Source organism: Acomys russatus, chromosome 20 (assembly GCF_903995435.1).
Source record: "Acomys russatus chromosome 20, mAcoRus1.1, whole genome shotgun sequence".
Lineage (NCBI taxonomy): Eukaryota > Metazoa > Chordata > Mammalia > Rodentia > Muridae > Acomys > Acomys russatus.
This window is the reverse complement of record NC_067156.1, coordinates 71,633,438-71,777,616: the sequence shown is the minus strand read 5'-3', so window position 1 is coordinate 71,777,616 and position 144,179 is coordinate 71,633,438. Positions and strand designations below refer to the sequence as shown.

At 39.2% G+C, this 144,179-nt stretch overlaps 1 protein-coding gene and 1 long non-coding RNA gene across 4 annotated transcripts; both read right to left on the bottom strand.

Annotated features, from left to right (window-relative positions):
* Nucleotides 1–22,835: 22,835 nt before the first annotated feature.
* Nucleotides 22,836–139,970, bottom strand: Neto1 (neuropilin and tolloid like 1). Of its 3 annotated transcripts, XM_051163883.1 has the most exons (11): nt 139,628–139,961; nt 137,692–137,745; nt 137,120–137,257; nt 130,976–131,224; nt 64,761–64,802; nt 64,519–64,646; nt 52,830–53,058; nt 31,543–31,656; nt 25,269–25,830; nt 24,228–24,302; nt 22,836–23,371 (listed from the first exon to the last, which is right to left on the bottom strand). In XM_051163883.1, the coding sequence occupies exons 1-10, from the start codon at nt 139,653–139,655 to the stop codon at nt 24,242–24,244; spliced, it is 1,605 nt and encodes a 534-aa protein (XP_051019840.1). In that variant the 5' UTR covers nt 139,656–139,961; the 3' UTR covers nt 22,836–23,371; nt 24,228–24,241. The 3 variants fall into 3 exon arrangements, with proteins under 3 accessions (XP_051019840.1, XP_051019841.1, XP_051019842.1); XM_051163884.1 differs by lacking the exons at nt 64,519–64,646; nt 64,761–64,802; nt 137,120–137,257; nt 137,692–137,745; nt 139,628–139,961 and having other exon boundaries at nt 130,976–131,166; XM_051163885.1 differs by lacking the exons at nt 22,836–23,371; nt 24,228–24,302; nt 25,269–25,830; ... (1 more) ...; nt 64,519–64,646; nt 64,761–64,802 and having other exon boundaries at nt 52,893–53,058; nt 139,628–139,970.
* LOC127204657 (uncharacterized) lies at nt 46,071–46,643 on the bottom strand. The gene is made up of 4 exons (XR_007832497.1): nt 46,547–46,643; nt 46,443–46,494; nt 46,235–46,286; nt 46,071–46,130 (listed from the first exon to the last, which is right to left on the bottom strand). It is a non-coding gene; the product is annotated as an uncharacterized LOC127204657 (long non-coding RNA).
* Nucleotides 139,971–144,179: the final 4,209 nt, after the last annotated feature.

Genomic DNA, 144,179 nt, shown 5'->3' with positions numbered 1-144,179 from the left:
GAGCTTATTATGGTGATTTCTAGAGGGGGCAGGTGACAGAAGTGCAGCTAGCTGCATTATCAGAAAGCTCAGCTCTGCATTGTTAGCTTAAAATTTTTTGCTTGTTGAGATGTGAACATTATCAGAAGAGTCTGCAGTGTTATCCTAGCAGACCCTTTTCTTTACAATGTTTATGTTTAAATACATATATCACCAAATACAGACCACCCCTTTATATCTCCTCTAGTTTCTCCTCTGTCCCCCAACAACTGTTCCCTGTCAACCGCAGATAATTTTTTAACCACGGCGTGCCTCATTGGTGCATGTACTTCTGTGGATGGTGACCTGAACATGAACAAGTGTGCTTTTTAAAAAGCAAACTTAAACTAACAGTTTCACAATAAAAGGTGATTATGGAAAAATAAAGCCCATGTCAAAATTAGCAACACCTGAGGAAAGCCGAGTTCCCTGGCCTATTGGCACAGCATGCAGCCAATTCCAGAGAAAAGTCTCCTCTTTATAGTGCTTACTGCTTTTATAACTCTCAGAAATGACCATGAGAACATTTTATGCCAAACAATCCAAATATAATCCAAAATGGACTCCATCAACTGATGCTATGCTCAGAAAGGCCTCTTGGCAGATTGCATTGTAATTAGTATCCTTTTTTGTGATAGAGCCCAGCTTTCTGTCTGAGGCTGACAGCAAGGTTCCAGGGGTAGAAGTATATGGTTGTAACTATTCTGACTTATATTTTTTCCTCTGGCTTTACTCATCTTAAAGACAGAATATCACATGAAATTGCAGAGAATAAGTAACCTTGTCACAGCAAAACTTTTCTTTATGGACTATGTCAACAGATGATGAAAATGTAACCATCACAAGGTCATTGTGCAGCCATACTTATGGAAGCAAGCCCAGCAGCCATGGTTGAGTAGTTACAGCAGTGGCAGAAGTAGACCCCCAATGCACTTGCAGAAAAATGAACATGGAAATTTCTGTTCAAATGAGAGGCAGTAAAAGAATGGATAAAGAAACTGTGGTACATTTACACTCTGGAATGCTACTCAGCTATTAAAAACAAGGAATCCTGAAATTTGTGGACAAATGGATTGAACTAGAAATGATCATAAAGAGTGAGTTAACCCAGAAGCAGAAAGACTCAAATGGTATATACTCACTTATATCTGCATACTAGCCCAAGGGGCATGTCCCAAGAAAGTCTTCGCTCACCAGGAAACTGGGACAGAGGGGGAGACTTCCTATTGGGACTGTAGGTGAGAGAATCAAGGGAGAATGAGGAAATAGAAGGATCCAGAGGATCCTAGAAACCTACAAGAAGAACATTATGGTGGGCGGATCTGGGCCCAGGGGTCCTGCTCAAACTATGGCACCAGCCAAGGACAATACATGCAGTAAACTTCAAACCCCTACCCAGATGTAGCGAATGGACAGGACATTCTCCACAGTTGAGTGGAGAGTGGGGTCTGACTTTCACCCGAACTCTGATGCCCCATATTTGACCATGTCCCCTGGATGGGGAGGCGTGGTGGCACTCAGAGGAAGGATAGCAGGCTACCAAGGAGAGACTTGATACCCTATGAGCATATACAGGGGGAGGAAGTCCCCCTCAGTCACAGTCATAGGGGAGGGGAGTAAGGGGAAAATGGGAGGAAGGGAGGAATGGGAGGATACAAGGGATGGGATAACAATTGAGATGTAATAAGAATAAATTAATAAAATATATTTTAAAAAAACAAATGAGAGGCAAACAGATCCCTGAAATGAGTGGGCCATCTGTCTTGGGGAAGAAATGGCCAAGAAGAATGGGAGAGCTTTGCTGTTACAGTAATAACAGGAAGCCTGTTCTGTTTGAAGACAGCACATTAGGGCTTGAGAAGGGTTCTCTGGAATGTCCAAAGAAAACACTCCCATTTTGTAGAAACAGGTCTCAAGTCCACAAGAATGAAGGCTTCTGAGGAAGATGCTGTCACACTTAGCATTCTAACACTCTAACACTCTGACATTCTAACACTCACATCATGAAGTAGCATGCTATTTAGTGCTGTACTTTCCACTACCTCAAATAACAAGCTCATTTCTTGGGCACATGCACGATAGAGTATAGAGACACAAGGAAACTTAGCACTCTAAATATAGAATCACAATTTAAGATCAGGTTTGAGTTTAAAACCATGGGATACAATTCTACAAAGTAAGATTTGGCATCATTTTTCAATAAAAAAAATCACCAATATCACCATCCAGCAACTCTACCCTTCTTTCCTGTTGAAGGGAATTATATCTATAGTTACCTTGATACCTAAGTCAGATAATGACCAGGGCTCAACGATTTCCATTCAAGATGTCCCACAACGCAACATCTGAGTGGCTTCAAAATCCTTTGAGAGTCCACTGGCATGTTAGAAACTATTTCTGAAAAATGCATCAGACCTTTTAAGTAAAAGTTTACAGTATACATGCTGTATTGCTACTTTATAGGTGTTACTCACACTAATATTTACATACAACCTTTTCCTTTAGTTAAAGTAAAGGGAGAACTCTTACGTTTCAATAGCTTATATTGACCTTCTGCTTAGAAATAATAATATTTGCAGATGAACAATCAGTTAAAATTTAGTAAACAGTAAATACAGAAAGCCTGGCTTTAGGTCCCGCTAATGGCTTCAATGATAAGCAAAATATGCCCTCAAGCAATAAGGAGGGGCTTGTAGTTCAGCTTTTAAGGGTGAGTGTGTAAGAAAACAAGGCGAAAGGCTGAGGCACGGGTGGACATAGGAAGGATGCACAGCAGAACAGGACACATTCTTTTATGGAAGTTAGGGAATTGTTGAGAAAGCTACAAATGTCTGTGATGTGATTTTTGAATGTGTTCAATAACGAGAACCTTGTTGGGTCCCCATGAGCTACGCGGTCCACTTTTCTTTAAATCCAGGCCATGTGGATAGAATTCTGGGCATGCTGAGGGAATTTAAAAAGCTGAATTTTTCCCACCAATGTTTTTATGATAACAGGTACATTTGTCATCTCACACAGGTAAAGAGGACCAGCAGAACATGACTTTATGACAAGACAATACTGAAAACAGGACACTTGTGAAGCTTGGGAGTCAATGAGGAGAAGTGTGCTCAAAAATGGGCTTTGAGTTATCTGTCCCTGGGTTTTGCGCATAGCCATTGGGTCTCAGTTGTCAATGTCTTGGTCGGACAAGAGCTTGACCCTCATGATCTCAAAATGGCGGCGCTCTCCTCAGGCTTCATTCCTAAAGTTCAGTAGAAACTACCGAAAAGCTTACCATTGGTGGTTCCTGCAACTCTCTTTTAACCAGCTGTATACACATCACTGACCAGAACTGGCTTATTGGCCACACTCACCTGGGAAAATGAATGTTCTACTGAGTGTTCTGAAATTCTGAACACAATTTAGATTTTCATTGTAAAAAAGAAATGGGAGCTCCACTAATGTCAGTGGACTCTTATGGCCTTTGAAATGATATTTTTCTTTATTGTTTTTTTTTTTTGCCCTTGATAAGAACAGTAGTGCACATAATTGAGTTTATCATCTCATTCTGAATATTAACAATCTCCTAAACGATCCAGCTAGCCGTTTCATAGAGTTCCCGTACACCGGACTTTCCTGGCCTATTGAATGCAATCCAAATAAACCTCAGGCTTTAGCAAGGAATATAAAATAGCAGAGTGTTTATAGACACTGCTGCATTAATTAGAGCCCATCTGGCTTCAGGAAAGGGCTCCACACTGGAAAAGGATGTGTTTCATCTACCATGACAATAGCAACACCTGAGGCCCCATGCTAGTGGATTTGATAATGAGGATGGCAAGGTGGCTGAGCACAAATTTCCTCCTGGCTCCCCAAGCTTTGTACATACTGTGTATCTGCAGGAATCATTAACGTCTGTAACACTGGAAGGAGATCTATTCTCAAGAAATCTGTATTTTTAATTAGTTAGTAATGAATAAAGTGCACCCTTAGAATTAGAGTCACCTTTGCAGTTGTATCGGGACATATACTGACTTGTTTACATAGTTCAGGTGGCATATTTCCTGAAGCCTTTCTTTAAAAAGCGTTCATGTGACAATTAAAAGAATGAAAATAGTATCTTGTGTGGTGTCATGTGACCTCAGAACTTGCTGGGTCTAAGACAAGTAGGTTCATGAGTTTCAGGTCAGTTGGGAATCAGTTCAAGGATCACAAAGCGATAGGAGAAGGAGGAAGCAGAAGGAAGGAGCAGGGCAGCCAGAAGAAGGAAGAAGGAAGAGGAAGAAGGAAGAGGAAGAAGGAAGAGGGGAAGAGAATGAGCAGAAGTTGGGAAGGTGGATGAAGAGGAGCAGGAGAGTGAGACTGTGGGGAAGGGGAACGCCATTTAATCCCTAGTTTCCAAACCATGAAGCCAGGAGTTTTGCATGCATGACTCTCAGATAACAGTAAGTCAGATCTTTCCTCTATTTGGCTAAGACCAAGACCACACCATTCAAAAACGCCAAACTTCATGCTCTGCTGTCTTTTCTAATTAAGGAGCAAGTGGTTGTTCCTGATGTCTAAGTCCTAGTGAAGGCTGTGGAGGTAAGGAGGCCTCAGCTAGGACCTGAGGTCAAACACAGGATTGGGGTGTGGTCCTGCGTGTGGTCCTGGCGTGACCAGTTGCACTGTCACTCACAGTGACTCCATATTTTATGTTTCAGTTTTCATGATTAGATAACCCTAGTGATTTATAAATTATGTGTAAGTAATTATTTGTTTATATTAAAGGATGTAAATGCGCTATATTAAAATGAAGTAAATAGAACTACTATACGAGGTAATTGTTAATATGGTAACGTAGAGGATAATGATGACTGGAAGAGAGAACTCTGGGGAAAGAGACAAAAAGCACATTGATGTGGTAAAAGTAAAAAAAAAAAATTGCAAAATAAAAAAATGCAAAATATGAATGTGCTTAAAATAAATAATGCAAAATATTGTTAAATGTAACCATTGCCTTTAAAATTAACTGTTAAATTCTAACAACAGAATTTTATATCTTAATAGATAAGTGTAAAGGTTTATTAGACTCTGCCAAAAAGGACATTACTGAATTGAAGGAGAGATAAACCTTTTTTCCAAGTGTGGGATGGTGAACGGTCTTGTGAGAGAACAGGTGAGGTTAATCCACTAGAAGACCAACTACCTTGTGTGGGAGCTTGATTGTTGCCAGCTGAAAAGATCCCCTGACCAGACTCCCGGAGGAGATATATAAGTCAGCCAGACACAAGAGAGGGGGCCTTTTGGAGACTTGGGATAGTTTCTGCTGTTCATTGCTCCACTTCCAGAGGCTCCTAGAGAGAACTACTCGAGGGAAGGCTTCGGGGCTCTGGCTCCTGCTGAGGTTCCGGGTTCTGGTTACTCCAGGTTCCAGAAGAAGAAATCCTGCGGACTACACAGGGGGATTATTCCTCAGACCTGATATCCTTACGGTTTTGTTATTGTGTTCTTTAATCCTCTTTTTCTACTGTCTTGGTTAGTCGGGTTATAAGTGACGTACACTCGGTTAATAAGTTGTAATAAAATATATTGGTTAAGAAAATTGAGCCAACACTGAATCCTTATATAAGTAAGAAAGAAAAATCAAGATTGAAAAGAATGAGGGACCAGTTCAAAGGAACATACAAATATAAGGGGAAGAAAGATGAGACCACAGGAAAAGTTAATACCCACTATTACTATATAAACAAAATAAATCAATCCACTTAAGAAAGATGTATTGTGAATACCCAGCAAGAGAGAAACAAAAACAGCTAAAGGCAGAACATCATTGCAACAGGAAAAATTAAAATGATCTGAAGATATGATAACTTAATTTTAAAGGTAGAAGAATTACAATAATCATTAGTCTTACTATGTTAAAATGACAAATGGACTGAGAGATAAATCAGAAAAATGATGTCTTTCAATAGCCACCCGAATGATAAAATATCTTGAGGTAAATTTAAGGAAAAGAAGGACTTGTATAATAAAGGCTTTAAAACATTGAAAAAAATAAATGGAAAATTTTCCCAAGCACATGGATCAGTAGAATTAATATAGTAAAAAATACCATCCTCCCTAAAGTAGTCCACAGGTTCAAAGTGATAACTTCAAAATTATAACATAATTCTCGACAGAACATAAGAGGGCATTTTTAACTTCATACGAAAACAGAAAAAAACCTTGGAGGCTAAGCTTAAGAACCACTCTACGTATCACCAACCCCGACTCCAAAGTGTGCTACTGTGCAAGGTAATCAAAACAGCATGTAACGGTACAAAGCATACACACTGCTCAATGGAACAGAACTGAAGAACCAGGTAAGTCCATACGTGCATCAGTCTCTGATTTGTTTTATATAGAAACCAGCAGTACACACTGGGGTAAAAAGCATCTTCAACAAATGCTGCTGGTCAAATTGGATTGTTGCAGGTAGAAAAATCTCAATAGATCTATACTTCTTGCTCTGCAGAAAATACAACTCTAAATAGGTCAAAGACCTCGACATAAGACCAGTTACACAGAACCCAATAGAAGAGAAAGTGGGAAAGAGATTTGAACTCATTGTCAAAGGAAACAATTTTCTGAACACAACACAATTATCAAAGGGACAAAGAGCAACAGTTAATAAATGGGACCTTGCGAAATTGAGAAGCTTCTGCACAGTGAAGGGCACAATAATTCAGACAAAGTGGCAGCCATCAGGTATGAAAAGATTTTAACCAACTACACATCCAATAGAGGGATAATATCCAAACTATACAGAGAACTAAAAATAAAAATGGGCATCAGAAAAAAAAATAAAAATTGATGAAAGTGGTCCCATGAGAACTCCCAAACATCTCAGGCAAGACCAAAGGCCACACACTGTTGCTCTCCGGTCCTAACCGCCAGCCATTTTACTGCAGACCACACCTACACAACTCCTGGAATAAAGAGAAGCTGAGCTAGTTTCTGTCTAGACCATTCACCCCTATGGACTAGAAACTGGGAAGAGTCAGCAGGGGAGAAACTAGAAACATAATATTTTGTACAGAAAAAAATTCTATTTTAATCACAGACAAAGAAAATGGGAGTATGATTAGAGACTACAGAGTATGGATCTGATCCTCTATTCACTGACTCTAGGAAGTGAATCCCTAATTTGGCATCTTTAGTACCTAGTTCACTCACATGCAAACTATGATAATACAGCCTTTAGAAGTACAGGCAGTTTAAACGCACACAATGTGTGCCATACAATCTTTTTTAAAAATGAGTATTACTTTAGGGTAAAGTGTTGTCTACATCATGAATATATAGTCCCCTTCAGAACTTAGATATCTAGGGTTTCTGTTTTGGAAAATTCGGGGTTTTGAATTACTTACCTCTGGAGAAATTATGGGTCCACAGAAGGAAACTGCAATGGAATATTTTTCCTTAAGGTATTTTCTATGGTAACAGTGGTGCTTTGAAATAAGCTTCTGCAATGTATTATTGAAGTCACTTGATGCGTATTTCAGAAAGTGACAGAAAGAATCAGCTCTCCATCTACAATTTATACAGAATTCCGAGAAAACACAATAGCATCTGAAAAAATACACAGGCTTATTGGTGCAATTTAGCTATGTAAGCCTCTATGAGGATGTAAATCTCTATTCTTTTACTCATTAAGTCCTTCAATCACAAGTATATGAAAGATTAAAGAATCACATGATTAAACACACACACACACACACACATACATGCCCTTATCCCCCCCCCAAAAAAAAAAAAAAACTTAACTGAACAAAGGAGGAAGAGCCAGCCAGCTAGCTCTTTGCAGACATTCTGCCCGGCTGCACCCTGTGGGGGACTAGGATGATGTCTGTGGCACATGTTACCAGTGAGGGCCATGCAGGTGTCCATTGGCCATGCTGCTTCTGGGGACCACACTGATCTGAAAGGCCTGTGTTGCCACCTGAGGTCATAGTGATGTCCAGTCCTGTGCTGCTGCCAAGTACCATATCTGGGTCCAAGGTCCTACTGCAACCAGGGTCTGTGTTGAAGTCTATGGTCTGAGTTACAACCAAAGGCCATGTGGTTGTCCATAGTTTGTGCTGCCATGTTGATGTCGCTGGGCCACATTGCTGTCATGGGGCCATACTGATCTGTGTGGCCTAGGCTGCCACCTTAGGCCATGGTGATGTTCATGGTCTGGGGAACCCACAAGGCCTTGTCTAAGTCTGTGGACCACTGCACCAAGGGCCATGTTCATGGTCTGTGCTGTCACTGCAAGTCTTGTGGAGGCCCATGATCAGTGCTCCCTCTGACTGTGAATAGCACGGAAGCTGCCTTTGCTGTGACACAGAAGACTGCAGACTCACAGTTCAGAAGGAGGGACATGGGAAGTTTCTGTGGCAAGCCCTACCCCATCCCCCACCGCTGCCCCCAAAAGCAACAGCCTAGGCAGGAATCCATTGAAGAGAACTCTTAAAAAGTATGATGAAGATGCTGTAGTGTATCTCCTCGCAATTGTTGACTTCCGGTGTGGAGGTGTAAGTGTGGGGACTCAGTTCTGTTTACGTGGGAGTTTGGCCATACTTTTCTTTATTATTATTGTTGTTGTTGTTGCATCTTTAGTCGGGGGAAATCAAATTGGGGCAGGGGATGTGGAAGAACTGGGAAGGATTTTAGATAGGGGTGAATGTTGTGAACCTCCCAGAAGAATCAATAGAAGTGTTATATTTTAAAATGAGAAAAAAAAGAAAAATTAAATGATACAATAAGAATCTGTCCTAGGTGTTTCAAGCATGGCAGTGTCACACACACACACACACACACACACACACACACACACACACACAGTTGTTGTTAATCCCCTCATGCATATTGTATCTGCCTCAGATTCTAATTACTGTTGAAGATGAACAATGATTCTTGGTGTGGAATTTTTATGTAGCCATCTTGATTTCCTACTATACATTAGCAGTTTTCCCAGGAGTGAGTCCTCTAACAGGTTTTTACTCAACAAAGTCCGTTCATGGTGCATCCAGTATAGACTTGCAATGGTGCTATTCTAAAGATACAGAAAACATCGCCTACATGGACTTCAATTCTCCCCCCAGCAAAATATCACAATCGTGACAATAAATTACACATCACTGTCCTGGACCACTGCATTAACCTTATGATTGACTTGGATGACATTTTTCTGACATATTGACTATTTTCAACTAAGCAGACAGCCACTAGCAAGAACATAGTGCTCTGCTTAAGCCCAACAGTGACTTCCCACTTCAATCAGAAGAAAACTACCTTTTAAAGCAATATATACACACCCCACATGACTCCATCCCACTCACATGTTACTGTCCCTACCTCCCACAACCGTTCTCTTAGCCTGTTCTTAACATCTGGCTTCCTCAGAAATACATGAAGCCTGGTGCTTTTCTTAGGAAATTTCTTAGAGCTTCATGTCTCATCATGTTAATTTACTGACAGTTTTGTTAAAATTTCACACCCATAGACATATTATGACTCCTTCAATTCTCTAATATGCTTTTTTTTTATAAACCAAGACAATGTAACAACATGACATATTTTTGTTATTTTTTCTATTGGTTTATTCTTTATTTGGTTTCTTTCAGATAGATTACACTAACTATAAACATTTTTCTTATGATTAAAATTACTTTATGTAAATAGTTCAACCTATGCAGTAAATATTTATTGAATGAGTTGCTGTTTTTCTATTAACAAATTTGGAGAAGAATTTACCACACTGATATAAGCACCAGGAGCAACCAACCAGAAGAACTTGTAGAGTCTTCACTGAAGGTCTTAGACTTCCGAGACATTTTCACTATTGGAAAATTACTGATTAAATAATAAGAACCATTCTCCTCCAACAGGGTTACTCAGATCCTGTATCTTACATAAGGCCAAAAGTTAGCATTGATTGAAAAACCATGGAAGATGCCCAGGAGGTGTGAGGGAGTGTGGGGCTTCTGGAATGCTCTGGTTCCACTCTCACTATTACTTGAGGCAGATGTGATAAATACAAAGTACCATTTACCCAAGAGGAAATATTTCAGGATACTGACAATATTAAATATTGTCATTTCTGTTGAGAGACTCACCATCTGACTGTGGCATTCCATTTTGGCATAAACTGTAAATGCACTTAGCATAACTAACCAAATGGATCAAGTATATCATACTAAAAGTATTTATTATGATACTATAGGGAATTTTTATTAGTGTTTTATATATATATATCAGTTTTCATTTGGTTTCTCATCACACCTGTTTCTCTGCACTTAAGGCAGTCAGATAAATTTTGGCTTCTCATAGGGTATCAAGTCTCTTCTTGGTAACCTGCTGTCCTTCCTCTGAGTGCCACCAGGTTTCCCCCTCCAGGGGACATGGTCAAATGTGAGGCACCAGAGTACGTGAGAAAGTCATTTTCCACTCTCCACTCAACTGTGGAGAATGTTCTGTCCATTGGCTAGATCTGGGTAGGGGTTTAAAGTTTATCGCCTGTATTGTCCTTGGCTGGTGCCTTAGTTTGAGCAGGACCCCTGGGTCCAAATCTGCCTATCATAATGTTCTACTTGTAGGTTTCTAGAACCCACTGATCCCCTCAGGAACAGTCATAGGGGAGGGGAATAAGGAAAAAATGGGAGGGAGGGAAGAATGGGAGGATACAAGGGATGGGATAAACATTGAGATGTAACAAGAATAAATTAATAAAAAAAATTTTGGCTTCTCTCCAATTCTAAAGATGAATAGAAGTGCAAAGAGAAACAATTCAGTCACTTTCTATATCCACATGGTGACCTGATTTGATCACTTCCCCTTAGTGGGGATGCCCAGCCAGCACACAGAGGAAGGGGAAGCAGGCTATCCAGATGAGACCTGATAGACTGTGGTCATATGGCAGGGGAGGAGGTCTCCTTCTGTCAGAGGGAGGGGTATAGGATGGGAGAGGGAGGGAGGGTGAGAACAGGCAGATACAAGAGAGGGGATAACAATAGGGATGTAATCTGAATAAATTATAATATTTAAAAAACATAGTTTTCCAATAAAATAAAAAAAGACAGTTTTTGAAATTGAAAAAAAAAAGTTCAAGTCCAGACTTAGGATTTATGAAATCTGTGACACTGGGAGGGTTATTAGACTGCTTCAGGCTTCAGTTTATCACTTGTAAATAAAGCTTATGACTGAGGAAAAAACGAGATACCTGTAACCTACCTGTGCATAGTGCAGACATAACATTTAATATGTATATATTTATTTACCAATGCAGAACTATTTGTTTATTGCCTATAATGTGAAAGCAATGGTTATTTGTTTCCTTTTTCTACCTGCATAATTAGATAAATTTATTATGAGAATTTACTATGGGAATTATATACATGCTAAAGTTCATAAATACCTTTTAGAAATGCTAAAAATTTTTTGTGTAAAATACATTTGATGAAAGGAATCTACGTTGGTTTTTTTTTTTTTTTTTGATTAAGCTAAAAAAAAGTTAATCTACCCTCATATATTCTCAGGCTGTAGGGAATCACCGTTTTAAAGAGACCACAAACAGAGTTAAAAATCACTCAATTCTATCAGCCTCATCCAGTTGCCTGTTTGCTTAAGATAAAAGTTCAGTGACTATTGACTATACGTGCATTAAAATGCTTATCATCGGGTGATTAGACTTAAGGTTGGTTTCTGTGAAAAACTGAGGTTATGCATTTTTAAGCTTCTCAACCTCTGTGGTTGGTTAGTTAAAGTCAAAGATATTAATCCTCTCACCAGCCAGGAAAGCCTCTCTAGATGACCCTTGAAGGCAACTGCAGGTTCCTACTGGGCAACAATTTTAAAGTGAACTTTATTTGTAGAGAAGAGTAAAACTGAACCGGAACACTTCGGTACAGCACAGAAGAGCATCATTTGAATGAAGAGACAGCCCGCTGAATGGAAAAACTATTACCAGCCATACATCTCACAGAGGGTTGGTACCTAGAATAACAAAGAACTCAAAACACTAAACACCAATAAAGGAAACAACTCAATTAGAAATTGGAGCAGAGGACTAGACAGAATTCACAGAAGAAAAATAGCCAAGGAGTATTTAAACTTTTTTCAACATCCTCAGCCATTATGGAAACATAAGTCACCTCACTCAAAATGGGTAAAAATAAAAATACAAATAAATATTGTACAAGTGCTGGCCTGGCCTTGGAAGAGCAACAAACTGACATGACCATTAGGAAATCAGTGTACAGGTCCCTCCCAATGCTAGAAATAGATGTGTCACTGGATATCACTATACCACTCTGGTGAATATGCCTAAAAAGCTCTATATTTTATTAGAGAGATAGCCTCTCATCCCTCTTCAGTGTTTCTCAATTCTTAATAGTCAGGGAATAGAAACACTCTAAATGTTCATCAGCTTTTGGTGGATAATGATAATGTGTGACATAGAGTATTCAGCTGTAAAATATTGCAAATCAGAAGTAAATGGACAGAGCTGGAAATAATCATTCTGAGTGAGACAACCCAGGTCCCCAAAGACAAATGTCACATGTTTTCTCTCAAATATAAATGCTGTAAAGAATGTTCTCTCTCTTTTTTCTTTCTTTATGTCATTTTTTATTTTCTATTTTTATTAATTTATTATTTTTATTTTTTTGATTTTTCAAGACAGGGTTTCTCTGTGTCTTGACTGTCCTGGACTCACTTTGTAGACCAGGCTGGTTTCAAACTCACAGTGATCTACCTGCCTCTGCCTCTCTATTATCCAATAGCAAATGGCCGCTTCTGAAAACATACACTCAACATTATATACTGAGCAGGTTATATTTTGGAATTTATATGCATATATACATATACACATATGCATGTAACAACAATTAACTTTTAAATAGTCAATGAAATTGAAAAATAACAGGGAGTACATGGAAGCAAGGAGGAAAAGGAAGGGAAATAATGTAATTATGTTGTAATCTCAAAAAAAAAAAAAAAAAATGAAAGATGTGAATGCTAGCTTTGAATCGTTAGCCATGGGTGTCTAAATGGAAATGCCCATAGAAGGTGAGAAAGTAGTAAGGGCAGCCTGGGTGGTAGTTTCCAGGGAAGAAGAACGGAATGTGAATGGTAGAACAGGGGAAAGGAGAATAATTGGACAAAGCGTGTTCGGTGGGATGGGCAGCGGGAGGGTCCGTAGGAAAAAAGCCAACTAACACTACAGACCTTAGAAAAAGCTGCATGGAGACTTGCTGTTATAAATGCTTCCTAAAATGTGTACGTATACATATGAAAAGGGAGTTTAAAAGGTGTTACTCTGCCATGGGGTCTCCAGGCAACAAGGGATACCAATTAAATATCCAGTGCCAGATACAAGTTACCTGCTTACAAGTCATTTGTCAGTGAGGGCCCAAAGAACACTGCCACCCCAGAACAAAGATTATCAGCTGTGACAATTGTGCTTGGCTCCTCTTCTGATCTTGACAGTAAAGTCTGTGCATATAGTACCGGGGTGAAAAAATAGTGACACCCAGCTGGGAACCTTGAAAGATGAAGTGGAAAGATAAGTACCCCAGTGTGATAATGGTAAGAGTGTTATAGGTAAAAGCAACTACTTTTTGATTGTACTTAAGGTATGTTTCACAGGATGAATTTTGTGCCTGGTGCTGTTACTGGGCCTAAAACTAATGGTTTGTTAAGTTGTAGGCCCTAGGGGGAGGGGGTACTGATTAGCATCCTCATTCTGTTAAATGGACATAGTAAACCAATCCCTAAGTTCTTACCTTTATACGTATAGATTAGTACGTCCTTAAAACCCTCACCAGGGAAACTTGCTTTTGCCAACATACAAATACTATAGAGGCCTCAGCACTAAATGAGGCATTTGTATCATACTTTCTCCTACCAAGGCTAAGAACTCATCATGGAAGACAGAGTAGGAAGATTGTAACAGAAGAGATGGTGGGTGTCTGCAGAAGAGCAGTATTTGCAGAACATTGCAGGACCCTGTTTGCATTTCACACTAAGTGTGATTGCCTGCACAAGACCCGCGAGACCAAGCCAATCAATAATCAGCGTGGGTGGAGGAAGCGCTATCATATCTTACTCCTAGCTAATCAGTGCGGCAGTTGATGAGAGCTGCGCGAGGAAGATTCAGCTTCCTTAAGGCATATGACCCCTGAGAGGCTATCCGCGCTGCGGAAGACAGTCCTACACTCATGCGTATACAGGTAGCACTAAGCAGACTAAGTGGGTTGATAAATAGAACATGTAAAACTGGACAGGAAGTGACTGGTGTAGAAGAAATTGAAGGTGAGGGACAGGGGGTATATTAGTTCAAAACACTTGTGAATGTATGAAATTATCAAACAATTAAAAATCCACTGTGACTGTGGTACATCTACACAATGGACTACTACTACTCAGCTATTAAAAAGGATGTCATGAAATTTGCAAGCAAATGGATGAAGCTGGAAAAGATCATCCTGAGTGAAGTAACCCAGACGCAGGAGGACACACATGGCATATACTCACTTAAAACCAGATATTAACCACATAACACAGGATAGCCACACTACAATACACAGACCTAAAGAGGCTAAATAACAAGGAGGACCCTAGGGAGGATGCTTAATTCTTATTCAGAAAGGCAGATAGAATAAACACTGGAAGCAGTTGAAGAGAGGGAATTGTACAGGAGCCTACCATAGAGGTCCTCTGAAAGCCTCCACCCAGCAGGGGATTGAAACAGATGCTGAGACTCACAGGCATGCTTTGGGAGGAGTGCATGGAGATTTATGGAAGAATGGGGGGATGGAAGGACCTGGAGGGGATAGGAGCTCCTCAGGAGGACCAACAAAGCCAACAAATCTAGGCCCAGAGGCCATGTGGAGATTAATTCAGCAAACAAGGAGAAGGCATGGAGAGAACATGGGCCCCCTGCTCAGATGTGGCCAGTGGAAAGCTCAGCCTCCATGTGGGTCCCCTAGTAAAGGGAGCAGGAGCTGTCTCTGCCATGGACTCTTCCTAGCAGGGTGTTTTACCAGGCCACAGACGAGGAGGATGCAGGCAGTCCTGATGAGACTTGGTAGGCTGGAGTCAGTTGGTGGGGGAGGAGGGCTCCCTCTCTCAGGGGTCTAGGGGAGGGGCTTGAGGGGAAGAGGGAGGAAGGGTGGGACTGGGAAGCAATGAAGGAGAGGGCTGCAATTGGAATGTATAATAAATACATTTTGAAAAATTCAATTTAAAAGTCCGCTGTGGCCCACACATGTGAGTTAATAAGGATCTTAAGCAGACTGTAAATGATTGCAATGGAGATGACCCTCCTCCACAGAGGGGTCATTTCAATAGAAATGATTTGTGCCTAAAAACTACACGACCATTAATTTACATGTAGGAAGAAGTTGTGTATTGATTATAGACAAATGTAAAGCATCAATAAAAATTAATATTTCATGGTACACGGTAATGTCCCATAAGTAATCCTGTCAAATACTTCATTCCTGTAGGCAGTTCATCTAGCCAAAGTTGTCATAAATTAAGCAACATTAGCTCAAGAATTTCAAAATTCCATCAGGAAGAGAAAAGGAAATCAATTAAAATTCACTGTTGCTTTCATGTTCTCTAAGGTGTAAAGCACATCAAATGAACCAAGAGACTAGTAGAAGCAATCGGGTAGGTTGAACGGGAAAACCAAACAGGAGGTTTGATTGTCACATGAGATAGTTGTCAGTTTCCTTCCATGTCTCCTACACTTGAGGGAACAAGCAGGGCAAGAATGGCTCTCTCAGAACCTATGAGCCTTGAAAGGGGCCTTGTGTACTGCTCCTAGGAGGGCAGAGTAGCCAGGAGCAAGACCCAGGGACAGAGACGAAGTGAACATGGAACCAGCCAGAAAACAGCCCTTGATATTCTCCGGTATCTCTCATATCCATTTACTGACCTCTGACGGAAGATCCTAAAGTGAGCTTTCCATGGGTCAGCTGATCTAGCTGGTCAGCTGGGAGGGGAAAATGCCTGGCAGAGTCCTAGCGATTCAAAGCAGGGGACTTTGAAGGTGAGTTTTGTATGTGGCCACATAGGCTAAACCTTTAACAAGTGATTCATATAGACAAGAGACTGCACAGTGAACGTGCGATCTGTTGTATATAAAACATGCAACCTATTGGGATCACAGAGGAAAGACACTTGTTTTGGTCAGTAATGACTCATTCACAGAGCTACAAAAGTCTCCTATGGAACACATGCTTTCTACTACTGTAGAGAACACACTGGAAGAATAAATCGACAAGAGTATCAAAGCGCTTTGCTTTCTGATGCCTGTGATCGCATGTATTTTTACTTACTCACTCATGCCATTGGCTGCTTTCATGAGCACTTCCTTCCACAGCTTTATCCTTTTCTGTGTCTCAAGGTGAAACTGAGAAGTTTGCAAGGACCCTTTAAGAAACACACATACTAAGAGCTGCAACTGAATTTGAACTTTTGGAAAAATTACTGGCAGTGTAGCAACTTTAATATCATAAATATGCTCGTGAGGCTGAACACACCTTCCTAACTATCCGTCTGTCTGTAGATATCGAACCACTTGTCCATGGTTGAAGGTAAGATTTCTTCTTCATATCATTCTGTCCTGGTGCACAAGTTACAGCTGGGTCATTGGGGTTGCTGCTGAGTGCTGGCATTCTTCTGCTCACGCTCACTAGTGATAAAGCACACTTCGATGTGATGGTACCAAGAAAGATCCGGAGAAGAGAAGCTAGCATCTTTTCAGTGCTCTTCTTACAGATGTGTAGGCAACAGGTTAATTGTAAAAGGAAATTTACACACAATTTAGGAAAATGGTTTATTTTTTTTTTACAATGCATCATAGAATATAAAAAAATATCTTTCAGCGCATCATCATTTGGTCTTCACACTTTCATGTGAAAAGAATAATTTATAACACACATTTTACAGATGAGCAAACACAAAAGTATGGGGTATTATGGATATGGTTCAACTTCTCTTGACGGAGTACACTACTTAACACACTTTATATTTGCACGTTGGTGAATACCACTTCAGCCTTTAGTCAGCTTGGTATGAGAAATGATCTCATCACTCTCACAAGGACTTACAAAAGTTATAAACCACTTCAGTTTCCTTGACTACACAAAAGCTAACAACATAGTTTGCAGTAGTTTTATTCACAGAATCACATTTCTTGTGACCAAGGGAAAGATTCCATGTGAATCACTCAGAATGGGTTTCGTCATGTGATCCCCAGTTATGTTTTCTCATTAACCATAAGCATGAAAATAACATATTGTAGAAAATAAATAGGACACCAAAACATACTCCTACCTCCCGAACAGTCTCTTACCTTTAAGGTCTTATTCTCTATTCTACTAATTGACTTTCCTGTGTGCCATTCTCTATTCCACTTAGTAAACATACTGTATTCAGAGAAGTATCCATTCATACTTTCCCCAAATATTCTAAGGGCAAATTTGGACGAAGGGCAAATTCTTGGGAAAGCACATAATGTGCTCAAAAACACAGTGTCAACTCCACCTACTCGCTGAACTTTAACCCTTCATTATTTACCATTCAACTCAAGTGTAAACGGCCCTCGAGGAGGTGCATGGCTTATCTGCTCTAAACACAGATGTCCCCACACACTCTTGGCAACGGTCTTCTCCACTGCCTTCTGAGGAAGCCTACACTTCACACTTTTGGTGCCTCATACTTCAACTTCTCACTCACTCATTTTGCAATGTGACCTATACTGTGTTTGCTCAACAGCCAATTAACTTTTGTGTTCTGTGGGTGATAGGGACCCAGGGAAATCTAATTGGTGTTTCAAGATGGACCACATGGTAAAAAACATGAGAGTAGAAGTTTCTTCTTAGGCTCTAAGCATCATTCCTCTGCCGATTTCCACCATTATCTCCAGTCCCAAATGTACTGAAGAAGAGGTTTTGGCATACACATGGCACAGACCAAATAAATAAGTAAGTAAGTAAGTAAGTAAGTAAGTAAGTAAATAATCTAGCAATGCTGATATAAAGTTTAACTCAAAGGAAAGTGAATAAAGAGTCCAAGTTTAATAATGTAATATAAAGGAATAGTTTTATTTTAAATAACTTACACATCATACCTCCTGGTCAGCTGTAATTTTTGTCTGAGTATAAGTGACTATTAAGAGACACCCTCAAACAATTTTCAATGAATGACTGGAAATTAGCATGGCTCAGCAGTTGAAGAGAAAAAGATGGTGGGGACAAAGAATGTTCTGGATGCACATTTACTATGATTACTAAAGAGAAAAGAGATTGTGTGATCACTCTGGTTCACATGAATAAGGGACTCCTGTAAATTCTCCAAGCAAATGACAGAAGCATGATGAAGGTTGCATTTATTTATGTTTCCTAATGTGAGGAAACAAAGCTGTGATGGAAAAGCACTTCCCTCTCTATGAAAACATCAGAGAGCACATAAGCTGGTGCCCCGAGGTAAGAAGTGAGTTCTGTGTTCGTCACTAGTTACTTAGTTTCTTGCCTTTGGAACTCTGTTGGATTTAGAAGATTTTACAAAATGAATAGTTATAACTCTTAATTAAAAGTTGTGCGGATTTATTGAGCTGAATAAGTGCTGGACAGCACATCTTTTTTATTTTTGCCATGTAGTGTTCTTTCTTCAATATTTAAAGGGGATATAGGGCATGCTAACTTAAAGAGATAGGAAGTTTTGATTAACTAATGTTCCATTTATTTCTTTTATGTATCTAATTATTTCTTGTCTGCATCTTTCTCACCATGCTGTGATAAATAAAAGTTGTTTATTGGAGGCATGTATGCACAACTCCTCTGCCTTATGCTTATTAGACAAGAAAAAAAATCATTGTTTATATCATATCCATTTAAGATATAGATGAAATTTAAGTAATTCATTTATTTTACTTCCCTCCAGAGCAGAGAGCCACCATCATCTAGACTAGATGGTATCATTTTTCTCACAACCAAACACTGGTGTGTTGTTTGTTGTTGCCTTCCGAAGGCAATGGGACTCAGAATGAAATTATTCACTTCATTTTAGTATCATGAGTTCAGGGAAATCCATTTTTTATTTAAAGACAAAAGAAGAAAGACCTGTAACATGGGAGGAAATCTTGACTTCCTGTTGGGATATAGAGAAGTAGCTAATGCAAAGCTTAAGAGAATATTCACATGATGCCGAAGGCCAAACTTAAAATATTGGGACACAGAATTTTTAGTCCAGTCAATGCTCTGAGATATTTTTAATAGGTCAAAAGTGAGGGAAAAGAATCAATATCTCTAGGACAGGGTTGATTCTCATTTAAGGACCATGTGGCCATGATCTCCAATTATGTCTATAGCACATTTTAATTATCTGACTAAAATGAACTCTGAAAAAAATCAAATATCATATCTATTTTTTGCAATCATGCATAAAACCTGTGTGTGTATAAAAACAGGTGCAGAAAAATTCGGATTTCGAAGTGAGAACATCAGCGTTGTGCTAAGCAGTTGCACTGCCTTTGGACTGAAGGACAAATCTGACCTTGGGTTGTCATGAGTAGTTCATGAAAACGAGGGAGGGTACCAAGCTTCTAAAAGCTAAATCCAAACACATAGCCAAAGCCATCAGTTTCACCAAATTTACATAGTGATGCGTTTGAAGACTCCTCAGTGAATCAATACAGCTTTTATGCTAGTTTGTTTTAATGAACTTTGTGAATAAAATATCATTAACAACTAAACTTGTCTTATAGGTTGAAACACTCCTTCCTTCCACTACAAGTGCCACCCCATTTTTGAAGATTGTCCAGAGGTCGATAGTAAAGTCATAAAGTCATAAAGTAGTTACTTATTAGGTGTTGTTTATATTGACAAATCTCACTCTTGGATGTTATGAAGGCAGCTGTACGGGGCTCCAAAAGATACACGAGTGCTTGGCTGGACTCTCACAGTACAAGATTCAGGACTTAACATCTCTAATAGGGTGAGCCACAGGCCTCCAGGACTCTGAACAGGAATGGTCGTGTCTCCTGGCTTGACCAGTCAACACCTGTAGGTTAAATATTCACAACCCATGAGGCGGTCCATCCTCTAAAAGCAATTTTCTTTCCATGGAGTAAATATATATCAAAGATATGTGAATCATCCATCGTTATATTTATACTTAATTCAGTTTGGTGTAAAAAAAAAAAAGGTGTCGGCTCAGTGTATATGGGGTAGAAGTGCCTTTAAAGGGAGAATTATCAGGTTAGTAGTGTTTTATAGATCTGGAAAGAACTGGAAAAATCATGAGAGGTGCATGGTGACTTATGCATTTAATTTATCTTCTTGTCTTCATTTTTGTGTAATGAAACACACTGTGACATTGAGATTATTCATTCAAGGATAATAATGTCCAGTGAGGATTCTTAAAGAGATGAAATAATACAAAATTGTGGAACTAATTTACATGATAATTCTGGAGTGCCGACTTTGAATTAATGGGCACAAAATTACACGTGGTAACAAATAATATGTCTAGCCAAACATAAAGAGGTGAATTTTATCATAAGTGATATGTATAAAATATCTATCATGCTAAAGAAATATAGTTCTCATTATGTCAGTACACTTCTTATTGGACAATCTGTCAAATCAATTCAAATAAATGGTTCTTTTTATATTTTTCTGTTTATTCACATGTATCTTGGTGTGGTGTCCTTCTCTGTCTTCAGGGAGCTAGGATTACAGATAGGCCACCTGGCCCTTATGTCCTTGTGCCAAAAGTACTCCAAAAGACAACTTGATTATATTCCCAATATTCAAGAATTTTGGGGCTGGAGAGATGGCTCAGAGGTTAGGAGGTCGCTCTTCCAAACATCCTGAGTTCTATTCTCAGCAACCACATACTCACAACCATCTATCGTGAGATTTGGAGCCTCTTCTGGCCTGCCGGTGCATATGCAAGCAGAATACTGTATAAACAATACATATATCTTTTTAAAAAAGGACAATTGTCCTCTGAGAGACTCCATGCAGCGTGAGATCAGGACAGATGCTGAAACTCACTGCTGGACTCTGAGAGTGGTATGGAAGAATGGGGAGATGGAATGTCCCACAAAGAGACAATCAAGGCTGGCAGATACGGGCCTAGAGGGGCCTGCATAAAACTCATGCACCAACCAAGGACAATGCATGCAGTGAACCTAGACCCCCTGTTCATATCCAGCCAATGGACAGCTTATTCTTCAGAGTTGTAGGTGGAGCAGGGACTGCCTCTGACATGAATTCTGGTGCCCTGATATGATCACTTCCCCTTGGCGGGGAGCCTCAGTGGGCCCACAGAGGAAGGGGGAGCAGGCTATCCAGATGAGACCTCATAGTCTGCGATCATATGGTTGGGGAGGAGGTCCCATTTTGTCAGAGGTCTAGGGGAGGGGAATAGGGCAGAAGATGGAGGGAGGGTGGGAACAGGGAGATACAAGCGAGGGAATAACAATTGGAGTGTAATCTGAATAAATTATGATAAATTAACATTTAAAAATAATTGTGAATTCTTTAGTTAATTTTTCTATTATAATTCACTTTAATTCCATTGATTTGTTGTTGTTGTTTTCTTTTATTTATATTTTAACACATACCAGGTTGGCCTCCTATTAAGGACATGTAAAAAAAATATTCATTTAGATTGTAAAGGCTGCTTGCAAAATGTAATAGAGCAGATTTCTTTGCCATTTGAAGGTCAGATTTATTATTTTATTCTTGAGAATCTGACTATCTGAAGATAGTCTTCAGTTTTGAAGTTTTGAAAATAAATTTTCTAAGTACACAAATTATTTATTTGAAAAGTTTTCCATTCAGTCCTTACGGTATACATATGTGTCAACAGAACTTCTGTGTGATATGTCGGTTTTAATGGTTTTTTAAAATTAAACATCATAACCAGTAAGCATTTAGGTGTGTGTGTGTGTGTGTGTGTGTGTGTGTGTGTGTGTGTGTGTGTGTGTGTAAGACAGTAACTCTGAATCGGGTAGTTTAGTCATAAAAGGGTCTATGATTGTGAAGACTATTTAAATATAAGAGGAGAAAATAATCATAAGATGTTAGAAGAATATTTAGGGAAATGAGCCTCAATATTAAAAGACACTCTGTAACCCTGAACAGGGGAGTGTATAAGTCAGTGTACTCACATCTCTCTGCTTTTTATCACAGTAGAAGAAAACATTTCTCTTAACTCAAATTAGGAAATTATTATACACTTTATATATTTTTTATATAAAAGTTACAAGTAGCAAGCATATGACACAAAGAAATGGAGGAATAACAGCAATATTTGGGAATGCATGCTTTTTACAATGTGTCTAATAAAGAGGGCATTTTCCAACCTAAATATCCAGTACGGACATGCAGGGTATTTTCTCAAATTGTCAATTCAGTCATATTGCTAAGTGCTTAATCAAACAAAATTCTGTTTAGAGTTTGAATGGTAAAATACCTGATTTCAAAAAAGCCATTTATGAAACTCAATATCTTCCCTTGAAAAAAAAAAAACACAAAGGAAATCAGGGGTACGTAGAAACAATAAGGACGGAGACAAAGAGAGAAAGACAGAGTTGGGGTAAATGTTTGTCTTATTGCAATCTAGATTTTACTCATTTTTTTTTTTTTACTGGATTTCATTAGGAAAACAACAGGTGTGTACAGTCCATTAAACTCAAGCTGATGTTCCCATGATCCACTTTCCCATCGCCACTTGTTCAGATTCACACAGGGATCACTATTCTCAAGCAGTCTATATAATGAAAACAATGTACATGGAACACAAGGCTCACCCAAAGTTGTGTCCCCCCACCCACACACAGATCACACAGGCACAGTCATGTAACAAACACACGAACAACATAGAAACAAAGGTTAAACTGACAGTAGAAGTAAAGCTGGGGAAGTCTTAATCAGGAACTAACTTCTTCTTCAAGTTTCCGTGAATTTTAGAATATATTTAAAACCTAAGGAGCACTTGGTGATCAGCAACCGAATCAGGGAATGGACACGTCATTGCGTGGCAGCAGGGGTGTCTTGCCAAAGGAACAACACATGTCTGGAACTGGTACGTTTGGATAGAGGCAGTGGAATGAATTTAGAAATGTGTCCACTTTTCATACGTCACTACAGAATTTTCTTTTTCACAGTCCCCATGTTTGTATAAATAGTTCTTCTCTGAAAATAAAGCACAGTTAAAACATCCTCTCCCAACGGAAATAAAAATGCAACAAACACCAACTTATTAAAGTCCTACAGAGCATGGAACGCAGTCTCCTAATTCAAGAACAGTTGGTAGGCTTGAGGAGTTTTGAGGAGATTAGCTGTGAAGCAAAGTTAATTAGAGATGAGTTAGAGTAAAATAAATGTAGATTATCAAGTAATTTTATGACAAATAGATGCACATATAGACAACTGAAGGTTATGAGAATTTGAAAGCATGAAACATTCAAATTTTATTTCATAATATTTGATCTACATGCCACACTTAATTTTAATGAGATAAGCTATTTGTCCATGCAAAACTAAGGCCACACAAATTGTATGAATACTACCAAATGCTTATTGTTGCCTTTTAAAAGAATATAGTCAAATGATATCAGTAAGTGACGGTGTAACACGTTTACTTCAGTTACTTTAAGAGTGAATAGTATTTTATTTTATTTTTCAAAAGCCTGGGTTTCTAACTCTAGTCTTTTTTTTTTTTTTTTTTTTTTTTTTTTTTTTTTTTTTTTTTTTTTTTTTTTTTGAGACAGGGTCTCTCTATGTTGCCTTGGCTGTCCTGGACTCGCTTTGTAGACCAGGATGGCTTTGAACACATAGCGATCTGCCTGCCTCTGCCTCCCGAGTGCTGGGATTAAAGGCATGCGCCACCACGCCCGGCTCTAATTCTAGTCTTTAGATGTAAATTCACTGCTTTTGTTATCTTTGCTTACAATTGAAATATCAGCATACTCTATTGTTAAACAAAGCATGTGTTATAAAGCTATGTATCCTAAGAACAATCACTCCACTACCATTGCGTCGACTACACTTATAAATATAAAATGCCATGAGACACGTAGATTAAGAGATAATGAATAAAAACCACATTCCTTGAAATTCTATAAGACAATTACAATGGAACAAAACAAAGTAAGATATGACAAAGAGAAGAAGGTACCAAGGGTGTTTGCTTACCTTGAATTTTCGTTTTAGACCCTAGTTGTGTTGTATTCAGATTCATGTTTGCTTAGAGACCCAATGAGGCAGAACCTGGAATGTTATGGCTATTTCATTCAACAAAGTAATATTTGCACAAAATATAAACACATATATTTACTTAAAAATCATTCCTAAATTTAATGAAGCAATGACAATGGTGCCATTTCATCAGCATGCAAAATATATTAAATCAACCTAGATATTTTTGAAATCATGACTAAACTCTATAAGTCTAGATAATTAGGTAAAGTATAGTAAGCATGCAGACACAGCATAATTCAACTAGGTGTATGTTTGAATTTCCAAATAATCCATTATTAATTTCAAATTTTCTGCCCAAATATTTTTACTCATTTTAGGAACATTGACATATTACATATGGCATGTTATGTGTGTAAAAATGAGAAATAAATAGATATTTCTCCCAACTTCTATATTTAAATATAAATTTTTAGTGGTTTTAGCATTCAATATTATAAAATATATTTTTCAATATAAATATGTTATGTGGGAAAATATACATTTATTTTCTTACCAAAATAGATTCAATTGCAAAATATTTTGAATTAAAAATATTCAATAATATGATATATCTGTGTTTGTATAAGGCAACCACTTCAGAAAACAATTTTATATCCTAAAATATATAAGTACTAAAGAGAATAACAACTGTGGACTATGTGGAGGCAAATTCATTGCATAAATTTCTACTGTTAAAGAAGTGCCCTATTTTCATAGAAATACTTTTTTTTGTATATAAAGAGACAAAGAGAATGTCTTTGGTCTGTGTGCCCACGTGTCATCACACTCACGTGCATTTCATGCACAGGTATGGGATGTAAAAAGAGCAGGCTAGCACTAGGAAGAGAAAGAAAGGGGTGGGGAGGTGACACTCCGTGGCTTAAAGCTCTCATTCATTCACAGGGCAGGAATCGTGAAACGAGACTAGAGCACAATGCTGCGGGAGCATTTCTGTCTTCAGTTATTAGCTGCCATCAAATATCTATGGATACTGACCGCTGGACGGACTTCTCGTGCCTGGAGAGCCTGTGGCTCGTGGTGGGCACCTCCTCGATCTCGTCGATGTCACAGGCGTCGGCGGCATCTTGTGAGTAGTTGTGTTTCATGACCAGGATGTTCCTTCTGTTCACGGGTGGAATGAGGGGCTTGACTGGCTGCGTGGTGGGTATCTCTGCCAGTAGGGAAGCGTCCCTTGTGCTGAGGTTACTGCGGCTGCCTTTCGCGCTGGACAGCTGGGATCCACAGTGGTGGTCATGGATGCATTTGGAGGACGATCTCCGCAGTTTGTGGTAATTTTCAAAGTCTTCTGCCACATCTGCAAAGTCCGCTGTTGCCCCGGTTCCTCTGAGTGAGCATAACTCATAGTGAGGAGGTTCAAACACCTCCTGGAAAACGGTCTGGTCAAAGTCTGACTTCCTTTGGACGTATTTTTTACGAGGCTGTTTGATCTGTACAATGACAGAAATGATAATAAGGATGATCACAATGCAGGAAGTCACGCCAATGACCGTCCCACTGGTGTTGGTCAGCTGATCCAGCAGGCCCGTTTTCCTCTTTTCTGCAGGTAGGAGAGAGTGAAAAACAACAGACAGACAAGAGGAGAAACAACCCACCGTGCGTTAATATCACCTTCAAAGTGCAAATGCAAAACTCTAAAACAAAACAGGCTGCACATACGGCTTTCACAGCCTTAAGTTACACAGTTCTTCAAAATAAAACTTTTATTTTCACAGGGGCTTTATGCTCAGTCCTTAAACGTAACCATCTCATTGCTCATGTCCCTACTTTAAATCCATAGACGTGTACATGTGTGTATGTTTCTAAGTATGCATGTGCATGTTAAAATTTATATAAGACATAGAATGTGGCATTTGTGAATGACGTGGTAATTTCCTGAGCTGTAATTTTGTTTTCTTAGAAGAAGATGTCTAAAATTCTGAACCAGGAAAGGATATACCTGTCTCTTTCTCTCTCTACTTTTGCTTGACAGGAAAAACTGGAGTTATAGGAACCACTGCATTCTGATACCAAGAATAATTCAACAACAACAAAAAAAAAAAAAAACCACAGCAGACATTTTTGAATGATAGCAAGAGAATTTGCACATATTTCACCAAATAAAAAATTATTACAAAAGCTGATTTCTAAAATTCTGCTATAATGACAGTATGGATTTTTTTCTATTAATGGATAGCAAGTGAGCAATATGGTAAAAAGATCACAGAGACACAGGAAAATGTGCTCCGGAGAAAATATCTGCAAGTGCAGAAGCTTGAAATAACAAATTATAAATAGTAATTATTACTAAAGCATTAAAGGAATTAATCCATTTCATGAGATTACAATAAAGTAAAACAAACTATGTGAGAGTTTATTAGGAAAAGCGAGCATTTATGGCGTGTGAGAAATGATGGCCTCCCATGGCCAATCAGTATTTCAGAGAGGCTGCAGGCAAAACCACAAGTCTCCGTGTGGAGAAATAAAAGATATGGGGAAAATAATGCAGAAAAGTGAACAGAGTGCCAGAAAAATGTATGTATCAAGTAATCAAACAAATGCACATAAGGAGAAAAGAGAAAAATTAGAATATTTTAAACTAAAGGTTCAAAACTCACACTCACCCATGTTAATTATAAAATGTATATCCGAGTTAAAAAAAAAAAAAAAAAAGCCCAAGTGGAATAAATGTAAAAGACCTACCCAGACTCACACTACTTAGCAAGGAGGACCCTAGGGAGGACGCTTAGTTATCATTCAGAAGGGCAAATAGAACAGACACCAGAGGAGGCTGAAGAGAAGGAACAGGATGGAGCCCACCATAGAGGTGCTCTGAAAGACTCCGCCCAGTGGGGGATGGAAGCAGATGCCGGAGACTCACAGACAAACTTGGAAGTGGCTCACAGAGAGTCTTATGGAAGAGTTGCGAGGTAAAAAGACCTGAAGGGGACAGGCATTCCCCAAGGAGACTGATGGAGCCAACAAATACAAGCCTGTGGGGCGTGCTGCAGAGAATGATGTGCCAACCAAGGACCACGCATGGTGAGGACCTAGACCCTCTGCTCAGATGTAGTCTATAGGCAGCTCAGTCTCCTTGCGGGCCCCACAATGTGGGGAGAAGGGATGACTTCTGATATGGACTCTGGTGCCCACATGTTGATCATTTCCCCCTGGCAGGGCAGCCTTGCCAGGCCACAGAGGAAGAGGATGCAGCTAGTCCAGGTGAGACTTGATAGGCTGAGGTCAGATGATAGGGGAGGAGGGCTCCTGCTTTCTGAGGACTAGGGGAGGGGAACAGGGGAGTAGGGCAGATGAGAGAGGAAGCTTAGGACCCAGAGGCGATGGGGGGTATGAGGGGTATGGGTGGGTGGGAGGGGGCTACCATCCAGATGTAAAGTGAACAAATTAAAAATAATATAGAGGAATATAAAAATATATAGAGAAAAAAAAATAAAGAAGTCAGCCTGTGGGAAGTGATACTTCCAGGGAAAGGATCTGTACAGATTATCATGTGGCTTATAAGCACAAGAGGTCAGAACAAAACATGCTACACGTTCAAGTCACTGCAAACAAAATCAAATTAAAAGTTGCATAAATAACTATACGTTCAAAATCAATCTCTAGTAAAACTGCTTTTAAAATGAAAATAAAACTAGTATCAGATTTAATAAAATGAAAAAAAAATCAGTAATTATGGGAGGGGCCTGCCTTAAAACAGGCCTTTGAGTTGCACACAAGAAATCCAGGGTAATGGAAAATCTAACTGAGAAAACAAAAAGAAGGAAGAGATAGACAGACAGATGTACCTGCCAATTTCTTCTTTGTGTTCAGTAATTTGTTTCATAAAAAATACAGTGAGATCTGTGTATCATTGAACTATAGAGCCTACCCCTTAGAGAGCTGTGTTTCCTGCCACTAGCAGGATTGAATTTGCTGGGAGTTAACCAATTGCTTATAATAAAAGAAGGAGACAATGATAGGGAAAATCCCTAAATATAATTAAGTGATATAGAAACAACCAAATGTGTCTATAAAAAATTATACCATGATGGACTGACCTTATTCTGTTACCCTGAAAATAGAATGATATAAAGTAGTAATTATTACAGTGAGTTGTTGAGGTTTTAAGGTACATAATGTAACATGGAAAATAATGGGTAAAAAGAATATAGAGTAGCGATATGTACAGGAAAAGTTCTGTATTTCCATTGAATTTTCAGCCCAAAACATGAAAGAAATACCATAAAGTTAAGTTGTGTGCCATAAACCTTATGCCAACACAGTAAAATTAAATCAAGAGAATATTGAAAAACACTAAAAAATAGGTGTTACAGTAATGCATATATATAAGTTACTAGACACTGTAAAGGGGAAAACAATGAAAACTTATATGAGACATATATAAAACAAAAGCTGACAAAAGGGTGTGAATATCAGTTTGGGTACAACATATCTATAAATATATTAAGTAATCTAAGGAAGCAAAAGAGACTATTAGAATAGATGAAAGTTAATATTATTCTATTATACATTGGCTGTAGCAAACACTTTTTTTTGAAATAACATTTATTTTTGTATTATGCTACATATTTAATTATTTAAGGTCTGACTACATTCATTTTCTTTTTACAATATAATATAATAAAACAGTATACAGAAGTATATATAAAATGCTACATATATGTAACTATATGTTCTTTGTGAATCCTTTTTTTAAATTTTATTTTATTAATTTATCCTTATTACATCTCAATGGTTATCCCATCCCTTGTATCCTTCCATTCCTCCCTCCCTCCCTTTTCCCCCTTACTCCCCTCCCCTATGACTGTGACTGAGGGGGACTTCCTCCCCCTTTATATGCTCATAGGGCATTAAGTCTCTTCTTGGTAGCCTGCTATCCTTCCTCTGAGTGCCACCAGGTCTCCCCCTCCAGGGGAGGCACCAGAGTACGTGAGAAAGTCATATCCCACTCTCCACTCAACTGTGGAGAATGTCCTGTCCATTGGATAGATCTGGGTAGGGGTTTGAAGTTTACTGCCTGTATTATTTGAGCGGGACCCCTGGGCCCAAATCTGCCTATCATAATGTTCTTCTTGTAAGTTTCTAGGACCCTCTGGATCCTTCTACTTTGCTATTCTCCCCTGCTTCTCTCATCTAGAGTCACAATAGGATGTCCTCCCCTCTGTCCCAGTTTCCTGGTAAGTGAAGACTTTCATGGGACATGTCCCTTAGGCTAGTATGCAGATATAAGTGAGTATATACTATTTGACTCTTTCTGCTTCTTGATTAACTCACTCATTATGATCATTTCTAGTTCCATCCATTTGTCCACAAATTTTGGGAATTCCTTGTTTTTAATAGTTGAGTAGTATTCCATAGTGTAAATGTACCACAGTTTCTTTATCCATTCTTCTACTGAGGGACACTTAGGCTGTTTCTATGTTCTGGCTATTATGAATAAGGCTGCTATGAACATGGTTGAGCATATGTCCTTGTTGTGTGCTGGACCATCTTCTGAGTATATTCCAAGGAGTGAAATAGCTGGGTCTTGAGGAAGCCCTATTCCCAGTTTTCTGAGATATCATCAGACTCCCTCCACCCAACTCTGGAAGCTACCCAGCGAACACTTCTATATAAAAAGCAGAATGAATTAAAGAAAAGTGTGAAATGACAGCCAAAGAAAGGTAGATGTAAGTCAACATACTTTAGGACAAAAGTATGTTACTAAACCTTTATATCATCTTATGGTTGTACAAAATGTAATTTGGGGGAAGGACTAAAAATTCAAACACCCATGGGGTCAAAACCCCATTAAATGAAAACATCATGAATGTAGAGAGAAATTCAGGTAATTGGATATTATATAATGCAGAGAATTATGATATTATTTTTCAGCCCTTCAGGACACACAGATGAAAAAGAAACGAGGAAACTTACACAATGCTATCTGAACCTCCTAGAAATATAGATGTAGCATACTTCACCACATATCAGAAAACATGTTTTAATTTCAAGGACAGCTGGACCCTTCCATTAGGCTCTAATATATGCTAAGCCATAAAACCAATAGAAGCAAATTACTAGTGATCATAAAAGTAAGTTCTGCTGTCAGAGGAAAATTAATTAAGATTTTGAAGATGGTTTAACTCTTTGAGAAAGAGGTGGTGTGATTTTATAATGAACTTTAAGCATGTTTTCTTGACTGCTGTTTTCATTTTGTCCCCTAGTCTTACACACAACAGACTGAGGTTGATGGCTACTTGCTAACACTATGATGTGTGGATGAGTCAGAAATCATCTAATTACTTATCTATTCCCAGGGGTTCTTTAGACAGATATCATGACTAACACTCATCAAAATAGTTTCCATTTGACAAATTTTCTAACTGACTCCGTGGGTTAATGGGCACTGGGTGGGTTTTTCTCTGCTTCTCTTTACAGGAAGTATGTTGATAGATCATCCTAAAATTTAAGTGGGAAAGGGTTTCTTGTTTATCTTTCTTTGTAGACGGTTTAACATCCAGTCTTAATAGTGAATTAAAAAAAAAAAAATGTTAACTAAAATGTAGCATAACCCAAGCAACGATTCCTATTTAAATTACCAATTCTTTGGTTTTCAGCTGCCCCACAGGGCAAGGACACTGGGAACTGTTCCATAGGAGATGAAAAAAGTACTTTGTTAACAAAATAGGAGTGGCTTTAATTGAAAACAGAAATTATCTTCACAAATATTTTATCTCTAGACCCTGTGCAAAATGTGAGTTGGAAAAATCTAGAAAAAAAGACAAGAAAAATGGAAGATGGTAGAATGATGTTACAGAGAAGGGAGGCTCCCCATGGCTACCTACTGTTTTCCCCTCTTGGCTCTGCACGCCCTCATGAGGTACATTTAGCTAGAGTTCCTGAATGTAAAGAGGCCAGTGTCAGTATAAACGAGGAGATCTCCAGGCACACGAAGATATGACAAGGGAAACTGTTTGCAAACTTACTATAAGACAAATTCAGGGGTGCAGAGGTGGTTCAGCAGTCTGCTCTTCCAGGGAACCTGGGTTCAATTCCCAGCACCCACACGGTAGCTCACAACTGTCTGTAATCTCTGTTCCAGGGGATCTACCACCCTCATGCCTATATACATGCAGGCAAAACACCAATGTACATAAATAATAAAAGTAAATTATTAAAAAGCTATGCACACAAATAAAGCCACGTGCTCTGCTTTTCAAGACTGATGCAGATACAGTCTATTTCCACTCTACAGTTCTGCGTCCATTACCTTTACAGTGATTTTCATCCCAGGGATACACACAGTTCTGGAGCCCATTGCAGACTAGTGTGTTGTTAATACACATGTTACTGTGGCAGAAGAATGTGTTGCCTTCACAAGGAGCTGAAGGAAAAAACAGAGAGAGAGAGAGAGAAAGAGAGCATGACAAAGGAAGAAAGCCATATTCAGGGCCCTACCACACATTACAGTCACTGAAAGTGTGAACATGACAGAAATCAGGATAAGCCATCAACAAGAGATACCACTTGCTTCTCAGAAAAGTTGGCACAATAATCATTACTCCTGGTGACTGGTATTCCACAGGTGCTCAGATTACTGGAAGGTGTTTACACCCACATCAGTACATGCAATTCAGCAAACTTTTCTAATAGTATGTGCTATGCTCTACACTGAAAGCCTATATACATAAACTTAGATCAACTGTACAAGAGCATTAATCAAAGGGGTTATATTTTTAAAATATGCCTGACAAGTACTATTGAGAGAAAAATATATTAGTCATAACACTTTAGAATATGTAAAATAAAAGCTGTAGAAATCTAGAAACAATAAATTAATCTTCAACAACCTCAAAAAATAAAAAATTTATATTCTGCTTATCCTCTTACATGAAAGAGAGAGAGAGAGAGAGAGAGAGAGAGAGAGAGGGAGGGAAAGAGGGGTGAGAGAGAGGGAGGGAGGGAGGATGAAAGGGAAGGAAGGGTGAGAGAGAAGGAGGGAGGGAGGGAAGGAAGGAGGGGTGAGAGAGAGGGAGGAAGGGAAGGAAGGAGGGGTGAGAGAGGGTGAGAGAGAGAGAGGGAGGGAAGGAGGGGTGAGAGAAGGAGGGAGGGAGGGAAGGAAGGAGGGGTGAGAGAGAGGGAGGGAGGGAGGGAGGGAAGGAGGGGTGAGAGAGAAGGAGGGAGGGAGGATGAAAGAGAGGGGAGGGAGGGAGGGTGAGAGAGAGAGCACAGCCAACTCCTGCCCTGGCCTCTTCTCAGTAAGTGGTGTTTACTTCTCACAGTTGAGATCTGCTTGTATCATTATTAAAATACAACAAATAAAATGTTGTCTGGAAAAGCTATAAAAAGCAGAGAACCCATGGCAGTCATTTGAAAGTATCATGCTTAACACTTTGTTAGATTAGGGATGTGTTAAGATGTGTGCAAATCTGTTATAATACAAAATTTAATGATTTGATACATTGTTACAAAAATTTGACTTTTAATATGGAACTAAATTTGAGTTTCTGTAACCAACCATAATGACTTTGCAGAACTGAAATGGTCTGCTACACAGATAATGAATGCTGACAAAATTTGTACACAAGATAGAAAGGCATTTACTGCAAACAGATTAGAGTGATTTCAAAATGTTTATGTGTAAAACAGTACTGATAAATTGCTCTGGATTACAGTTATCTATGAGGTAAAGAATGCTTTTAAGATTCTTGGCTGTTTTTGTCCTTCCACAATGTCTTACAGATATTATAATTGATATATTAGATGAGTCAGTTTAAAAAGTTAAATTTATGAATCAGTGGATCATTTTACCTTGGACATGGTGGATTGTAACAGTATGTCACTAAGAATGTTGAGATTTATATTTCAAGTAGTAAAGATGTGATTTTTTTCTACTGCTTCCTAATTGCAAAACTATTAATCAACATGTTGTTATCAATTATTATATGGGTTGTGGTTTTAGTGAGAACACAATAAATACAGAAATGTCAAAACATTTTAATCGACCATTACATCATTAAGCAGTGAGAATCACCATCGCTTACCTACTTACCTTGAGTAATATTCTAGGTAATGAAAACTCCATATATATTTTTCTATTATTTTTAGTAATATATATATATATACATATATATATATAATATATGTGTAATTATTTTATCTCAAACATACAAACAGAAAAAGTACAAAAACAGCCCATAAGTGTTGTCATGGCTATAAAGCAAATCTATAACATGTTAGTACTTGAACTAAATTTTGTAAGTATGGAAAAACAACATTGTTCTATCAGGACGCACCAGGCTAGGACTGACTGTGTCAACAGGAGGAGCTTTACTTTGGTCTGTAAGAACTGATGATGATTTCTCTGGCCATGAGAAGGTTGACTATGAACTGTAGGGCACACTGAGCATCGTTGGCATGAGAGCCTGGCAGGCCTTTCCCATGCTCCAAGCACATAGCTCTCAAACGTTTTGTTATGGAGCTGGCCACAGGTCAGTGACTCTGCTTTACCTTCTACAAAATGGGTTGAATAGTGATTCCGCCATGACAGTTATATCTCTAAACCTTTAAATGCTGTAAAGCTGATACTGTGTGTCCCATGGGGGCAAATGGTAGATACATGTCAACTGTCTTACTAAATACTGCACTGAGATAATTATGAAAAACGAGCTAAGAGCTTGCAGAGCTCAGGGTGTAAGGCAGGTCTTTAAACACTGCAATGGAGAAACAGTAAGAGTAGGGTCAGGAGGCCAAGGCCATACTTGGCAACATGATAAGTAACATATCAGAAATCAATACAACGGAAACAATCTTGCAACAATGAGGAGACACACAAGGTAATGTAAAGTAGCTGAAATTATCCTTCACTTGTTAACTTGTAAAGTAAATGTTTTTGGTTTTTGTTTGCTTTTTTGTGGGTTTTTTTTTTTTTTTTTTTTTTTTTTTTTTTTTTTTTTGAGATATCACTGATCACCGCCCTTGCACTAAGTGAGAATGCATATTGGACTATCTTAAAAATAAGATTTCCAGTTATTTTTGTATCTTGAATATAGTGCCACATTTTAAAATACTATGCTCCAAATCTAGAAAAAACAGTAGCAAAAATAGAGCTTATACATATTAAATATCAAGACAAATGTAAGTTTTTAGCATATATGTATGAATAAGAATACAGAGTTTAAAAGACCATAGCTTAAGTATACATATTTACTTCTGATATTCTGGTTTTTATACTTTAACAAGACCAATTAAAATAACATGCATTTTTGTTATTAAATTGTAACTACAGATATTTGGCTACATCTTTAAAAGACAATATTAGCTAATTTAGAAAATATTTTATCTTGTTTTTAACCTCAGTATATATTTTTTAAACTATTGGGCTCTTATGGAATTGAGTATTGATCAAAGTGATAATGTTGCCACTTCATTGTGATAAAAAGCATTCAAAAATTCAGAAAAATAAAGAATATATCTGTACTGTGACTTATTTATAGGTGCCTTCAATGCAGTCTAAATTTTATTCACTGAATATTCATCCAAATACTTCAAGATAAGTTATGTAGAAGCCTTCTCACTTAAGAAACAGAAGAAGGGTGCTGTGAGCTACAGGGCAGAGGTGAGTAACTCAGGGCTCCCGAGCGCTGTGAGCTACAGGGCAGAGGTGAGTCCAGAGAAGGGTCATTGACAAGAGCCTACTCGCTTTTTTTACTTTAAATAATTGCAGTTATCATTTAAAGGGTAAAGAAGAGTTATGTCCTTAGTGTTAAAACCTCATTAGATAGGCCACACAGTCTTAATGCCTAAGGAAATACAGATGAGGTATAAATGTATCTATGCGGATGCATTTTTTTCCAAATAATAAAATCATTATACCAAAACACTATGGAAAATGTACTGGAAATATGTAAGTAAAATGTGAGTTATTTCTGGGTTATTTCTAGAGGTTATTTTTAGGATTTACTGAGATTATAGTCTGTTTATCTCCTTTGGAGAAAATTTCAATATTTTATATGTATATATATGTACATATAGTTTTGGAAGAAAACTCATTAATTTTTCATTAAAAATATAAAGTATTAAAGCTGGGTGTAGTGGCACATGCCTTTAATCCAAGCACTCAATATACAGAGGCAAGTGGATCGCTGTGAGTTCGAGGCCAGCCTGGTTTACAAAGAGTCCAGGACAGTCAAGGCTAACACAGAGAAAACCTGTCTCAAAAAAACCTAAATAAACAAATAAATAATAAAAATAAAATATTGATCATAAAAGTCAATTTCCATCTCGGTTTTTGTGCCACCAAAAAGGCAGTTTTCATAGGACATCTATAGTTCTTTACAATTAAAAATAATTGATGAACATAAAATACTGACAAGTGCTTTGTGTGAATTCTCATGTGTGTACACGCCATCCACAAGGTGGCAGGCCTCTACCAGACTTCAAACTTATGCAGGGCCATTATGTGCCCTGCTGAGGCAGCAGGCAATGCTCATCCACCTCAAGACTACTGACTCTCCAGAGATAAAGGAACAAGGTCCATAGCAACGCTGTTCTGCCTCCTTAGAAGAGAGAGGGTGAAAGGATGATGCAGAGCCTAAGCAGTAATACTGCTTACTTATTCTAAAATTCCTATCTTAAAATATCAGAGTTCTAATGAGACTGGTGTGTGCGCATGCATGTGCGTGTTTATGTGGGAGTATGCACATGTGTGTGTGTGTGTGTGTGTGTATGTGTGTTTGTGTTTTTTTTGTGTGTGGACACGCATGTGTCTTCTATGTCCAAGAACACAGTTTCAGTTCCATATGTAAGAGGTTTTGGATTTATAGCTGCTATTTTAATGGTGAATTCTGTAACTGCTCAATCATATTCTTAAGGTCTTTTCTTTCTTCAAAAACACAAAAATTCAGTAAATAGTAAATCAAATGTTAAATAAAACATTTCTTTCTGAGATGCTAATAATTCAACTACCTGCATTGCAGAGGTAATAAATCTACCATGGTAGGTAAAGCCAGTCACCCAGCCATCGTGCCACAGGGAGAAAAGGACAGAAAGGAGCGCGTGTCTACAAACAAGGGCTTCAGACTGCACTCAGGAAGTGACTGTGGCTGCAGCATTGTCATCTCTTCATGTTTGCCTTCCTTCTTGTTTCCTTCAAATTACTTTCTAAGTGATTCAACCTCTGCTTACTCCAGAGCTCACCCAGCACGGTGACAAACACACACACACACACACACACACACACACACACACACATGCACAGCACACTTCTGATTAGTCCAGTTCTGCTTTGCCGTGTCCTCTATCTCTAAGTCCAGGGAAGTTCCTGCAGACCTGTGAGAGAAAAGAGGAGGAGGAGAAGGAGGGGTGTGTGGGGGGTTGAGTAGGAGGAAATGCCCCTGAGAACTTTTGAATTTCCTCTTTATTTCTTGGGTCAAATGGCTATGAGCCTTGATTACAGTGGTTTGTTAAAACTTCCCTTAGATATTAGGGCTTATTAAGACTTCCTGATCTTCAAGGTGATTTGGAAGCTCTTTGACTGTTGTTTTGGATGAAAAGTGAGAAAAGTTCCACACAGTTATAAACATGTATATGTGATATGTATCTACATTTGACAAACAGACTCACGGTGAGTTCATAGTGCATGCGAAGGCTTGACTAATTGAAAACTCAGTTGTTTCACTCAGTAACCGTCAGGCTCAGTTTTGTTGAGAGCATCATCTCCTATCTTCTTCCAGGCCCTACGCCAGGTCCTAGAAGCCTCTATGCTTAGATGCTCAGGCCTTTGTCTTCTATGTCCTTTTTACCTAGACGTACTGTTTACAAGGACCCCGTTAATTTGTACTGAGTCTGAGCCTAAGCAGTAGACTCACAACTCACCCTGGGCTCTGGGAATTGTCTGAGAAGCAGCCTTGCTCTGAGCATTCAATTCCTACATAGCTTCTCTGCTTGGAATTCTAATTAGCATCCTAATTGAATATGGCTGTAGTCATGGAAATGGACTTTCACCCTTGTAAGGAGCACTAGCACCCTTTAAGCTTCTCTCTCCTCTCTCTTTCTCTCCCTCTCCCCTCCCCTCCCCTCCTCTCCTCTCCTTCTCTTCTCTTCTCTTCTCTCTCCTCTCCTCTCCTCTCCTCTCCTCTCCTTCCTTCTCTTCTTTCTCTTCTCTTCTCTTCTCTCTCTCTCTCTCTCTCTCTCTCTCTCTCTCTCTCTCTCTCTCTCTCTCTCCCATTTTACCATTGCCTAATTGGTACTTACTTGTAGCGTAGTGTTTGGGCTCATAATAACAATGATGTACCAGTTGAAGTACATATCACACTGTGACTGTACCCATGCTTTAATCCTGCCTGTGCCCTATCTGTGTTCTTGATAATCCTCTTTAAAATTTGGGGAATTAATAGAACACATTTTATAAAATATATTTTAATGAATATGAAAATGTAAAAGCAACCAACAAACTTTTAGATACAGATGATCCACCAAAAATAAATGAAGAAGATGTAAACAAACGAGACAGATCATTAACAAGCCACTGAAAGAGCTATGCAGGCACACACACACACACACACACACACACACAGAGAGAGAGAGAGAGAGAGAGAGAGAGAGAGAGAGAGAGAGAGAGAGAGAGAGAGACCAATTTCTCTTGCTGAACAGGATGAGATTTAAAAAAAACAAACCTCTAGAAATACTTGCAAACAGAATTGAACAACACATCAAAAATCAAACAGCATGAACAAGACAGCTTCATTCCAGGATGCAAGAATGGATTAATATATGCAATTCAATAAATATAATCAGCACAAAACAGACTTAAAGAAATAAATAACACAATAATGTTAACTGATGTAGAAAAGGCCTTTGACACAGTCCAACATCCCTTCGTGATAAAATCCCAGAACAAACTATGAGTAGAAGGATTGTATATCAACATAATAAAGTGTGAATATGAAAAACCTAAAGAGTGGAAAAATAGCGCTCTAACATGAGAATCAAGAAGGATATGCTCCGCTTACATCTTTTTCATGACAGTACTTGAAGTTTTAGCCAGAATAATCAAGCAAGAGAGAGACAAAATAATAATAATAATAATAATAATAATAATAATAATAATAATGATGATGATGATGATGATGATTATGATGATAAAATAGGAAAAGAAAGCAGTCATTCCTATTTGCATATGGCTTGACCCTACATTCAGTCCTATACTTAACATCCTAAACTACACCAGAAAACTCATAGAAATGATTTTTTTTTAATTCAGAAAACTAACAAGATTAATCACCACCAAAAATCAGCAGCTTCTCAATTACACTATTGATGATCATACTGAAAAAGCTAAGTCAAAAACCCCACTCAAAACAGCCTCAGAAATAACACCCATCTCTGTCTTCCTGCCACTGATAAGAGACGCTCTGGTCCCTGAGCCTTTCAGCCTAAATTCTCTGAAGCGACTCGAGTCACCCTTGCATCCATGGACTTCTGCAACTTGTGTTTGCGGCGTGTGTGTGTGTGTGTGTGTGTGTGTGTGTGTGTGTGTGTGTGTGTATGCCTATATGTCTGTGGGTGTGTGGATATGGGTGTACATGTCTGTGTATCTGTGTATCGTGTGTGTGTGTGTGTGTGTGTGTGTGTGTGTGTGTGTGTGTGTATGCCTATATGTCTGTGGGTGTGTGGATATGGGTGTACATGTCTGTGTATCTGTGTATCGTGTGTGTGTGTGTGTGTGTGTGTGTGTGTGTGTGTGTATGCCTATATGTCTGTGGGTGTGTGGATATGGGTGTACATGTCTGTGTATCTGTGTATCGTGTGTGTGTGTGTGTGTGTGTGTGTGTGTGTGTGTGTGTGTATGCCTATATGTCTGTGGGTGTGTGGATATGGGTGTACATGTCTGTGTATCTGTGTATCGTGTGTGTGTGTGTGTGTGTGTGTGTGTGTGCTTTCCCTGCCTCCATGCCTGCAAATGCAGAGGGCAGGAGATGATGTTAGCTGGATTCTTCTGTTCTCTCCATCTGACTTTGGGGACACGGTCTCACACTGAACCTGAAGCTCATCATTTTGTACACGCTGTCTGGGCAGCCGAATCCCCAGGATCTGCCTGACCATGCTGGGATTACAGATGTTCATATCTACACCTGATTTACATTGTGTGCTGGGGAGTTGAACTCGGGTCCTCTCACTTTCATAGTGAGCACTCTTACACACTAAGCTAGTCCTCAGGCACAACAGGTGCCACTTTCTGCATGCTTCACGTGTGATAATTTGCAGACCACACAGAGTAGAACTTGCTCCAGCAGGACAGTGGGGATGAGGTACCAAATCCTCGCTAAGGCGTGACAATGGTTCTGATTTCTAGTGAGCTTCTCTCTCAGTAGTAATAATGAGGGCTAATAGTAGGTCATCAAAAACAGCTATACGCCATAGCAAAGTATGCATTTAGATATCAAAATCAGATTTAAAATGTATTATTTAATACTGCTGGTGTCATGGTGTTATTATAATTATCGAGCAGGAATGGTAAAAATTATAAAATAAAGGTGTGGAGGAATGACTCAGTAATGAAGGATTCAGGTTGGGCAGTAATGAGGACCAGAGCTAGGACCCCAGCATCTGTAAAACCAGCTGCACACCCCTTAAACACCTTGAACGCCAGCTCTTAGGCACCTGGCCCATTCTTCTGGCCTCTGTACCACCTCAGGAATGTACACACCTACACATGCATGGTTGACTCACACTGAAACAAACATAAACACATCAAGACATCAATATCGCTGCCACAATTTCCCCCTCAAATAGAATTTTTCTGCTGCCATATTGTACACTAAAAATGACTCTTAGATTTTGTAGTTAGAATTAATGACATTTTACTGAAAAATGTTGACCAAACTAATTCCAGATAGATATTTGTGCATCTCTTCTTTTTATCATCTTTCCATTTGTCTTGAAAAATCAATGTTTCTAAAATTCTCCATTCCTGACATGATTTTCTTTTTTACAAAGCACAGTCATAGAAAAGAAATATATTTCTAAATTACTTTATGTAAAACCCCAAATTCTGCTTGTAAACATGAATTTAATCTCACAGAATTATTAGATTCCTCCAAAAACTTGTGATAAAATTGTAACATTTCACTGTTAAAGACTGTATTGACGAATGAAATAATAATTTCATGCATGCATTTTCTCCATAGGCAGAGAGAAGTTCTTTCCTCTCTTACGATGTGAAGTACATCACAAGACAGCTACTCCAGTTTTCACTCCAACGAGTCATTGTAGACTTTTATGCCATCATCATATCTGCTTTGACTCAGCTGCATGATGATTTATTCATTGTGTGCAATTAGACATCACAATTATAATGAGGAGGATGTTGGACCGCTCTACACTGCAGTTATTATTAGGCCCTGCACATTTGGTACAGAGCTTGTTTTGTGACCGATTTATACGTGTCTGCAGCCACTGGTTAGTTTAAACACATTGTTCTTACAAAGGTACAATATTTGGCTTTGCTGCTGAACATTCCAGTTCCAACAGAAGAACCAACAGTAAACAGAGACTGTGCCAAGCATTACCAGGCCACATTGCCTAGAGCTTTGGACTGGACCTGCTCAAGGCTGACAGTACAAGACAGCAATCTTCTTTCTCCATATGGAAGCAGATAATATGCATTTTAATTGAAAAATGTCAACTAAAATGGCTGCAAAACCAAAATCAGATCTGTCTATCTATCTATCTATCTATCTATCTATCTATCTATCATCTATCCATCTATCTATCTAATTACCAAAGAGTCTAAAAGCCCAGGGACTTTGCTGCTGTGCCTCTCATCCACAGACTCTGGCAGACCTGCTCTTCACTGGTCTACATTACTCTAAAATATGTAAAGGGAGACCGTCCATGAATACAAATTGAAGCTAAGTTGCTTTAAATTAAAGCAGTTGTTTTGGCCTCAAAATCTGAAGAAGCAGATTCATATATATTATTATTCTATGGACTTAATGTATATAGAACCTTTCTAGTGATTTGAGTTAAATGACTGAGTCGGTAATAAGAGCCCATTAAAAATAAACCTCAGATATTAAAGAGTTTTGTCTACTATTTTCTCTATGGTACAACTGAAGTCAAGAAAAGGTTGAAAAGAAACAAAGGAGTAAAGAAGTTGAAGGGACTATTGAGGGAAAGGTGGAGGGAAAGATGATGGATTGATTGCCAATTATGTAATCTTATATAATTTTCCTTGACTCCCTACATTTGGACTGTTCTACAGTATTGCTTTCATTTTCTGGAAAGGGGGCCTGTGGACAAGCCTAGCCATTCCTTACAGCAAAGTGGTAAATTTAGCCAGTTCACATCAAGATATGATATTAAATATTCATCATTCTATTACTGCTCTTGTTTAACAACAAACCTTTTGTAAATGGCTGGCTTGGGATGTTTTCTCTGAAACTGTCTCACATTAATTTTGATATTATAAACACATACCCATTTGCCAAAATAATATCCATTTGATGATGCTTTGCTGTTGTTTTGCAATAATGAAATCTATGAATTTAAAAGTTTCTTTATACAGACAAGGAACTACAAGTTCATAATTTATAAAAATGGGCCTGTGTTTAGATACATACCAGTTAATTGACATTAAACACATGCAGCCTTCAAGCCATTTCAACTGTCAATTTCATACTTTCATCAAGGAATTCCTCAGGTATATAACTATCTGAACAGAAACAAGACAATTGTGTATATGTTTATCAACATCCCACCAAGCTACATCTTTATCCACCAATAATAATCATAGAAAAAGAGGCCATCAACTTGACAGAGATTGGAGGTGGGGTGAGAGGAGTTGGAGGGGAAAAAAAGATAACGGGAAAACTGATTTTAATTAAAATAAAAATATATTACATAAAAATGGTTTCTGCATTTGTCCATGTGATAATCACCAGACCTTGTGAATGTTATTTTGCAGGTCAAAAGGGAATTCACAAGTCATGAGATTAGGATTTACAAGAAAAGGGTGCGGTTCTAGATTATCTGGGTGGGGTAACCTTGAGAGGGCAAAGTTGCTGCAAGGCAGAGGGCGTGGAGTGGCAGCCTGCTGCTGGTTTTGAAGAACATCTGAGAAGTACAGCAGACAGACTAGAAATGAGGAGGAGAAATACACCCACCAAGAGCCAGTTAGGAGCCAGGGACTGACCACAATGCACTGTAGTTTAGCCCAGCCAAGCATTCATTAAATTTCTGGCATCAGAAATACAACACAATAAGTTTGTTAGTTTGAAGGGATGGAGTTTTTGTCACAGAAGCAACAGGAAGCTCATACACAAGATGAAGCCGACAGCTTCCAACTAGGTTAACCTGATCATTACGTGTCAGCATTTGCTGTGAAATGCGCCAAGACTAACTTATTTTTAATTTTTTTTCTGTCTATGAAAATATTAAAGTGAACTCAACAGTATAATCCCATGTAGCAGGAAACTTCTAATGTTTTATTGGAGGAGCTGTTTTAATTTGATTTCTTTGCTGCTGCAGTAAACACAGGAAAGAAGCAAGCTAGAGAGGAAAACGTTTGTTTTGCTGTCCTGTCCCTATCAGGTTGACCGATGAGGAGTCAGGCAGGAGCTTGAGGCAGGATCCTGGCCTCAGGAACTGAAGCTGAGACCCTGCACACTCACTGGCCTGCTCCCAGGGTTTGCTCAACTTGCTTCCGCTCTACACCCAGCCTCCTGCCAGCCCACAGGTAGCATTAAGTTCTGTAGACTGGGGCTGCCCACATCAATCATTAGTTAAGAGACCTCCGGGGCTGCAGAGATGGCTCAGAGGTTAAGAGCACTGACTGTTCTTCCAGAGGTCCTGAGTTCAATTCCCAGCAACCACATGGTGGCTCATAGCCATCTATGATGTAACCTGATGTCCTCTTCTGGCCTGAGGTGAACATGTAGACCACTGTATAAATAATCAATCTTAAAAAAAAAAAAAAAAAAAAAGAGCTCCCCCTCCCTGCACCATACTTGCCTGCAGGCCAGCTGATGGAGGAAATTAGGCAATTACTTTTCCTTTCCCCCAGGTGACTCCAGTTTCAGATCAACTTGAAAAAAAAAAAAAAAAAAAAAAACAACAACCAACAAAACAATAACAATCAAAATAACAATAGCAAAAACACTACCTTGCTCAAGGACATTGTGAAAATGAGGATTTACCCATTAAAAATTTTAACAATGTCAGTCAATAGCTGGGAAGTACTGGGTGGAGAGATTCTGGTTCAGTTCGGTGAATTTATAGTGACTACACCTGAGTCGTAGCGTAGCAAAGGGTTATCTTTAAAGCAGTGGCATGTGCCATATTGATTAACAATTGTCTGATATCATAAACAGATGGTAATTATTTCACCATAGAATACAATGCGGGTGATCTCATTTACTTAGACATAATCAATCCCTTCACCAAGTCTTCTTTCTACCTCTTAATGTTTTGCTAGGACAAAATACATTCTCTCTGGAAAGGGCAAGAAAGGCCATAGTCTGAAATGATTTAGTAAAAACTGAATCTTATCTTCCACATACATGTGCTAGATCTATAGTAGGTGGTCATGGTAAATACTTATCCGTTGTATTCATAAGAGTTTATGTGTAGAGAGTAGATGCCTTTTGTTAACTACTGTATTCTAGCACCTTATGTTTAATATAGTTTGATTCAATTCTCAACAACCAGAACCACCTAACCTGACAACGTCATATCTGGGCTAGCGATGGACATTCAAACCTTTAATCCCAGGCCTGAGAAGCAGATTCAGACCAGCTTGGTCGTCATAGAGAGTTTCAGGCCAGCTGGGCCTCCTCTAAAACAAACAAACAAATAAGAAATGTCTCCTATTGCATTATTTGTTTAAGCCTGTTTTAATATTTATTTTTAAATTTAATTGTGTGTGTACCTGTCTGTGTGTGCATCTGTGTCTGTGCGTGTGTCTGTGTCTGTGTCCCTGTGAGTGCAGGTGCCCGTGGCCTGTAGCATTCAGAAGGAGGTGCTGGACTTCTCAGAGCTTGGTGCTTCACACAGCTGCGATCTTCCTGGCGTGGGTGTCGGGAACGGAGGCACGTGAGTCCTCAGCCACAGCAACATGAGCTCTTAGCCACTGAGACATCTCTCTGTTCCAGTCTTTGTTGTTTTAAACATATGATTTGCTAGTGTATAAACTAGTTAACATTAAATGGTATTTTAAAATGCAAGGGTGCATGTTTTATCACGTGGTGTTGGATTTCCCCTCAGTCAGCTTGTTGTCTTAGCAGAAGCATAAAAATTTTCATCTCCCTTTGCCACCTCCAAACTGTGTTCTCTGTTTTCTAAGTTAATCTGATGGTTCACAATCAGATGTCATAACTGAATGTACACTCTTTTGTTGCTGCTACATGTAGGCTCATGTCCCACACAGAAGGCCACTAACACCACGGTTAGCCATTTAGAAGGCCACTAACACCGCGGTTAGCCGTTTAGAAGGCCACTAACACCACGGTTAGCCGTTTAGAAGGCCACTAACACCAAGGTTAGCCGTTTATTCATCTTTTCTCCTTTTCTAATACAGTCAACATTTTTTTATTACTGCCTTCTTCAATTACTGCTTCCTATAGGGTTAAAAACAAGAATTATCTTGCCAACTGTTCACTCATTCATCTTTCCCCTTGCATTTTAGCCATCACATTTTATTAATATAAGTATTAAATATTATAATATATATACAGTGATTTTTTTATTATCTGCATTGTGTTTTGTATCTACTTTAGGAAGACTTGCCAAAATATGACATATATTCAGTAATTTTCTCAGCATATTTGCGTGGTGTTGATATTTAAACCCACGCCATCTGGTATTTATATTACTATATGAAATACACAAGTAAATATTTCCTACATTAATAAAGTACTCTCAATCTACTTTAAACATGGCAACTTATATCGGTAAGATGAAGATATCAACTTATACTTTAGAATAATCATAGCTCATGACATTTCTTTTCCTACAACGCAAAAGGGACTTGGTAAAACACAGATCCATCCAAGGTTGATCACTGTATCTGACCTTATCTTTCCAGAAAAAAAGTTATTATTGATTAAATGTCATGATGATATTATATATATTTAAAACTACAATCTAAGTATTTATCCTTATATCTAGAGATAAATGTAGTTGACACCCCTCATCAAAGAGGCATCTTTTTGCAGCACGTGGAAATCACAGAAGCTGAAACTATAGAGAAGACCTGACCCCACTGATAAGTCTACAACACAACTCCTATGCCTCAGGCCAGAGGACTAGAATGTCACTGTGACAGGAAGCTGTCCCCATTAGATATCAATAAGATGGGACCGACAGAGTAACAACACCAGTTAACAGATCGCTAGAATCTCTAAACACCATCCAGTTATTTTCACTTCATCTCTCTGAGTTAGAAACCACACATAGGATCACCATACACGCTGCAGTGATGACATCATCTGGACCTATGAACACAGAGGATCACCATACAAGCTGCAGTGATGACATCAGCTGGACCTGTGAACACAGAGGATCACCATACACGCTGCAGTGATGACATCATCTGGACCTGTGAACACAGAGGATCACCATACACGCTGCAGTGATGACATCATCTGGACCTATGAACACAGAGGATCACCATACACGCTGCAGTGATGACATCATCTGGACCTGTGAACACATAGGATCACCATACAAGCTGCAGTGATGACATCAGCTGGACCTGTGAACACAGAGGATCACCATACACGCTGCAGTGATGACATCAGCTGGACCTGTGAACACAGAGGATCACCATACAAGCTGCAGTGATGACATCAGCTGGACCTGTGAACACAGAGGATCACCATACACGCTGCAGTGATGACATCAGCTGGACCTATGAACACAGAGGATCACCATACACGCTGCAGTGATGACATCATCTGGACCTGTGAACACAGAGGATCACCATACAAGCTGCAGTGATGACATCAGCTGGACCTGTGAACACAGAGGATCACCATACACGCTGCAGTGATGACATCAGCTGGACCTGTGAACACAGAGGATCACCATACACGCTGCAGTGATGACATCATCTGGACCTGTGAACACATAGGATCACCATACAAGCTGCAGTGATGACATCAGCTGGACCTGTGAACACAGAGGATCACCATACAAGCTGCAGTGATGACATCAGCTGGACCTGTGAACACATAGGATCACCATACATGCTGCAGTGATGACATCATCTGGACCTGTGAACACAGAGGATCACCATACAAGCTGCAGTGATGACATCAGCTGGACCTGTGAACACAGAGGATCACCATACAAGCTGCAGTGATGACATCAGCTGGACCTATGATCCTCAACTTTGTGCCAAGAGTTCTCTCCTATTTTTAGAACAGATGTAATTTGGGGTCTTAGAGTTTTCTAACTCAGTTTCTCATCTTGCTTCTTGTTGGTGGCCAGAAAGTCTTTGATCTGCAGTGTCTGGTGCCCCAGGAAGCAGCCAGTCCTATCAGCTCCTCTAGTGTCAGCTGTGTTAACTGGACTAAGTTTCATTTTCATTAGTAGAGTTACCTGCTTAGGTCAGGTCTCCATAGATGGTTTTCCCTCTTCATTACCCATAGTGATTTGATTAAGAATACACATTCTGAGGGAAAATGTTGCCATAGGACACAAATTTAGGACCAATCATATCAGAAGCTGTGTGTAGTTGCTGCTGTGTCGTGGGTTATATAGATTGTTTCACAATATGAGAATTTTTGCCTCACCTAAGAATGGCTATTCTCACTTCCATTGAAATAAAAATGGTATTCTTTGTAAGTTTTTTATCATAAAAAATCTACTACTTTGATTTGTCTTTATAAGTTGACATGAAACTACATGTAGTATATTATTTGAGCAAACTATTGTAAAAATTATTGTATGACCTTAAAGTGTTCAGTATTTTATAATGCCTCTTACTTGTTTATCTATCTATAATGCACATTTTCTCTGCATCGATCAAGACCTGGTAATTCACTGTGCAAAAGCTGTGCATATGAGCAGAACAGTAGACAGCTCCCGAGAAGTGGGGAGTACACCTGGCTTATGGGATGCACCCATCCCCAGTACTGAATTTATGCATGAATCCCAAGGGCAACAGTGGCTTTGAGAAGGCAACAGGTAACTCACCTGGACTGGTGAGATTCACCATGGTTCCCAGCTTTCCCATATTGACACGCAGTTACAGTTATGTAAGTACTTCTGCCATAATTGGATGCAAATAAATGTACTCAAAGACAACTTGTACTAAATGTAACCTTTTTAATGGGATAATTCTTCAGGGTAGACTCAGTGACTATGGAAAATTATGTAAATATACTAAGCTGTATTATTAGAAAAACTATGACATAACTCAGTAAGATAAAACCCAATCTATCATTAATAATTCTATTTAAGAATGACCCAGAATTATTTCCCTGGTAGTATAGATGTACTTTTTCTTCCTGTCTAATCCCTGGACTTGGGGGCTGCTGAACAGTTTTCACTCCTGGAAGTTCTTCTCAACAAAGCCATCACCTGTCACACACAGCAGCACATGCCACAATTCTGGTGACGTCTCTGGGGACAGTGAGAGGGACTGGAGGGGAAAGTGTTTTCTCTGCCCCATGAAGCCAGCTGCAGAGGGTGATCTCTGCAGTGAGCGAAAATCCTTTTCTATTTCTGAAGTCTCGGGTTTTCTGCTAACTAGTATTACTGCTCTGGCAGATATGGTCAGGCAACACAGGCTTTGTGATACGTTTCTAAAGGGCTCGTGCAAAGTAAACATCTGCCAATGAAACAGTAACCCATGAACTCTTGCTAAACTCGTTAACCCATTTACCACAACTATTTCAGATGGCAAAAGATAAAAGTTTAATTATTTAAATATGTATTGGTATTTATTAGTTATAATATTGGTATATTCTGTAGAATGTGTTCATTTTAATTTTATTTATGTCTGACAATAGAGTGATAGTGGCATGTTATGCTCTCGGATTTTCACACGTGAGTGTGCTGTGCAGCTGGAATTTGTACCACATGCATGATGGGGTCAAAACATCAAATCAGGTTTGAAAATCATGTAGAATTCTGCTTACCACACCTAAGTGCTAACCTATTTTCATCATCCTTTTCATCTTTGCTCTCTGTAGAAAAAGAGTTTTAACCAAGAATGCCAAAAAGTGACATTAAGATTCGGGTGTTCAGTTCTTGCCTCGATTCAATTAACACGTCACCAAGACTAAGGTGGAAGTGTGCACAGAAGAATAATTTCTCTGGACATTTGTCTGAGCTTATAAAATGTGAAGATTTGGAATAGATGATTTCTATAGCCTGCTTTTAACTCGGTAGAGCATTTTACTTTCTTCACATAGATGTGTCTGATGTCATTCTATCTTAATCCATTTGGGAACCTTAAAAACAAAACACCATCTTCTGGGAGTTCTATGGGCAACACAAAGGTAGATCTCACAGGTCTGGATCAGGGAAACATTAAGACATCAGCAATGTTGTGTCTGGGAGGGTCCATTTGCTCAGATTCAATGTCTTCGTGGTCCAGCGATGTGGAGCACAGACAGACTGGGGGTTCTGATTAAGAGGAGCCATATAAGTCATTTATGCCCCACAATGTCTAATATGACCCATAATAATCCCTTCACTCTATCATTCTGATGATGGTGGTCTCAATGTATCTGCCTTTGAGGAGACAAAACCAATATTATATTTTAAATATGTTGTCATTAAGTATACATTTGCTTAGACATAGAGTTACACTACATGTTTTGTGATTTAAAAAAAACAACATCTGTATACCCACGGATGTTGTTTGAATATTATTTGTCTGCTTGTGCTGGGGTTTAATTTCTATGGTGCAGTAGTCAGAAGATGGGTATTTATTTATTCTGGCTGGGTTGTAGGAATAGCATCTTTGGGAGGTGACTGTGATAAAATCATCAGTATGGTGGCCCATCATTGACTCCTGGAGGCTCCGTATAAAACAAGAGTCACACAAATCATGTCACATACATATACATATGTGTCCACATGTATGTGTGGACACTCACACATGCAGGTACACATGTGATGTTATTCAGTGCTATGTGAGGCATTGTGCTAGTCTTGGACACTGAGAGAAAATCATCCATCACCAGAACAGGCATAAACTCAAGGACATTCCTTACTCTAAACCTTACATTTGCCTCTTTTATTTATGACATATCCAGCCTACACATATTGTGAAAACAGAATGATATGCTGCACACACACACACACGCGCGCGTGCGCACATACACACACAGTCATCGCCAGTGCTCACAATGCAAGTCCAAGTGTGCTGCCAATACTAGTGTTTCATAAAGCCATGCTCAGGGAGGACCTGAAGTTTCTTCAATGAGTCACCTTAATACCTATATAGGGACCCTCCAAAATTATTGTAAATAAACCATCTATTTCAAACTAAATTCTACTTTGTATATTCTTATAGTTCCCACATCTTGTCTAGGAGAGCTTAGTTCTAACGAATAAAGCGGTGCACATACCCAGTTCATAGCAGAAGCACTTCCCTCATCAGTACACAAACCAAATTCCCAACAACAATGGACAATGAAGGGAAGCAAAGCACCAAGATAAAAATATTTAGGTACATTTGGTCTACGTATGACGTTATAGTAACTAAGTTACTATAGCAACTGCATTACAAGCAAGGGTCATTAGTTTTTGCAGAGTTCTAGAATCTGGAAGCTCTGTGTCAGCGGATGCTTACAGGTGGTTGGTAGGTGAAAGTCCCGTTTCCTCACTATGTCCTCACGTGATGGGAGAAACAGTAGAACCACTTTCTGAGGACACCGCCTGTGTAGCCCAAGCCCACTCGTGACGGAAATCTAACCAGTTTGCAGTGGCCCCACGTCCTAAATGACTCACATTGGCCAATAGATTTTTTTTAACATATGGAATTGGAAGGATTTATAGAAATCACCCAACTTCCCATTGACACGCTGAACATAGTTTGTGCAACAACAGATAAAACTCGGCACAATATGCAGTAAAACCCAGACCACACACCAAGACTTTATAAAAACCTTGTTGTGAATGTGTGTAACTGTCATTAAAACACTCATCATTCCAAGACTGTGGAAGACAGTGAGTTGGGTGGGATTTCCTTTGCATGCTGAAGGAGAATTCTGTGTCCTGTGGACTGTTAATTGATGTAGATACTAACTAAATGACTTCAGTAGCTCATACAATCATAGGCACTGAAATACTTTATTTTCTCTTTACTATACTTGTGGGATATGTGCACAGAATGACACAATGTACCATGCAGATTCATAGGTATTCATAGAATCCATTTTAGAGTTAAAAGGGGCTTAGGTTTCAGCTGCAATTCCTTGCTGTCTCACATACTGCCAAGATTTCCAATGGATTATTTTTCATACATAAACACCAAAGGTTTAACTATGAGGTTCTCAGTTTGACCAGCACAGCATCCCATGCGCCTGATATCTTCCCACACATTCTCTAACTAAAAAGGTCAAGGTGTTTCCCTCATAAAATGCTGCACGTGAGTAAAATAAAACCTTGAGCCGTAGTGGATGTTTTAAATTTAGCAATCCATGTTTTCATTTACCAGTATTAAATTTTACAGGGACGTAGATAAAAATTGCAGATTTTCCATGATATTTAAGAGATCCCATAGTTGTTTGCTATTCTGTATTTTTGACAGTTAAATTAGATAGGGGGAACTCAGTAGGTCATGATTCCAAATTGAAAAGAATATTTGAAAAAAAAAATAACCACACTGGGGGCAGGTAAGAGGCTGAGCATCAGAAATGTCACACAAGCCTGGTGGTCTATCTGTGTTTGATTCTTATGGTTCCTGTAAGGAAAGAACAAACTCCACACTGTTGTCCTCTGGTTGACAACATGTGCTATGGAGACGTTACCACAATTCATGCACACATGTCACACAAACTTTAACAACAATAGAAAATATAAAATTTTCACACACACGGTGTTGTGGTTAATTTTAGCCTGTCGATATGGATACTAGCTGAAAGTTTCTTTCTGTATTGAGAACACTTACTATTCCTTCCTCAGGGTTCAATGATAGAACAGGTCATGCCTGACTTGGTGCAAGAGCTCTACAATGCATACAAACTTCAGAATACTATGTACCACACGGCAACTGTGTACTGCGCTGTCTAAATAAAATATAGTAAATAAAACATTTATGATAAAATAACCAAAATGACAGATCACATGTTAGCTGTGTTTCACAACACACACAAATTGTAATTGGTACTTTTAAAATGCAGACTCTAGAAGCCCCTTATCAAAGGCACACTACACTAAATGTAGCTGAACCATAAGGCATAAACCACCAAAAAGTCCACTAAATTTTTCTTTGTATTTTAATCTAGGAAATACAAGGTTTTTCTCCCCAAATGCCTTAAGGCAGTAAAGATCCAAGACATCCAGCATTTTAATGAAGCTCTGGGGTAAGGCTGGAATCCCAACATGTGTAAGCAATCCACAGTGGGCAGGACCTCCGACTCACCGGAAGTCCATGGTTCTATTCAGAAAGATGAAGTGGCAGTCAAGCACTCTGGGGCCGCAGAGCACCCGAGCTGGGTATCAGAGAGGAATTTAAAGGCAGGAGCATTTGTGTGTTTATAAAATAAATATCTAAGATTTTTAACACATATGAACTTAGAAATCCTGGGCCTTGTGCTGTTTACAGTAGGAGCTGTCTTAGAAGGCTCAAATACCCTTTCATGTTTTTTTTTTCTATTTAAACAAAAATACATACCTTTAAATATAAGGCTCTTGCCCTTTAAATTTGAATTCCTTGGGGTTTTATTTGCTTATTTTTGTGAACCATGAAATGGCCAAGTTTCCTTAAGAATGTTCTAATATATCTGTTTAAATAGCTCATTACTTATTAAGCTGCAGTTTCCATTGTGAGGGAAAAACCGTACTTTGCAGGAACTTTAAATATCATGTCACTTAGATGTCTTCTGAATTTTTCCCTAATTCTCTGTCTTCCCACACTCCCCTCTCTCCTTACTTTAACTGTGGCTGTGCATTTGCAAGCTTGTTCAGATTACATCAGAATGCAAGAGATGCTTACTGAAGCCAAAATATCGCACATCTTATGCAGTTGTAAAAAAAATTATGTTTAAGCCCAAGCTTTATCAAAAACTGCAACACCACCTTCATATACTTGGGAAAAGCTAAACTGAAGACGAGCAAAATCCACCATTTCCCAGTGGAGAGCATACACGTAATTAAGAAAGGCTACGACGCATATATAGAAGGGCTCAGACTGTAATATATGGCTCTTCACTTGTCACTGCATCAGAATGAGAGAGGAACCTCAGCTGTATCAGGAACTTCTTTGGGAACACCCTGCTGTGCCCAAGCTGCGTGAATAAAGCCTCACCAAGGGCTAAGGTGTTCTGCAGCTCAGGACACTTCTGAAGGACAGACAGTCAAGTAAGGGAACCTTACGTTCTTGAAAGGATGTGAAGAGCATCTGAAACCTGCTGTTCCGGCTGCCCTCGTCCGCCCACATGCGGATCACCCCCAGGCCCGTGCGCAGCATCACGTCATTAGCCACCGTGCTGCAGAACTTGGCCTTCAAGTCCTCCACCGAGCTGCTCCCATCATACACTGCTACGAAGTTCCTTTTGCATTCATTTGAGTTCTGCATCTCATAGTCCAAGAAACGTAAGTAAATCTGTAAAACAAAGCCATAACAGACTGTTCATTTCAGAAATGTAGAGGAGAGCTAGGGCTTCCGCTTTTTTTTTTTTTTTTTTCCAGTCTCACAAGACGGCCTTGATTGCAATCAGCTGTATTATTCCCCTTGTGGACTGCAGGCAGACAAACTAGTGCAAAGCAAATTATCTTTAATATTTTTTCAAGTCTTATTATGCTGTTAAAAAAAAAAAAAAAAAAAAAGAACTTAAATGCACCATCTCCTTCAGCTAAGTATTTTTTTCCCAATGGTCCTGGTGCCATCCCCGTGCTCTATCTAAAATCAGCTATTAGCTTTCAAAACTTACACAACACTGCTTGCTTTGATTAGGGAAGTGGCTTTAAGTACTTCCTTATGTATTATCATTATAGTGCCCTGGTTGGTTTGTTTTGAAAAGAATGTATACAGAGGATTAATTTACATTGAGACTAAAGGAAAACAAAACTGACAGTGAAAGACCACTTCTGATGTCAATTGGTTCAGATCTCACTGACTTGGCTTTAAGGTGGAGCCTATCAAAACATTCGTAATGGACAAGCTATCCGTTTTCAGCGTACTTAAAATCAGGCCACTTAGCAAAATCTACACAAACAAAAGTTAAATTAGCATTTTATGAATACAATGTATAGCGACAGCAATTCACCTTTAAACACCCCCAAGAGCTTGGTGACTCCTGTGCCTACCTACTCAGAGACGACAATTTAGCCTCCCAGAGTATAAGCTGCAGGTAAGACTTGGGGCTTCTGACACCCTAGTGCATGCTGCTCCCTCAAGGACATGCTGCTTCTAACGCACATTATCTGACTCTCCCCCAGTGTGTGTTCAGAACCAAATGTAACCGATTCCAGCAGGAATCAGATCACGGAGAGCTTGATTGTTCATTCATCCATCCAGCCAGCAACATCCTCAGCCTGGCCTCTTAGTTGGCCACAGGCACAATTCTAGCCGTTGGGCAAACAGTAGTGAGCAGCCGGACGGAAGCTTTGGAAGCACGTGCTAAGTGAATCACGACCACACCAGCATAGAGTGTGACAGTAGAGGGGGTGTACAAAGTAGAAGCAGGCGAAACAAATTAACGAAGGTGCCGCAAGAACGGTATCTGTGAGTCTCAGCATCTGATTCTATCAGCTGCTGGGTGGAAGCTCTCAGAGGATGGTTATGCTAGGCTCCTGGCTGTAAACACAGCAGTATCCTTAACAGTGTCCTGGGTTGGCTCTTGGGGTTGCCTGTGAAAGTGTGTGTGTGTGTGTGTGTGTGTGTGTGTTGGGGGGTGGATAGAAGGACCCAGAGGGTATAAGAACTCCACAAAAAATCTAACAGAGTGAACTAACCTAGGCCTACGGGAACTTACAGAGATGGAAGCACCAAGCAAAGTTCAAACATGGACTGGACCTAGGTTCCCTACACATAGGTAACCAATGAGAAACTTGATTTCCTCTAGTAAATTAGTCCGGTGCTGTCTATGACATAGACACTGTTGCCTGCTCTTGATCACGTCACCCTAACTAGACTGCCTTACCTGGCCTCAATGAGAATTAGCTCTGTCCTGTTGGGACTTGAGGTGCTGAGGTGAATTGTCGGGGGGGGGGGGACTCTTCCCTTTTCAGAGGAGAAGTGGGGGGAGGTTAAGGGGGAAGAGGTCAGGAGGGAGGGACTGGGAGTAGAGGAGGGAGGAGGCTATGATCAGGATTTAAAATAAATATATATATATATATATATTAAAAATTAAAAATAAAAATCCTAAAAAATGATATCTGAATAAATCTGTCCTCCTTTGAAAATATCAATGGTTTATTTACATTTTATTTTATTTTATTTTATTTTACATATACATTTATATTATTACACATATATACAATAGATTACCTATAGCAAGAAGAACCATGACGCAATCTGGAATTACATAAATGTTAATGTTTTGGCTATTTGTATTTGACAGCCTTGAAGAAAACACCTTTCCTCTCTTGGTGCATCTAGAATTCTGAATGTAAGTTTTACAATGAAGCTTAGCTGTCTAGGAGTTAAGATGTTTTTAGGTCTGGATAGAGGTTTTAAGTTGACAAAGACAATATGTGATGGTGAATGATTTACATTTTAATTTTTAATATTGAATATCTATAGGATATTTTATTAAAATTTGTTTTACTTCATCTACCATGCAAACAAGGTAAATTTATACATTTATTTTAGGTTTATATTCACCTTTGTATATTCTTTTGTTGTTGTTATTTCAAAAATTATAATATTTATGAGAAACTTTTCCCCCAGATTTAGAAATCTCTGTTCTAAGCTTAAAATTTCATCTAATAGAAATGTGTTGATTTACTTCAATGCTATTATAAAATAGGCATTGGTCCTTAAAGTTTCTTCCACAAATAAACTGTATGTAGTATCCCCTGAAACAGGATATTTTAATAATCTCCTAAACAGCCTGTGTGTCTATCAGTTTCAGTTTCTGCAGTCTGGTTCATGTCCCAACTCAGCCACACTTAGCATCTATAAGTACAAACTCAGTGATCCCAGGCCTTCACCTGGAACCCTCACTAAAGGCCTCACAAACTTCTTCCGCCTTCCCTTAGAGAACCATGTCACCGCCCCCCCCCCCCCAACACTCCAAGCTTTATGCTCCTGGACTAGGCTTCAACTTGATGGAATTGGAACCTACCATTTGTTGCAACTTCCTCCAGACGTGTCAAGGTTGAGCTCACTTGCTACATTCCTAGTTGGCTGACTCCTTAACTACTGGCAGAATTTTCTCTTATAGACCCCATCTCAGTTAGAACTGAGCACATTTTAAGCTACAGTTCTGGTGGTACTCTCTTGGCTCACCTAACTATAGCTCCCATTTTTGTTATTAACCTCATGTTCTCTGTGTTCATCACACATCTGTTGGCTCTCCATAAATTGATACTGTGTCAAGGGCTATCAGTAATAATCATTCGGAAATTCTACTGCCACCAGGAAAAGTCACTTAAAATAACTCTCACAACAAATAATAGCCTAGACCTAAAGTACCTAAAGCTAAAATGATATGACAATATATTGTAGACCTGCGTGAGCTGCAAATGAGCTGTGATGGCACAACCAGGTCGTCATGCCGTAATTTTTAGAAGGAGCAACAGCAGAGAGAAAGACGAGGAAAGGAGTGGGGCTGAGCAACTGTAAAGAAGTGGAGTTTTACTCTGATTCTCATGCAACACAATAGATTGGCGAGGCTCCCACCCTGGCCAAAGAAGCTCCTTGTTGCTGCAAACCATCGAAAAGCCCAGGACGCACTGTCATCCACAGTGCTGAAAGTCCCTGCAAGCACTCAGTCACTGATAGGACATTTATCTATCCTGCTCCAGGTTCAGGAGGCACCGCGGAACGGGGGACAGAATGAGCATCGGTGTGAAGGACTGATGTGAAATGCTGTTCGCTGCACATGGCATGCACACTGTCTACAGGCACGCAGGGCAGCAGTGGTTGCCTATATGCGCTCTATGCAAGACTGAGTCAGTTAAAATTCAGTATGGATGTGGGAGGGTGGCCCAATGCCCATTCACACATACACATCCCTGACTGGACTCAGAAGAAATAAACTACAAGGAAGGTAGGAAGCTGGGAGCATGTGGTAGAGGTTTTTTGGGGGAAATCAGAGTAAGTAAGTGAGGGGAAGATATGATCAAATTACATCTGTACCTTTATGAAAATTTCAAACAATCAATAAAATTAGTAAAACTCCCATAAATATGAAAAAACGTTAAAATTTCCAAATGTTCCCTCTAACTCTACCTCACCTATTACATACTAACAGGAAACGCTTTTTAAAAGAACACATTTTTCAGGTGATCTTTACCAGAAAGCTGTAGCAAAAAAAATAAAAATAAAAATAAAAGCATAACTTAGCTAAGGAAAACAATGAAATCAACGTCAGTACCTGAAATAAGATTGACCAGATAGTTTGGTCTTACACTGAACGTTAGCTTAAGACGCTTTTAGGTCTAGATAGATGTTTTGAGTTGACAGAGATGAGATACGATAGATATTGATTCTCACTCAGAATTTTAGAATCACCAAGCTAGGAAAGATGGTTTCTACAAGGCTGCCAGATACAATTAGCCGAAACACCATGAATGTAACATTCATACAATCCCTGATTGCTTCGTGGTTCTTCTTGCTGTATGTAATTTTTATTTATTTATAATAATATAAATGCATATGCCAAAAAGTAAAATAAAATCTTTAGACGTAAAAAAAAAAAAAAGAATCTTAAGCTACACTTTTTAGATTCTTTACACCGTGTTACTTTGCTGTCTCCTGAATAAAAGTCAGCAATCCGAAAGTTCTATGCAAACTGAGCTGGAATCTGCAGATTTTTGTAAGATAACAAATAATGTTAGATACGATTAAAAGGTCAAGATACACATATGTTCTAAACTATTCCACAATAACCCCAGCATAGCTTATTGTCTCTCAAAAGGACATGCAAACTCCCGGAGAAATGCACAGTTTGACCAGTAAGGAAAACATTCAGCAGAGTAGGTGACACAGCACCGCCCACTTTTGGAAACACAACACAAAATGACGATGGATATCAGTTATCTTCACAAAGCTTAACAAAAAAAAAATCTATACTCACGGGAATAAATATACTGAATGAAAATATTAATCAAATCAAGCGGAAAAAAAAAGTCTTTCATTTGACACTTTCAAACCCAAATACTTCAGTAATATAACACGCCTGAGCACCTTTATAGTTTTTTATACTGCAAGTAGAAACAGGTTGAAATAGTGATTTATTATTATTAGAAAGGAGTCTGTGTGGTGTATTGGCAATCGTTTGACCCTAAATTAGTTCTTTTGTTTGTTTGTTTGTTTGTTTGCAGGTCCCTACACAATAACCTATTAGTGAAATAACTGCTTTAAAAAAAAAAAGCTCTGACTGGAGAGATGGCTCAGTGGTTAAGAGCGCCACCTGCTCTTCCAAAGGTCCTGAGTTCAAGTCCCAGCAACCACATGGTGGTTCACAACCATCCATAACGTGACCCCTCTTCTGGCATACAGGTGTATATGCAGGCAGAATACTGTATATAATAATAATAAATAAATAAATCTTTAAAAAAATAAAAGAAAAAGACTGGGCTGGGTGTGGTGGTGCACACCTTAAAAAAAAAAAAAAAAAGGAGCTGCGATTTAGAAAAGCCAAGTCATTTTTTGAAGCATTTTAGCATTGTACGTGTTTGGACTTTGGATCTGCCTGACACCAACCTTACTGCCCATCTTTAGTGCAACCTACTCAGTCTTATGGTAGTTTTAGAAAATTTTTCATATGTAATATATTCCAGAGGTAAAGTTATAACTTGAATAAAAATAACTTTAACAAAATGAAAAACCACTGGGGAAACCATCGGAAAGTCAACTATTCCCATTTTCCTAAAGAGGCTCCAAAATATGTTGATGAGGAAATCAATGAAATTCAGATAATGAAGTGCATTTTGAAATAAATGAGTGTCTCAACAACACTTTAAAGCTAGGGCTACTTAACTTTAAAAGGTGCTATATTTAGGAAATCAGCTTTCACACCTGGCTCAAGCTTTGACATTTGACCCTCTGCACGTGTCTGCATTATCCACGCTGTCACTGACTGGCAAGCGTTTGATGAGCGATGGTGAGCAGTGTCTGCCATCTCCTTTGCTTCTGCATCTCAAAGACTTTGTCCCCCACATACCTCTCCTTATGGAGAAAGTAAACAACTGCCTTCACTGGGTTTTGAATGAACACATGAGAAGCATTTATGAACTTCAATTTTTGTACTTAATAGGTAAATAAGGTATTGGAGTGAGACATTTGCTGAGCAAGAATAAGAGATGCTAGTACATAGGCTAAATTTCTTTCGGAAAAAAATCTGATCACTATATTTCTCATTAGCTACAGTATCTGCCATATAAAATCTCTCCTTGAAGATTTCAACAAATAGCTTCCTGGTATTGGAGGGCAACTGTGAACAGCCTCCCGCAAATATTGGTCCAAACCAAACTATAGCTCATTGTTATTTTGTATATTTTCCTGAAATTAAACTTAGCTATTTGTTTATTCAGGAGGAGCAGTAGTAAATAATTAATTATATAAATAATACATGAGGCTTTTTAACTCAGCAGATATCTAAAAGTTTTAAGTGTTTATCTTAAGTACAATATGGTAGACATTTTATATAACTATCTTTTCCTTAGAAAATTAATCTGATGTCTGAAAAAATGATTTAGCGGTTAAAAGCACTCACTAATCTTACAATAAAGGCTCAAATTCAATTCCCAGGACTCACCACTGGTGGCTCAAAACCACATGTATCTCCAGCTCTGGGAAGCATAATTCCCTCTTCTGGCTTCTGAGAGCACCTGCACTCATGTGAGGACACACACACACACACACACACACACACACACACACACACACACACACTCACAAATACATAATTAAAAATAAAATAAATATCCATAAAAAATCAAACCAAGAAATGATGAACATCTGCTGTATCTATGCAATCAGTTATGTAAAAACAAAAAAACAAAAATCTTTTCACTTTATACAAGTTTGGGATTAGGCAAAACCATACCAACATCTTAGTATGAAGTAGTCCCATTTTAAAGGGTTTTTAAGAAAGTTATTATGACTGGAATCAGTGTATAAGATTTGTGACACAAAGACTTGTTTCAGGTAGCAAATGACTAAGAAAGAACTTCTCTGCTCCCTCTGTGAAGGCAAAGCGAACGCGATGAAGAACAGAATAATATACAACTCTAGTGAAACAGTCAGATCCAAATCTCTTCTCAGTGAATCATTTTGATGCATTCTCCTTTTTAATCAATCACAAAGGGTGGGGACTGACAGAATGATTTATTGTCCAAGACATGGAAAGCCAGAACATATAAACAATTTCTGCTAGTGTCTGTTTTCAAATTGCACTAATATGGAAGGCAGTGCCATGTTTATATGCAAAGCAGGTAAATTTAGCTGGGCTTTCTAAGTAATGCATTACAAAGAAATGTTAACACAAGCACCTCAGAAGCTCCTCCCCCCCCCCATGCCATAGGATATGAAAAAGCAAGTACTGAGGCAGCTATGTAAGCGTCAAAAGAAAGCTTTATTCTTTCAACAAATAAAAGTTGAGTCATCTATGAACAGACCTATGTTATTCAGGGATTCAAGGCCACTGGACATCTTGATATTTGAACCACAGACTAATAGCATGCACCCAGGGATTTACGGTTGCTGCTTGTGACTGAAAAGGTTAGGATATTATCAGGGATAACATTACATGGATTTGTAAGGTTGAAAATTCTCCCTTGGACACATAAATAATACTATGTTCTGAAGTGTTAAAATACCCTCAAAATCAGATCTTGGTATAAAAATATTAAGGCAATTTTATGTCCAACATTTGCACAGCCTTCTATAATCTCACTTTCTAATATTTCATTTTAAAAGTTGTCCTATAACTCTCATTGGCTATGACTTACTACATTAAATTTTTTTGTTTTCATTTTTCTCATATTTTGAGATAATTAAGGCAGATTTGGTTCCTAAAGCCATTGATAATTTTTATTCTTTTTAACTCAAATCATTACCTAAAGTGTATTGGATTTACTTTCTATTGTTACATAAGAAATAATCTTAATTTTATTAGATATGTTTATTATTGCACAAATCCAGGTTAGAGAACTCTATATTTAGATTTAACTGTCTTTTCATGGCCTGAACTTCCACAGTCTTGGACTTCCTTGGCACATGTTCAGTGAATCTTTGATCCTATCTCCTATTTCCTTGGGTGAACTTGCTCATTTTCTTGAATGTAGTGGCTGTGAGAAATGAGACTGGGCCAGGAGTTCTGAGAGACTGTCTTTGCTCCAGCCCTGCTTCTAGTTAGCCAAATGTCTGAGCTACTTTCAGAACTCATTTTCTGATTTGGGTTTTTGCAGGACTTTCATATGATGTTGGCTTAGAAGCATTTAATTTTTAATCATTATGCAAGACTCCTGCCAAATTCTATTCTCATTCCTCCCCTGAATTATCATTTGATCTCCATCACAGAACCCTTAGTATATTGAATTAAAAGCTCTTAATTTCTCATTTCAAATAGACAAAATATAGTTCCTAAAGAATGTAGAGTAAGAAGCTTGCTCTTATTCTCTTTCTTTCTACATATAGTTAAAATTGAATTTTACATGAGTTTCCTAAATTCTAGTTGTAATAATTTCAATTGTCAAATATTTATAGATATATAATGTATTGTGCCTGTATTCATCTCTTCATTCATCTCTTCTCTCCTATCCCCTTCCTCATTTTCTGGCCTTTTCCCAAGTCGTCAATTTTTTTAAAGCACAGAGTTTAGTTACAGTTGCTTGCAGGAACAGAAGTTATGGGGTGTTTCACTAGAGCGTGATCAACTTAGGAATAGCTACACCAGGAGAAAGAGACACACCCTCCTCTGGCATCCATTAACTGCTAGTAGCTCCTCAGGAAGCTTAGGGCCTCATGAACTCATTCCTCAGGCAGAGTTGAGCAATGATCCCATTTTGTGAAGGTGTTGCATTCCACGTCAAGTGGTTATCTACAAATACCCAAGTTTCGGCCCTCGTGGCATTCAGGTTGGATTCCTTACCATGGTTTGGTCTTCCACTATCCCCAACTGGTGATAAAATCTACAACTGGACACACTAGTACCTTTTCTGTACTCTTTCTCTAGAATCTCCATGAACACAGTCTACTCACAGAAGTGTTTCTATACCCTCCATAAACTCAGAAAGGACTCCACAATTTCAACTCTGCTTACAATTTGTAAGCCCTGTCATTAATGCATTTCCAAAGTTATTTCTTCTTCCTTGGGAAGTCTGATTGATCATTTTCAAATTAAAGGGGTCATCTATAATAATAGACAGTATATTGGTACATTTCTATTTGTCAAATGCTAAGAAACAGCATGCAGGGTGTATGATTTTAATCCCAACAAGTAAAGGTTTTAGCACCTTCATTGTGACAGTAGGGTCAGGAAATACCATCCAAATATTGGCTGTGACCCATTTCAAGCCTGACTTATGCTTTGATAGTTTATTCTCATAAATCACTAGGAAAGCAACAAGAACAGGAAGCCCACATGGGCAGTGGATCTTGTTTCTTGGTTTTCTCCACAGCATTCAATCCCACTTCCTGTCTTCTCAACCTTTAATTGAACAGAAGAAGGCGGTCACAATAGAGCATCTTGGATTCATCTCTGCAGGAAGCAGCCTTTTTGGGTCACAGGCTGCTGGAGTCTGTGACAGGCAGGTGCAATAGGCACTGTTGTTCTGGGACTATAGAAATGTCAGCCTATTTGCCAGCTGGAAGAAGGGGGCGTGTGTTTACACTCCACTTTACCATTGAAGTGACAAGGTGCTGCTCAAGACAGCAAGGTGATTTGCCTACAGTTCCTGTTTATAAAAGTTGCCTTTTAATAAAAGATTTTCATTCATAAAGGTGGGGAAAAAACAAGCACTTTACTGAGCATCCACACATTGTGTATAGGACAGATTTAGCTCTCTGATCATCCAGTGACTATTTATGATTTCATATTATAAATACCAGTTATTTCTTTAAAATTCCTTTTAGAATAAAGGTTGGAAGCCAGGCCTTCCCACAGGATGGCAAGTGCTTTATGGCCAACCTGTGTTCACAGCCCTCTTCTTCTCGTGTTGAAAGAGGGTCTCATTAACTTGTCCACTCTAGCTGTGTAAACTCAATTTATATTTTCGAGTGTGGAAAGACCAAAGTACTTCTTGAATGGGCAACTCCCTCCAAAGTTTTAAAAACTGGCATAATTTTTGCTCAGCCTGACTATCCTGGCACCAAATTCTTTGGTTTATTTTCTAATATTCCCTTCGCTGGCCTCCAGAAAAGAGTGAGTTCAGTCATGGACTCACTGTCTTCCCTCTGCCTAGGCTTCGCCCATGTTAACTCACTTCTTTTCTTACCAGATGACGTTCCATTTCTAAAATGCAAATCCAGCGCCATTTTCAGGAGACCCTGGCTGCTGTTGCTTTTCTGTTAATGGAGCCTTTTCCTTCATACTTTCCTCATCAACAGGAACCAGATCATATTGCTTACCTAGTTTCTTTATATACACATCTATGATATAGATGTGTATGTGTAATATAGAAAACACGAGGAAGGAGTCTAGAGTGGTGTGTGTGTGTGTGTGTGTGTGTGTGTGTGTGTGTGTGTTTGTGCATGTGTGTGTGTGTGAAAGGTTTCATGTGTGTATCAGAATGCAACATGCACACGACTGTATGGAAAACAGAGCTCAGCTTTAGAAATTGTTTCTCATGCTTCATTCACACATTTTTGGAGGCAAGGTATCTCACGGGCCTGGAACTCACCAAGGAGTCTAGGATAGTTGGACATTAAGCCCCAGGGATATGTTTTTCTTCATTTCCCAGCTCTGGAAATATTAGTCCACATCACTGCATCAGATTATATTTACATTGGGTCTAGAAATCAAACTTAGTTCCATATATTTTCAAGAAAATCACTGCAGATCAAGCAATCTTTCCATTCTTCCTCCCTTCCACTGTACTTTTATTAACAGATCACAGGGTTCTGGGCTTTCAAGAGTCACTAAAACTATTAATTAAACAAGGAATTGGTTATCTTCAATGAATAGTCAGCATAAATCAGTGATTTTATAACTCTACTTGGGATGAGAATAAGAAGGCAAAAGGAAAGCAACCAGTATTTGCTTATAGGGTAGTCCCTCTTAGTATTTCTGAAGACAGACGTATAAGGATAATGGGCTCCTCCCTCCTCTAAATGTCTTTTCAAAGTGCTTGACTGAATCTGAACCATGTAACAGTCACTCGATGCATGCAGCAGTTAAAACACCAGATTGTGTTTATAGCACTGAAAACCAGGTTGGCCAACAGAAAGTCAGGAATGTTTGTGCCTTGGAAAATATGAAAAGCTTGAACCAAGGAAGTTAGTAGGCAGCTACAGAAGAACTGGCCTTCCTATAGCTGGGTAAGTGCTCCTAATTCCTGTCTTCAACATCCGTCCTTTTTACACTTGTATTTTTACATGCCAGGGCTACATTATTTCACAGAACTTACTCATTCATTCCTCAGAGGTAACTTTAATTAGAAACTGCAAGTACTCTTAAGAACGGCACTTACATAACATTGCTCCTAGTGAGACATCCAACCTGGCACTGGGATCTAAGTTCCAGACAGGCAGATTTGCTTCCGGGTCTCTTGTTCTTTGCCCACCCTGCTCAACTGTAGTTCACACTGGAAAGCTAGGTTAGACTGGTAGACAGAAGTCTTATTTCCAAACAAAGGGATGTCTAGCTCATGGTGCATTTAACGCTTGCCCCAGTTCTACCGAATGATGTGAAAACTAGACGTGGGTGTGGGTTTCACCTTGGGGACTGACCTTGGATCGCGGTGGGGCCCGAATGTACCACTTGCAATCCACGGCTTCGCTGGCAGATGCTTTGCCTTCCTTCATAATCTGAATGGACTCCACAATTCCTTCAGGGCCGCCCATCTCAAACTCACACACTAAACAATAAGAGGCCAAACACATAGAGATGGACTTTGAGTAATAAACCCAGAGTATACTTAATTGCAGAAAACAATGACCTCTGCACATTACTAAATTTCTCTCTTACCAACCTGGCAATGGTTTCAAAACTCCAAGGTCCTTAAAGTCGGGATCTTAAAAATTGAGAGAGAGAGAAAAAAAAAACAAAGTTAGTCCTTTTCCACATACATGCCCTACAATGACATTGATTAATATTCCATCATATTATGCAGGAAGTAGCCTACACACACACACACACACACACACACACACACACACACACACACACACACACACACACATTAGAGAATTTAAGTGATAAAATAAAAAGTACATAATAATATTAAGTCAGAAATTTCAAAAGTATGTCACTATAACCATATATTGCTACTGGCTTTTTCTCACTACAAAAGGAGCTGTTTGAAACCTTCAACACCATTGCTGTATGTTATACTCAAACTCATGATATGGTTTTGTACAGAATCTTCACAGATAAGTCATGGTGAATCACTCTTACTGATGTACTTTGTGTTCTAGCTCAAAGGATTCTGCGAAGTGTTGAAGCACACTCTTGCCGGGGGGGGGGGGGGGGGGGTTAGCAGCCTGGAGTTCACGTGTCAAAGTGAAAACTACTCTTCCTTTCTAGTTGAGAAAGCTGCCCTGTCGTCCTGCCATCTCTGGTTCATACCATTCTAGCTTTAGAGTGTCCCTTGATTCTTTACTTTGTAAACTTAATAGCGGCCCCCCCCTTTTCCTATCTTGTTCTCTGTGAACCTAGTCTTACAAACCACCCCCTTTTTGCACGACTGCATGCTTGATGGGAATTTTCGCTCATCATAAGTTTTGTAAGTGTCCTTGTTAAAAGGCAAAGATGATGCCCTCAGTCTGATTTCCTGAGTTTTGTCTTAGAGTAGAGGAACACAAGCCCATGCTGTGAGCCTGTAGGGGGCGTCTGAGAATGCTGTGCCCATGAACACACAAGGTGCTGGTACTTTTTCTTGGTACATTGCAGATCTTCTGAATTCATGTGCAGTGGACCATTTCATTGTTGAGAGGCCCTACATTCGAACACGCCAGCTCCGATGACAAGCTGAATGAAACACACCCCATAGGAGGAACATTTCTCTGATTTGAAACAATATATGTCCACAGAGCCTGGCCGGTTTGAATCTAATTTTTTTCTTACCCATTGTAATGTTACCAATGGCTATGATATATGATCAGAGACATTGTGTGAGTAATTTAAAGTGAACTGTGGAATTTAGAATATTTTTTCTATAATAAAACTAGTACTGGATAAAAATCTTTCAGTTTGAAATGTTACGTGTGTGTGTGTGTGTGTGTGTCTCAAGAATGAACTTGAATTGCAATATGAAAAGTCATTGTTCATTATGGAAAGAATTAGGTGTATATACTAAGACCATGTGAGTTTATATGACATCTGTATCTAGGAGTACCATATCCTGTGCCCCTGTGGGTGAGCATGGCAAACATTCACGTGCAGACTTGTGTTGGTGGCTTTCATTGTTTGCTTTCTTTCCATTAAATGTTTATGTGAACTGGTCTGTTGACAGTGAGATATGTAGTATTAACCATGACCTTTCCCTAATGCATCAACTATTTTCACTCACTTTGCTATAAAATCCTACTAGAATTTATGTTGCTCACTGAATCAAGGGGAAAAAACATTTTAACCAATAGACTGTTGTTTTTACAACTACTTGAAAGTAGTTCTTTTAATGCTATGGGACAAAACGATGCATAGGGTGTGTACATCATTTACATTAAACTGTTTACCGGTGGGAATGTTTTTCTTTTGTCAGCATCGATAGACATCTCATTAGTTTTTCAATAAATATGTATTAAATGCCTGTGATGTGCAATAAAAGCCTACATTTTATGTAACATTACTCATGTTTTCACTATTAAGCAGTCCACTCGTATAGAGAGGAGTCAATCATGTTTTCTGGAAAAACCAAGCTTTGGAATAGGCCAAGGTTGTAAACAACTGTAAGCCAACACTTCAGAGTCAGAGGCTGGAGTCACTCCAAGGTCAAGGACACCTTGGTGTGTACAGCCTCTAGGGCTATACAGTGAGGCTTTGCTTCCAAAAGTTAGTAAGCCAACATAGCAGTATTGCTTACAGGGTGCAGTTCAGTTGAAGAACATTTGTTTGGTTTGGGTAAAGCCATGGGAACTATTTACATCCCAAACCAGGACTTGCCACCTCATGTGTGTACATTTTTCTTATTTGCTTTGCTCTCTTTATTATTTGGCCTCTTCTTAAAAACATATCTTTATCAATGCACATGACCACCTTCGCAATGAGAAAAGTTTCAGCTGTTCATGGGTATAATTTTGAGGGGGAGGGAGTTAAGCTAATGTTCTATCTTCCAGTTTGAAGGGAAACATCAGTCATATTTATAACCCATGCCACATCGCGTTGATATGAATGCCAGTATTGGGAAATAAAAACTTATTTTGTCTTTGTATTAATAATGATCATAATTATGCTTAAATACTCTGACAAAATATGTCATTGTGCTTCTGTTGGAAATACCATAATTATAAATTCTTAATGTGATCTGCAACCAAACAATTAAAAGCATATTTGAAACAGCCTACAATGGATTTAAGTGCATAAAGTTTGATTGACTGTTCAAGGTTATTTGGGGCAATGACACAAATTATTGTGTAGATGCACAGTAATTTTGAACATAACAACCAGCCTTCTATTCTCTCAAATGTCTCTCAGTGTTCCCCACAAGGCAACCCTGATTTAATTTTAAACACGTAAATGAATCTGTGAGAGTTGCTCAGCTTCCCACTGTCCTCTGGGTCTGATCACAACAGCCCCTCATCTGTTCTTCCTCTGGACCCAGAGCCCACGGCTGGCCCTGCTCTCCCCCATACTCCTGCTTTCTCTGATAGTCTCAGAGAACTTTCCCAGACATCCAAGTCTAGAGGAGCATTACCATTTTCTTTCCTCTCTTGTTATTCTCATTACAGTTTGCAATCATTTTTCTCCATGCTTATGTTTTTTACTAACAACTTATTTCCCCTCCATGAGCCCATGACAACTTAGTCTCCATGACATAGCATGTTTATGTAAGACCCAGAACATTGTGCATGGTCAATACCATTAAGGAATTAAACACAATTCTATATAAAGAAATATGTAGCATTTTATTCTTGATTCATTGTTCTGTATATATGTATGTTTGCAAATTTTTAATACCTTAACTTTTTCTATCTATGTATAGGCTCTGGTTCATAGATTTCCACTGTAAACACACCAGTGTAGATGCAATGAAATAGATCACTTTGTTCTGACACTTGCTGGTTGAGCATGCAGCTGTGTCTTGTTCACTCAGCCTTTCACAAGTTCAGGTTGTCAGGCCAGACAGGACAGTGGTGGTGCATGCCGTTAATCCCAGCACTCGGGAGGCAGAGGCAGGCAGATCGCTGTGAGTTCAAGTCCAGCCTGGTCTACAAAGCGAGTCCAGGATAGTCAAGGCTACACAGAGAGACCCTGTCTCAAAAAACCAACAAAACAAAACAAAACAAGTGCAGCTTTTCATGTAACAACTCTGGCCCAAAACTCGATAAGGAAGATATAACTTAGTGAGATTGGCTTATAATATCTTTCTAAGAAATTCTCCAGATTCTTTTCTTACCATGGTCAGTCCTGAATCATCACCTACTTAACATTTTTAACTCTGCCAGCTTTTTTTCCAGTGTAAGTTTGTGCCGTACATATATGCAGATACAAACATCCAGAATCAGTGAACTCAACAAAAGGATGCCTAACCTGTCATGAACATCAAATTTCATATGATGATGTAAATGTGCTTATAGAAACCAAATCATTTGTTGGTGTTTCCAGAGATATCCTAAGGTGGAGCACTGTTGGTTACAAACATACGCATGTTTAGATGCTCTCTCCCTTCACTCAGTGGTGCTAGAAGACACTTGCTGTTTTCAGTTTCGTCTTTGTCACAACTGTGGTATCACAACACACACTAGGCACTGCTGTGCTGTGCTGAACTGTGAGATTTGCTCTTGCATTCACATGAAAAACAGCCAGTGCTAAGACTTCCTGCCCATACTTTAAATCTTCCCATGCACATGTTTATCTACTTTTTATCTACATGTTTGAAACGTTTTACATATGCTTACATTTTTGAGTCCTAATATTAGAAGACTTAGTTGCATTATTTGCCTTAAAACAAAAGAAAATGTTTCTATTACATCTCTCCTCCAGTGAAAACAGATATTACCTTAGAAAAATTAAAATAAAAGACTCACTGCCTCTTCAGCATCTACACAATTTTCTCAAAGGGAAAAATAATGAAGAAATATAATTTTGAACAGTTTTCTTACTTGTGGAAGAGATGAAAACTACATGAAAAATGAAGTTGAAATAAAACTCATATCAGTCTCATAGATGCTACAAGTGTATTTCACTGGGATTTAGACAAATACTGTAGGATAATTTTATTATACAGTTTGATAACAGTACTAGTTTGAGCCAGATATTTAAGAATTCTGGAAACCAGGCCTAGATATTTACATATAGACACTGTAACTTCTTCAAAAGCCAAATATTACTGAACAAATCACAAATGGAGAAGTCACTGCAGCATCTTATAGGGTAAGCAATTGTACTCCTAGAGAAACACACACACACACACACACACACACACACACACACACACACACACACACGGCTCAAAGACTGATGGAGCCTCAGAAACCGCGTTTGCTGAATGCACTCTGGATGGGGATCAGTGAGCGAAAGCAGGACACTGCCACCTCTACACATTTATAGTCACAGCAATCTCTGGACTAAAGCATTTAACTCAGACAATAAGGCAGAGCTCACATTACTGATGCAGTGTTATTCCAGAGTTGGACAGAAGTGGCTGTTCATCTTCAATTTTACCAGAATTTGACCAGTATTAACTATGAATGAATCAGCAAAAATAGTCTTTTATTTGAATGCTTGGTTATAAGTACAAGCTATTTTACAATACTGAAATTGCCATTTAATTTCAGAGTTTATATAGTGTACAGCTTGTACTAAAAAGGTCTATTTGTAGCCACTTAGCAAAAGCAACAGTGTTTCAAACAGTTGATGCTTAGGGAGGAACCAAGACTACAGCACAAGCCACAGCAGCCAGCACCGTGGTACAAACATTTTAGAGGTAAAAATTTACTTAATATTCCTGATGAATCACAGATATATGTCTGCATTGAATACATGAACCCTAAAAGAAGTGTCTTAATAATCCCGTCTGTGAAATGCAAACTGTCAATAAGGCGTTTTTGCTTTAAATTGTCATGTCTGGGTGTTTTCTTTTGAAAACCATTTCCACAGTTGTTTACGCTATGAGCTGATGTGTGTTTTAAATCATGGAACACCATTTCGGCTTGAAAGACAAATTGTAATTATTCAAATTTAGATACTTGCCAGACTTTTTCTTGAAAATGAACAAAATGAATCTGTTGACTTAGAGAAAACAACTGCCAGTGTTGCCGGCGATGAAACCTAAGTTTCTAGTGAGGAGAACACATTTGTCATTGTGTGCCTGACAGCTTCCCAATATTTGGAGACTTTTAAAGTGAGGTGATTACTGATATGAGAAAATATGATTTCTGATATTTCATAAGTAATTTTGTCAACATTTGTTAGATCTGCATAGCAGTAATTTGTAGACTACCTATCAGACCTTGACTAGCTCTTAATGCACCTACAAGGGTCTGCATAGGTACATGGCCTATTTAGGAAGAAAATACATGAATGCAGTTAATGTATTAGAATATGAAATAGTCATTGATGTAGCTTCGTCATACTTATCATGATTAACCATTTTAAAACTGACACCAGATGAAGCTTCATGTGGCTATAAACAATAACTACTATTATTTGAAAACACTTTTGAAATATTTTCCTTTTATCCACTACACATATCTATGAAGTTGTATTTTCTCTATGACTACTCTGAACAAAGCACACCATTGTGTAGCTGTAAAAATCTAACCTTATTTGAGAGTTGGAGGATTACATTTGTAAAAATATAAAAACAGTGTCTTTTCCACTAATATGTCAATGGTCTTTTAATGTATGCTTTGCTTTTTATATTCATAATTGGCTTACTGGAGTAATATTTTCATGATTTATAAGTAGATTTTTTAAAATAGTCTCAATTTAATTGGATAATTTGTCAAACACTGAATGACCCAGCCATTGCTGCATACTCTTTGAGGTTTTGTAATTTATCAAAGAGGAATGGCCATCAGTCTCTAGAACTCTTGCCCTCGCCAAGCCTATCACTGTAGCATGGTCAGCTCTTACCAAAGAATCCAAGATTGCAACTGAATGCAGAAAAGCTGGAACTACGCTCCTGATGCTATCTCAAGAAATTTCTTGTTTTTAATAGCTGAATAGTATTCCATTGTGTAAATGTCCCTAGTCAGCCAGAAGAAACCTTAAGAGAACGATGCCCTATTTCCTTTAAGGGGCATCAGGTAGGGTTTTTTTGGTTGCTTTCTTGGGCTGTAGAGGGTTATTATCAATGGGAGTTGGTTACAAGTTATTATTGATCTTATTTAGAAAGAAAACAAGGTTAGACCCAGAAATGTCTCTCTTATCCCTTACCTTTCATTCTTAGGTTTGGAGATAGGGGTTGAAAAGAAAGATGGGCAGGGATACAGAAATATACAGGGAAGATAGAACAAAAAGTAGATTAGTGAATCTGCTCCTCAGCTTAATGTCTCAATTGTCACTCACAAGGTTATTTTCAATTCATTGGTTTGAAATTTTGTATAGAGATGCAAAATAAGTTTAATTCTAGATACAGTGTCATAGCAGCCTTATTCACAATAGCCAGAACCTGGAAACAGCCTAAGTGTCCGTCAGTAGAAGAATGGATAAAGAAACTTTGGTACATATACACTATGGAATACTACTCAGCTATTAAAAACAAGGAAATCCTGAAATTTGTGGACAAAGGGACAGAACTAAAAATGATCATACTAAGTTAACACAGAAGCAGAAAGACTTACATGGTATATACTCACTTATCACTGGAAACTAGCCCAAAAGGCATGTCCCATGAAAGTCTTCACTTACCAGGAGATTGGGATAGATGTGAGGACATCCTATTCAAACTCTAGGTAAGAGAAATACAGAGATGGGGAAATAGAAGGACCCAGAGGGTCCTAGAAACCTACAAGAAGAACATCATGACTGGTGGATCAGGGCCCAGAGGAGTTTGCTCAAAATACTGCACCAACCAAGCACAATACAAGCAGTAAACATTGAACCCCTACTCTGATCTAGACAATAGACAGGACATTCTCCACAGTTATGTGGAGAGCGGGGATTGACTCTGACATGAACTCTGGTGCCCCATATTTGACCACCTCCCCTTGGTGGGGAGGCATGATGGCACACAAAGAAAGAATAAGTCGGGTACCAAGATGAGACTTGATAGCCTGTGACCATATGGTGGGGGAGGAGGTCCCCCTCAGTCATAGACCTAGGGGAGGGGAATAGGGTGAAAGCAGGAGGGAGGGAGGAATGGAAGGATACAAATGATGAGATAACAACTGAGCTGTAATCTGAACAAATTAATAAAATTAAAATTAAAAATTCTAGATACAGTGGTATAGAATTCAAATGTAAGTTTATTCTTCACACACATTTTATATATTTTTCTAGTCTAATATGAGGTATTGTACACATAAAACTCAATTATAATACAAGGTTTACATCCAATACTTTGAAAGTGCTATTGCAGGCTGTTTAGGATAAATAAGTCTTACAAGTTGATTATTAGCTGCTCAGATCATGGTCATGTCAATTGCTGGTCTACTTTTATCACAAGAATATACATCTTAGATGTAGCAGATAGATATGATTCTATAGAAAGATAAAGTAGGATAGTTAGATAAGGTCTTCAAAAACCTTAGAGACATACAGAATATGGCATTTAAAATGTTTTTTTATTATTTTAAAAATTCACCGACAATGAGACAGGTTAGCTCCTGGTAAAACCCAGCCTACTTCAAAGAGGATGATGAGCATCAAAGAACCTCCTTATGGAGATAGCCTCAAATGTGACAAACAAGCCATTGGGAAAAATGTCCTCGATTCTACCACAGACAGAATTCTGCCTAACAATGGGCAAGCTTGGTTGGAAGCTGAGTCAACGGCCAAATTCTGCCAAGAGAGGGTAAGCAAGTCCTCAATAGTTGCTGCCTCACAAATATGTCTGTCAAACATATTAGGCCAGAAGGCTAAAGAAGATGCTCCAAAATAATAGAGAGTTTTGGGTGACTATTTAGGTAGCAAACTGTCTCTGTCATCTTCTCATTTGGGAAGCTGCTAACCTGCACTCCCTGTGTACTCAAGTAATCAAGTTTATTCCTTCTTAAGTCTCTGATGGGGTTGAAGACCAGGTAGCTTAGTTTTTTAGTTGTTTAGGGGTTAAGATGTTTTTAGTTCTAGATTGATCTTTTAAGTTGATAATGATGAGATATGATAGATATTGATTTACATTCAGAATTTTAGACTCAGCAAGATAAGAAAGATATTTTCTTCAAGGCTGTCAAATAAAAATAGTGAAAACAGTAAGAGTGTAACATTTATATAATTCCCGATTGTGTCATGGTTCTTCTTGCTTTAGGTAGTTTATTGTATTTATGTGTAATAATATAAATGTATATGTAAAAAAAATGTTTAAAAAAAAAAGAAGTTTCTAATGTCTGAGCAACCTACCACAAATTGCTCTTCAAGTGAATTACTAGGAATTGGGCATGTCACAGGCTTTTTCTCTAAGTATTGTTTGACAACTTCACAAAAAATATGATTATAATGGACCGAAGCCTTAAGCAATTCAATGTTTTCTTTTGAATCTTGAAGAAAGCCCCAATATTTCTAGGAGTGGTTCCCTATCTTAATAGGAGAGTCTTCTTGGTGTGACTTGTACAACTCACCTGTGCCAGTCTACCACAGAACTCAATGCTGTTGCCAGAAGATAGCAGTTCATGAGAAAACATGGCTAGCTGACCAGGCTGCATGGAATACTCAGTGGAGAGGGCTCAACAGGGCATGGGCGCATAAGATAAGTCAATAGGAAGCAGGCATGAGAAGCCACACGGAAGCCCACTTTCTCACAAATTAGAAGTGGAGAGATGTGGAGCTCATGAGAAATAAGTGAAGAGAGTAGGGTCCTGATGGCTAAAGGGTTAATGAGGGATGGACCTGGGACTAAGGAATCTTCTGTGCCCCAGTGTGTGAGTGAGCCAGAAGCATGGGTCTAGGAGGAAACAGTCGTGGAATCCCACCAATTAGTGGGCTAATTTAAAATAAAACTGTAAGAGCTTAAATTGAAATGCCGTGGGAGTGTGGAAAGTGTCACTCACTCTCAGAAGCCTTGGGCTCATGAAGGAAAACGCGCTCTACACCATGATATGCCTCCCTTAGGTTATTGGCCAGGGAGGCTCCAGAGGTCTCCAAAACAACATGGGCTTCCACCTCTGACTTGGTTGCCAACTACAACTGTGGGGTCAGACACATTTCCTCGAGACACTTCACACTTTGTCTTCAGGACATAAAAAATTAATCTGAAGCTGACTAGGAACTGTCCTTCCTGTTGGCAGGCTTTCGGAGCGCTGCAAGGCGCTTTGCAGGCTGCTGTGACCTCACGCTGGAACCTGCATACTCCAATAGCAACCAGCCAGGTAAGATAAGTGCCCACTGCTGCAAAAGCTTCAGGAGTGTCATAGGTGACTACCTGCTTCCTGATTGGATTTGAGGCCTACTCCACAGGAGGGAATTTCATGCCAGACACCACGATCCTGGTCAAAAGCCCATGGCAGGGAAGTCAGAGAACAGTCTTAGAGGGAGTTAGTAAATCCTGACTCCAGTTTCCATAGTTATTGACAGTTTGAATCCAGTCTTCTCTCATCATTATTTCCCTCTTCCTAAAAACCAGTGAATGGACCAGAGTTATCCAACAAGCTCTGCTATTCACATTGGATTATAGAAAACAGGCTTTTCAAATGGCCTTCAACCTGTTACTTCTTTATCAAATGGATAAGAAATCAAATATGAGAGCAATAAAAATATGAGAGTGTTATTTGCAATTTCCTGTAAAATAGTATGAATTAATATAGCATAGATATTTAAATGTAAAATACATTGGCCATAGGAAAACACAATATTTCGGCAGAAAATTTTGTTTATGATTCAAAGGAACATGCAGGACCTAGAACTAATTTAATTTTAAACATTTTACAAATTTCTGGATCTACAATTTTCTGGATTTTAAATAAAGTAGAAATAGCATAATAGATTTTTGTGAGTTAGAGCTTCATTAATGTTTATAGGAATGATAAGACTTTAATTTTTTTTTTTAATTTATGTACCTAACTGAAACAATGATTGTTTTATCATTTAAGCACTCCTAGCTAAGAGCTGTTCATTGCTGCTAGCTTCTGAGGGCTGAGGAGGAGAGACAGGTTTCTCCATGTGTGTGACCCTTGTTAAGCTGCCTATGCTCTAGCGGATGGCTGTATGCCATGGCCATATGGCAACACTAATTAGACTCTGCAGATTATTGAAAAAAAAAATAATAAAGGAGATGGCATAAAATCAGAGGGGGCAGTCTGCAAGGATAAAGAGATAAGGAATAGATATGACCAAAATGCACTCTGTATGTATGGAAGACTCAAAAATAAGCTTTTTAGCATATCGAAATATGATTATCTTAATTTAGTTGTGTTGTTAAACAACCAACAAATGCCTAATAATATCTACCAGAAATTATTTTTATTGACTTAATAAGTTAATCAATCCTTTGCACTCCAACAATGTAACCTGAGATACATAATAATATCACCTGCGTCGTAGCCTAAAGAAGCAGACACAAAGAAATCAAGTAACTCACCTAACAACACACTCTAAGTAGTAATCTTGGGATCAGAAGTAAGCATCTAGTTTCACAATTACATAAGTCTTGTCTTCTAGTCAGATTCGTAAGGATATTTCATTATTTTGGATACTCACAAGAGAATAGTATTAATCTGGGGGAAACAATTGTGCCATAAATAATTAAAAGTTGGGGATAAGGAAAAAATTAACAGAAGATCATAATGGAAAGAAACAGAAGGATAAAGAAAAAAATGTGGACAGTTGTTTATCTGAGGGTTAGCTATTACAGAACATCTCTGTCTTGTTTCTTTCATCCTTCCTTCCTTCTTTCCTACCTTCCTTCCATTCTCTCTGTCTTTTTCTCCCTTCTTCCCTGCCACTCCTCCTCTCTCACTCTTTGCTTCCATCTCTATTTGTTTTTCTCTGTCTCTCCCTCCCGGCCTCCCTTTCTGGCCTCCCTCAAGGGCATCCATGCCTTTGGTAAGCTTTCCTCCTCAGGTCTGTCACAGCGGTCTCATGCGTTGCCTGAACTAAACAGGACACAGGTCGTTCTGGCCTGGAAATCACTGAGCCCGTTGTACAGAACTAGTTAAATGGAACATATCTTGCTGGTACTGAGGTTACAAATAAAACACCTACACTGATCTTGGCCTATTGATTCCCGGGTACTCAATCTTCATCCTTGTACTTTTTAAAAAGATTTATTTATTATGTACACAGTATGCATCAGATCACATTATAGATGGTTGTGAGCCACCATGTGGTTGCTGAGAATTGAACTCAGGGCCTCTGGAAAAGCAGTCAGTGCTCTTAACCGCTGAGCCATCTTTCCAGCCCCCCTTGTACTTTTAGTGATATGAACAGAAAATCTTCCGTGAAGAGTATGAGGAAGTGAGAGCTGATGTGGTAACAGCGGTGTGAAATGGGCTAGGTTCTGTGCCTACTAAAGAGGAGGACACAGCCTTCAATAGTGAGTCTGAGAGTTTAGAAGCCACAGACTATGCTTTTGGAGTTGTGTTCATAAAATAGCACAAGCTGTGAAAGGGGAGAGAATATCCTGGTTCCTCACACGTAGGCCCAAAAAGTTTAACATGGTAGGGCTCTGTAGAACAGTGTGTATGTGACAAAATAGGATTACTCTTACACTGCATTCTACTTGTATCAATCTTAATTAAATGAGTCAAATCAGTTAAAATACAGTTATTAAATTATTGTTTTCTCAATAGTATTTAGTATGGCCACAAAGGAGCCTTCCATATGAGAGCTCAATAAATACACTAATAGGAAAAAAAATAAAGGTGTATAGGTTATGAAAATAGAGCTTGAAGACCTATTCTGATTGCAGTAAATTTGAAGTGCTTCAGTCTCTTCTAAATAGAGTTGGAACCATTTATTGGAAACACTGGGAGAGTCCTCTGTTAGCGCCTTTGGCAAAGGTACCAGAGCTACTATGCCAGGAACCGGACATGCACAGGGGCAGGTGGAGCCATCACAGATCTGGAAGGGAAGAGCAAGTGGAGAATGCCAAACACTGCCACTGCCAACAGACTGGCATGGGACCTAGCAGGAGGAACCTCTTGACAAAACCATGAAGCAGCTCAAGGGATGCTTGGAAGAGCAACTGTTTCTGCCAATCTGATATGCTGAAGAGGTTGCATCTCATCTCTAATTCCCTGTGTCCCGGCTTTTCAGTCTTTGATGCCGGAGATTAAGCACTTGTGCTGTCACTGGGCAACGTCAATGGGTCTGTAAGGTTCCTGATTGAAGGTATTCTACCTTCTAATGTCTGAATTACTTCTCTATGAAAAGATTATAATAAAAATCTACTTGATGTGTTGTTAAGCCAAATATTTGCATTATCTGTTTTGTATACAAATGATGTTAGATATTTCTAAATACACAAATATTCACTCTTTAACATTTGGCATCACAATGTAGGTATAAAATCTCTCTTAGAACTATTTAGGCCAGAATTTGTGACCACAGTGTAAATAGTACCAACACCAAGCTAATCAAGACAATTATAAAGCAATCGAAACAATGTGTCTGATGTCATATTTCAAATTTAGGTGATTCTTCTTAGAAATATGCTATCATAAGGGAACTTGCCTGGCTTGCTTGTGCTCCAGCATTCAATAATGTTTTAGGTAGTGTGATAGTGATTTTCACTATCATCTCCTGGATTTTAGAATCATCTAGAAGAAACATTCCTGGGTGTATCTATGAGGATGTTTCATGAGAAGGGAATGCCCACCCTAAATGTGCTGTCTTCTGTCCCATGCACTTGTTCAAACAAAAGGGAAAATAGAGGAAGCCAGGTGACTTCCATCACCTTGTTCTCTGTTTTCTGGTCTACAAGGATGTGAGGAGTCACAGCTGTATATTTCAAGTATATCTGCCATGCCTCCACCACCATGATGGCCTGTGCCCCCTCAAATGGTGTCATAAAACAAAGCCTTTAGTAATCTGATTTTTTTTGCAGCAAAAAGAAAAGTAAAAATGCAAATAATAATGGAAGTAAAAAAATTATCCAAAACCTCCTGCTTTTTTCACTTACAGTCTATGATCTCATTCTCCCAGACACGTTCTTGCTTACTTATTACAAGGCTGCAGAAGGTGTGAGTGGGTGCAGGAAGTTGGGATATTTTTATGGGTGGACCACTGTAGAACAGGTGTGATACATCTTGTATTAACAAAGGACCTTCTGCTGGTAAAGTTTCAGTTTTAAAAAGTGTAGATTCCACCTGGGAAACTGGGTATATCCAACCTGAAGCTGCAAACAGAACTGCATCTCCTGAATAGTCAACTTCTTCTCCACTCTGTCATCTCTTAAGGACTGAAAAAAAAAAAAGCAAGCACATTTCCCACCTATATCCAAATTCAATTGTAAAGGTGCACTGAAACTGAAGCCTTGGGATATTTAAATAGTTAGAACTTTGCAACAATGTCTTTTCATTGACCTCTATACTATGCAGTGATTTTTTGTTCTCAAATATGTTTCACGTGTACTCAATTTGATTTATTATTTTTGTAGTGGAATGTGTCCTAATTGTAAACAATAAACAATACTTGAACTAAGGTTTATCTATCTATCTATCTATCTATCTATCTATCTATCTATCTATCTATGTTAACTATTTAGTGTGTGTGTGTGTGTGTGTGTGCATGCACGCGCACACATTTATGTATGATGCTGCAATATGGACTCTTCTCCTTTCATCATGTGACCTAAGTCATGAACTTGGGTAACAGACTTGGTGCTGAATGCCTTCTGAAAAGGCTTTGATTGGCTCATTAAACCCTGGATAGTAATTTAATGCACAACAATTTTCAGATGTTTACCAAATCTGTGGACCTATATATTTCTGTGACCTAACACAAATAGTACAGGATATTTGATCGCATTGTGATCAAATATTGTGATCACAATCCTGGGACTGTGACCTACAAGAAACCTGTTTCCAAAGATAATGTGGTTCAATCTTTGATCCTAGAGCTTTCTATTTACTGTAAACAAATATTTGTAACGTGGCTCAACCCTAGCACACACCTTTAAGCCAAGACCTTTCTATAAACAGAATTAAATATAGTTAACCCTATGTCAGGAGGGGGAGCAAGGAAACAGATAACAGAGAGTAAAAAGAAAGGAGGCACATTGAACTGGAGAGTATTTATGATGGCACAGAGAAGGAGGAAGAGCTTTTCTTTCTGGGACATCAGCAAATAGGAAAATCAGCTGGGTTCTTTCTGTGCCTCTCTGAGCTAGCAGGTTCTCACCCCAGCATCTGGATCCAGAGTATTTATCGGTAAAATCAAAGGGTTGTAATTTTGTTTTCAGAACAACATGCAAAAGCACCAAAGACAATCTGAATGTGAGGAGTAAAATAATCCAGGACTGGGCAGAGCTGCAGCCCAAAGCAAAGGTAAACATTTCCAGCTTAGGTTCTGCTAATCTGTTACAAATGGTGATGGGACGCCTTATACTTCAGCCCCTTAGAAGTTCATTTATTTAATTTTATCAGTCATTAGCATCTCCTGAACAACTGAGTTGGAAACTCACCCGCAGATTGACTTCGCTTGATCTGTTTCAGTGGTCACTAGTCTCATTTATAGAGTCTGAACACTCATTCACTCATTTCTTTTCTCTGTATTGTTATGTTTTCCAAAAATAATATCACCACATTTAGACACTCTTTTTTCCCCACGTACCAAAGGAAACTCCTTAGCCATGCCACATTCTGGAAGAGTCCAACTTTACATTTGTCAGCCCCAAGCCCTTTTTTACGCACTTTTTTAAAAATCACAATCCACCTTTTATTATCTCCCTAAGTTAAACTGTTGGAAAATAGAAGGTGAAAAATAATGCAACATGAATTTAAAAACTTTATTAATAAAGGCATGAATTTGAGTCCTGTTTTTTTGTTTTGTTTTGTTTTGTTTTTTTGTTATGGGTGACCTTTCACTTGGATGTCTCATTGACTGCCACACTTTTGAAAAAAATGGATGATTCCCACTTCAACAGTGGGAACTGGGCAAGCGGACCTGGACATGCAGTTATTGTTGATATAATTGCTTTTCCCAAGGTGGCTGTGTCCTTACAACTATAATCATATCTGTTATTCTAACATTGTTGTTTTGGAACTACAGTTAGTAGAAAATGACCAAATGATTAGTACAGTCTTCAGGCAGTAAGTTTACTATAGATAAATACATGACGATTCTTACTGAGTACAAGATGGGAAAATTTTAAAAAAAATGACAAATTCATATAAAGCCAGAAAGTCTGTAAGAAGATCTGGTATCAGAGCCTTCTTTGCTTGATTGCACAGCTGTTCTCTGTCATAAGTAACCCGGTGCCATGTAACGAGATATCCAACAAGGGTATCAGCTTTATAGTAAGCCCACCCACCTCATCTAGTAATATGACGGCAAGTGTGAAAGCACATGTCTGTGATTCCAGCACTCTACTCATGAGGTTGAGGCAGAATTATTATGAGATCAAGGGAGCAGCCTGGGATTTATAGAAAGAGCCCATCTTAAAAGAAATAATAGCTACTATTCAAAGAAGCAAAGTGTGAATTATAAAATAGAGGCCATTCTAGTATTTTAAACTAACTTATAAGAAAGATATTAAGAACAAGGAATTTAATTAAAAAAACAAAACAAAAAAACTAAAAAGCCAGGCATAGGGGCACACGCCTTTAATCCTAGCACTCAAGATGAAGAGGCAGGTGGATCTCTGTCAGTTTGAGACCATGCTGGTCTACAAAGTGAGTCCGGGAATACCAGACCTACACAGAGAAACCCTGCCTATAAAAACAAACACAAACAAACAAACAAATCCTTTTTTAAAAAACCTATTAGATTATCGGAATTCTCAAATTTGAGTGCATGTGTAACTTCAAGTTTCAGTGGATGTGTTACAATCACAAAGTTCTCTTTTCAGTGGTGGTGGACTTAGGTGATGTATTGATACCCAATCCCTAGATGTAAAATCTAGTAACATTCCAATTAAATTATAATTTCCATAGAAATTGTATGAGCCACCAAAGGCTCATGAGCTGAAACCTTTGTCACCACGAGGTGGAGCTAGTGAGAAGTAATGATAAAATAACAGCCATGGCTGCATTGCTAGTTTAAGTGATCATCACTTCATAGCTGGAGCTATTACAGACTCAGGCCCAGCTGAAGAACTGAGGCACTCTGGGCACTGTCTGAAGGCTTGCCTTATCTCCAAAGCTCTTCTTGTTCACACCTCAATTCTCATTTGTTTGTTTGTTTGTTTGTTTCTGTGTCCCTCCACCACCCCCTTTACTCTACATAGCGTTCCATGAGGTGGCCATCATTACTTCATTACAAGGCTTCCAAGCTGGTGCTCTGCCTTAACCACATCATGGCCCAGAAGAAAGGTAATAAAGAGACTATGATTGAATACCCTGAAACCATGGGCCAAAAATAATCCTTTCTTTCCTTAAGTGGTTTTCTCACTTGTTCTGTCATAGCAAAGAAAAGCTAATTACTACCACTGTTTATTAATTAGCAATTTTATCTAAATATGCTCAGATAACTTCAAAGAAATAGAAATGTTGTCACCTAGTATCATTTGTTTATTAATAACTTTTCTATCTATGACAAAGCACTACGTGGCCAAGGCAACATATAAAAGAAAACATTTAGGTTAGATCTATGGTTTTACAGAGTTAGAATGCATGATGACAGAGCAATGGCATGACGGTAGAAACAGCTAAGAGCTGACATCTTGACTCCCAAGCAGGAGGCAGAGAGCACACTAAGAATGGCAGGAGACTTTTGACCCATTGGCATTCCTTCTAGCAAGGCCACACCGACTAACCCTTCCTAAACAGCTCCACCAAGTGGGCACCAAGCACTCAAAGCTCTGAGCCTATGAAGACATTCTCATTCAGAACACAACAACAGGTGTAACAGGAAGCTGTAAAGTCTAGAACAACTGAGAAGATTTTTTTCCGTCTCTCCTTACCTTGGACTATTCATCGTGTACCTGTCATATAGACATCTAGAAACCTGAGATTTCTTTTCTTTCTTCTTTCCTTTCTTTTCGTTTTTCTTTTCTTTTCTTTTCTTTCTTTTTTTTTTTCTTTTTGGTTATATTGAAACACTCTGAGGTCATTGTGAAGAACAAATCTTCAAGACAATGTTTCTCGGGTTGGCCTACTATTTCACCTTTTCCAGATCCAGCCTGTGAGGCCTCAGAAAGTTACTTAATCCTACTTAAGCACTGCTCATTCATCACAAAATAATTGACAACTATACTTCTGACGTAGTATTTCTGTGGATTCAATATATGAATATCTATAGCAAAGACATTAGAAAGAAAACTCATATATATATATATATATATATATATATATATATATATATATATATATATAAAACAAGTAAGCAAACAAAAATGTGTTTATCTGGGTAACAAATTAGCTATGTGTAATTTTTTAATTGGTATGTATAGTCTTAGCTATTATATGACCAAAAATCATTAAGTAATTGCCTATAAATTTAATACATTCTTAGAAATAAACAGTACTTATCAAAACACAAAGAATGAAAATGTTAATTGAGGTCAATATCCCTAGTAATCAGGAAAATGCTAATCAAACCTACTTTGAGATTTCATTTTGTACCAGTTAAAATGGTCAAGGCCAAGATCAATAAAACAAAGGGCAACTCATGCTAGTGAGAATGTTGGGTGAGGTGAAAACTCTTCCGTTAGTGGTACCTTCAGAATTGTACATCTACTATGAAAATCAGTGAGGCAGTTCCTCAGGAAGCTGGAAATAGATCTATCTCAAAATCCAGCTGTACCACCCCTGGAATTATACACAAAGAACTTCACATCTTATTAAAAAGACATTTTCTTAAACATGTTCACAATGCCCCTATTCCTAATAGCCAGAAATTAGAAAGGCCTTAGATGCCAATTAAGGGATGAAGGAATAAAGAAAGTGTGGTACATTTACATAACAGAATATTACTCAGATGTTCAAAAACAACGACACAGCACACACAAATGGGTGGAGCCAGACATACACACACAGACATCAAGATTTTATGTATGGTCTGAGGTTAGGTATAAGTAAGTAACTATGGGTGATGGCTAACGAAAAACAACATACAGTTGTGGATGGTTTCGTGTTGGGATCTGGAATGTGAGGATCAAATTGAGAGAGGGTGGGAAGAGGAGGTGAAGGAGAAGATGTGGGAAGGGACAGGTAAAGCCAAGGCTAATTTGAGGAACTGTATGGAAGCATAACACAATAGAAGCTTCTTAGAATATATTTATAGGTGGAAGAAAATTAAACAAAACCACCAAATGATAGGAGAGATAAAGCCCAACTGGACATCCCCTGCCACCATATGAAGTCTCCATTGTGAGGAAGGGACTATATCTCACTGAGTTGTTGGGCAGAGGAGCCCTCATGGAAACCTCCAAACAATAATACAGGTTAGTGTCACAGTTATTTATTGCTCTCCACAAACTGATGGTAAGGCTGTATTGCTGAAGACAACACCCATATTACTCGCTGATCATGGAAAAGTTGAGCTTGTGTACCTAGAGTCTTCACCCGTGCTGAATAGTGTTCATCTCATTAAAAGGTGCTCTGCACACTATGCAAAGGAAGATACCAACCCAGCTACAAATTCTGTGCTCTACAAGGGTGACTTGCCTGTACATAACAATGAAATGACTTCTAAGAACATTCTGCTATACTCATAGACCAGTGTCTCGCCCTGCCGTCATCTGTGTCTTCCTGCAGTGTATAGGAACGGATACAGAGAACCATAACTGGACAGTGTGCAGGCAGTGTGAGACTATCAGAAACCCAGTCCTATAAGGGATATCTCCATCAATTCCCTCCCCTTAGGGCTCAGGGAGCTCTGTAGAGGAAGAGATAGAAAGATTGTAAGAGCCAGTGGGGATGTAAGGCAGCAAGACAACAGTGCCTTCCTGACACAACAGGACTGATACACACATGAACTCAGAGACTGTGGCAGCATGCACAGGACATGCACAGGTCTAAGCCAGACGATGTCCCAGAGCCAAGAGGGGAAGCAGACACAACCCTCATCTCCAGCCCAGAAGCAACCTCCAACTGACAACCACTCAGGAAGGAAATAATTAGTTTTCTCCAATGGGGTCTATCTGGGCGTATGAGTCATGCTTAAGGGAAAGCCCCACGCCTAGCAGTAGATGGACAACACAAAAGGATCTCAGTTGAATTTTGAAGATGCTGTCTCATGATCCTTTGCTTGGTCACTGTTTTACCCAACCTGTCTTTTGATCCACCTATTATGACTTCCAACTTTGTGGTGTTACGTGCTTTGTGTGTGTGTGCGTGTGTGCGCGTGTGTGTGCGCGTGTGTGTGCGCGTGTGTGTGCGCGTGTGTGCTTGTGTGCGTGTGTGCATGTGTGTGCGTGTGTGCATGTGTGTGTGCGTGTGTGCGTGTGTGTGTGTGCGCGTGTGTGTGCGTGCGTGTGTGTGCGTGTGTGCACGTGTGTGGGTGCGTGCGTGTATGTGTGTGTGTGTGTGTGCGCGTGTGTGCTGTGTGTGTGTGTGTATGTTTCAGTGTTTCTTGTGTTTTTGTTTTTGTTGCCTTTGTTTTACTCTGGTTTGTTTGAGTTTTTATTGTCCTGGTTTTTTGCATGTTTTTCTATAAAGAGAAGGAAAGAAGGCATAGAGTAGGAAAGTGGAAGCTTCTGGGAAGAGGAAATCGAGATCAAGGAAAAGAAACTCATGATCAGAATATACAACATAAAAAACAAGAAATATCTAATATCCGATCAAAACAAAGAATTACAAAGTTTGATGGAGCTAAGAGTTTCACAAAGCTTAAAGGAGAATTTGTGCATTGTGATCTTCAAAGCCGCATCTGCAACTTACCTGCAAACATAGAAATAATGTCTGTTACTTGTGAAATAGAATTCAGCCTAGCAATGTATTGAGAATCTCAAGAAACAGGTCTTAGACATAATTTCTCCTTTCAAAATGCTCTCAAAATATAGAAATTGATCCCATACATTCAAAGGTACAGTAAAAACGCAGTGAGTACATCTCCGTAATTGTTAAAAATATAGTAATAGCTATATATGAAAATACACTGTATATCTATATCATCTGTCTGCGTATCTAGCAATACAATAGTGAAGCTCAGTCTCATTTTTTTGTTAATGTGTAATGAAATTAAATTCTCGTGCAAATTAAAATAACCAAAGTGAAGTAATAAGATATCAAATTCTAAATTGAAAAATAAAGCATAAAATCCACCATTAATAATGATAAACAAAACAAATATTAACTTCATTAGAATTTAATAAAATAAGAATAATTTGGATTTGATGGCTAAATAAATATTTATCAATATATATTTAATTCTTTTCATTTAAAACAGAAAAGCAAAGGCACATTTTTTTTTAAATGTGTGCAGTATATACCTTCATGTCAAACTTCCCAGTAGTCTGTCTGAAGCAGTTCCTTCCCTAAAATTAACCAGGCTGTTTCATAGCTCGGATAAAGGGAACACTGAACTTGTAGGTAGGCCGGAAGGTGAGCAGCATGACACAAGGGCATGTGGAAGATTCACAAGCCACTCACTGCCCATCCATTCTGGTGAATCTGTACCTCGGTTTGACTTAAATCAATATTTTCCACTCTAAGTCAGTCCCCTGTCTCCAACAAAGGCATAGAATTGTCTCTCTACCACACCATGTATCACTAAGAAGGCTGTAGAACAAAGCATCTGTCTTTCTTTGACTTACTGACTCAAATCAAGGCCCTGGTTAGCATATTAAGTTAAAGGAACTTAAAAATATATACATTACAAAAATAGTGACACAAACAAATGTGAAGAGATATTTATAACAATGTACATAATAGAATAACTGAGTTTGTAGGAAATAGAGATGGAAATATCAGTGAAGTTAATGATGAAACATAGTAAATAAGGTATTTGTGTGAGTGAGGGTTCTACTTGGGGGATAAGAACATTGAACAAAAGTGACTTGAGGAAGAAAGAATTTATTTTGCATACCCCTTCTGATCAGAATCCAACAAGGACGAAAGTCAGGACCGGAATGCTGAAGCTGGAACTGGACCACAGATTATGGAAGAATACCACTAACTGGCTTCCCCCAGGCTCACTGTTACCTGCTTTCTTATACCCACCCGCAGCACTCACTTCCCCGGGTGGCACAGCCCACAGTTCTCTGGATCTTCCCTGTCAAGCACTAAGAAAGAAAATGCAACAAAAACATCCAGGGACCAATGAGAAGGGAACATTTTTCTCAATTGCTATTCCCTCTTTTCTGGTGACTCAACTTTATGATTAATTGACAAAATACCAACCAGTACAGTTTTGAATTATAATTGTCAAAACATAAGGACAATATGAGTCTGGAAAAGTGGTAGATAGAAGTACTGCTGGTGGAAGGTCAACACAAAAAATATGTACATAATTTTTATTTTCACTAAAAACATAAAATAAAATATACCAATACTGATCAACAGATAAAGCCATTGTACTAATTTACAAGCTACCACACCCATCTTCCCTAAAACATGGGGGCTGGGGTTTGTTAAATAAAACAAAACCAAGCATTGGATATGAACAATCATCTGATAAAATATATTTTTCTACTAAGATCATTTCCCTAAACAACATATTAAGTTTAAATGAAAGATTTTTAAGTTTGGAGTATGCTCTCAAAAGTACAGATTCACATGCCATCAATTGAAAGTCTAGAAATTTCATTACAAAATGTTTTTCTTCAACATATTACCTAAATGTTCTTTCTTACTAAAATCTTGGTCTTTATCTTGCCGAAGCCACAGGGACATTCAATTAGGAAATGTGTATGTGTGTGCTTTCAAAAGTAGGAAAATGTATATACTAGTAAATTTAGCTTTAAGACATTTAATTGATTATCTAATGTGCAAAAAATATCTGACTTGAAGGTATTAGTCAAGATAAGACAAAGGTGACCATGAACTTCCTCCCAGTCAGCATACTTTAGGAAAGGCAGGGTGTCAACCTGGTAGGTGAAGCAGACACTAAATCCAAGTAGCTCTAATTCACAAAAAGTGGGGAAAATGAAAATTATATATATAAAACAAAGAGGTTTTTCTACATGAGGCATCATTTGAGCTTATGTGTACATATATTTTATTATAAAAATAAATAAAATGTTTGAAAAAAATTGTAAATTGCCCTGGTCTTGTTGATTATCATGTGACCTATCTAATAAATTTTTATAAGAACCATTTAATTCTATTTTGCATATCAAATTAACAATTGAGATAAAAAAGTCCATCAAGGATTAGAAATAGGAAAATAAGTTTGCTATGAACTTGGAAGAAGCAACAACTGATATTTGCCCTCTGTAAAATGGACCAGGAACTGAGTGTGCCAGTCACCCTTCCAAAACAATTCAGTTTCTGTAGCTGTATCTAAGGTAAAGACATGAGAGACATCTGACGGCCTGCATATTCTTCATAATTCTTGGTAATATGGAACCACATTTCATGTGCCATAAGATGAAGTCTATGTTCTAAGTAAGGTTGAGAATCTGAAGAGAGAAACAATGTCTATGAATCTGAAAATGTACAATACACAGTCTCAGATGTGATTATGCAAGGATCTACTTGCCACTCTAATTTCACCTCTTACCTCCTGAAGAGTGGTGGGGAACTCATATGAACAAAAAGGAAAATAAAATGTTACTGTTAAAAAGTGAGAGAATTGTAAAAGAAGAACTTTCAAAATCACATTTACCCTATTGTATATTTTCAGGAGAGAGAGAGAGAGAGAGAGAGAGAGAGAGAGAGAGAGAGAGAGAGAGAGAGAGAGAGAGAGAGAGAGAAAATTATTACAAAAATATATTTAGCCATGTTACAATTCCGTGGGTCATAAATGAATAGAGTGTCAGGCCAAAGCAAATACAACTACTTTCTATGAGTGTTACTCCATTCTAGGTCCCCAACAACTGCTAAAAATACATTTTCAAAAAGGTGCTCTATCTTTTATGAACTGTTAAGCACAGAAGCATCAAAGTCAAGGGAAAGGCTGAAGAAACAGATCACAAAAACTGATGGTAAAGATGCCTAGGAATAGAAAGATCATACATACATAGGTTATGAAACACCTATGAATATCTTAACACATTTAGAGACATTACAAATACAATACCAGCAGGAAGTTTCTTCTATCTTTGAGAACTCACAAAATTCAATATGGAAAAATCCTTAACGTAATTGAGCAACTCATTGCACAGATTTTGCAGCTGCTTACAATTCATGCTCTGGAGGAGACCTGAAGTGTACAGCAAGAGAATGAGGGGAAATGTGAGAGAAACCAAAGAAACAGGGCAGCGGTAAAGAAAAATTTCAACAGAGTTGTCAAGGACAAATTATAAAAGTCTTAGTTACTGAAGGTTGTCTAATGTTGAAAAGGGGGGGACTCTGTAAGATCCAGAGAGGAAGAAGGTCTCTTTCCTCTCGGGCAGAATTAAGAAACACTCAGGTGTTAGATTGCGTTGACTGGAAGAAAGTGAGTAACAGCCTGGGCTCCAACACCTCAGCCAAATCCTTTCAAGGATGAGAGCAAAACAAAGGCAGTTTCAGTCAGAACTTGGATTGTTTTTCAAAATCTATTTTCACTTAATAAATTTCTGAAAGGTGTAACTTACCCGTAGGTAAGTGACACTTGGTATTGGATGTCCACGTGGGAGGGAGGAGGAAGGATAATATATGAGAAAACACAGGTGCATCCAGCCTGGATGACACACTGAGAGCTGAACAAAAGCAGCGTGGCTGCCGGCATTATAACGTGAGGTGCAAAATTCCAAGGTATTTTGAGTGTGTTTCCTAAGAAAAATATAAAGTCAGATCACAATGTACATGTGGCAATCATGGTGAGTATATGAGAAAAGGATGATTTGTTTCCAAGACTAAATAAGGAGTAAGGGAGAAAGAGATACAAAGGCTGAGACGGTGTGATTCACCTAATTCAATTATACAAGTTTAAATGAAATAAATAGACCGTTGAGGAACAGACTGCATGGGGACACAGGTATAGCACAATGCTTTTCTCAAGGGTCATCTACAAAAATGGAACTCACAGAAGCTCATAGTTTTCTCTAGTATAGTCACACAAACCCACACCCAAGCCTATTGTAGCTGTTTCCTATGGTGAAGGGTGTCAGTGCGTTATTGCAGGGGTGAGTCAGAAGGAAGCCCTCAATGATCTTCAACATCTTACTGAGGGCTTTCCGAATGCCTAGTGATTTCTTTTAGATACTTATGAGAAGCCACAGGGAGAAATAAAGCACAGAAGAAGTTTTAGTCACATCCTGAAAAACTTCCCCAAGTCAGGGCTCATGGGATGGGCAGGAGAACCACTTCTTGGCTCTGATCATCCAGACATGAAGGAGTTCCCAAATGCCATCACAGCACTTCCTGCAGAATGGTCAGTGAGGAAAACTGTAGTGGGATCCAGGCAAGTCACCAAGTTCTGAGGACTTTTATGCTACCTTTTAGTTCCAAGATTCAGACATTCAAATGATAAAGGTATACATTTATTCTTCCATCAAAAACCAGAAATCATGTCTTATGCTAAATTTATGAACTGCTATGGAGTCATAATAGAGGTCTTTTGATATAAGCATGAGCCTTCAGTTTCCATTGTAGGCATTTAAACAAGGGTAAGTGGTCTTTACTGTGCTTTAAGAAAAACAGTGGCCTTCATGAAGATAAGCGCATTTCTAAAGTCTTAACTTGTTACAATAGACCTCATGTTTGAGTGATTAAATGATATTTACATGTTGGGAATGTAGGTATGCAAGCCTGTGCTCTCCTTTTTATTAATTATGTGGTGGAATTCTGTCACCCTCCACGCCAGCCCACTCACACTCCTATCTCCTATCAAAAGCCACTTTTTCCTCAAGTGTCTGAGCTGTTTGTCATGGTTCTGCAAAGCCTAGAGTGGTAAGGCCTCTTATTTCATGCACCAACTTGGCTCACGCAGTGAGGTGCCCCATATTACATGCTCCCCTGCACGGCCGAGCCTCAGCCAATCAATGGCAGATACAAGCAGAGAAACTCACTAAGAAGCGGATCCCTCTGTCCTGGTGCATGAACATGGACACCGGTCCTTCGTCTGTAGACCCAAATGGAAAACTAAGTCTCCTTTTGTCTTAAACCCAGCCGTGTTTAGACTAAAATAGACGGCTAGCCCTTGCAAGGTCACAGCTTTATGGTTCCAGACCTTGAAATGTCTCAGTTCTTGTAACCACGAGATGTAGTTGTGTGAGCCAATTCTGATAAGTCTCCTTACAGATGGACAAATAGTTGGTCCCGCAGTCAAGACACTGAGAAACATGAATGGCAAAGTGGCATTTGTGGTCTGTCCTGTTCATCGTTTTGCACATCTGTTGCCTGGGAAGCAACTTCAGCTTTCTGAGCTGGGAGTGGTCTCCTCTAGAAGACACTGAGCTCCTTGTCCTATATCTACAGGAGTTGAGTCATAAACATGTCCTTTTTTTTGTATAAATAGATTAAATGCGGAGTATTCTCTGCAAAAGTGATCACACAGTATTAGTAGCCCTTACTATTACCCTAAAAGACACGAAAACTTAAAGTATTGCATTAGTCCCCAAAATCATACTTATTGCATAGGCTTCAACCATTCAGTTTTAAAGTCAAAGAAAGGGAGACTATGAATGTTTCAGATAATTATTAAATGTCACAGAACAAATAATGCTAGAATTTGAATTGGTGAGATGTTGTTGTACTCTTGAGCCTAAACTCTTAACTGCTCTGCTGTTAAGGTGTCTTTCTAAATTTAGCCTAATGGAAGAAATAGGATAATGGAATCAGAACAAAGACACACCCCTACGGCATAGTGTTCATGCGGTTCCATGCTGACCATCCTTCCTGTCACTTGGCAAAATTTCCCTGTAAAAGTAGCCGCATGGGTACTTAGGAGCAGAGAAGCTGCTGACATTGGCTTCCCCCAAAGACTGTGACGAGGAAGGAATATTCTCCACAAGATTGCTTTGATACCAAAATTTCCCTGAACCAGAACAAGTCAGGAGTGTTTGAGAGAAAAGAAAGGCACATGGCCTAGTACTATACCTGACTTCTCTTAAAACTAAAGAGGTATTAATGTCAGACCAAAGTGATAATGGCTGAAGTTGCTTGGGGCTCCAGTAGGCCCTTAACTCAGAGGTTGCATGGGCGTGAGAAGAAGTGGACAACAGGAAGCAGGCAGCAAATGAAAGGGCAGGTAGACATGGCCAGAAAGCCAAAATCCCATGAATTTGCCAAGCCAGGAAGCTGTGAAATGTTCAGTGCTTCTAGTCAGGCTGCAGGGAGAACACAGACAGGAATGCCATTGCCCCAACACCGCTCACAGGATGTCAAGTGGTGGGGCATGAAACAGGAGAGCTATGCCAGGAGACTCCAACACGCTGACTAAACTCAATCTTAAGTCTGACATTTACAGAAAAGACAAAACTAAAACTCTAAAGTGATGAGACTGTTTTTCTGTTGATGAGAAAACTCATGAGCTCAGAGCCACAAAGTTACTGCTACAAAACAGAAAAATCCTTAACTCAAAGTCAAGGAAATTATCTTAGTTAAAAAAGGGAGTGACATTTATCTATACTCAAGCTTTGTCCATCTTGTGCCTCTAAAATATCTACTAATTGTGCTATTTTTATTGAAATGTGAATAAAGCTGAAGTTTTATTTGTTGGTAATGACTATTCTGTAAGCTTACTAATAAATTATTAAATCTGTACATTTATATTCACTTTCATCTAAGCAAAATGTCACAGAAGCAGTAGTGCAAATGTGTCATCTACCCCTGAAAAGATTGAAAGATGGAGGGCTGCTGGTATGCTGTATACTCATGTGTGATCTTGTTGACTGTACATGTAGAACACTGTGATAACTTACTGAGTAAATTGTTCACAGTGCCTCAAAGGAGTAAGAAAAAAACATGGTGGATTCAACTTTTTTTTTTTCTGTAGTTTTGACTTGTCTTCAGGGGTTGTATCACTTTTGACAATAAAAAAATCTGATAAAATTAAATTATTCAAAATACTCTCACAGCAAAAAGCTAGTTTACCATGTGGGGAATTAAATAGGATAAGGGAAAGATAGTTTGAGAGTGACTCATCATGCGATGGACAAGCAGGCAGGGCAGAGAGAACTCTGCAACCACTGTAATAAGGTGATAGTCTTGAGGCAGGAGATGTCAGTGTTGTTTTTATTTCTTCAGAAGACTGGATGAGATGAGAACTGTACCCAAGCTTTATAAATATATGGCTCACACTGCGCCCAGAACATTTCTATCTCTGTTCTAACTATCCCTAGGCCTAGGCCTGGAAGCTTCTAGCCTCCATACAATCTAGTCTTCTGTAAACCTGTTCAGAAGGCTTCAGCTTTCAAACATTGGCCTAGAATGTTTTCAGTCCCTCAGATTTACTTCTGATTAAGTACATACTTTCTAGTTCTCTCTGAACTCAGGCTGGCTGGTTCAACTCAGCTGTTCAGGTTTAAAACTTGTCGCCAAGCTGACAAATTGGCTTCTCTCCACATCTCACTGAATTGTTCTGCTAGAAAAATAGTGCCTCTGAGCTCCACAAACTGAACTGCACTGACTGCAGGAACTGAACTAAAATGCCCAAACTCAACTGAACTGAACTGCACCTAACTCATATCCCAAACTTACTGTACTGTCTCCACAAACTCTCCTGTGTTCCAATATGGTACCCTCCTCCCCTCTGCTTTCTCTGCACTGCTCTTAACTTTCTTCTCTTTTCTCCATTTTATTGTGAGAGTTGGGCTTGACCTATCTCTGACTAATTCTGTCAAATCTTTCTCTGATTCATGACTCTGTCCCTCAATTAGATGAAATTGTTTGGGGTTAAAGTGTAGTAAATTCCAGCCAGAGGGATTACACACGTATACTAAGGGCATGTCTGTATACAAGACAGATCACATAGATCTAGGTCTTTGAATGTGCTCCCTTGCTGGATTAAAATATCTCTACAGGAGAGACAGACAGGCTGAGGACAACAGCAGGAAGAGCACCAGATAGAGATGAGGAAGGGTGAGGACCACTTGACTAGATGGATGAGGGGCCTAAGTGAGGCCAGAGTGACCTGGGTGATGTCAGGGACCTAAGTTCACAGAGCACCATGGATCTGTATGATGAGGAGGGCAAAGGTGGATGCGTTCTGCCCACCACTAGTCTCTGCAAGAATCAGAGGCCAAAGGTGCTTTGTGATTTTATATAACTTTTACAAATAGTCAGAAGATACTGTTTTGTGACATGAGAAAGGTAAGAAATTCAATTTTGGGGTCCTTCAGTACATTTTAGTAGAGAACAAGACATCTGTACCCACACATTTCTGCTTTCTGTCACAATGTTTGAGCTGAATGGGTAGCTACCACAGTGTTGACATTATCCTAAGGGCAAAATGTTAAGCAGATGGCCTTTTATACAAAAGAAGTGTGCCAATGTCCAACAAACAGCACCAAAGGCAATGGGTGTGCTTGCCTACAAGTGCATGGTGTTGGAGGAGAAGGCCCTTGAGTCTGTGTTGATTTTTATGGCTTTGTACTGCCTGACATGTGAAAAAAAAATCTTACCAGGATATGGGTGTGACTATCGTGTACCTCTTTATGCATGCATGCTAGCACTTTTGTCTTATGTAATGGTGTTTAGTTTACTCATCTGAACCTCTGAATAGATCAGCTGTGAGAGTTTAGAATAGATTTGTTTGTTTTAATATCTGAGAATGAAGCTCTCAGAGTTCTTCACACTTAGTGAGTTCTCATTAAAATGTTGTTTGGAGCTAACACACCCCAATCATTGGCTGGATTGTGGCTGCTGGCAAATTCATTTCTAATTATCTTCTAACAGTTTTCAATTATTAATAAGTTTCTTTTCTTCTGTAATTTTTTGCAAGCCACAATCTTAGAATTACAGCCTCAAATTGAATTTACAATGTGCTGGCTATATGTGCTTGGTGCATATAAGGTAGTGGTCCAGTGTGGACAATAAAAAAATGTCTTCTTGGGGATACTCATGAACTAATAAGGATCTATCACTCAAGAGCAGATCACAAGCAGCCATTTTGTTTGTGACGATTTGGAAATCAGCTAAACTACCATAAAGAAGATTTGGAATTAGACAGAAAAAATTTCCTCTGAACTTTAGAGAAACAGAATCAAGTTGTCAATTGCATTTTGGAAGCCCCCAAAAAAATTCAGACATGGAAAGAGATCTAAGATGAATGAACATTTAAAAAGGCTATCACAAATTAGGATGTGAGGTTGCATATGGACCAGCAAGGTCCACGCGTGAGAAAGATCAGAAAGTAGCTCATGTGAACAGGTCAGAAGGGATCCATGCCTGGGTGAAGTCATCTCAGAACTTCCTCTTATCATCCAGTGTTTCGGGTTCTTATTTGTGTTAATTAAGAGCATTTTCAGGGCATCTGTTCCTTCCAGATGATTTGAGCAGAGTGGCACCAGCGTAGCATCTTACTTTCTATATTCATTGGCTTTGAAGCTCAAGGACAGTTTTTATCATAGTTTAGGAAACTGTAAACAGATAGAACCTAGAATGGCATCATCATCATCATCAAAATATAACATAATTTTTACAATATTTAGCCTCTGATATCTAAAGCTTTTTCAGAGATGACAAGAAACAAGACAGTGTTCTAGAAGGCATAATAGCTCTCTCATGGCAAGGAAATCAAAGAGCACACATACCTAGACACAAGGCAAGGAAACTGGCAAATTCAGCAGATGAAGATAAAACCTTGAGGTAACGGAAATAAAGACTGTTTCCAGTGAAAGAAAATTAATTCAGAAATCACAATAGCATAAACACAAACCAGCAGTAAACCTGTATCTACCAATGTTGCAGGGAACAGAGTCTATCAACCTAGAATTTTCAATCAATGAAATGAACTTTCAAGGATGAAGGAGAGATGAAGACATTCAGAGATAGGTTCTGTCTCCAAGAGACCTGATATAGAGGAAGATTTAAGTATGCAATGTAAGAAGAGAGACAATAATGCAGAACAGAAACAAGTGAGAGAGACAACATGAGGAAGTTAAATGAAACTCTGATTTGGTCTCCCATTACTCCACTCAGATTACAATTCAGTAACAAACACGAATTTCTCGCAGAAACTGAGAAGCACAATCACTGTAATTACAGAATGAATCAACAGAAATAACCCTAATGGCCTTAAAAGTACGCTGCAGTTACACTGTAGTTGCACATCCTTATCAAGGGGTAAACTTGGTCCTATTTTTATCCTGTCATTTCATCCTATCTGAATTACTTACCCTATCTAAAATATGTTAGGCTAAAGATAGGGTAGGAACTCTGGGGGAGCAGACAAGGCTTGGTAGACAGCCTTTAAACTCAGGATGGGGGTGTCTTCAGGAAGTACTCCTGGTGAGGAGGACCGGGCAGCACAGGTGGATCACATTAGCACAGCTCTGACAGCTACACATCCACAGCAGAGTAGGAGCACTGTCCTACTCTAGTAAAATTTGAATCTGCTTAACCCCAGGGTTGACTCAGGGACTTTGAAATTCTTTTAAATGCATTTGCAGTATATATAGAGGAGCAAAACAATGAAATTCATTATTTCATTATTTTGTGGAAATAAAAGCTCATGAGTTGGGGAAGATGATTATGTGTGTTTCAGCTTGATTTCCAAGACTTTACACATAGTTGGCTGGTTATTTATTGATTTATTTATTTATCATCTATCATCTATCTATCATCTATCTATCTATTTATCATCTGTCATCTATCTATCTATCTATCTATCTATCTATCTATCTATCTATGTATCATCAGCCAATCACCTGCTTATTTATCATGTTGTGAATGTCCACAGCCCTGGCAAGGCAAAAGCAGAGTGAGAAGGCCTTCATTCACATAGGCCAGTGGCCACAGCATTACATAGGCCACTACATAGGCCACAGCACTACATAGGCCACAGCATTACATAGGCCACAGCATTACATAGGCCACAGCATTCACATAGGACACAGCATTACATAGGACATAGCATTACATAGGACACAGCATAGGCCCCAGCATTACATAGGCCACACCATAGAACACAGCACTACATCCCTCAGTTTGGAAAGAAAAGTCCGTGCTGCTGCTGGGTGTAGCAGAGCGGTGGTACCATTGTGATTCAGCACCATACACAGAGCCCCACCCCAGTGGCTACCTGCCTGAAGGAGCTGATAAGACCTGTCACCTGTTTTCAGAAAGCCATTGTAGAATCACTCAGAACAATGAGGGAATCTCACAGACAAACCTATAAGAAGGAAGAAGGAAGAAAACAGATATCATGAGGAGTTCTCTATATTAGAAGAAGATGCCAGGGTATTCTAGAAGCAGCTTCCGGTTTGAGGAAGAAGGGGGTGATAGTAAGGTGAGTTTTGCCAGGAAATATGTCACACTGGTTCTTTTACTTTTACATTTAACTTCTGAATGTGTGTGTGATCTGTTGGAGTCTGCATGCCACAGTACATGTGTGAAGGCCAAGGGACTTATTTTTGGAGGCATTTCTTTCCTTTAAACAGCCTTTGAGGATGGAACTCAGGTCACTGGGCTTAGCAGCAGGATCCTTTTAGTTGGTTCTTAGTAGTCCAGTAAATGGATGATGGGCTTTCAACATTCCCTTTCTTCTACCCTGAGCGCAATATCCTTCTTGATCCTTCTATTACATGGGTTCTTTCACAGAGGAGAATCTTCTAAGTGTCTTCTATAATTAAAGACTCTGCTTAGTTTTTTTATTCACTACTATTTTTCTTCAGTCTGAGGATTTGTTGCTCATGGCAGAGAAGTCACATTTTCTGGGGTTCTCAATTCCCCCTCACAGTTGCGAAGCCTAACAGACAGACAACTTCCCCGTTGCACATCACATGCTAATTTGACTGAAATCTGTTTCTTCCCACTGCAAAACTTTAATCTCACTTCAGGATGCTGACCACCCATGTCAATGGTTTAATTTTGGCTCCTGGAACAGAAGCCTGTCTCTTCCATTGCCAGCACACCTACACAAATGTCCTGTCTTTCTTTCTTGATATTTCCTTGCTTAGCAATGACATCCACACCCATGTTTTCTACCACCTCCATGGCAATGACTAACACTTTAATTCCACAAACCAGATCTCTCTGATGACGTAAAGTTCTCAAGAACTAGAGGTCCAACAATGAACTAAGATGATCTAGTTATTCACAGAATTACACTGGTCTACCCATTAACAATAGGTTATATTACATCTTAATTTCAAAGGTACCTGAAAGCAAAGATGTAACAACATAAGTTATCATGTCTTTCCCTGGCAGGCCATCAGGCAGAATATGCTGTAAAACTACCAAAGCTGCATCTCCCTGACCATGTCTGGTGTGGCTATTAGTATTTGTTCTATTTTATTGAATACTTTTTTTTCCTGCTTTCCATATCATCAATAATTTTACCTTGTCTCAGGTTTATTTTTCATCTAGGAATCAAATGGCTTCTCTAGGTCTAAAGCACAATCATTTTCATACATAAAATACTTTGTTGATTCCTATTACTTGAAGCCTATGCTCAGGAATGAAGCACCCAAAACAGTAACAGTCATGGTAGATATCACCTCCAAACATACTATTCACTATGCACACAAGGTAGTTTACTAATTATTTATTAATATTTTAAGATTATAATATACATACATCATTGGCTTCTTTGATTTCATCCCTCGACATTCCTTAGTTGCCTGCAGTTTGTTTTTAATGTAGGGTTGAGGCCTCTTGGGTTTTCTTCTGTCCACTTTAGTATGCCCACTGGTGTTGTCTCTGTTAAGCTCATGTTTGGACAGCCATATTGGTGAGACTCCATGGATGTAGATTCTGGTATTACTATGAGCCACAGTCTTAAAGCTAACTCTAGGATCTTCTGGCTCTTACAAAATTTCCACTCTCTCTGAAATGCTCCCTGAGACTTAGATGTGGGAAAAGTTCTGCTGATTGATCCATCAGCACTGTGCTCTACAACTCTTCATTTTGATTGGCTGTGGTTTTTAAGACCGGCTTAAGAAGACAAACATCATTCCTATTATGGGAAACCTAGTCAGGGTCAGTGAATTCACGATGTTTCAAAAGAACCCTAATCCACCACTTTATCAAACCAGCACAATACCTAAGTACATTCTAAATATTTGTCCTTATACCCACAGATAAGTGAAAACCTCACCCCTCATCAAGGAACTTTCTATTTGCTACAGATGGAGGCCTTTAAACACACACACACACACACATACACACACACACACACACACACAAATTAAAATGCAAGTTAGTATGTGATTGTCAACTCGAAACAGTCTAGAGTCACTTGGGGAGAAGTCCTCAATGGTGTATTATCTAGGTCAGGCTGGCCTAAACAGACATCTGTCAGGAATCACCTTGATTGTCAATTGGTCTAGGAAGACACAGACCATTGTGTGTACAGAGTTCCCTAAGCTGAGTGATCTGGAACAGTGTAATAGAGGAGAACACTAGATGCCAACAAGCAGGGAAGGAACCTGTGATTTTTCTCTCTCTATTCTAGACTGTGCATGTGACACCATAACTCCCTGCTTTGACTTTCCCACTATAATGGACCAATCCTGAAATAATAAGTGAAATAAAATTCCCTTTGCTTTTTTTGTCATGGTATTTTATCACCTCACCACACATACACACACACACACACACACACACACACACAAAAAGAAAATAGAACATTGTGTTTCTGTGCACAGTATTTATTTCAACTGTACCACAGTTTCTTTATTCTTTCTTTGATTGAGGGACATGTAGTTTGTTTCCATGTTCTGGCTATTATGAGTAAAGCTGCTGTGAACATGGCTGAGCAAATGCCCTTGTTGTGTACTAGAGCATCCTTTGGGTATATGCCCAAGAGTGGTATACCTGGGTTTTGAGATAGCACTATTCCCAACTTCCTGAGAAAGTGCCGGATTGATTTCCAAAGTGCTTGTACAAGTTTGCCTTCCACCAGCAATGGAGGAGTGTTCCCCTTTCCCCATATCCTTGCCAATGTGTGCTGTTACTTGTGTTTTGATCTTAGCCATTCTGGCTGGTATAAGATGGAATCTCAGAGTCGATTTGATTTGTATTTCCCTGATGACTAAGAACAGTAAGCTTTTCTTTAAATGTTTGCCAGTGATTTAATATTCCTTTGTTGAGAATTCTCTGTTTAACTCTGAACCCCATTTTTTAAACTGGGTTATTTGGTTTGGTGGTGTTTAATTTCTTGAGTTTTTTAAAAATGTATTTTGGATATTAGCCCTTTGTCAAATATAGAGTTGATGAAGATCTTCTCGCAGTCTGTAAGCGCTCCCTTTGTTCTGCTGAAGGTGTCCTTTGCCTTACAGAAGCTTTTCAGTTTCATGAGGTACCATTTCTTAATTGTTGATCTTAGAGCCTGAGCTACTGGCGTTCTGTTCAGGAAGTTGTCTCCTGTGCCAGTGAATTCAATGCTCTTCCCCCATTTTTCTTCTAACAGATTTAGAATGTCTGGGTTTATATTGAGGTCTTTAATCCACTTGAACTTTAGTTTTTTGCAGGGTGATAAATATGGATCTATTTGCATTTTTCTACATGTCGACACCCAGTTAGACCAACATCATTTGTTGAAGATGCTTTCTTTTTTCTATTGTATGGATTTGCCTTCTTTGTCAAAAACCAAATGTCCATAGCTGTGTGAATTTTTTTCTGGGTCTTTGATTTGATTTCTTGATCACCAGCCTATTTCTATGCCAGCTCCATGCTGTTTTAATTACTGTTGCTCTATAGCACAGGTTGAGATCAATGATGGAGATTCTTCTGGAATATCTTTTATGTACAAGATTGTTTTAGCTATTCCGGGTTTTTTGTTTTTCCATATGAAGTTGAGAATTGCTCTTTCAAGGTCGTTTTTAGTAGGTATTTTAGTAGAGATTGCATTGATTCTATAGATTGCTTTTGGGAAGATGGCCATTTTTATTACATTGATTCTCTTGATCCACGAGCATGGGAGATCTTTTCATCTTCTGATATCTTCTTCAATTTCCTTCAGAGACTTGAAGTGGTTTTTTTTTTTTTTTTCATATGTCTTTCATTTGGTTGGCTAGAGTTACACCAAGATCTTTTATATTATTTGTGGCTATTGTGAAGGGTGTAGTTTCCCTAATTTCTTTCTCAGTCTGTTTGTCATTTGTATATAGGAGGGCTACTAACTTTGTTGAGTTGGTTTTGTATCCAGCCACTTTGCTGAAGGTGTTTATCACGTATAGGAGTTCTCTGCTGGAATTTGGGGGTCACTTATGTACACTATTACATCATCTGCGAACAGTGATACTGTGACTTCCTCCTTGATTGCCTTGTGTTGTTTCATTGCTGTAGCTATAACTTCAAGTTTTATATTGAAGAGATATGGAGATGGTGGGCAGCCTTGTCTGCTTCCTGATTTTAACGGAATTTCCTTGAGTTTCTCTCTGTTTAATTTTATGTTGGCTATTGGATTGCTGTATACAGCCTTTACTATGTTTAGGTAAATGTTGTTGTTACTCATGTGTATGTGTGTGCACATGTGTGCATATAAATCTCTAAGTACATAAGCAAAAGCTGCTCAGTCTATATAATGTTACTTATATTTTCAACTCTGAAAACATGCATACAAGGCACTGAGAGTTTGACAAAGGTAAAGTATTTGAACAAAATCTGGCTATGCATAGAGAAGAGACTTCCATAAGGAATAAAAAGCTAATATTCTTCCACATGGTTTTAGCTTCCTTTGTATCCCTAAAAATTACTGAGCAAATTTTGATAAATACACTCAAAGGATGGAACATAAGACATTGGATCAGATGCTTCTTTGAATAATTAATCAAAGCAGAGCATAGATGAACTGCATGTACTTCCTGACTAAGTGTAATCCCGGTGCTGATTTTTCCGCGCTTACAGACACAGCCGCTGAGACTTGATGCCACAGCAGGGTCTTCATGGCGACAAACGCTTGCCAAATGTGTGTGTGTATTGTTTCCACACCATGTATCAGTGCTCTCAAGGTCGGTAATGCCAGACTCATCTCTATCCCTCTCTGACATCCCTGACCCCATAAGCAGTGGCACAATGTGTCATAGGCCAAACTCCCTGAAATGAACTACCTTCCCATGAGCCTCTGCTATATTTTGTCATAGTAAACTCCCAAGAGCAGCAGTTACAGGGATCTAAGTATGAGCTGTTTGTTCTTGCTGTATTTCTACTCAAGTTTTAACTCTAACCAACTTTCACAAAGTACAGTGGAATCGACAAAAATAGATCACATACACATCAATTAGACTTAATCATGCTTCCAAAACAATTACAAACCTTACAGAATTTTCTACTTAAGGTTCATGTGATGGTGAATTAAATAATTTTATTTCTAAAATTGATGATATTTTTAGTAAGCCATTTAAGTGCCTCTTTTTAAATCCTTACCATATATCTGATCCTCATATAAAAATAGGCACATAAATTAATTGAACTTGAAGCTTCCAAGGAGCTCTGTACACAATAGATCTTAAAATCAAGCCAGCATTGAGAAGTTCAAGGAGATATGTATCTAATCAACTTTACAAAACTAATTCCACTGCTTCCCATTGCTTCACCTCACAAACCACAGACTTTCCCAACACTGGGATCTTACTCCACCATCAAGTCTGCACTGGAATTCTGGTTTGTCAAGGAGGTGTCCTCTGATTTCTATATCATGTTTAGGTTGGTTTGCTGTGTGTCACAAGTGCTGCCATTAGGATAGTGACACACTATTTTAATCTCTTGTGTGTTTTACCTCTAAACTTTAAACTCAACTTCTTCATCCCAGTTACCTCTGCTTCATGTGAAATGGAACTGGCTTTAGGGAATGAGCATATCCCACTGCTGATAGTCACCAATCCCTGACCCTCAGCATGTTTCTGACTTTCAGTATAGGCCTGACCCGACCCCAGGAGCAGCCATAGCTCTTTTCTCATTCTCTGACTGAATCTCCTAGATCCTCAGCACTGACATGGGGGCCAAGAAGATTCGGCCTATAGACAATATACAATCCAGGCTGTTCACATATTTTCTGAGATTTGAAAACTGAATGGCTAATGGCTTGTTTGGGTGCCTCTAAAATTGGTCTTCTTTCAAAATAACTGCAAATTTAAGGATGCAAAAACTGTCCCCTGCACTAAAATAACTGCTTCAGGTTCCTCACGCAGAACACTATTGCATCTATCGTCAACCAGCTCACGCACATTCCAGTCTAAAAATATCTGAACGGAGATAGTTTCCTCCTCTACAGCATTGTTCTGTTCAGTTGACAGGGACATGGTGAGCGTGACACCATGATGTTCAGATTTGTCAAAAGACATATAACTTAATGTGCACATCTATTACTTAAGGAAGAGTTTGTTTATTACTTGTATTGTCAACTTAGCAGAAGATTGAATATAACTACTATTGTTTAAAGAACTTTAAACTATTTTATAGATGAAATCTTTTAAAACCATAATGAAATATGTGTGTACTTAAAATATTGTTAAATATTTTACAGGCATCACAATGAAACAAGATTTATCATACCTACAGTAACAGAATTATGACAGAAGCAAGTAATAAAATCATAATTTAACATTCTAAAACCTCTCAGAGAGAGTAAAATTAACTATGAAGTGGATATGAAGACATGATATGGACTAACAAAGAAAGAAAGATTGTAAACTCTATTTACACATTTAAATTCCATCATGCTGCTAAAAGTTAATCAAATGTTCTGAGTGTTAATCACTGCACAATATATAAAAATATAACTAAAATAATAAATTTAATTAAATAAATTGTTATTTCTCAGATGTTGATATTAGATTAAATGAAAATGTTGTTTTTTTAATGTATTAATTTTTGGTCTTTCAACAACTTCTAGCTTTGTAACAGAATATAGAGACCATATTACCATCTAGGGGCTCGGGCCTGTGTTCAGGTAGAAATATTCTTGCTGTGAAAGTATCAGGACACAAGATTGGATGCCCAAAAGCACATACAAAATTGAAAGTAGCCATTTATGTCTGTAATACCCACAAGAGGGAGAATGGAAGGTAGGCACAGCCATGGGGCTCCTTGGTCAGCCAGTCTAGCAAAATTGATGAGCTCCAGATTTGGTAAGTGCCCATGTGGTACACACATACACACACACACACACACACACACACACACACACACACACACACACACACACACACACTAATAAATTGGACTAATGATTCTAAAATATGTTGAATATATAGTTACTCCCCTCAATACTCACAAGAAAATATAGTGTAGTTTCTAGGCTAGCAGACTCATAAAATTTGCATAGCAGTTACCAATAACATGGTAATAATAGATAGTGACTAGATCATGGCATGGGAAGGGAATAAAAAATAAATATTTCACAAAAAGAGTGGTAGAGAAGTTGTCCTGGAAGAGACAAGTCTTCATGTGCATTTTATGGGAGGAGCTAGCATTTTCTAGGTAAAAGAATATGAAAACTTCCTAGATACACAAATCACATGCCTGGGACATAAATCCCTGTGCCTTATGCACTCTGGGTTTGCCCAGCCTGCACTGGATCAAAATTATGGGCACTACCTCATCCAAATTGGAGAAGATGGAGAGGTAAGGTGCTCATATCTCTGTAAGGAGCTGCTTTGCACTATAGGTGGGGAAACCAATACATAAACTCAGACTTTGACAGACATATTCTCCTATCTAGAAACTCACATGGAGACTCATCTCTCCCAGGACCTTTCTCTGTCACCTACTTCAGGAAATATATCTTTCACTTATTCCTGGACCATGCTATGATCTGTCCATCAGCCATTACTGTTATGTTACAGATAAGTGCTTTCTGAATTCTATGAACTGATTATCCAACTGGAGGAGCAGCTCTCAGGTAAAAATAAGAAATAACAAAACCCAGGTAGGAAATAAAATGGATCTCAAATTAGTGGTGAGGTAAAAACTTGACACAAACTGAAGAATTACTAGAAGCTATTTCAGAAGGCTTTGAGGTTTAACGAAAAAAAATTAATAACTCATAGTTATTTCCCAGAAAACTAGAAATTGGCAATAACATTACCTCAAATTAAAATAAAAAGAGAGAGGACAACATTTTCTATCAAGAGAATGTTGATATCCATGTTTGTTAGGAACAAATGAATCAGGAAAGTAAAAATAACAGTGAGCTGAAAAACAAATGGGTGAAAGGAAGGTAATATTGAAGTACATTCTTCCATATGTTGATGCTATGGCTAATGTTTGGAACTCAAATATGACTCACAGTTGCTTCCTTAGAAATCTCACAGTTCAGCAGGAGAAAAAGACATAAACAGATAATTACAGTGCAACGTGAGAGAGCAACAAGAGAGGGGTGTGTCCCAGTGAGGGCTCAGAGTGGAGACAGCGGAGGGCTTACAAGAAATGAATGACTAAGGAAGCAGTGGGTAGGAACGGCTCATCTACTTTTAGGAAGAATTTCTCAAGCAAATTTCTATTTGAATATCTTACCTGTCCATGTCTGTTTCCCCCAGTCTCTAAGTGAGTCACATCCTTTGGACTTCGAAATTTTGCACAATGCCTCTTCTATATTTGGTTCCCATCAACCAAGCAACTTCAGATCAGGGTCTCCATTTCAAGGTCACAAACTAATTTCATAAACAGTCCATTTCATATTTTCTGCATACTTAATATTCTATTCTCTTTTATATCACACACATATATATTTATACATTACCAATTATTTAAATGTGTTATTTAATATATGCAACTAAATACTTAGGATCTTTGGTATTAATATCAATACCCCCACATAGTACCATTACTTCAGTAACCAGCTATAAGATCCTTCCACAAACAAGAATAACAATAATGTGTGTGTGTGTGTGTGTGTGTGTGTGTGTGTGTGTGTGTGTGTGGTGTGTGTGTAATATACAACAAGCAGGAGAAATCTATGAAAAACCGAAGTTTTGGCAATTGTTTTCTTTTTTAATTAATTAATTTATTTATTCACTTTACATCCTGGTGGCACTCTCCCTCCTCTCCTCCCAGCCCACCCTCCCTTCACCCTCTACTCTCCCCTATTCCTCAGAAAAAGGAGAGCCTCCCTGTCAACCCACCCCAGCTCAACAAGTTCATCCTCTTCCCCTGTGGCCAAGCAGGGAAGTCCTGTCAGGGGAAAGTGATCAAAAAGCAGGCAACAGAGTCCATGTCAGAGGTAGTTCCCACGCCCCTTACCAGTGGACCCACTTCTATGTAGAGGACCTAGGTCCAGTCCATGCATGGTCCTTGGTTGGTGTTTCAGACTCCACAGGCCTCTCTGGGCCTTGGTTAGTTGGCTCTGTGGGTCTCCTTGCAGAGCTTTTGTCACCTCTAGGTCCTTTTATCTCCTCGCCACCAAATTTTCCACTACATTCCCTGTATGTGGCCTAATGTTTGGATACGAATCTCAGCAGCTTTTTCAAACCCCTCCTGGGTGGAGCCTCTCAGAGGACAAGTCTGATAGGCTCCTGTCTGCAAGCACAGCAGAGTATCACTAACAGTGTCAAAGGTTAGCGCTCCTTCACAGGGTGGGCCTTGGGTTGAGCCAGGCCTTGGTTGGACATTCCCTCAATTTCTGCTCTGCCTATGCTATCTCTATCCCTGCATGTCTGGGTGAATTTTAGGTCAAAATATTTTGTGGGTGAGTTGGTGTTCTTTCCATTCCCCCAGGAGTCCTGTCTAGTTAAAAGGTGTGCTCTTCAGTCTCCATGACCCCTGCCAAAAGGAGTCTCAGCTACGACTCTCCTATCCTCCTAGAGGCCTATTCTGACGCAGCTTTCCAGATTGTAACCGGGATGCCCCAACCACAGTCTCTCTTTCTCCCACAGGCCTTCTGTACCCCTCCCACCCCAGTTTTCCTGAGTGAGATCTCCACCCTTATTTCTCTCTGTGCTCTCTCTCCAACCGTTGTCTCTCTCTTCAACCCCCACCTCTGTCTATTCTACTTCCCCTTCTGAGTGAGATTTAAGCATCCTCCCAAGGGTCCTTCTTGTTACTTATCTTCTTTGGGTCTGTGCATTGCAGTGTGCTTAGTCTGTATTAAATGGCTAAAATCCACTTATAACTGACTTGCTTATGTACCAAAAAACAGATAAGTTTTAATTCATAAATAAGAGAAATATCAGAAAGAATGTTGGAGGAAGATTATGTGTAGGGACAGATTTTGGTGTGCAAGGCTAGTGCACTTTAATTTTGAGGATGTAAACAAGTAGAGTGTAATTTCATACAACTTCCATCTATTTCACTTGGATAAATGAGGATATGGGTTATGAAAGCAGATAAGCTAGCATATTGGGGTAGGTGAGATATTATAAGGCAAAAGTAAATTTCATGTTAGCAGGAATGGATAAAAAGGCACACATGGTTTAGAACTTAGTTCTTAGGACTTAGTGGCTGATGGTGGAGAGCAGAAAAAAATGTAAGTCAATTAAGTTTCATATAATCTGAGCCTGAATGACTACTGTGCAGATTCTGACCAACTGTGAACAGGTCATAGGAAATATTTTTCCGTGTATAGTGTTCATTTGGAACATGGAACTCAAGTTTGAGTATCATAAACATCTAGATCTATATAATGATCTTTGATTGGAGAACTTAATGTTTATGCAACGTTCAGGAAACAAGAAAATTCCAACATTTTAGTTCAGGAACAAACAGTCATGGTATTGCCAAACAAAGCAGAAATTGAATCAGCATTGTTTTTCTGTCTTGCCAAGGCATTAATGAAGTATTATCTAGCAGGTAAGAGTAAGTGTTTAGGATCAAACTTCATGGGATTTTAATTTTTCTATAATTTGCATACTGGGTAAATTTAGATTTTCAAGTTTCTCAAGACTTTCTAGGCCTCTAGTTTCATAACTCTGACTCAGTTTAAGATTCAAGTGTAGTTATATGTGTGTCTAATTTAGTGGACCTATGTCTATGGAGGTCACAGAGGAATGATCTTCATTTTCAGCTACAGCCTTTGCTGATATAGTATTCCTTAGTCTTATCCTTGAATATGATTTTGGGAGGATTCCACACTTTTCAGTCCTAGAAACTGCTGGTTATAACCTTCATGAGTCACTTCAAATAGTCTAACTGTTTAAATTACAATTGCTGAAGATCTAACTTCGTTTATATTAGATATCGCTACGAGGGACCTGTGGAGGAGAAAGGGACAGGAGGCTGCCCTCTTCGTCCCGGTCCCCTTCCCCACCCTTATATTCAGCAAGGACCTAGTTTGACAAGAAGTAGAAATATAAGTTAAGAAATCAGCAGAAGGGACCATCTTTAAGGGATGGTCCTTTAAGTTGCTTTTGGCTTATGATGGACACAGTGTAAGTAGGTAGATGTCTAGAGTGAGTCTCACAACATGGACATGGTTGGCAGCATTTTGTCTTTGGCTGACTTTTTGGGACCCCATGTGATTTTTGTCTCCCATACAGCCCACCAGAATACATACTCTTTTCAGATGGTTTCAAAAGTGACCTCTTCCCCCCCAGGAACTTAAACATCCCTTTTGTGTGTTTAACACTGGAACATAAGATAATCCATGGCTACTTTCAGGTTTATACTGAAAACCCAGATTCTGGACGATCACATATTCTCCAGGGAGCAGCAGGCCAACTTGGCTGTACCCAGATTCAAAGAACAGGTGCCTAAAACGCTCCCCAGATCATCTCAATGCCTCGCACTTGTAGAGAAACCCTTGTAAGAGCCTACAATTTCTAGCCTACCTCTAAAGAAACCCTGACCAGTATGAAAACTTAACTCAAAGATATTCTGATTGTATCAAAATGCCCAATAAAGCCTCCTGGGCATTCTGAAGTGAAATGTGATATGCAAGCTGGACTACTTAATTTCCATATTAATACAATCAAAGTTGTCTTTAGAATTTGAGGTTTATTTGATCACCCATATTTCTTTTTTTTTTTTTTTTAAAGAAAAATAATTTTATTCCACAGAAAATAAAACATGAACTTCAAAATGCAGTGGGGATCATCACGAAATGTTTTTTAGGAAAATAACTAATGCAGTAGAAGTAATAAAGCAGCATAAAATAAAAACTTAAATACTCATGGTTTAATAGGAAAATCAAAGTTCTATACTGTTCCAGTTATGACTCCAATAGTTCATAGTACTTAGTGTTTGTTTCTCTTGCTTTCAATGATAAATTGTACAAATCTTTGAATACATTATTCTGGATGTTAAGTTAGGACACTAAGAGCTTTGTGGTCTATAAAGTGGCTTAGAAGCTAATCAAGGCTCGGAACTAAGAGAGAATGGAATTTCATTTATTCCCTTCAGTTGCCAACCCGGCCATCTCTATTGTGTTGACAGAGATTTTCAAATCCAATTCTATATGTTTTTGTAGAAACTTTAGATTGCAGTGACTGAGAAGATTTCTTAAGTGAAAATCATTCTTGTTGTATATTTTGAGGCAACAGTAAAAATACTATCCCATAAAGTTTATAATAATGCTTAAACTTCCTATTCTTTTTTAGATGAATGGAAATAAGAGAATAAAGACACTATTAATGATGCTCTGCCATGTTGCAGACAGGGGCATAGCCTAACTGTCCTCTGAGAGGCTCCACCCAGCCACAAATTGAAACAGATGCTGAGACTCACAGCCAAACATGGCACAGAGCTCAGGATTCCCGTGGAAGTGTGTGGGGAAGGGTAGAAAGATCTGTAGGGCACAAGAACTCCACAAGAAAATTAACAGATTCAAACAACCGAGGCCCATAGGGGCTTACAGAGACAGAAGCACCAACCAAAGAGCAGGCATGATCTGGACTTAGGCCACCTACTCGTGTGTAACCTACGGGCAGCTTGGTCTTCATGTCGTCTCCTAGCAAGTGGAGCAGGGGTTTTTGTTTTGTTTTGTTTTTTCCTGCATGGACTCTGTGATCTACTTTTGGATCATTTCCCCCTAAGGGGGCTGCTTTATCTGGCCTCTGTGGAAGAGGATGTGCTCAGTCTTAATGTGACTTGATGTGCTCTGGTCAGTTGGTGGTGAAGGGAGTTTCTCTTTTCTGAGTAGAAGGGGAGAGAGAAAGCGGAAAGTGGGCAGGACGGGAGGGTGGTACTAGGGGGAAAGCAGGAAGGGGGCTTCATTCAGGATGCAAAATGAACAAATAAATAAACTTGATTTTAAAAAAGAATAAGAGTATAAATATCGTGGATCTATTGTTCCTGTAACTAAATCTTTGGAACCAATTGACTTTTACAAATAAATGTGTGTTAGTGTGGAAAGACAGTGATCAGGGAAGAGGAGGAATACATCCTCACTGTAGAGCTGTTAAGAACCCATTACAGCAAGACGATCTGAACACATGAAAGGAGCCTGACTGTCTTGTCTTTCAATTTAAGTAAAAAATAAAACCCAGACTTAAATATGGACTTTAGAGTCAGCAGGAGTAGACTTGGACGTTAGCTTCTAACCTGCACAATCCATTCACTTCTCACGTATAAAGCCAGGACACAGAAAAAACAGTGTAATTTTGTTTTGGAAAAAAGTGATCTGTGTTTTTAAAGTCAGTTTCAATAGAATAGAAAATGTTTCTGCAATTTTGGAACATCGGTGCTACAATAGTCTTAAATAACATATTCAAAGTCCTTTTATACACAGAAGCCTCCACATGGACATCTATTTGTGGTCACATGGCCAAATTGCTAGTTCAGTGTCCAGAGGAACATGGTGTCATGTGAGTGTCCCAAACTTGAGAAAGCTTTCTATTATTTCATTAGAACTTGTCAAATTCCTTTAAAATGACCAATTCAGATGTTTTTAGGTCTAGATAGAGGTTTTAAGTTGACAATGACAAGATGTGATGGAGAGTGATTTTCACTCAGAATTTTAGATGCACCAAGATAGGAAAGATGTTTTTTTTCAAGGCTGTCAAATACAAATAGCCAAAACACTAAGAATATAACATTTAGATAATTCCTTATTGTTTGGTTTTTCTTGCTATAGATAGTTTATTGTATATATGTGTAATAATGTAAATGTATATATAAAAATAAAAAATTTACAAACCATCAGCAACTTATAATCTATCATATACTTAAAAAAGAAATACACAAATTATCTATAAAATACACAGTATAAATAGAATGGTATCATCTAAATAAAAAATACTTTAAAAGAAACAGAGGCTAGGTTTCCTATTACTTCAAATATTGAGGCATATTAAGAAATACAAGACTTTTTAAATACAGCCCCAGTCTTTTGTGTTGTTGTGCTGTTCTGATTTCTGGGTGAGAATTTCTATGAGACTTTGTGTTTATTGCTTCAAACTTGACATACAACCAGTACTCCATGCACATGCCATTTATTACGAATGTGCACACAGTGAGTTAAAGGCTTCGAAACTGACTTACACTATCAAAAGTTGCTTCTGTCTGTGCCATTTGCTCCATTGCTCAGCTGTATCCTCCATGCCTCACAGCTTTAGAACCAGTGTGGACTCCGGTCCTTCTGAGTTCCATCACGGCAAACCCAAACGACCTCGGCTAGCTAAGAATGAATGTCTGAAGACTGAGACACAAGCTGAGGTGCTGGGATGAGTGCTGAGGAGGACGGAAGGACAGTGTGATGTGTAGAAGTGGAGAACAGATGCTAGCCACACCTCCCCTCCTCTGCTTCTGCCTACGACTAGTGTGCCTTCCAGTCGACGGCAAGGCACACTTGCTCAGATCATCATTGCTGGCCTAGAAATGATTTCAAATATTGTCCATGGGCACCTGTTTGTCCAAGCTCGGGAAGTCATCCTAAATGTCTGAATGTGAACAGAAGCCAGAGCAGAATCCCAGGAACAAATCACCACAAGCCTGCCAAGTACTGTTTATTCTTTAGCACTGGCAACTAGTGTTAACCACTAGTAAAGCTATAATATTGTGGGTAATTTAGGTGCAAAATCAGGTGAACCTCCTGGTGATTGAAGGAGAATTATTGGCAGTACGCCTGACCGTATGTTAGGTGGAGTCTTAGTAGACACACAGTGGACCAGATAAATGCTGTTTACCCAACGGTTAGATCTGTTATCCTTCTTAGTGGAGTGCCCTCTGCTTATTTAAGTCACTGGCCTTGCATCAAGCAGTTTCCCAAGGATGTGGTCCTTTCCTTTCCCTCATTAGCACCTTGACTCTGAGGATCAGTAGTGACTGAACCGTGAACAGTGTCTGGATTTAGGGAAGGCTCTTCTTGGACTCATTTTGGTAGATGCAATACAGAGCAAGGATCTGTAGAATACTATTTAGGAAGCTTACTTTATGTGATTTGAAATGATAAATTTGCTTTTAATAGTTGAAGTAATTACTAAGCCCAAATCCTGACTATTAAAAAAAAGCTTAGTTAAATAGGCATTGTGGATGCCTATATTTATATTTACATGTTTGCTGAAGTAGTTGGAATGGTTTCTACAGCTATACACAGGCACACAGTGAAAGACAGAGTGTAGGAAATACTTTGAAACAGGTTACAGATATTTTTTATTTTGTTGGGCAGTAGCCCAGTGAGTAAAAGACTCACCTAGATTGTTCTCTTTAATCTCTGAAAAAAAAAATGGTTTAAAGAGTTATATATATATATATATATATATATATATATATATATATATATATATATATATATATATGGAGTTATGTAAGAATGCGCTTGTGAAAAACTTGGAATAATAACGATTATTCTGCATTCTGAGTAGCTTGCACATATGTAAATGTCACATCTCAGCAAGGTGATCTTTTAACTACTATGGAGGTTTAAAAATCCTATCTTCATGCTGTTTGGCCAAGAGAAAGATGAGTGGTCTTTCTGCAGTGTACTGGGGTCTTCAAAAAGCCAGCACCAACTAACCTAAGGTTTCTTCTATGTTGGCATGCATACCTAAGGAAATGCAGCTAAAAGAAAGCATACTTATTCCCTTCCAAAATCTAGTGAAAAGGTAAAGCTGATTAATACAACTTTTATTTGCAGAATTTATTAAATGACAGATGTGCAGGAAGGCTCGAGGGTAATATGTTATCACACATGCAGCTTTCAGGAGAGTTTACTATATTTTATCAAAATTAACCTTATAAAAGTATACAATAATGTACAGTAGTACTTGTGGGCAAAAATATTCAAAATGAAGAAAGTCAAATAAATTATTAACACAGAACTTGAATTGCTGTTTACCATTTTCTATCAATTAGTGACACTGATTAAATTAAGTTCCTATGAACTATATAAATTTAACATACCAGACTCAGGTAAAAAAAAATATAATTAAAGGTTTGAAATTGATTCATGAAATTAAAATTCTAAATGTTTATATGAAAATATAAAAAAAGAAAATATCAAAGAACTAATAAGGTATAGAAATCCTAAGTAGTAATATTAATATTTATACGTGGTGGATTAATATGACTGTGGTGGGGGTATACATGCCTGTTTGGACATATTGAACACCAGAGGCTGCGATGACCTTTCCCAGTTCCCTCTCTCTGGTTTTCAATACAGGGTTTCCTCTGTGTAGCCTTGTCTGTCATGGACTCTTGTTAGACCAGGCTGGCCTCAGACTCACAGACATTTGCCTCTGCCTCCCTGGGATTACAGATGTGTGCCACCGCGCCTGGCTCAAACTTATCTCGTAAAGCAGTTTCTCACTGAATCAAGAGCTCATCAGTTCAAAAAGGCTGACTAGGCAGCAACCCCAAACACCCTTCTTTTACCACTACACCAGCACTGGGGTTACAGTCATACACACCATGCTGGCATCTTCACGTGAGTACTGTGATTAAAAAACTACCTCCTCATATTTCTGTGGGGTGCACTTTAGCAATGGAATGGTTTTCCCAGTGCCTATATTGAAGGCGAGTAAGACAGTGGCATCAATGAAAGAATGACACTGAAATTAAGGATCAGAAATTACAGGTTATATTTTGGTTAAATAACTATAAGAGGAAGAAAGTTGTTGTTCCTGTTGTTGGAAACACACACACACACACACACACACACACACACACACTCAAATTTATATGAGTGCATGAACAATATATACACATAATATGCTATATATGTATAATATACACACATTTATATGTGTATCTTACATATATATTCATACATATGAACACACACATATATGTACATATGTATGTATATGCAATAGGTTCTAAATCCAAGGAAAACATCTGAAAGATCCCCCAGAAAGATCATAAAGGAGAGAAAAATCAGAGTCTGAGCTAGTAATCATGAAACGGATTGTATTTGTTGACTCAGGGACATAATGCCTAAACCATGTGTTTGCATCTCATCATTAGCAGTGTGAGCTTTTCTATATTACGTAAGCTTCTTAAGTCATTATGCTTTGAAATTCTAAACTTAGACATAAATAGTATAATATCTCATAGGTTAGCTGTAAAAATACCATATAATAATACATGCAAAATATTTATTATAATGTCTGGAATATAATAAAATTCAATAATTCATTATTTTATTAAGATGAATTGCTTACAAGGAGACTTTTAGAAAGCAGGATTTTCTGCTTAATTACGTCATATTTCATCTGAGTTAATTTGTTAATGATTTACATTTATCACATTATTCTGTAAGACAATTTTATTGAAAATTTTGAATAAAATCAAATACATCAATTCAAAGAAGCTATTTTTGTAACTATAGAAGATACATGTTTCCGAATATTTGCTAAAATGGTTATCTTCTTATTAGTTTGACATCTAGATTATGATGCACAAAGTGTTCTTATTTTGAACTATTATAGTTCGAAAAATGCAAATAGTTCTAGACCTAACAGAGTCAGCAAATGGGTAAAGTAATTAAGTATTGCCCAAACAACAGTTAAAAGTCAGAGTGTAAGAAGAGTAGCTCAGGCTGAGCGTGGTGGCACACACCTTTAATCCCAGCACTCAGGGAGGCAGTGGCCTGTGGATCACTGTAAAATCAAGGCCAGGATGGTCTACAAAGCAAGTCCAGCACAGCCAAGGCTACACCCAAAAAACCTGTCTTGAACCACACACCCCCCAAAAAGTAGCTCATCCAACCCTTAATTTTTTTCCTGAATGTTTTTTTAATGACAAAGAAAAAAGCATTAGAACTTAAGTTTCTAAATTTAAGGTTATATTTAAGATTTTTTCCCTCTGTGAATTTGTAGGGTTGTTTTAATGTATTACTTTCACATCCAATTGCAGCCTCCTCCTCCATCTCCTCTGGATCCCCCTCCCCTTTCCTTTCCGCCTCTCCTAGTGCTCAGAAAGGAAGTCCCTCCTCCCCTGCCTTCTGACCCTAGCCTATCAAGTCTCATCAGGACTGCCCAGCATCCTCTTCCTCTGTGGCCTGGCAAGGCTGCCACAGCAAGGGGAAGTGAGCAACAAGCGGGCAACAGAATCCACATTAGAGACAGCCTCTGATCCCACACTAGGGGACCCACATGGAGACCGGCCTGCCAATGGACTATGTCTGAGCAGGAGGTCCAGTTCCTGTCCAGGCATGGTCCTTTGTTGGTGCACCAGTCTCTGCAGACCTTCCTGGGCCCAGATGTGTTGGCTTTGTTGGTCTTTTGTGGAGCTTCTGTCCCTGCCTCCGTGCCGCCCCTGCCCCCGCCCCCAATCCTGGTCCTTCTATCCCCCAACTCTTCTATAAGACTACTACATTCCTCCCAACATTTGGTTGTGAGTCTCAGCATCTGCTTGGCTCCCCTGCTGGGAGGAGTCTTTCAGAGGACTCTATGGTAGGCTCCCTTCCTGTTCCTTCTCTTCAACTGCTTCCAGTGTCTACTTGCCCTTCTGAATGAGAATTGAGGATCCTCTGTAAGGTCCCTCTTGCTATTTAGCTTCTTTAGGTCTGTGAATTGTAGCATGGTCATCCTATATTTTATGGCTAATATCCAGTTGTAAATGAGAATGTACTATGCTTCTCTTTCTGGGTCTGGGTTACCTAACTTAGGATGTTTTTTTCTGGTTCCATACATTTGCCTGCCAATTTCATGATTCCCTTGTTTTTAATAGCTGTGTAGTATTCCATTGTGTAAATGCACCACAGTTTCTTTATCTACTCTTCTGTTGAGGGACATCTACGTTATTTCCAGATTCTGGCTATAACAAATAAAACAAATTGTTATGAACATAGTTGAGCAAATGGTCTTATTGTATGGTGAAACATCTTTCGAGTTGAAAGCCTGAGTGGATCAAAGACCTCAATGTAACACCAGACACACTAAACCTATTAGAAGAGAAAATGTGGAAGAACCTTGAACTCACTGGCACAGGAGGCAACTTCTTGAACAGAACACCAGCACCTCAGGTTCTAAGATCAACAATTAGTAAAACGGACCTCTTGAAACTGAAAAGCTTCTGTCAGGCAAAGGTCACTGTCAGTAGAATGATATGAGAACAGAGGAATCTTGAATGGCCGAGAAGAACTTAAAGACATGCTCAGAGTCCTTAGTCATCAGGGAAATGCAAGTCAAAACGACTGAGATTCCATCTTACACCTATCAGAATGACTAAGATAGAAAACTCAAATAACAGCACAGGCTGGTGAGGATGTTGAGAAATGGAGCACTCCTTCCTTGCTGGTGGGAGTGCAAACTTGTACAACTACTTTGGAAATCAATCTGGTGCTTTCTCAGAAAATTGAGAGTAGCGCTACCTCAAGACCCAGATATACTAACCCTTACTTTTAAAGCAAGAACAAACGTATTTCTTTAGATATTGCAAAGGGATTGTATGAATGGTTTAAAAGTTAAGAGATTTTCTGCTTCTGTAGTGATCTGAAATTTTGTTCCCAGGACCCAGGTCAAGCATTTCACAGCTTCCTGTAACTACCTACAAGGCAACCTGTAACCCATCCCTACCCAAGGCACCTAGAGTCATCCATATATTAGAGATGCTAACACATATTTCTAATTAAATAGGAATGAATGGTGGCATTTCTGAAAGGAAACATGAGAAAGCTATACAGAAAGAAGAATTAAAAGACTAAACAATACATTTATCAATATCCTTGTCATTTTCACATTTTATAATTTGTATCCATCCCTTGCCTTTTGGAAATATTCTAAGGAAGCTTCTTGATCTATAACCACTATTGGGAATGAAGTCCTCTTTGTAAATTAAAATAAATCTCTCCTTAATTTAAAAATTGATGTGCACTGTAAAAATTTGCTTACACTCAAAGAAAAACTGATGTCAGTTTTAAATTAGGTCTATAATGAAAGAAGCCAAGACTAAATTAAATGTAAAATTTCCAGATACACAATTCTGTCCTTTGGTTTGCTGACACGAGGGCCTTGCCTTGCACTGAAGCCATGTTCTGTTTTATATCTAAGTATCATGATTAATTTGACTTAGTTCTTAGTTCTCCCTAAACTGTGTTCATCTTTCTTGGCCATGATTTCCATCCAGCTCTAAACTCCCCATGCGCTCACACAGATAATTAACTGATTAATCTCCTTCAACATATTCCAAAATAAGTATAACACTTTCTAAGATTTGGTTCTCCAAGGTAAATTTTGACACAAATTAGTGAAACAGCCAATTCCACTTGATGCTTTCAACACTGGTACTGAATTTCTTGCAGACTTTTTCTGATTCCAGACTTGCTGCTCAGATCGTCGGCACAGACGCTGTGCTAACGTCACTGCCTACATTCCCTTACCTGCATTGTTTTGCATTATGTGTACTTTAGTCCTGAGCTTTTGTGCTCTCTCTAGCCAATGTGTTCCTCACATCCGATAATAAAATTTAGTCTCAAGTGTCACTATTCAATTAACACATCAGTGTGCTTCCCACTTCTAAAGTTTTATGTGTGAATCTTTGGCCTGTCTCCCAGAGCTCTTAATCATAGGAATCAAATTATTAACTTCTTAGTCAGTCTTAATTTCTTCCATTTCAAAGTCACACTCTACAAATGGTTTTGACCGCCAAACCGACATTAGCCCAGCAGCAGCCCTTCTCAACTGTGGAGTCTCACACATTCCATCCTCTTTCATTATTAGTCTCTGTCCATTCATTTACAAACTCAATGAGGAGTGCCAACTGTTGCTAATACCTGATGAGTGTGGACTATAAAGATGTGTCACAAAGTCAATTATTTTTTGCAATCTAAGGATAGAATATATTGTTGTAATTCTATTCAGAGAGGCATGACTGATTATGGGCGAACAAGGGTTCCATGAGCACCCCCCATCCATATCAATGAGACAGGCATATCTAGTTAATGCTCTCTACTTTCCTGAAGTACACATGATATTGTGCTCATGCCAAAGCATTCATTGACCTGGGAACAGGCATCTATTTCTTTAAAAGCACGGTTTAGCTCAAGACAAAATTGTACATCTCAATAAAGTACTTGTCTCAGCACGCAACAAAGAGGCAATTAGCTGTCAGTCACCACTTGCTCCTGCTTAAAGGGTCTACAAGACAATGAATTGGAAATTGACATATAATCTCACATGAACACATGTGATGCAATGTTATCTGTAATGTTGTAAGGTAGCAACACCCACAATTATACTTGCCAGGCGATGAGATCCAGAAATATAAAGTCACAGAACAAGAAAGTGAATGGAATGACTCTGAATCTGAACTCATGGAAGACAGGATGGTGGAAATTGTTTATATTTTATGACCTATGACACATAAAACAATGATATGAATAAGCATATATACTGTGCAAATATATATAGTATAATAAATTACTGTAGAGGGAAAAATATTAAGGCCTATACAAACGGCTCCAGGAATATCCCATCACAATGCTAACACCCTCAGAAATGGAATGACCATTACTCAGTATATTTTTTTAAACTTTTCTTCCAATATTAATTTTTATTAAATATTTTCTACATATACCTTTATATTATTACACACACACACACACACACATATACATACATATATACATTGAATTGCCTACAGCAAGAAGAAACACGAAACAATCAGGATTTATATAAATGTTTCACTCATAGTGTTTTGGATATTTGTATTGGGCAGCCTTGAAGAAATCATCTTTCCTGCCTTGGTGCGTCTAAAATTCTGAATGTAAATCAATATCTCTCATATCTCATACTAAAACCTCTTTCTAGCCATGTGTTATTAATGATCATAAGTAATTGGTAGCTTTTTGTGTGTGAAAGGAACTAGAACGTACCAATGTACATTATATTTTGGTGATAAATGATTTCAATTACAGTCAATGTGAACATATTAATAAACATTTTATCTTAAAAGAAACTTGGACTTTATAATATAAATACTTGGTGATCTCAAGCAGAATATGTAAGTTGTTATGAGGAAAAATAAAACTTTTTTCAATTTGACCTACAAAGTGAAAATCCCAGCAGAAATGTCAGTGCTAGTACTTTGCAAAAGAAAGTAACAGTCAGTCTGTTTATGGAATTTCTACATTTCTTTTGTATTGATGGATTGCTCATGGCTCAGATGCAAATAGATTTTTTAATACAAGTCTGGGAGCAGGCCAAAAGTATAAATTGGGGACTGGCAGATTGAAGAAATGTGATGCCTATTTAGAACTTAAAGAAGTGTGAGAGGGAAACTCAAGGCTTGGAGTTATCAAGAGACGCCCTGGAAAGAACCCAGTGGGAGAAGGCCAGGCATGAGGGGATAAAACTGCTGTGAGCAGCAGACAATCATGGTCACTGTTTTTAAGTAATCTTATTATTAAGTTTTAGAATGAGAGGCAAATATTACTTGAAAGAAGTTGTGAAGGCAGAACAATGTGTTCCCATGCAAATAAAACTTGCTATGATTTTCCCGAGTTATCTAGTCATTTACATCAGGACACCTCGGCAAAGCAGATGTGTTTTTCTGCTACCAGAACTCTTCTTTTGATGTTACTTGTCATCGTCATGGCAACTCTCATCTGTGTTTTCCTACTTTGTCAATATTGCCACTAGCCATTCTACTGGTTCTACTTTGTTCATCATATCTGCCAGGGGGGAAAACACATTCCTTTGAGATGAAAGTTGGGCAGATTTCTTTACTTCCCCTCCATATCACCTAGAGAAACCCCTGGGGTTTTGTAGTGCAGTTTTCTGGAGACATGCTTCCAGGGAAGAGAACAGCTGATCTGGATTATGATCAACTCAGAGTAGAACTGGCATATTTATGAGTAATATGTGTTCCTGCCTGACACAGTCAACTATAACTTTTTGCAGGCATATGTACTGCTAGTTGTGAACTGTCAAGCCATATTAAATCCCTCTGTTGCTCCTAGGCTAGGCTTGTTGAAAAGAGTTGTCTGAAAGTGGCTGGGAAGAGGAAAATGCCATAAGGACAAACTGAAACAGAATTTTAGGCAAGTCAGCAGAGCTGTGTAGTGGCAGGAAGCAAGCCAACTGAACAGGCAGGAGCAGACAGCACGGGCTGCTGAAGCAAATTCATCAGCAGCTATGCCACAAAGAGGCAGAGGCTTAAAGGTGCCAGTTCCCACAAACAGCTATTATTTGCCACAAGCAAAAATACCACCATCCCATGCACATCTCTGGAAAATACTGCAAGATTTGTATGTGGGTGTTTCAGTCATGTTATGCATAAAGACAGAGTTCACATGAAATCAAATGATAAAAAAGACACAAATGTACATATATGCACATCTAGATATACATTATTACTTTATGTTTGGAAAACTACAGATAAGGAAGACATTATGAGAAGCATTTTAAACATTTAAAGTGCAGGTGCATGTCTCCTTGGTCTGCATCTCCGCAGGCAAAGTCTAACTTTCACTTACCTTCTATTTATCTGCCATATTCAACACACACTTTAAACATTTAGGCCCCAGTAACCATGCTCTTTTCTTTTTTCTTTCTTTCTTTCTTTCTTTCTTTCTTTCTTTCTTTCTTTCTTTGTTTTTCAACACAGGGTTTCTGTGTAACAACTCAGCTCTGACTGTCCTGGAACCAGGTTGACTTCAAACTCACAGGGATCTGCCTGCCTTTGCCTCCTGAGTGCTGGGATTAAAGGTATGAGCCACCACCGCCTGGCAAATTCTCTGTTTCTTAGGATGTCATCTGACAGAGACTTTTTCCTCCCTCTTTCGCACTGAAGGACTCTGTTAATTCCTTGTGACTTCACAGGAATCTCGGGAGACTCTCCCCATCTTAAAGTCAGGTGGGCAGCAACATGAAGTCCATGGTGACCTGCTTTATTGTCTGGTATTTAACACCACACTTTAGCGGTTCCAAAACAGAAGATAGACATCTTGGTGTATCAATATTCTCTCCCACACAGTCAGACCTGTGACCTGTCAAGATATATCTCTGTGGCAAAGGCAACATATGTTACATCCTCCATGGTGCCCAGAAATTCTCAGCCTATTAGAGCATCACTCAAATCCAGATTTGGTCCTCAGTGTCTGCATCACCTAAATCAGACCCTATGGTGGTTCTGAGTAGGATGTTCTTGGAGCCACAACATTACTCCATCTTTGAACAGAGGCATGTTATTCATCCCAATAACACAACAATGATATTAGGTTGAGTCTGATTTTAGTTTGAGTCTTGTTTGGAAATATTGAGTAGGGCATCTTTTTCCCTCTTGTTCTCCTTCCATCTCCCCTAGTTCCTTAAGGCGACGGTTCTGCTGACAGACACCCTCACCAGCTGTGTCTCCTGTGTATGTTATCGGCTTCATTCAACTACTCTTCAGTGTCCTGGGCAGGTCTTTCCTAGATATTATGATCCTTATTTTTGGCTTTTGCTATGACTGAAGTGATTTGTAAACTGTATCCTGACTCACATTGATCCCCTTGCCTCTGCCTCCCAAGTGCAGCACCATGTCCTGTCTCTTTAATTAATTAATTAATTAATTAAAACTGTATCCTGAATATCTCTTAAAAATTGTTGTAGCCAGGTGGCAGTGGTGACATTTGCCTTTTACCCCAGCACTTGAAAGTCAGAGACAGGAGGATCTCTATGAGTTTAAGGCCAGCCTGATCTACAGAGTGAGTTCCAGGACTGCCAGAGCCACACAGAGAAGCCTTGTCTCAACAAACCAACCAACCAAATAAATAAATGAGTAAATTGTGGTCCTTAATACTGTGATTCCACTTTGTGATGACGTCTGAAAATTAATTTTTTGAAATGAGTGTGTGTGTGTGTGTGTGTGTGTGTGTGTGTGTGCACGTGCGTGCATATGTACACGCATGGGGAATGTTGTAGGTAGTGGGTGAGGGAGTTCCAGTGCCTGTGAGTGTAGATCCCTGCATTGGCAGATGTATAAATATGTGTGTGGAGGTCAGAGAACAATTTGGTGGTCTTTGTAAAGAGCTTTCCTTCTTGATTTTTGAAACAGGCTCTCATTAGCTTGGAGCTCACCAAGCCTAAGGGGAAAGTCCTCAGTGACCCACCCCTCCACATCTCCATTATCATGGCACTGGAAGTACAAGTATATTCCATGCACCTATGTGAGTTAGGAAGATCAAATCTAGGCCTTTATTTACGCATATATAGCAAAATGTTACTGCCTGGGGCTATGTCCCCAACCCATTAGAATTATTCGTTTCTGCTTCTATAAGGTACGCTTTTCAAAATACATAAAAACAAACAAACAAACAAACTGAATTTTAATTGACAGTGAATTTCTTAAAACTGTAAGTGTGTAAAACTCTGATGTGCATGTGAGTCTGGAAAATGACTGCATCTTTCTGAGTACATGCATCACAGATTGCTGTCCTCTCGTGTCCAAATTCAAGTTCCTGGTATCCTGTGAGTTTTGACTTCTATATTTCTGCCAATAATTTCCTTATGTATATATGTTCCACAGGGCATGATGTTTTCTCTCCCATGAGCTCTTCTGCCACTGATGCCCCATTTGACAGTCACTGACACCAAGAGCCTTCTATTAGTCCACTTAGGCAATAGGAACATTTTCTGTAGCATATTTCTCAAAATCTCTTCCAGATTTTTACCACTGTTGATTCCAATTCCATTTTAAAATACTTTCATAATAGCAATTCATTTCCAAGAACTAAAATCACTATTTGTTTCACAACACTTTCAGAATAGATTTATGAAAACCTCAGTGGATTTAAGCAACACACATTATTTTCCATTTTTGGATATTAGAAAACTGAAATATGTTGTCTGTGATCACTTTGGGGGATCTAGAGAACAATCCATTTCTTGTTGTTTCTTGTCTGTTTCTAGAAACTGCCCACATACATCACCTCACCTTATTCTTTCATGCTCCTGTAAAGTTGTTTGGAGTCCTCATTACGTCACCTCCCCTGACACGAAGTACTCTATGTCTTCATTAGAAAGGAAAGATATCTGTACCCACCCAGATAATCTTCGATCAACCCCCTATATTATATTTGACAGATACATGTCTTTAATGCCATATATTGCCTGTGATTCTAAGTCCCCTTTGACATGTAACAACACTTTCATTGAATCTAGCAGTTCCTGCAAAAACATATTGGGGGAGGGGCACATAACCTAATTATTAGTCTACTACACAACACTGATCTGGTCAGAGACACTGAATTAACTGCATGGTTGCCATAGTTACATCACTACTGTATTTAAACTGTAATAATGATCAACAGGGTGGACCAGAAAGACCCACTGATTAAGTAACTGGCAAACAGTGGGATGGAAATCAACTTAAGATGTGGACTCACTTTAAGTACAGAAACAGAAGATTTACTTTTATAGTTATAATTACATCAAGCACATAAGTAGAAGGTGAATCTCAGTTATGGCAATAGTAATTTTTTCTTATAACTCCTTAAATGATTTCATATACAACTAAATTAAGAATAAGTCTGAAACTGTTTATAAAATGCTATGAAAGACAGTGATTCAAGTATGAAGATCTAAAAATACTTCCTTAGGAAAAATGTATATGGAATTCATAAACTGAAATGTATATTCATTAAAAATTCAACAATAAACTAAATGTCAATCAAAAGATTGTAAGAAAGATTATATTAATAAGTCTTACAACTAAATAATATAAGAAGTGTTCATATAAGGAACAAATGCCTGTGTTCTGTATTTTGTTATTTTTAATTGATGCTGCTTATCTTAAAAATTAAAATGGAGGCTAAATGTTGGTCACATGATGATGAATTTGGGTGCCGAGGTGACCTCATGGCTAGTTGAGACGTGGTTTCCACTTATCCTATCAGATCTCTTTTATATAAATTAATAAGTAGTTCCATTTCTGATTTTAAGCTTCTCCTTAGAGATTTAACAATATTTCCTTCACTGAGCTGAGCTGCTTAAACAAATCCTACATAAAGGCGTGTTGTGCGTGACTGGACACAACTGATACCACAACTGAGCATTGGAGACACGTATGATGGAGGCACAAAACTGAGTTACACGTAAATGAAGAAACTTCAGCTTTCACCTTAAGTATTAACATGTGAGGCACAGGTTTGAACAGAGGACTGTATACGTAGAGTCATATCTTCAGTAATAGGTATAAGAGATGAACAAGAAAGCAACTATCTGCCTCATAATGAGTTGGGTGGAGAAGGCATAGACTTTAAGAGGTGAAAAAGGGAGGGAAGAAACAATTGTAAACTGCAGGACATTTCTGACATGAGAAATGTAAATTCTTCAAGTGAAAGATAGCAGTGAAATGTGAGATGGTACCATAGTTTTCTATAATTAACTTTCTTAATATAAACCAACTAAAAGAAATTTCAGTATGTGATGACATTAGTCTTAGCCTCTACCCTTTGCAGAAGGAGCAGCAGCACGGAGCTACATAAACTGATAAGCAAGGAAGGGTTCGATGTGTACGCACAGTGTAATGAACCAGATAGCAAGTTCTCCCAAGCCCTCTGGCTTTTCCCTTTTTGTAGGAAGGAATGAGTGAAAGTTGGGAACCACAAAGTCTTTCTAATCCAAAGAAGATACACAACTCTGTAGGGACCTCTGTGGTCCCACGCAGGATGTACCATGTCCCAAACACTTATTCCAGCCTCAAAATATCAAATATCTGCAAACAACAGACCTGTACCTGGACTTTATCCTAGAGAGAAGCTGATACCTGTATTGTACAGGAAACTGCTCATCAGTCTTCTCTTTCCTTTTACATTGCTTGTGGTGCTCTCGGCACAGATGGGAGCTAATCCTGGAACGTCTCTCCCACTCCCAGTTCTCTCCTGAACACCCACCTAGACCAAGCAGCAGTTTCGCCTCCCTGGCTCCCCACATCTCTGTCTGAGTCCTCTGTAAACTATTGAAGAGCTGAACCGGTTACTTGCCCGGATGACTGAGACTCAGAAACTGAAATCACGGCGTTTCAGATGACCATCAAGGTTACCTGCACCACATTTAAATTGTTGTTAGTGTTTCGAGTTTTGCACTTGTTTCTTGAGAAGTGTGACTCAAAAGGAAATGTGATGTTACTCTTTAAAGTTTATATTGCACAGCAATTCCTAAGATGAAATGAGTCCTAGTTTGAGTCAACATCGTAAAACAATACATTAAAAGACAACACTATCTAAACTGATGCTATCTTTAGTTTCTATGTCAAAAATAAAATTTTTGTTTGTTTTGTAAAGTTTCTATTTTGAGATAAAATTTGATATAATCTCCAGAGATTATTTTTCTTTCATATCAGAATAGATTCCAGAACTGTAATTACCCAACCCCAAAATGATGATGTCCAGCTGCGAAGAGACATCTCAATTAACTTCTCTGCTGACAAGCCTCTTGAGGGGTTATTCAGTCCCAAGTGTTCAGCGCAATGTGCGCCTATACAAGAACAGCATTAAACGTACACAGAGGTTGTATTTATATCTACAGATGTGTGTAGATATATCATGGGTCATGTGCATGCTTGTGTATAAAGATAATAACTGAAAAAAGGGGTTATGAATTTGAAAGAGAGTGGGGGGCAGGAATACTAGAGTAATTGGGGGAGCTGTAAAGACAATATAAACACTATGCTCATTTACAAAATTATCCAAGACTAATAAATTTAAAGTCTCTTTAAGAATTTAGAACCTTTGAAAGTGGTTAAGTGTATAGGCTTTCAATCTTCTCATAAACAGGAGGATAAAGTTTCATCAAATAATTAAGGAAACATTAAAGGCCATGTCTAGTTAATAGAATACTTCATCTACTGTGCACAGAGGTATTTTGGAAATGCTTGTGCTAAATCTCTGCTCACAGTGTACTCTTTGCAAGGTCTTTGAAGTCAATCAGCATCAGTTTGAGAGAGGCCAGGAATTGGCCTATTGTTCCTAAAAGACTTTGAGCTTCTCAGATGAAAGGTGCTATTTAAGTACAACGAATTGTAACCATCCCTGGGTATTTAAAAACTCCACTCACTTCAATGGGCATGACTAACTCAACATCACATCGCTGTTGCTGTGAGGTACAGTCCTTGGCTTCTGTAGTAGGATGTGGGTAACATCTCATGAGAATAGTGTAGAAAAAAATCATCAAAAATGCAAGACTCAGTATGTTTACCCTTCTTTGTAGAAAGTAGTAGGAGAAAAAAAAACCCTTTTTCTGCATTGGACAGTAAAGTAACAGACTAGGAGAAAAGATTGCCTCCACTGGAAATACAACCTCCAGAATGTTTTCCTACACTCAGATGGATTAGCAGTAAAATAAATCTAGAAACCAGTGTTGTTGTTTATTTATGTTTTAACTTGAGGGAACCTTTTGTTTGATGGATTGCTTATATGTATATTATACTGATGCATTTAACATTGACATAAAATCTAGTAAATATTGTACTGTGGCTTCAAATTAAGACTTTAGTTTTATCATTATTTTAGCGGCAACCATGTCTTTTCTTCTTAAAATTAGTGATAGTTCAAGTGTCAAGGGGCTAAAGCATTATTTTCTAGTCAAAATTAACAAAAGTAGAAAAAAAAACTGATGTATATCCACACTTTAATCAGTCATGTTCCTATTACCCTTGGCGATTTGTTTATCATCCATTAATTGAGAAAGCAGTAAGATGGATAACAAGTATTAATAAAAATATAAATGATAAGAAAGCGTCTCTAGGTAATGCCCCTGATTTGGGAGGTCCAATGGTATAGCTGTGTTCTTCCACTTAAGTTAGATTTCTAGTAGCAAAAGAAACTATGCCAAGAAGGCAGCTGGCTGTGGGGAAGTGTTATCCACTGCTCAGAAGGTTTAGGCTGAATTTCCAAAATGTGGAGAGGAGAAACAACATTCCTCATTTGAAACATTTTACATTAGTTTCTATTTTTATTTTTCTTTAATAGTTTGTTTATATAAATAATACCAAAAATCCAAAATCTGTTTTAGAAAGATCTTTAAGTTCTACTGATAATCCTCAATCAATTTTTATTATAGGTCTATCTGGGCTCCAAGAATACCTCTTCGCCAGTCATTCAATAACTGGGGTACCATTCTTTTTTTTTTTTAATTTATTCTTGTTACATCTCAATGGTTATCCCATCCCTTGTATCCTCCCATTCTTCCTTCCCTCCCATTTTCCCATTATTCCCCTCCCCTATGACTGTTCCTGAGGGATAAAGAAACTGTGGTACATATACACTATGGAATACTACTCAGCTATTAAAAACAAGGAATTCCCGAAATTTGTGGATAAATGGATTGAGCTAGAAATGATCGTAATGAGTGAGTTAACCCAGAAGCAGAAAGACTCAAATGGTATATACTCACTTATATCTGCATACTAGCCCAAGGGGCATGTCCCACGAAAGCCTTCACTTACCAGGAAACTGGGACAGAGGGGAGGACATCCTATTGGGGTACCATTCTTATAATTTGATTTGTATTGCTACAATTTTAGTCAAAGTCTTATAAATATTACTAGTTGTTTGATTTTCTGTATTGTGTTATTATAAGTATTTTTTAACAAGAAACCTTATTAAATGAGAAAGTACTATGGTTCTTTAACAGTTTTTATGTTTAACATGATTTCTTGTTGAGCTGGGTATGTGTGATCATATTTTACAATGGTTAGACCTTACCATTTTTAATGTCTTAACATTTATCTGCAGTGTTTCATTTTATTTCTTTTTTAGTTTCATTTTATTTCATTTTTGTTTTGTTTTGTTGAGACAATCTTTCTCTGTGCAGCTCTGAAAGTAATGGAGCTTGGCACATAGACCAGGCAGGCACTCAGGTCACAGATATCATCTACTTGTTTCTGCCTCCTTAGTGCTGCAGTTAAAGGTGAGTGCCACAGCATCCAGCCACAGCCACACAGCCCAGAAACTGCCATGGCTGCTGTCTACTCAGTGCACAGGGTGCATGGAAAATCTCCCTATATTCATCCTCTCTGAAGCACTCAGGGACTCCGTTGCCCTTCTTCAATCTTCACTCTTTACAGACCCTAGAATCTGAACTAGTTGATAACTTCCTCCTCTTCACCATATTTCTTATACAGTCTAGACCCCTGTCCCAGGTGATTCACCCTTGTCCTCAAGACACCTGAATGATGATGAAACAGGAACCAGAAATAACCATCAGTGAACTAAAAAGTAAAGAACCGTTAAAATGTGTAGGAAAAAGAGAACACCTTCCTCAAGACCGTGTCCCTGGTATTTCTGTTGGCCATCTTCCTATCCTCCCAGCCCAGGCATGCTGTCCAGTTGACTGATTTGCAGATATTACTGAGATTCAGAAGCCCAGACACCAGGGCCAGCAGGAGCTGGAGATGAGAAGGCTATTTGCTTCATTTTTGAAGTGGTTAGAAAAGAAAGTCAGACTCTCAGATCTTGGGAAATAGAAACAATTTTGGAACTGACTGAAGGCACAAATGATCATGCTAGCAAGGGAAGATGGAAGCGTGAAGGCAAGCAGAAAGGAGGAGATATGAGGATGAGGCAGTGAGCGCTTGAGGTCTAAAATGGACTGGGAAGCCGTGGTCCACACTGTAGTGAGAAAACACCTAGTGTCCTAGCTCAACTTCAAAACTAAGACTGTAATCTGGATTTGCAGGTCTTTTGCATGTAGCAAACATTGTGCTCTCTGAGCCTACAAAGCCTGACTGGAAATGCATCCAGATGACAATGTGTTTGGATTTTGGATATTAGATACTCTCTTATGTAATATATAAGGGAAGTCACCTGACCTTCCTGTGGTTATTTCTTCTTGGATATATTTTATCATCACAAATAACTGTAACTCCTTCCATTGTGATATTAGCCTAAATAAGGAATCTAACAAAAAGTCATCTGACATAAGGACTAGGTTTTTTTCCTCATAATTTTAATACACATTCAAAGGTCACAAAAAGCAGAGACAGGATGCCTAGTTTTTGAAACTTTCTAGGGTACTTGTTTCCCCAATAACATCAAAATATCCTTACTTTTTAAGAACACATCAAAACTTAGCTGAGAGAATTGAGATCTTACAAACATTCAAAAAATTCAAATTCATAACTGTATAGCCATTGACTTATCCTCAAATAATTCAGAGGTAATCAATATTATCTCTATTTATACAAAATAATGTAGCAAAAGAGAAAATATTGTGGGTTATGTCTAAGGTTAATGGCATTAAAACAAACAAACAAACAAAATAAGGCCTTACCTGGCCTTAAAGTTGATGTCCCCTCGGCTGACCCAGATCCCAGCTGTGGAGCAGGGGCGTTGGCCCTTGCTCCACCTTCTGGTTGTACTTTGATGACAACATGATTTATACAGGACTTTGTATCATGAAATCAAATGGAGGAACTCTTCTCTCCTCAGTTTTCTCAGCTCACCAGGTAGAATTTAAACTACAGCCCCTAAGGGAGATGGGCTCTAGATTGAAATGCTATCTGAGCATTCACAAGGCTCTGCCCTCTGCCATTGCTTCCTCAGCCACAGCTCTTTACCACAGATCTGTAGATGGCTTTGCCTCACTGGCTAGGCCATTGGTGATATATCTTGTGATGTCATAGAACTGTTGCGGGTCCCCTCCTTACTGTCCCACTGTCTCTCCTATGCCAACTATTCTCCTCTGTGTTTACACGAATTCACCCAGTAAAGACAGACACCTGGGCCAACTGCTAACGCATCCAGCTCCCTGATAGTTTCCTCAGGTTTCTTCTGACTGAGTTGTCCCTGGTGATAACATCTTGTATCCAACATGAAGGATGTAGCTCTGACTAGCCCACAGAAGCATCTGATACCGGCTTCCACAGTGACTGGTGAAAACTGGGATAATATAGAGGTGCCATGGTTTATGTTAAACCACAAGATGCTGGCAGTATGGAGCACCTTGCAGCAGTGGGAAAGGTTCCGGCTGACCCGACAATCTTTAGATGAGCATACTTTCTGCCCTAGAGGTTATGTTCGCAGTCAACACACTCAACAATGCAAACATACTTATAAAACCATTTTTCATGTAAGCATTTTTATAGGTTACATTCAAATCCAGCACAAATAATATGCTAAATAAAATAGAATAAATGTTCATATATTTTTGAATAATGTCAAATTAGTTTGATTTGGCATATGAAATAGCCATGGTTTTCTTTGTGCATCTAAGCTTTATAAAAAGTGATTAAGAACCACAATCTCACAGTGTTATCATGAAGTAGTGTAGTGCCTAAGGCTAAGCCACATGATATATTTAATACTCAAATTATTTAACAAAGACTATATGACATAATGTAAACCAATCCTATGTCAATTGTCTTCAAAATTGTGAAGTTTTTGTTCAATAAAACCTTACTTATACACTGTATATGCAATTATTTTCTTTTGTGGTACTGGGGACCAAGACCAGAGCTTCACACACGCTAGGCAAATACTCTACCATCAAGCTATCCCACAGCCCTCTACTTTCATTACAGGAAAATAGCTTCAAAGATTTGCCTGTTTTGTGTTTCTTCTTGTCTATTATAATTGGAGCAAAATAGCAAACAGGGAAGCGCCTTTGGCCATGTTTAAGTTTTGTGTTGTGTGTACCTTGAATGATTTTCTCGGACATGAAATAAAGTGGCTTCGCTTCACCAAAAATCAATTCATGAGTAGAGGATGATTGGGGGCGGGGCTTAAGAATATGATACTACACTTTTGTAGCAATGAAAGATGACTGTCAACATCACAGAACCCTTTGAGTGGAAGATGAAAATAGACATAAGCTGAGTAAGTCTGTGATCAGTCTTAGTGCCAGATACACCACATATGAGATGCTGGCTCCCGTAAGGCTCACGTGTCATTTCCTCAAACCTCTAAAAGAATTTCATTTCTAAAAGGAGAAATTAGATAACTGTATAGAAGGATGTGCTTGCCTTATAAATAACAGTTTTCAGAGCAAATGAATTTTTATTTTCAAGTTCTTAAAATTTATTTTAAGGAAAACCCTTTTTAATATTACAATTGTCCCTTAAAGCTTTGTGAGCCCCTACCTAAAATTAATCTCCACATTACAGATTGTCTCTCAAATTACACATATCAATATGATGGAAGTCAATTCAGTTGTGTTCATGGTGACCACACAGAATTCTGATTCCTTCTTTGCGTACCCAAAGGTAACCAAGAATTAAGGATTTCTTTTTTTCAGAATTGGTAAAGCCTGCAGGAGGAGGGTTATAAATTGGACTTTAAATGTAATTGAAAACATCACCGAAAAATATTAACATCTTACAGTAGATTTTAAACTCTGAAAACAGAAAAACAAAAAGGAGGAAGTAAGAAAAAAATGGAAAAGAGGCTTTTACTTACCAGGTGTGAAATTATACCGAGCTGAGAATCCCATAGACTCCAGCTCTCCATCAGCAAAGAATTTAATCCACAGGAATCTTCCACTGGATTTTATCACAGGTGGATTCTGCTGCCCACAGAACCGCCCAATTATCGGAGAAAAGCCAAAAGGTCCATCTCGAACTTCGATGTGATCAAATTTGCATTCCCAAGATGGTTCAATGGAGTACTTTTCATCAAAGTAGAGTTCAATGCACTGCCTTGGGGCAGCTGTAACAAACAAAAGAGAGCTTACTTGTAAAAAACTGTTTCTTAGATCCCGAGGAAGATTTACTGACTTTGTATCAGATCCTATTTGTATAGTATTCAACAGAACCCTGCAGAAGAGCTGTATGGAAATGCACTGGGAGGCTTAGTGCTGTAGGGACTCATTCACTAAAGAACACCAAAAGGCTGGCCTTTAAAACTGATGACCTTGCACAAAATGCTACTGTAAGGCAAAATGACTGCCATGGCACAAAGCCCCCAGTTAGCAACGCTGTTAACTCATGCTAGAAGATGTAGCAGTGTAGCTCTCACTTTTCTTATGATCTGTAGTGTTCAGGTTTATAGCCAGAAACCACCTGAGAATTATCCCTAAGACGGTCACACAACCACTGCAGTAGTTGCAGCTAGGTGTTCTGCTTAGCTCCAAGATATTAAGAATAATGGTCCCGGAAATAAAATGCGAACCTCATCATTCTAAACTTGAACTTCAGTGGCATTCTCATGTACTGAGCTGCAGACCAACGCACTTGCCAGCTAGAGGCCTTGAGAACACCGGACTTCCACGCTCTCACCATTCCTGAACCAGCAGGTGAAACACTTGGACCACGTCTTGTTGCCTAAGGCAAGGTCCACTCCAGCTGCTCTGCATTTGCTCACTCCCCCCCCCCCCCGCAGTGTCTGCACCCTCACAATTTAACCTCTCCTTATCAAAGGAGCACTTCCTTTAATTTCTATTGTTTACTTTTGTTCATTTCTGTTTTCTGTGCAGGTGATTGAAACCAGTGCTTGTCACATAATAAGAAAATGTTCTACCACTAAGATACATATCCGATTTTCTAAGACAATCTTGTTTAGCAAAATTCCTCTCTCAGACTGTTCATCAAAGCAAGTTCCTTGTTACCTAAGCACAGTATATGTCATCAATTATTTTTTTTAAAAAATTAGTTTGAGTAAATTAAAAATAGTTTACTTTTATAAATGTTTCTGCAGCTCTCTGAAATATAGAAGCATGTGATAGCCTGGTAACCTTATAAATCACCACGCTAATACACACTTAATATTCCTTCACACCATTCCTTTCTACGACCAAAACAGTACTAACTGCAATTCCTGTTATACCCAGCTATAATACACTATAATGGCATAACATTAGTAGAAATATCAGTGCACATATATCCAGGCCAGAAACCACTGTTTGCTTGAAGCCTCCGTGAAGAGCTTCCTTTTTACCAGACCTTCTGCATGGACTAACCCTTCCAAAAACTTGGGCACAGCAAATCCTGCTTCCTATGTGGCCAACAGCTGTTCTGAATGCCTGGTGTCCATACTCTTCTGTTCCTTAAATGTGTATTGATCATCACAATCTGTGACCTAAACATTAAATTTGTGCAGGCACGGATGCCAATGATTTATCTAGAATTGAGATATTTTATAACTTAGAAATTGGAGACTTTTGTAATAAAATATAAACTCACTGCTCTTCAAGTCTAAAATTGAAAATCAATAGCAAAGAGGTCAGCATAAGTTTAAAGATTATTCTCCAATATAGATTTAATCTGTAAAAACATTGCCAACTCATTATCCACTGGGGAAAAACATTTATAACTCAGGCCACATTTTATCCGACATTAGTACACATGACAAAGGTCAACAGCCAGAGGAAGTATGAGAGAGTTGAAAGAATTTTTGTTAAATGTTTAAAACTTTCAAATTGAAAAACATCCTTTAAAACTATCTGAGAAATCATGTTTTTACACAGCATATGCCTCTACAAATATAAAGACAATTTTTTTAAGAAATGGGATCTGTTTATAAACATAGCACTAAGTGTCTTGTTTGAGTTCATTATTACTCTACGCTATGAGCCTGGACATACATCTGCCCTTTGATAAGCATGAAGAGGATTTTAATAGGAAATAAACTACTGCAGCATGTCAGAAGTCTTAAGCTAAGGGAAAGGAGACCAAGAGCACTGTCTTGTGCTAATTTACTTAGCATCTAAAGTGTCATCACCTATCAACTATATCCACCTGTACCCTCTACCAGGAAATAGCCATCAAGTGTGAAGAAAACATATTTATTCTTATCTTCATTCCTCTTCTGGCTTGCACTCTATCCAACAAAGAGAAACATATGACTCAAGTCTTTTCAGCATCACATCCTCATGCACCTTCTGGAGAATTCTGTTATACATGCATAATTAACTTTCCTTTCACTCAGCATGCTGAAATTGCCTACACATAAAAATCCCATGAGCTAAAATTTTAGGAAACACCAACTAACTTGCTGAAAAGTAAACGTGCTACCCAGAGTTGTTATCGTAGACGTACAAATGTGTGATTACAGTGTGGACAAGCTGAATCTCTCAGGGTCCAGCTCTATAAACTTGCTTTTTCCCTGTCTTCAACTTCTCAGAGTAACATCCTCCTTCTTTCTGTTTTCCCTAGCCAATGAAATTGCTTTAGACTTCCATCCATCTCTCTGAGACTCTTGGGATGCAGGGTCAGTGCACACTCACTTGGTGCACGTGCATTGGTCTCTCCTCATCTGAAGGAGTGCCAATACTATCTGAAACCCATGAAAGCATCTTGCTTTCCACAACTGAGAATGTACATGGTTTTTGCTTTGTTTTGTTTGTTTGTTTACGCTTTATCTTACCTTAAGCAGTTGGGCCTGCCTTTATCCCTCTTAGCGTTGTTACTTGTTGCTATTATAAAATACCTCACCAAAAGCAACCAGGAGGAGAAAATGTTTATTTAACTCACAGTTCCAAGCTATAACCCTCACTGAAGGAGAACATGAAGGCAGCAGCTACTCAGTCACATGATTGCCCAGGGAGCAGAGAGCAATAAAAGTAGGGACTGGCTCTTCCCTTTTACAGTCAAGAGCCAGTGCCATTCACTTGCAGGACGGAATTTCTCACCTTGGTAAGATATACCCTCATAGGCATACCCACAAACTGCTCATCTGCTCAAACCTCGGTCACTGAGACTACCTTCACAGGCATTCTACATTGTGTCAACAATCAAAAAAATAACAATGCTCTCCTTCCCTCCGATTTCTAATTTACCTATTTTCTACTGATCAAACAATTCCCTCTAGCTATAGGTATGTGTAATTATCCTCATTAAAAATGTGTTTACTGTGGCCCCTGAACCCTGCATCTTCAAGTATTGTCTTCCCTCAATCTTCTCGTGACTGAGAGGTGCCTCCCTCCCACTCTTGTTAACCACAGTACTCATCCTAAAGTCATAAGCAGACTCTTAACTGCTTCATGTAATAAACACATATGCCTGTTTGCCTCGTTTTTCCTTGTAACAACTGTCACTTGGAAACCGACTGATTATTGAATCTCATCTACAGGGACTCCGTGACTTCCCTATGTGATTCCCCTGCTTGTCTGAGGCTCCTTCTGAGACATAATACAGAGAGACATCTTCCTATTCCTTCCATCCCAATATGTTATGCTCCAGAAACACATCCCGAGCCTCTCTTTATTCACGTGATATCAGGGCATTGGGTGTTGTTAAAACCCAATGGGATGATTTTGAAATCAGATGATGCCAGAACCTCTATGCCCAAGGAAACAGGCATTCTAGGCAAAGCCCCAGACATCTATATTGTTAATGAGTTGAAATATTAATGTTCTAAATACCTTGTTCAGATATTTTTATTCACATGAAACCTTTACAAGCAATCTCTGTATTTTTATTCTATAAAGATGAAGAATAAACATAGAACTAAAAGTCCACATATCTCTTCTCTCCAGGGAACACACCTATAAATGGCAAACTTGAGCACTGTAGTATCTTTCAAACCCTGTTCTCTCATCTCCCACCCAATCATTTGCATTCAAGCTCCTAAACACATCTCACTTTCCCGGTTTGCTCTGTCACCCTTGCCAATAGGTCCAGTCCCTTTTAGTGGGCCGTGTTTAGTGCCTCCTTGGTTGGTATCCTTTCCCTTCACGTATTTTCTCATTAGTTCTGTGAATTCTCAGTGGTACTACATTGCCTACAATTACTGTATGAATTTCAAAAGGTTTGGCCCCTAAAATCTTCTTTTTAGGATCATCTCTCTCTCCTACCTTTTCCTCTCTTTGCCTTGGTAGGAGTCCTAGGTCCCACTTCTCTGCCCACGGTGGTCTACAGAAAAGAGCACTACCACCGATGCACCCATAAACAACAAAGGACAGCATCACAGTTCTGTCTTCATCTTCTCAGCTCAGCCGTCCTGCATAAGCTCTGAAGGCCCTGAGCTGCTCAGACTCCCCAGGCCATCTGACAGCACCATAATTCTAGCGTTTTGAAAGCTGTGTTCAACGCTGACTGCAAATATTCATAAAGAAGTGGCTGCAGCGTCATTTGACTTGAACGAGTGGGGTCCTCGTTCAAGAGTTCAAACACTCATAGCAAAAGAGTAGTCTCTTCTCTTTTCCTCATTTTATTTTGCTTTCGCTCTAAATACAAAAAAGAAATGAGACCATCACACTCAAGGCTGACAACACTTGCCACCAAAGTAAGGCACAAGTTGGTACAGCTGGCAGGCAGTACTTCACTTCCTAGTTAAACTTTTAGGTATGATAACTCACTCTGATGGTCTTCTCTCATAACCTAGCAGTTTTAAATACTGCTCTTTCAAATACACATATTTTGAATCTCAACAAGACCTCTCTTTGCCTTTAATTCCTAATTAACAAAGTTAAAATACCTTCTTATGAGGAAATGTTTCAAAATTTAGTATGTTCTTCAAAAGTTCATGTTATATCAGTACATATAAGTAATAAATAGGTAACATAAACTTGGTGAAAATAACAGCTGACTTCAATCATGGGTCCCAATGTTTTCATTTTTTTTAACAAGCCAAAACTGACAGATGTCTGTTTTAGTTCATTTGTTTTATCCTGTAAACAGCAAAGTTGATGTACTTTGTGTTATCTTTGATTAAAAAAAAAAAACAAAACCCCACTTTAAGCAATGCAAGAGGAAGAGGAAGGTTCCTGGCATGTATGAAAATGAGAATAATAAAAAAAAAAAAATCAGAGAAACAGAAACCAGAGATTTTTACAGCTATGCGATTGTGACTCTGGTGTGAGTACACACTCCATTTTCACGGTTTTCCGAACACCGCACCTTAGTCTGCAGCTGCGCATGGTGTGCATGACAGTAAGTTCTATCTTATTTGAAACTAACACTTAAAATTTACCTTTATCACTGGGAGGCAATGTTCACATATATCAAATGCTTTCTCTGTACATAATCAAGAGGTAGCTCAAGGTTAAAAGAAATGGAAAATATTCAGAAGGGTGAATCTTTTTTTTAAAGTACATTTGTCCTTCAGGTTGGAAAACAGATGAAATCTTCATAAGTTAGAACCCAGACTGACTTGAAAATGTGATTATGTCACTTGCAAGTACAGAAGAAGCCAAATGACATTCAAGTGAGTGTTTAGAAGACATGATTATAGATCCACCTTAGATATTTACATGGTTATTGGTTGCTTGTTAACACTGAAGGAAACACTAACAAAGAATAGTTATTATAGTTATTGTTAAACTAGTAAAATACCAGTTTCTGAAAATGTCATAAATCAGCATAGCCTGTCAACTACACAATAATTCTATTGTTTTAGAGTACTGCAAAAGAAGGTTTTTGTTTGTTTTGGACTTGTTTCATTTACCAGATTTATGTTTGCTCATAACTCATTTCTAATCATTTCAGTAATAAGCCTGATTCTAGATTCAAGGTTATTTGCTCATTGAGAGATGCCTGTGTTCAGTATCACTGGAATCAGTTTTGTAATGTCTCCGCGCACATCACACACTTGGGGCTCTCATGTGCCTGAAAGGAGCCCTGCTTCGGCTTGTCTCCCTGGCTCTGGCATTCCCTCCATGCTTACCTTCTATGATGTAGACACACTCTCTGTCAGGGGGGTACTTGCTGGGATAGTTGGGAGAGGTAAACACACCTCCCTCTGCGTGCTTTGTCCAAGTTCCACACTGCACTGACTTCTGTGTTTCCGAAGTGATTTGTTTCTCTGTAAAACACAACAAATGTTTAAAAGAAAATATCGCCAGGTGTGGTGGTGCACACCTTTAGTCCCAGCACTTGGGAGGCAGAGGCAGGTGGATCTCTGTGAGCTTGAGGGCAGCCTTGTCTACAAAGCAAGTCTAGGACAGCCAAGGCTACACAGAAAAACCCTGTCTCAAAACAAACAAACAAACAAACAAAAACAAAAAAAAGAAAGAAAGAAAAAGAAATATCACCCAGTATTTTATAACACACACACAAAAAATAGAGACGATACTCTCCTAATATCCATTAGTAAATTAATTTTGAAATGGTCTTTTAGTCAAAGCCAATTATTTATACTATAAGATGTTCAGCTGTTCTGGAATACAATGGGTATGGTAAAATAGGAAATTCAAAATAATTAAACATCTGCATTAGAAATTTTCCAAAGAAACACACCTGTTCCTTTCTTGGTTGCTCCAGCAGAATGCAGGATGATTACACTTGCTATAACTGAAACAGAAAAGAATATGGAAACTTAGAATCCACCTCAGAAAGGACCAAATCTTATAAAACTGAAAGACATCTTACAGATAAGAGGATACCAAAATAGAATAATGTTATCATCGCAAATCCTACAACCGTGACTCAGAACTTTGGGAAACTACTTCAAAATGTTCAAAGGAAAGCTTGGGACTCCCAACAGGAAAGCACTTCCTGTCGAAGCTGGACTGTACTCAAACTCCTCAAAGCTTTAGACAGTGCTGCAGAGGCTCTGCAAATTTTACACAGACTGCAGTGAGATTTCAAGATCTCTCCTCAGTAAAGGACCCTTTGTTAACAGCTTTGTGGGCGTCCTTAGAGGAGAAGAAGGGCCACACGTAGAAGAAACAGAAAATCAAAGGGCCAAATCTCCATGACCCGTGCTAACACATGGCCAATAAACTTGGATTTTAGGACACACATAGTCACTCCAAGCCCATGACAGGTGGGGTGGGAAAGCAAGAGAACACAGGTCAAAGTGGATTGGTGGGAGTTCTGCTTGCTTGTGTTAGGTTGGTTGGCTAAAAAAAAAAAAAAGTAAATCCCCACTAGTTCCGTGTGCGACCATCCCTAACTGTAAATCCACCATTTCTAACGTGAACTGTGGCTCTTAGTTGACTATCATCCGGAAAGCACACAGCAATTTTGAAAGAGGGGGTTTCTAGAAGCATCCACAGAGTCAATTCAGGATCGGAGACTCTGGTCTGTAACAAGAAGAAATCTGCAATGCCACAGCAACCTAAACTTCTGTTTCCTTCTTCCTACTTCTCTCAAAAAATGTCTAGAAAACCTGAGACGAGAAAAGTGTTGTTGTTGTTGTTTTTTTTAATCTCTTCTTGGTAATAACTAACATTTCTTCTGTTTCATTTTAATTATTTATTTTGACCAATTATATAAAATATCTTCCTTTGCACATTTCCACCTAAAGCTAATTTACGGAAAGGATGTGGAGGAATAATTCAGTCATTTCATCACAGATGCTTAAGTATCAATGCGTAAAGATAATTTCAAAAACAAAAAAATCTGGATCTTGACATTAAGTTTCGACGACTTATAAATTGTGGTACTTTATACTTTGGCCAGAAGATTGGTCACCTGCGCGCGCGTGTGTGTGTGTGTGTGTGTGTGTGTGTAGACAGATCTTTCCTACTAACTTGCTGTCTTTCTACAACTCCCTCCCCCACCAGAGGCATCCAAAGGCTCAAGGCATACTGTCGTGCACACTTGACCCTCTTACCCTGCTTTGATGAAAACATACAGTGTTGAACTCCTGGATTAAGTACATCGCTTAACTGAGAGCGGCACAGGTTCTGTCAACCACGTCTTTAATGACTTCTGATCCTGTTTGCCTCCAGTCCTTTCAGCCTAACCCCCAAGCATTACCACACTCCAAGGCAGAATTACAGCAGGGGCTGGCATACACTCTTCCTAAAGGCCCCGGGTTCAGGTGTACACTAGCTTACCTGGACCCCACGAAGGAGGACTATTCCTTCTTGCTCTGCAAGGATCAATCCTGCTGCCTCCCTCTTTCCACCTGCGTTCTCTCTGGGGCCCAGCATCTCCTGCACGTGTCCACTTTTTAACTACATGCTCCTCTGAACCACCCGGAGATCCTGGCTATGGAGAGATGGTTTTCCCTGACCAACTCTGAGGTCCAGCGCCACTCTGTGCGCCGCCCCCGCCGCCAGGCTGTATGATGCTGCAGTACTGAAAGTTTACATCTGCCCCAGACTCCAATGGACTGCGGGGTCTGGCTGGAGTGGTTGGCAGGGCTTTTCCCGGAGCATGGGTCTGGGAGGCAAGGTGGTGGCATCACCCCGAGATCAGATTGGCACGCTGGAGAGGTACTCACTGTGAAACAAACTGCGTCCATAGATCATGTCTGTGCGTTACACCAGAGGCTCCAATCTCCACTAATTCCATTTAGAAACGGGGAGACTTCGGTGGTGGGGAGAGGATGAAGTCCAGAGATTTTAAATATGCAAACCACGGGCAAAATACAGTAGGGGGAAGCGACAGAGGAAAGAAAGCGATCGGAACTGATCTGTCTTCCGCCCTTGGCTGCCTCTCGCCCTCCTTTGCTCTCTCACCGCCTCGAAGCCAGCATCTCCACCATGACGCTCGCATCACACCCGGGCGCCGACCGCCACCATGAGCACCGCCGGCGGCAGCGCCCTCCTCCTCTGCATCATCGCCGCCGCCGCAGCTGTCAGGAGGACGCGGCGGGCAGTAGGCGCGCGGGTGGCGGCAGGCGCGGGGCGAGCCCCGGGGCGCCCGAAGCCGGGACCCGACCTGGGCCGGGCAACAGTAAGGGCAGGGCGGGGGCCGGTCCGGATCGACGGCAACAACTGGGCGGGCGACGGCGAAGGCAGCGTCAGGGGCTTGCTCAGTCGCCAGTCTCATCCACCAGGAGCACCAGGTCCGAGCAGGGTTGCCGGGAGGATGTCCAGCCGCAGCCCTCCTCTCTCCAGCCTTTGAGGGTCTTCTGCTGAGGCATTGAAAGCAGGAGACGGGGGTCCGTCATGGGCTCGTCGGGCTGCGCGCCACCTCTGCGATCTTGCAGGAAAAGGAGCCCGGGGTGGGCGTCTGGTGGGGGGAGGGCGGGGAAGGGCTCAAGGGTGGTGGAGGGGAACACGGGGGTGGTTAAAGAGGGAGGGGAAGAGAGGGAGGGAAAGATCAGGAATATGGCAGAGTTACCAAGTGAGCGCCTTAGTCATAGCTCTGGTTTGCCTGACCCTCCAAGAAGCCCGAAGCCAGGGTGAGACTGGGCAGCTGAGCACAGCCAGTGGCCCCTGGGCTGCTGCGGGGCGGAATGGGGCGGAGGCGACAGCAAGGACATCACAGCAGCTTGGTTCTTGGGGGATGGGGAGGGGGTGAGGACCAGGCTGGGCTCCTTCACTCAGCCAGCTCAGGTAGTAGGGGCTAGAGGAGCTTCTCGAATTACCTACTGCTTCTCAGAAGAGGGTGAAAGGCATGGAAGGGGGAGGGGCCCCTAGGAGAAAATGCCTCTTTTGAGTTTGGCTTTTCACTTTTTAAAGGTTAGAAATGGCCCCTGTCTCCAGTTCCCTTTCTAGCCCACTCTCTTCTGGAGGGGGGGGGGGGGGGGGGGCGGGTGAAGGCTTCACCTTTCAGCTGGCTGGCCTAAAAGCGGAGGCCCGGGAGCTGGAAGAAAAAGGAAAGCAGTAAAAGTTTTACGATTAATCACTGGAGAAGACTCGCCCCAAGCCGCTCCTGCAAAGACACAGTCCCTTGAAATGTACTTTCTCGGAAATATACTAAAAACCACCATCAAAAAGCAAACACGGATCTCTCCAACCCAGTATACACACAAATGAGCGCGCTGCCTGTGAAACTCATAGGAGAAAGGAGTTGCCGGCAAAACAGCAGGAAGAAGCCCCAATTCGTAAGAGTACGAATAGATGAATGCGAAATCACAGTAAACAGGAGGCAGCTCCGAGAGGTTGGGGGACTAGAATACGTGGCAAGGGGAGAACGGGAGGGCCTCCTCCCCTCACAGTACAGTACCCCCTCCCACCCCTGCCCAGAAGCGCCTGTATTGGGCACTGGCTCCCAGGCTTCTGCTATCAGAGTCTATGCTGACCACAGCGATACAAGCTGCACCTCCGTGGTGCAGCTCCAGGGAGTGAGCGACCCTTCTGGCGAGCGCGCCTGCAGTAAGAATGCTCAGACTGCGCCCAGCTGGGGAATCGCCTTAGTGAGGAAAGGAATATAGGAAAAACCAGAGAGTCAGACAGCTAATAGATGAAGATGCATGAGAGCTTCGCCTCAGAGAAGACAAACAAGAAGGCCTTGAAATAGACAGACCAGCTCTCCAGAACCCCGGCTACCGCTGCGCACCTGCTGCTGAGGCTGGAGACACCCACGTGGGTGTGTGGGTGCTTGCCGAGTGAGAGTGTATATAGTGATCATGTCCACACGCAGGTTCCCATAGTGAAGCTGGAGAGGGTGGGATGAGGCACGCTTGAGTGCAGAATATTGAGTGATTTTAGTCCAGAGGGAATCAACACCACCACCCGATACACGCTTCTGGTTCCTGGATATTCAGGTGGGGTAAAATGACTGAATGGCTCATTTAGACTAGGTGAGCAGATGTGTCCAAGGAGGCAAGAGCTAGAGACAGAATTAGAAAGCAAACAAACATGAGGGGGGGTAGAGAGAGGTGGGGGGAGAATATGAATTAGAGAAAATAATACAATTCCTTCAGCAGCAAACCAATTTCTCTTGAAGCCAGGCCTGTAAGAGGAGCTATGAGCTTGAAAAAGGGAAAGCTGTGCTGTGGATGCTGCAAGCTGGCGAATTTCTGGCAGACACCTACTTTGCACACCCATGCAGGATGTCTTTTGAAACTCATGTCACCCTTATGTGATTCTTGTGGCAACACCGGGTTGGAAATGGGAGTGGGGAGAGCTGATTAGAGACAGTGGAAAAGGAGGAAAAAGACCCCACTCACCCCCCTACACACACACACACACACACACTCCTGTGAAGAAGTAAAAGAAATGTTTCAACAGTAATGAGTGAGACAAAGAGCGCCCTGTGAGATCATCTTCCTGGAAACTGGGTTACCTTTAGAGTAGAGGGTGGGCTCCTTAACAAACGGCCAGAGGCCTGAGATGACACCTGTGTATGGAATTCTTCTTAAGAGGAGGTGGCCATTATTAAATACAAAATGACAAACTTTTTCACACACAAAAAAAGATGGCAACATTTGAAATAATAGTTTTAAATAACTTTCAACTACAAATCAGATACAGAAAAAATAAAAGATTTGATTTCACACTGAACTCCCAACTCTAAGGACCCTCTTGTTTCCTGTTTGTCTAGTTTGTTTGCCCAGTTAGCCATGTGGCCATACAGGTGTTCCTAGTCAGGTGGTGCTTGTACCAGAAAGTGGGGGCACACCTCAGCGTACACAGGCAGAAATCCCAGGAAGAGAGGGAGAGGCAGAAGAAAAGAGGGAGAGTGGAGCCTAACCTTGTGCAGATGCCTTTGTTCTAAGTCAGATTCTCATAGTGGCCCACCTGGTTTTCACCATGTCAGACACTGGTGGGCTGTGCTGAAGGCTGACCATCTTTGCATTGGCTCTACCTTAGGTGCTGATGGAGTGAGTATGCACTTCCTACCCCATCACCACCTAAATATAGGCCAAGTACCCAGTGGCTCTCACCTGAGACCAGCCAAGGCAGAGGCCCAGGCTATTAGTTTGCTCCACTGAACCTCCCAGGCTTCAAGGGCTTCCCTTTTCCTGAAGATCCCCTTCTTGTTCTCTTTGGACTCACATGCACATACTCCCAGGCTTCTCCCACAGACCACCTGCCTCATAAGCTGCCTCTCATTCCCAGGAGTCCTTCACTGTCCACTTGTTGAGCAATGCTGCCTCCCTAATGGGAGTTCATAGGGTTTTTTGTTATGGTTGTTTTTGCTGTTGTTGTTGAAATGGAAAGTTTCACAAGTTGTGGGTAAAAGCTCAACCTCTCTAAGAGAAGTGTATGAGTATCGTCACCTGACATGGTGCGGTTATTTTGAAGGGAACGCCTGATAAACTGATATATTTTTTGAGTTCATTATGCCACACTGCCATGATTCCAAATGATGAGAGATAAAACAGTGAATGGTGCTGGGGATAGCAAGGAATTAAAGCTTTTTGGACACGAGTATGTGTCATCTGTTGCCTCCTGGCGTGCACCAGCATAGCAATAACCAGGGAAGAACTATTCCCAAACCCTAACCAAGTGGTGGGTATCTTCATATTGAAATGGAAATATTTGTCTGTATGCATGCAATCCACTACCCCCGCCCACAGAGACACACTCAGCCACTGTGTCTCTCTCACTAATGCCCTCTACTTTAGTGGAAAAACCTGAGGGTTGCCTTTTTGTTGTGAGGCACGTGATGCCACAAGAACGAAAATAGTGTTCTGGACAAATTATGCATGTGCAGGTTTATTTTACTCATTAACTCATCAGTGTTTAAACAGTAGTTATATCAGTTAGTGTTTTCATCCTTATGAGTAAACGCCTGACAAATCAGCATAAGGACATATGCGTGTGGCCACACAGAGTAAGAATGAAATCCTCCAGGGGTAGCTGGTCACATTGCCTCTCTCATCAGGAAGCAGACAGATGACTGTTAGAGCTCAGTCTGCTTTCCCCTTCCCCCTTTTACGAAGTTCAGAACAATGTCCCTTAGAATGAAGCTGCTCACTCTCAGGGAAGGTCTCTTCCAGAAGAGACTCACAGCCTGGTTCACTTCATGAAGGGGCTACAGCTCATCTTAGTGGAGAAGCCATGGTGTCACATTACAAGGGTAGCAAACAGACAGCGGTGACCACTGACAGTCACCTCATGCCACCTCCTCTTATTCAGTTCAAAAACCAACCAATG

What these genes read in the sequence shown, in the direction of transcription:
- Neto1 (XM_051163883.1), bottom strand. Translation starts at nt 139,655, where the DNA reads ATGATCTATGGACGCAGTTTGTTTCACA. An exon ending in TGGACGCAGTTTGTTTCACA is followed by an intron (nt 137,746 to 139,627) that starts GTGAGTACCTCT and finishes TTTCTGTTTCAG; the next exon opens with TTATAGCAAGTGTAATCATC. An exon ending in GGATGAAAATCACTGTAAAG is followed by an intron (nt 25,831 to 31,542) that starts GTAATGGACGCA and finishes TCCTACCTGCAG; the next exon opens with AAAAGAGGAAAACGGGCCTG.